The sequence below is a fragment of the Myotis daubentonii genome, chromosome 2, assembly GCF_963259705.1.
Source record: "Myotis daubentonii chromosome 2, mMyoDau2.1, whole genome shotgun sequence".
NCBI classification, from domain to species: domain Eukaryota; kingdom Metazoa; phylum Chordata; class Mammalia; order Chiroptera; family Vespertilionidae; genus Myotis; species Myotis daubentonii.
The window spans coordinates 220,114,395-220,254,576 of NC_081841.1; the positions used below are offsets into that span (position 1 = coordinate 220,114,395).

A 140,182-nucleotide genomic window follows, 5' to 3' on the forward strand; every position below is an offset into this window, starting at 1 on the left:
AGCAGACTCGGTGAGTATGGTGGGACAGCGGAGCCAAACTTTGGGGGAAATCTAGGGAGCCCGGTGTCTCTTACCTCTCCACAGTCTGCATTGCCATCTCCGGGCAAAGACGGACATGGAGAGAGTGAGAAAGCTGTTGGTGTCCTTCCACCAGGGGGTCAAGGCTCAGAGTTTCACTCCCTTCCTGAGAATCACGGAGGGTGAATGGTGGGGGCGGGGGGGTGAGACGTGTTGGATCTCTGCCATGGACAGACAGAGAGACAATGGAGGGAAAGGAAAGTCCTTTGTGAAACATCCTGGAGTGCTCCCAGGAAGGGGGAGGATGTGAGATGATCAAGGGCAAGTCTAGTGAACGCACGGGGCCTCGCTCCCTGCATCACATAGACACAGGGAAAGGGTCTGGGCCAGCCGTGGGCAAACTACGGCCCACAGGCCAGATCTGGCCCGTTTGAAATGAATAGAACTAAAAAAAAAAGACCGTACCCTTTTATGTAATGCTGTTTACTTTGAATTTATATTAGTTCACACAAACACTCCATCCATGCTTTTGTTCCGGCCTCCGGTCCAGTTTAAGAACCCATTGTGGCCCTCGAGTCAAAAAGTTTGCCCACCCCTGGTCTGGGCCGTGGGAAGGCTTGTCTCATTGGGGACAGGAAATGGAGGGACTCACGTACCATGTTCTGACTGGCAGGCATGAAGAACAGAGACAGGCTCTGATCCAGAGATTTCCACAGAAATCTTTATCCCTGATCCACCCAGTGGTGATGGTGGAAGTGGGGAGGGGATGTCACCAGGAGCAAATCTGGAAGAAAGAGACGGAACCCTGTGACTCTGTGAAGGTGGGTGTCCCTAGTTGCTGGGCTTTGAACTTCATCACCCAACTTCCCTCCCTGTCTCCTGCCTGAGGGGACGATGGAAATCCCATGGGACCCAGGAGGTTTCTCCAGTGCAGTCTCCTAACATTTTTTCGTGGTGTCTGATTTTGCTTTCTACTTGCATGATCACCAAAAACACAGGGTGGGGCAAAAGTGGGTTCGCAATTTTCCTTTGGAAAATAATACCATAAGTAATAAAAAATAGTCCATCAACAGACTTGTTTTAAGAGTAACTAAAACTGTAAACTGACTCTTGCCCTTCACATTCTATACTGGAGGAGGGCAAGGGCGGGATCTCATTAGATGCTTCCAGAAAGATACAATCCCTTCTGGGCAACCAGTCATCTTGAAATCGGGATCCCTACTTCCGTAATGCCCACCCAAACTCATTAGTCCCCAAACTCCCTTCACAACACCATGATGTGTGTCCAGTCCCTAGAGCAGTGGTTCTCAACCTTCTGGCCCCTTGAAATACAGTTCCTCATGTTGTGACCCAACCATAAAGTTATTTTCGTTGCTACTTCATAACTGTCATGTTGCTACTGTTATGAATCATAATGTAAATATCTGATATGCAGGGTGGTCTTAGGTGACCCCTGTGAAAGGGTCGTTCGACTGCCAAAGGGGTTGTGACCCACAGGTTGAGAACCGCTGCCCTAGAGGAAGCTTAGAAATGCCTTGTTCCAGTTCACTAAGCGGAGACAGTTGTGAGAACCTTTGTGTTTTCTTATCTGATGTTACAAAATGTGTCAAGGGCGCTTTGTAACTTCATTCATAATGAACTCCAGGGCCTCCTCATCTGCTCACTGATTGCTGGTGTATCTTTCACTGTCCATAGCTTGTATTCAGATCTTTTTTTATCTGTGTTTAATTTTACTTAAACTTGATGATGAGAAAATTCTAATGTGAAACCTCTGTGTGGTGTCTCCTTCAGCATCCACAGGGGCCAATGCCAGACACCACAAACAAGAGAATGTGTGTGCGAGACCCTGATGTCACCACTGGTCACCTGTCAGGGAACCTGAAATGACATCCTCAGCACCTCCCATCAGAGGAGCTGAGGGGAGCGCCTGCTCACCTTCTGGACGACATAGTGGGCAGGGAGTTCCTGTCACTGACACCCCTCAGCCAGCAGGCACACCCTTTGTCCAAGATGCTACCCAGAGTGTCCAGCAGATGCACAATAAGCCCCATTCTGGCTCCAGCACCCATGGCCTGGGCCACACCCTCATGCCTCAGGCACCAGCCAGGTTCCCTGATGGGAACTCGCCCAGCATGGGCACATCCTGCTGCAAGGAGTGGGTGCCAGGACTCGAATCTCAGCACCAAGGCACCAGGCAAGAGAACAGCCCAGACCTCCATCCAGCTCGGCCAGAAGGCCAGAAAGAAATGCAAACTCAGGCATTGACTGTCCCCCTAGAAGAGCACACAGACAGCAGACCTCCAGCCTCCACACATGGGCCCTCTCGCCAAGACCCTGCAGCCCTGCCACGTGCCCCAGCTCCCACCAAGTCCCCCAATTCCATACCAGCTCCTCAGAATGGCATTTAAGAGATTCCATGGAGGCCAGTGGAGCTGCAGGCTGGTGACAGCTCCCTCCATCCCTCCTGCTGAGAAGCCCACGTCTGCTGTTCAGAGCCCTCCTCACCTCAGACAAGTCAGAGGGACTCCGTCACAGGGCCCCTGGGGTGTCCTCCAAGAGGACCTTCAGCTTTCCTCTTCCTCTGAAGAGAGCGACGGCCAGTGAGACGCCCCTTGTCAGCCAAGACTTGTTCCTTGGCCCCAGGCCTCCTGGCGGTGACTGTGGAGCTGGGGAGGGGACACCACCGGGTGCGCCTGTTTCTGGTGGGCCAGAGCCCCCCTGCTGCGCTGTGTTCAGATGGTGGGAAGCCCAGTAAGGCTTGCTCCATTTATATGTAAGGTCTTGCTGACACAGGGTCCCAGTTACTTCACTTTTAATTTGGGGAGGTATGATACGTCAAATGAAAGTTTTATAGTAAACTGTACTTGGTACTTATAGCATGGGTAAGGGAAGTAGATATTTTTGTAAATTTTAATCCATTATATAGGAAATTTAGTTGCCATAGTGGCCTTAAAGTCTAATGGAAATAAGTAGGAAGTTCTGTAATGAAGCTCTATCAGATGTGCCCCTGTCTGCCTTGGGGAACCTGGGGCAGGGCCACCTGTGTGGCCTGTAGACTTGAAGCAGTGCCTGTGGTCCTGAGGTGAGACGGTGTCACTGGCTGGGTTATTTCAGTAGAAATCAGAACAGGGACTCTCCTTGTAACTTTGCACCTTTTGTTTCTGCAATGTTATTTTAAAGTTCCGGTTCACAGTTTAGTTTGGTATGAGTAATATTCTGAAAAGTATCACATTGAGATTGGGTTTCATCCCTCTTTATTGGTATCTCGGGTTTCTCCGCCTTTTCTTTTATCCTGAAGTCCCCAGACTGGTAGCATCCCGTTGTGTCTGATGCCCTGCTTGAGTTCCAAGACATTCTTTGTTCCCGGAGAGCTATAACTGAGTCTGGAAAACCCAACGAAATTGAACAGAGTGTGGTGAAGGAGTGCATAGGACATTTAGTTTCTCAGAGATCGGGGTGTTTGATTTATGGTCTTCCCAGGATAAAGGGGACTCAGACACCAAGCAAAGGGATACATTTCCACCCAGGAGAGGGAACTGACCCCGGAGGACTTGTACCTGCACCCGCATTTATACAGCTGCTTCTGCCACATGCACCCCTTCCCTGTGTGAACACGAGTGACAGGGCTGTTGAGGAGTCTCTGAGAAGCCATAACCTCCCTTGAGATCTCTAGGCTGGGAGGGCCCCCAGGAGCCAAGGGGGCCATCTGAGGCCAGGATGGAGACAGGAGGCTGAGCCAGGTAGGGGGACCAGGGCTGCAGGCAGGACCAGAAAGGAACTGAGGACCAGGAAGTGCCAGGACCAGTAGCCAGCACCAGAGTGGTCTCCCCATCGCTGTCCCAGGCACGGGGAGAAGGTATTTTTCAGACATAGCACAGGCACCACAAGTAAAAGTTGTGAAGTTGCCAAAAAAAAAAAAAAAAAAAAAAAGGCGGGCCAGCCAAATACCCCCTCTCTTCCCACCACCCTCCTCCCGCACACCCCCGGCCAGCCCCGCCCTTGATCAACCTGCCCCACCACAATAGGCCCACAGCCCCTCCCCGTGCCTGTCTGCCCCTGATTGCACCCCCCCAAGAGGGGGCAGGGCTGGGTGGCCAACCTCCTGCAGCCCCTCCCCTTGCCCAGCCCCACTGCAGATTGCTCCCCCCCACCCCAATCAGGGGCAGGGCTGGCTGGCCAACCACCCATGGCTCCTCCCCCCGGCCACTGGCCCCGATAGCCACCCCCGACCCCATCGGCACTTGGCGAGGCCACAGTGTTATCAGCCTTCATGGCGGCCGAGACCAGGGCCTCGAAGTCCTCCGTGGAGGTCAGATCCAGGGACGCGGGTCCTTTTGTATCTGAAAGGGCGAGGGCTATCCCCTCCATCTTACCCTGGATCCTCCATGTTGGGGCAGAGGCCATGTGCTCAGAAGAGTGCCTTCTTCCCGGAAGCCCAGGCCCCTGCTGGCCACGCCCGGGATTTCTTTGAACTAGCCAATGACAAGCAAGGGATGTTCGCGCCATAGAGATTACCACATCCTATGCAACAAGACCCGACTTGGCACCTGGCCAATCCGCAGGGCCCACAGCTAGCCCCCCCCCCTCACTATTAAAGCCCTGATTTTCTCATGGGTATCACTCGGTTTTCCGGTTGCTGCGTCGGCTGGAGGCCCGGGTCGGGTTAGCTAACTCAATAAAGGACCTTCTGCTTTTGCATTGGACTGGCTCCCTGGCGTGGTATCTTGGGGATCTTGAATTCTGGGCATAACAGCATCTTTCTTCTTTTTCTTTTCTGGTAACTTCCGCAGCCCCGGACCCGCAGCCCATGGGGCCTCCTAGGCTCGCTGCTCCTGCCTGCCCCTCTCCCTCTGCCGTCGCTCCAGGTGCACAGCCCTCAGGTCCACGCTGCTCAGCTCTCGCCCAGGGGGGCTCCGTCTGCACGGAGCTGGAGGGCTCGGGATGGAGAGGGGCTTTGCTGTCAGTCCCTGCCGGGACCGGTGGGACAGATGGGACTGGTGGAGCCAATTGTTTTTTCTTTTTCTTTTTTTTGGCCGTGTGCACATAGCTTTAATTCTTAAATAATTTATACTCTTCTGAAAAGAAAGAAAACTCTGTGGCCCTGTGATCGCCATGGCAATCAGAGGGTGGGAGAGCCGGGCGCAGGCCAAGTGGCACCCAGGCACCCCAACACCTGACATGCAAAGGTCGGGGATGAAATGACTTTTCCCAACCACATCTGCAAATGTCCTGGGGAAGGCATCACTGAAGAGTTCACAACTCTCTTGGCAAGGAAGAAAAAAGTCGGCAACAGAAACAATCCCTTACATCAAAGTTAAGGTCCCTCTGGGTAAAAAAAGAATATTTCCAACGTAAAGGAGGAAGCAGGCAAAAATAATAGGTTCTCATGACTTCCACTGAAGATTGAGCATATGACAGAGTCAAAACAAACATACAAATTAAAACAGACAGTGGACATTCAAATGACCTGAATCAACTGTCACTATTTGTCCCAATAGCAGCTGTGATAATATAGTTTAACAGACATACAAAACAAGTCACATGATAAGATAGGTTCGGCTTCTAAAGTAAATTGAATATGTTCTTTTAAAATTCTAATGTCCTTCCCTCTGACTATAATTCTTAATTTTCCAATCAGAAAATTACCCTAGGTGATCCAGTAACATGTAGAACTCCAGCAACCGAACTTATTTAAAAAAACATCCCAACCATTTTAAAAATATTTAAATTGATATTTTAGGGTTAAAACTATAGACGATATTTAGATCCAAATATATTTTCTGAATAGAAAATATTTCAGTTTTTGATTTAAAAAAATACATTAAAAATATATGAGTGATACATTTTCCCAAGGGACTCTGAATTAGTACCTTTCCCTCTAACTTTCTTCAAACTGAGAGAATCTATGGAGTTCCCTATACCGCACAAGTTTTAATGAAAGAAAATAAGACTTTCTAAGAGCATCAAATACATTTTCTTCTTTACAAACATATACACTCCTCTCTCTCTCTCTTTAAAATATATGCTGTATGTATGGTCTCTCCGGTGGACACGCAGGGCCTGAGTCTTCTTTTCTTTCTGGCCTGGCCGAGCTGGATGGAGGTCGGGGCCGCTCTCTTGCCTGGGTGCCTTGGTGCTAAGTTCCGAGTCCTGGCACCCACTTTGTGCAGCAGGATGTGCCATGCTGGGCGAGTTCCCATCCGGGAACCTGGCTGGTGCCTGGGACGTGAGGGTGTGGCCCAGGCCATGGGTGCTGGAGACAGAATGGGGCTTGTGTTGCGCCTCCTGGACACTGTGGGTGGCATCCCGGACAAAGGGTGAACCTGCTGGCTGAGGGGTGTCAGTGACAGGAACTCCCTGCCCACTATGTCGTCCAGAAGGTGAGCAGGCGCTCCCCTCCGGGTTTCTGAAGGGAGTCGCTGGGGACGTCTCCTCGGTTTTCCTGCCAGGTGACCCAGGGCTGGGCCTGGGGTCTGCCACACGCCTCCTCTTGGAGGTGGGGATGGGACTCGGCTGGGTCTGATGCTGTGGGAGACATAACATAGAGGTTTCTTTTCACATTAGAATGTTTTCATCATCAAGTATAAATAAAATTAAACAATGAGCAAAACAAAGATCTGACTAAGAGCTATGGATAGGGGCAGATATGCCAGCAATCTGTGTGCACATGCGGAGGCCAGCCTGGTGAGGATGTTTTAGGATGGGGAAGGCTTGCATGGGAAAGGACACTCCACATAGAGGCACAGAACTTGGCTCTATGTCCAAAACCTGTCCCTGTCATCCGTGCCACGTCCTCCGGTCCCCCACAGAGGCAAGCCCATCCTCACCCTGCGAAGGTAATATTCTAGTGGTTTAGACTCTGTTGCCTCCTGGTTACGCTGTGGCTCCATCCCTTTCTAGACCTCCAAGGGTCTGGAGGGCCCCTGTTCTGGATGATGATCCACCACTGGCTGCAGACTTGTGACTCTCCTGTGGAAAAAGGAAAGAGAAACTTCAAAATCACACAGCAAGCCCCTCTGGCCCTGTCTGCTTCAAATCCGGCGAAGAGGCCTCATGAGCTCAGGCGAAACATGTCTCCCCTGTGATTCCTCCTTCCGAGTCCTTCGCAATAGGAGACATATGTAATACTCTTTGTAATACTTTAAGCCATAAAACAATTTTTAAAAAATCACAAATATATTTTCTCTTCTACTAGACTGGAAGCTTCACAGGTGAGGGTCTGGACTGTTTTCATGTTTCACTAAGTCTAACCTCAGTCTCCTATCCTTACCTAGTTTTTCATATATGTGAAATGAAGATGTTAGAAATTAGGACTGAGGATATCAATTATTTATCTTTATCTTAGTGTAAGAAAGGAGCCACATGCTAACCTGACGAGCTCAGGGGAGGCCTGTGTGGCAGTCTTGCAAACTCAGAGACCTAAAATAACCACAAAAGATGGTTTGAAAATAAAATATTTAACTACAAACAGGGTATAGTGGGCAGTCATGTACTAAGCCGATATTTTCCCTGACAAAGATCAACTTTGATCCTTACTGAGCCCATTTGCCTTTTTGCCTCTAAGATAAAATATCTTCTGAGATGTCTGGGTACCTTGTAACTTCCTTTTTACCCCGGGACCTCTTAGGGCACAACAAATGACACCAGGACATTCCCTCACTGTCATTGTTATCGAGTTAATTGCCAACTGTTAATTATGTTAAGCTATCCTGTACCCATCTGTGTAAGAGAAGCACATGTCCTTTCACTTGTTATCCAGGGGTGGGCAAACTATATGACTCGAGGGCCACAATGGGTTCTTAATCTGGACCGGAGGGCCGGAACAAAAGCATGGATGGAGTGTTTGTGTGAACTAATATAAATTCAAAGTAAACATCATTACATAAAAGGGTACGGTTGTTGTTTTTTTAGTTTTATTCATTTCAAATGGGCCAGATCCGGGCCGCGGGCCATAGTTTGCCCACAGCTGTGTTACCCTATCCCAGAGGTTTCCCCGCTTTGCTTAATCCCACCTCCTTACTCTATCACCAATGAATTTCATGTAACCCACCTACGTCCATTTCCTTTAATTGCAATGTTTAAATACAGCTGTAACTCTCCATTCTCTGGAGCACTATCTCAATTCATTGAGGTTCTGGTTCCCGGCATATGTCCACAGTTTGGCTTAAATAAACTCACAAAATTATTTACAGGTTTCAATGGTTTTTTTACGTTAACATCTTCCAATACCCACAGTTCTATCTACCAAGGTCCCACACCTTCGGGCATTTCTGCCTCTTTGTTTTAAACCCCTGTTGGGTTTTTTTCTCCGGCTCTTGGGGGGACCCGGAGGGAGCAGCACCCCCCCCCCTCCCGGCCCTGCCCCCAAGTGCGCTCAGCTCATCAGCAGCTGAGACTGGGGCAGGTCAGTGAGTCTGCGCCCTGCCTGGCCTGGCCAGCAGCACCCGCCGCTTCGGCCGCGGCCTCAGCCTTATCCGGGCCCAGGAGGCTCCGAACCCCGGCCAGGCCCGGCCCCCAGGACCCTGGAGGCCGGACCCCAGGACCCTGGAGGCCGGACCCCAGGACACGCCGCCCGCCGGGGAGGGCACCGCTGGACCAGTGAGCGCTGGGCTCCAGACAGTCTCTGAGAGCGCCTCCCACGCCATGGGCATCGAGGAGGGTCTGCGACCAGCTCGGGCCACGGGGAGTGCGGGACCTGGGACCCAGCAGACCGTGGGACAGGGTAGGACCAGGGCTGGCGGAAACTGGGAGGGGTCGTCTGGGAGGTCTCCACCTAGGCCTGGCCTTGGGAACGTCAGGACTAGTGGGTACACCCACTCAGAGGACTGGGACCCCAGATCCAAAAGGCCGGGTCCTGGGACAGTCCTGGGACCTGAAATACTCCCTCCCCAAGGCCAGACCCCTGGACGGTCCCAGCAGGCAGGGCTTGGGCCATGTGACAGGCTCTAGGGGTGAACAGTGCCCAACAGGCCTCTGAGGAGGTGGGGGTCCTGGGGCAGGACCATGAAGGCCGAGACCCTGATAACTGCTGGGCTTGGAGACAGGTTTTGGTGAAGCCAGGACTCTCGACAAGGGGTGAAAAGCGCCCAAGCCCCACTAGTGGGCCCGGCCCCCAGGAGTTGGGGCCCCGATACAAGACCCAGGGGTGCCCAGAGTCTGCCCGTGCTATGAAAGCTCTGGATTACCAAGGGACCCTGGTGAGGCTGCCTACAGACCTCTGATGATGCTGTCTGGTTCTCAGAAGCAGATACAAGAAAGGAATAAAATCCACTTCCTACCTCTCTATGTCCCCCGGTTGTGAGCTGTCCGCAGCGTTATCTGAGCTGGTCCTCCCTGAGAAGGGGCAGAATGAGAGCTTGCTGTTCGGTAGGAATATATGTGGGTGGTGACCATTAAATTAGCATAATTTCCCAGAAGGAAGGGGGCTTGAAGGAAGCTGTGTTACGGGTGCTTGAGGGTTCCCAGGCCTTTTCAATCTATATGGACCCACGTGCTCACTATTAGGAAGACCTAGCTTCTGTAAAAAAACGAACGTTTGTGGGGGCACCTGGTGTTTCCTTCAACAGGGGCATTCTGAGGACACTGCTCAGTGACATGGCATCGCAGCAGGACAGGCGCTGCGGGGGCCCCACGCACCTGAGGCACCTGCAACAGTCCAGGGCGTGGAATCAGATGAGAACGTGGTTGTCAGGGCTGGGGGAGGGGAGGGAGGGGGTCATATTTGAGAAAGGAAGTCTGGGGAGCAGATGGAACAGTCTCTGGGGCTCACTGAGCAGCGCCCGCCCCAGTCAGTGCTGGGCCGCACAGCGACCTCCAGGTTCACTGGGCGATGCTGAACCACTGAGCCACCCGGGCCACAGGGCCGCGTGGACCTCCCGCCTCTCGGGGTTGATGCAAGATGCTCTCTCAGCCTCTGAAGCACAATCCCGAGAGTCCAGGAGAGTGACGTGCCCTCAGCACAGCTGAGCACAGCCGGTCCCTTCCCACGGACACCGCCACTCCTGCCGCCCGTACCCACCCATCCGATGCAGCGGGGGAACGCCACACCTCAGGGAGGTGGTTACCCACGGGCTCCTCAGGTTCTCAGGCCTCCACACTTGGACTAGTTATACTATTGGCTTTCTCCAGTTTGCGAAGCACAGATGATAGCGCTCAACGTATGAGCCTATTCCTAGAAATGTCTTACATGCTTCCATGTAGACCCTGTGGGTGAGTCGGCAGAACACTGCCTAACAGAGGGACCTAGCACAGGCAGCACCTCACCCATTTACCCACTCCTTCTGTTACCCATCCTGACAGGCTGAATTAAAACACGCTTCTCCAGCTTTCCTCTGTAGAGAGAGACAGAGCAAGGGTTATGGGAATAAAGCCAATTCCCATGGATATAACCTGTCTGCAGGGTTACATCTTATGTGGTGTAGAAATACTAAGAAAAAGTGTTACGTGCCTAAGTGACTTTCGTATTTCTTTTCTTTTTTTTTAAAACATATTTTATTGATTTTTTACAGAGAGGAAGGGAGAGAGATAGATAGAAACATCGATGAGAGAGAAACATCAATCAGCTGCCTCCTGCACATCTCCTACTGGGGATGTGCCCGCAACCCAGGTACATGCCCTTGACCGGAATCGGACCCGGGACCTTTCAGTCCGCAGGCCGACGCTCTATCCACTGAGCCAAACCGGTTTCAGAGACTTTCGTATTTCGATCAAAGGAATTTGGATGATTTCCCTGGCCACAGGCACGTTACTTCCTCCACACCAGGCTGACAGGCATGGGCTGGTAGGCCCAGCTGCCAGGGTCCAACCCCAGCAGGTCCAGGGATCCCCAAAGGTGTGGACGGAGTCGGCGAAGAAGGAATGACACAGAGGCAGCGTTCAGGTGATCATCATAGCCGGGTTCTCTTGTCAGAGTCTCCAGTGAAGTTCTGGTTAGGATCTTCAGCCAGGTTCTGTGTCCATGTTCCCTCGCTAGGTTCTCCAGCCAGGTTCAGTCACCAGGTTCTAGTCAGGTTCTCTTGCCATGTTCTATCCAGGTTCTGTAGCCAGGTTCTGTCTCTAGGTTCTGTGGCCAGTTTCTGTCCAAGATCTTTTGCCATGTTCTGTCACTAGATTCTGTCTAGGTTCTGTGTCTAGGTTTTGTTACATCTGTATTTATACCAGTTGATTTTAATCCTATCAATCTCTATTCCAAAGGTTAGGGTATTTCTTACCTCCATTCCAGGGAGTAAAGATTATGTAGCTTAAGCATGATTGTTCATAGTTAAAGTGATTAACTACCCACCTGGCACTAAGTTAAGGGGTTTTCTTCCCTCCCTAACTTCTGGGAAAAATCCCTACCTGGGGAAACAACCTTTCTCGGAGAGGTTACCTTGGTTAAAACACATAGCGCCAAGAAGGGGAGCAAACACATTAAAAACAGTATGCCATATACGCCAGGTCCCTTGAAACATATGCTGTGCAGGTGTTTCTTTCCTGCAGCGACTGTGTCAAGCAGCAAGGATGGACCGGCTCCCAGCACCCAGCACCCAGTGGCGCAGTTCTTTGCTGTGTGGACAAGACCTTATGGTACTGGAGGCCCTGCCTTGTGCCCTGAACCCCTCCTGGCACAAGTCCTGACTTGGGGGTTCACCAGCAGCACCATGAGGACGTCTCGTGTCCAGGGTCAGTCCCAGCAGCGAGTCCCCTTCACCTCGCGGGTTGGTGGGTCACTTAGCATGTCCCATTGTATCCACCCACTGAGCAGCCACAAGGAGGCAGAGATGCCCAGAGAAAAGGAAAGACCTGGAGGGAGTGACAAATTGGTGCTGAGCCCTGCAGCTGAACCGCATCCCAGCAGCTCCAGTGTGTGATCCTGAGCCTCCACAGCTCTTTTCCTCAGGAACTGGAGAGTCCTGAGGTGTAAACTGGGAGACAGGTTAATACGTGACAGAGGACCAGATGGTGGCCTTTGAAATGGTCTTTATTTCTGAACATTCCTTTCCAACCATCCACACAGGATTGCCTCCCACACATGCAGCTGGAGGCCAAATACCTCTCCCCGTCCCCAAGCAAATCAGATCCATGTTTCTGATTGTAGCACACTTTGCCTTTGAGGTCCCATGAACTCCCCAACCTTTGGCCCTGCAATCCTGTACCCGGGCTGGGTCCCTCCGTTTCCCCATTCACACTGAGCATGAACCTGGAACGTGGGTGCCCCCTGCATAACGCACCCCGGTCTGAGGTTTCAGCTTCCAAAGGCCCAGAAAGAAGGCTTTTCTGGGTGCACCCAGGGAGCACGGTCACTGCAGGGGCACATCACGGGCGCCATGTCATGAAAATACCACCGCATAAACCTTCCTATGTTGAAAACGCTTGGTGGCAAGCTGGATGGTCCTGGGCTGTCCTAACTCCCTCAGTACCCTCGCGAGCTCAGCCTGGATCAGGGCGAGTCTCTCCTTGTTGACGGTCCCTTGGGTCCTGTAACCCTCCAGGGGGACCGGGTACACCTCGCGCTGTAAACTGCGCAGCCCGGTTGTGTGGCGCAGCAGCTTCTCCACGGTGGCCACGGGGAAGTTGTTCATATACATGGTGAAGTGTCTGAGCTGGTGGCAGTGGCTCAGGACAGGCAGGATGGCCTCGACTTGGGAGTCCGCCATCTCACATTTATCCAGACCCAGGAACTGGAGGGTGGGTGCCACTGCCGCCAGCAGAGCTCGGAGGGGCTCACTGAAATCCGCAAGGTCGACGCCAAATAGATGCAGGACCCTCAGCTCCCTGAGGTTCGGGCACTGGAACAGGTGTGTCAGGTCTGAATGCGTCAGCCGCGGGCAGCACATTACACAGAATTTGTACAAGGGAATCTGCAGGCACCTGGGGAGAGAAAGAGCGGTTAGTGCCTGGGCACGGGGTAGCCGGTGGAGGGGGTCCTGCAGGTGACAGAAGATGGATTTGCCCGAGCCCAGGGCTGTCTTCCCACTCTGATGAAGGCCAGCAGGGAGGACACCCGGTCTCCTTTTAGGCTGGGACAAGTTCACGACATGGCCAGAGCTCCTGTCCTCAGCTGCCAAGCAGCGCACTGCACTCTGGAGGGCGCTGGACAGAAGGAAAACCCCGGGACCTGCTCAGAGAACCCGGCCCAGTGTCCAGGTTAAGGGTGGGCATCCCTGAACCTTAAGTTTGGGAGACAAACCCAAGACTGCTGTCAACTCAGGCTTCCTTCTGCCCACGGCTTGGGCTCCAGGCCCGAGATATCTGGGCAACATGAGGTTAGTTCATGTAATACATACACCACAAACACGGCACTAACAGGTTTGACTCCGTGGATAGAGCGTTGGCCTTTGCATGGACGTGTCTCAGGTTTGATTACCACTCAAGCACATGCACCTCATTTGCAGGCGCAATCCCTGGCCCTGGTTGGGGCATGAGCCTCAGGCAACCAATCCATGTGTCACTCTCACATAGATGTTTCACTGTCTCTTCCCCTCCCTTCCATTCTCTAAAAATCAGTGGGGAAAATATCCTCAGGTGAGGATTTAAAAAAGGGAGAGAGAGAGAGAGAGAGAGAGAGAGAGAGAGAGGGAGAGAGAGAGAGAGAGAGAGAGAGAGAGAGAGAGAGAGAGAGAGAGATTGTGCAGTGACAACTGGGAGGCCAGTCTGCAGGGGCGACTTCTACCACAAACCACCTGTCACTCTTAGCAGTCCTTTCCCTCCCGCTCCCTTCGCTGGGGAATCCTGCCTTTCCTTCCTACTAATGACCTTCCTGGAGCCCAGACCACCTCTGACAGGTGGGGAAGCTGAGACAGGCTCACGTGTGTTCACATGGCCAGTGGGCAGAGCTTCTGTCTGGAAATGCTCCCTCCCATGTGGCTTTTCCTTCTCCCTCCCCCTTCCTCAGTCCCGGTCACTTAGACATGTCTCCCTAAGGAAGAATTCACGGACCCCGGCTCGCTGGGTCACTCATTGAGCCAGTTCTGCTACCCCTCCTGACAGGCAGATTTTAAAACACGCTTCTCTAAGGTGCTCACGGGCCACCACCCTCAAAGCAGCAACTCAGGCCCTCCCTTGCCATTCTGGAGCTGCGTCCACTGTTCCCCAACTCACCTGAGGACCTGGTCCAGGCGGCCTGGGAGGAAGGAAAGAGAACATAGCTCGAGGTCCCGGAGGTGCCGCAGCCTGAGCATCTGAGAGAGGAATTCGGAAAAGGATTGCTGCTCCTCCTGCTCCTGCCTTTCCCCCTCCTGCACCTCTGCCTCCTGCCACTCCTGCACCTCTGCCTCCTCCCACTCCTGCACCTCTGCCTCCTGCCACTCCTGCACCCCTTCCTCCTGCACCTCTGCCTCCTCCCACTCCTGCACCCCTGCCTCCTGCCACTCCTGCACCCCTTCCTCCTGCACCTGTGCCTCCTGCCACTCCTGCACCCCTTCCTCCTGCACCTCTGCCTCCTGCAACTCCTGCACCCTTTCCTCCTGCACCTCTGCCTCCTGCCACTCCTGCACCCCTTCCTCCTGCACCTGTGCCTCCTGCCACTCCTGCACCCCTTCCTCCTGCACCTCTGCCTCCTGCAACTCCTGCACCCTTTCCTCCTGCACCTCTGCCTCCTGCCACTCCTGCACCGCTTCCTCCTGCACCTCTGCCTCCTCCCACTCCATCAGCTCTTCACCCTCCCTCTCCTGCTCCTCCCTCTCCAACTCCTCTTCCCCCATCAACCCCTGCTCCTCTTCCTGTTGTACTTCTTCCTCTCCTTCCTCCTCTTCATCCCCTTCCTCCACATAGTCCGCAGTCAACTTTCCCATGAGAAGGATTTCTTGCAGGTGACTCATCGATCCCAGGTAGAGAGCAAAAGCCCCCAGGGTGGACAGGTCCCAGGTGCAGTTCACTTCCACCTCCTGGATGCAGCCCAGCCGCACCCCATCCAGGACCCTCCTGACCCTCTGGAAGGGCGCCCCGAAAGTCATCAGCTTCTTGCAGCACAGGTGTAGCGACCCTTCCCTCTGCTGGGCCCATTGGATGATGTGCATGAAGAACTCATCCTGGTCCCTTTCATCGAAGGTAAGGTCTAGGAACACCTCCAAGGGAGCCAGGGGGTGCTCCATGCCAGGGCCGGAGCTGTGCATGGTCAGTAGTTCTCTAAGTGAGCAAGTCTCGGTGCTGACTCCAAGCCACATATCCCAGAAGTTGGCACCCGTGTTCCTTAAATCCAGCACCCGCAGTTTGCACCTCCTGTGGGGAGAAGAGGACATTAGCTGAGATTCCTCCAGGTGAACAGGGCATTGGCTGAGGTGCTTGATGGACTGTGTGTGTCAGTGATTGAGCATCGACCTATGAACTCGGAGGTCACAGTTCAATCCCCAGTCAGGGTACATGCCTGGGTTGCAGGCTCAATGCCCAGTGGGTGGGGGGAGTGTGTGTGTGTGCAGGAGGCAGCTGATCAATGATTCTCTCTCATCACGGAAGCTTCTATCACTCTCTCTCCTTTTCTCTCTGAAATCAATAAACATTATATATTTTTAAAAAGATCGGCTCAGTGAGGGCAGGTCCGAATGAGACTGAGCGTCTGAGTTGAGGCAGCAATCAGACGGCACCCCCTCCCTGAGCTTCGACTTTGAATCCCAGGGGCAGCTTCTCCCTTGCCCTCCTCCTCCCTCTGCTTTGCTTTGTTCATCTCCTTCCCTCCATCCCTCCTGCTCAGCACTTGGAGTACCTTTAAGTCCCACTGGGAGGAGGCAGGGCAGGTGTTGCAGGTGCCCCTGCCCAGTAGGCATTCCTCCACTTCCCACAGTGAGCTGGGCAGTGTGCAAGGGCTCCCCGAGCCTCACTGGCACGGTCAGAAGCTTGAGGTCCACCCTCAGGCCCTCCGAACACCCTGACCGCCACTGTCTCCCCGATGCTCCGTCAGGACCCTTCCAGGCACCGGGAGCAGCCTTACCTGGGCCGAACCTCCTGGGCAAGCAGAACGTCAAGTGCGTCAAACACGGCTTGTAAGCCCGCGGCCCTGGTTGGGGCGTGATCAGGGGGACGCTGCATCAGGACCCCCAGAGGGAGGACAGTGAAGGGCCAGGCTTGGGCCAACGCCTTCAGGAGCTGGGGGTGGCGTCCTCCACGGTAGGCCATTTCGAACAGGTATGGGAAGAGCTCAGCGGGCAGGTACTCCAGAGCGGCAATGGCTGAGGCCTGGTCCCTCAGCAGGCGCTTCGCTGCCAGCTTCCGGAGTGTGGGTGGCGTCCGGATGCTCATCTTCAAGGCTCTCAGAAAGGAATCCTGCAGAAAGGTCGAGGGAACAAGACATCCTTGTCAGGCCAAGCCTTTGATCCCCATCAACTCACGCCCCTTCCCTCAGAGGAATCAACTCAGGGCCAAAGCCACTGCCTGGCAATGGTGAGAGCCTCAGTTTAGTGAGTCCCATTCTGGGCTTGTGGCCACAGAGCCATAGCTCTCCCCTGCAGGCCCCCAGACAAGCATCTCAGAAGCACCCACATCTTTCATTCCAGTCTGACTAGCACGTGGGTACTCAGGGGCCTAAAAGCTGACCCCTACCTTTTTGGGGGTAAGTTTCAGACCCATTTGGGACACAAACTACATAGTTAAAATGTCCAAAAATAAAACCCCCAACAGCTAAGATGTTTTCATTGAGTTCAGTAGGGAGTGTGTGTCAGGGAATCAGCTTGTTTAGACATTTAAAAATAAAGCAAAGCCCAAATCCAATGTTTGGAATTCAGGTAAAGCTACACTTAGAGGTGAATTCAAAGCATTGAATCTGTTAGTTTGTAATGAAACAAAAAGGACCCTAGGTGGTTTGCCTCAGTGGATACCGGTTCAGCCTGTGGACTGATGTGTCCCTGGTTTGATTCTGGTCAAGGGCACATGCCCGGGTTGTAGGCTCCATCCCCATTTGAGGAAAGAGGAGGCACCTGATAATTTATTCCCTCTCATAATTGCTGTTCCAATCCCTCTTCCCCTCCCTTCCTCTCTGAAATCAATAAAAATGTAAAAAGAAAGAAAGAAAGAAAGGAAGGAAGGAAGGAAGGAAGGAAGGAAGGAAGGAAGGAAGGAAGGAAGGAAGGAAGGAAGGAAGAAAGAAAGAAAGAAAGAAAGAAAGAAAGAAAGAAAGAAAGAAAGAAAGAAAGAAAGAAAGAAAGAAAATAAGGAAAGCTCGTCATGCCAGGTCAGGCTTCGTGCACCGTGAGGCCGGCTGCCTTAGCTGAGGTCAGTAACTCACCTGCTGTAACCAGGTTGGCTGGGGCTCAGATCTCAGACCTGGTGGAGAACCACGGCACTGACTGTAGAGCTGCAGCACTCTGAATATCTCCTCTGGTGCCTGAGGTTTTTATACACCTTCTCAAATGCTAACATCCAATCAGAACCCCTGGTCTAAACCCCATAATCCTAATGGGATTTATGCATTTCTCCCTATTAATTGATTGACCCAGATATCCCTTTAGGAAAGAGAAAATTAGGGAGGGGCAAGGTTGAGGACTGGCTCATTGATTCCTTCCAAAGGCACTGACTGAGGTGGACAGATGGCCCATAGTTATCCTACTTGGTGTGAGAGAGTGAAGGGTGTAATGGGTTCCTGATGTAAGAAAGGAAAAAAAACACAACCTGAGAGCATGGTTGCTGGGATCTTTGGCCACATTAGAGTAATCCAAATTATCCACAGCTAAAACAGGCGAGAAGACAATGGTGGCAGTCGCAAGAAAAAAAGACATGTGTCCATGCATCTAGTTGTCACTTAGGTTTTATATCAGGTGACACAGCAGCTCATGAGCTCCTTCTAGGAGCAGGCGGTGGTTGTTTGAGGATGTGGGGGGCCCTTCAGACAACAAGGCTTCTCTGAGGGAGGTCAGGACAGAATCACCATGAGAAGCAGGGTCAGGGCTGGGCAGCGTGGGGCTAAGCCATCCTAATGGAACCCTGTGAATGACCAAGGGCCATGTAACAGATGGATGTTTTCATTGGAGAGAAGAGAGATGGAAAGACTCTTCTCTGGGAGAATTTAGGACTTAAAAGGAGACAAGCTGGAGGGCAGACAGTGCCTTCCTAGAGGGCAAACGGAGAGATTCCATCTTCTGTCCCTCCCAGGAGGAAAGGGTGGGTCTCCACTGGAAAAGAAGGGATTAGCTCAGCAACTGGGTGGAGAACATTAAATCTAAGAATGTGATTAGAGGGAAAGAGGCCAGGCCTGGGAGTTAGACATTTTCAAGCCCAAGAGGCACTGAAGGCAGATGCATGGGCTCTTTTGGGATCTTGGAGCCCGGGAGAGAAATAAACATGGAACAATCACAGGTAACCCTGTCACATCATGGCAGCTGCCACAAGGTGACATTTATCTGCGTGTCGGGGTTCTTCCACAGATAACCCTTCCCAGGTAGCAAGTGCCTTCCCTCACTACATAGTGTCTTCATGGCCCCGTTTCTGCCCTCATGGCACCCCTTCACTTCACCACACCCCCAATGGTCTCCCCTATGACCACCGGCCCTCAGGTCCCTACTTCAGTAAGCCTGTCCCCCAATATCACTCTGCATTTGACTGACAGCCTGTTGTCTGCTGGAAGCCAGGGAGCAATCGTGGCTCCTTATGTTATGGGTTCAATCAGCCAGATAGACCACCGACTCAGAATTTAAATTTAAGAGCCTTTATTAAGCTGGCCAGCTGACTACAGTGCGTCCCTTCAGTAAGGGGCTTCGCAGCCTGCAGTGCCGACCGAGGGTACAGCAAAATCTTTTATTGCAAAAACTACATAATGTTTAAAAAACAACAACTACAAAGCATTTCATTAGCTGTTCCTTAGAAGTTCACAAAAACAAAGGGGAGGTAAACGGAGTCACACCTGGCTGGGGTGAATCATAATATATTGTTTTCTGAGACAATCTAGCAATTTTTCTCTGTCACGATCTCGGACCCTAATACAATCGGTAACCTTTCCATGCCTCAGTCCTTCCCCCTAGCACATTCCGTAACCCTTTCATGCCTCAGTCCCTCACCCTAGCACATTCCCTACTGGTCTTATGCCTGAATCAAATCCTTGATTCAGCGCCCTCCTCTAAGACTCTGGAGTATTGGGTGTGTAAAACCATTAACTTTACAGCCTGTATTCGATTTTGTATGAAATTGAGGAGGCATCTGGCAATGCAGGGGCCAAATATTAGCCCTAGGAGGAGTAGAATGACTGGTCCTGCCAAGGAGGAGAGCAGGGTAGTTAGCCAGGGGGGCCAGGAAAATAAATTCTCGTACCAATTGCCCTCAGCCCTTCTAGCCTCCTCTCGGTCAGCCAGCCGTTTTTGCAGCTGGCTAAGGCTTTTCCTGATCACGCCCGAGTGGTTGGTGTAGAAACAGCAGGTCTCCCCTAGGGCCAGACAGAGGCCTCCCTGCTTCAGGAAAAGCAGATCTGGGCCTCGTCTGTTTTGTAATACTACCTCTGCGAGTGAACTGAGGGAGTCCTCCAATTGGCTAACGGATTTTTCAAGCGAGCTTAAATTTTGATCTACCTGCCTGCTTAACTCTTTATAATTTTGGTGGCCGGTTGCTAGGGCGGCTGTTCCGATGGCCGTGGATCCTGCTAGTCCTATTCCCATAAGGAGGGGGACTAGGATGGGGGCCCTTCTAACCCTTTTGGGTTCGAGGTTCAAATGTTCTCGGCCCCCTTCTCCCGAATAGTAGTACACCTGAGGGAGGATATGAGTTAGAATGCAGAGTCCAGGGTCCGTCGGATTCTGGAGGACTGGAGAGAAGATGCAAGGGGTTACACCAGTTGTACATGCCCACCAAGTTCCTTCTGGCCCTACTAAGTAGGTGGGGGTCCCTCCTGTATGATTTTTTTGAAGTATGATAGAAGAATTACATAGATCTGTATAGGTGGAACTGCCAAGGGGGTAGTTCATAGGGTACACACAAGTCCCTGGGTTCAGGATGTCCCCAAGAGTAAGTCCTGGGTGCTTGTGTCCCCACATACACAGTCCAACTGGCAGACTTTCTGCCGAAAGGTACCTGATGGCAGAGGCGTCCTTCCCGAGCTGGGCCCCTGCCCCTACCCCAACATAATAAGGGGGTTCAGGGTTAAGGCACAGCCAGCAATCCGCAGTCAGGTTTGGGGAAGTGTGACTCAGGAAAGAAAACATTAAGTCTAGGTTCCCAGCAGCTGCCGGTTTGGTTTTCCTGCGCCTGTACCCAAAAGCTGTTGTAGGTCCTCCAGGGCTGCAGGGGGAGTAGGGCTGGGGTTCTCAGGCTTTTGTGACTCAGGGGAACCAGGAGGTTTGGCTGGGGCTGGGTGCTGTGACTGGCTGGGCCTCTCTGGCTTGTCTAGGGGATGCAAGGGGCCGATCGGGTTGAGCCACCGGGGAAGAGTCCGGCGTTGAATGGTGAAGAGCTGCCCCGGGTCTCGGCGGCTGACATAGGGTCTTAGTCCCCACGTCTTTCCCCCTTACCTTTGGTTAGTCCACCAGGCGAGAGGCATGAGGAAAACGGGGTTACAATTTCCGACAGCACAGTTCTTTGGGGCCCCAGGTCGAACCTCTCTGTTCGGACGGAGGAGCTTGTCGGTGGGAGGTTTTTTCCATAGGGCTAGGGTCGCACAACCCCAAGAGGCACAATAGAAGTCACCCTCTCCTCCACAGTTACTACCCCCTTCCCGGGGGCAGACATAATGTTCAGTGTGCCATAACTCTTGCTCTAGGGCTAAGTTTCCGCACCCATAACCCCTGGCTCCGGTGACCCAGGGATGCCCCCCCCCTCCCTCTACCCCCCAGCCATACCTGGTCGGTTTGGCCATGGGAATTTCCCCAGTTTTTCCCAAACAGTTTGCAGAGATCTCTCCTTTGTTCTTATTGTTTCTCCGGCCCCTTTGGCCTTTTCCCTCATTTATTGCCAGGAGGACCTTTGCCATCGGGTGTTTAAACATGCCGTCGGGTCCTCCCGATTGTTAAAAACCTTCTGGGCCACCTCAACCAACTCAGAGATTGATTTCCCCTCAAAGCCCTCTAACTTCTGCAATTTTTTCTGAATATCTGGGGCCGACTGGGAAACAAATGCCACAATGACAGCCCTCCGACTTTCCGGGGCATCAGGGTTAATGTGGGTATACACCCGATAGGCCTCGCACCGCCTCTCAAGGAAAGCTGCCGGGCTCTCATAGGCCCCTGGACTGTCTCTGTCACCTTAGAGAGGTTTGTGGGTCTCAGAGCAGCAGCTCGGATGCCCCCCCAATAGAGTCTGGCAATACCGATCGAGAGCCTCCTTTCCCCTCTCACTATTGGGGTTCCAGTTGGGCCGCCTGGAGGGAAACACAGCCTCTAATCTGTCTTGGTCAGATATAGGCTGCCCATCCGGACCCAGTACAAATCTCCTCCCTTCCGCCTTGACCCTCTCTCTTCTGAAGTGAAAAGGGTTTGCAATAACTGCTGACAATCACCCCAGGTAGGTTGATGGGTAAAAAAACACAGACTCCAAAAGAGAGATTAACCCCTGTGGGTTCTGGGAGAAAGAAGGATTCTGGTTCTTCCGATTGTACAGGTCACTAGTTGGAAAAGGGACATAAATCATGAAAGGCTGGCCGTCCAGGCCCAGGTCCGGTGGCCCAGCCTGCCTCACGGGCAGGAGAGGCGCTGGGGCCGCCTGCCCAACACCCCCGGAAGCTCCATATTCCGTTCCCTGTCCAGTATGGGACGGACTGAAGGGGTTGGAGGATGACAAAGCCCCTCCCGCCGGTGGCATCGGGGGAGGCAGGGGCTCTGGGTCAAGAGCCGGTGGCGTGGCCTGGGCCTGAGGCCTGGGCTCACCTGGATCCAGCGCCTGGAGAACATAGGGAGGCGGCCTGACCCCGGGGAGTGCCTCCTCACCCGGACCTTGCAGAACAGGGGGTTTTGCCCTTCTGGGCTGAAGCCAAGAGGACTGTCTGTCTCTGTCCCAATTTCTTTTCTTATTCTGACAACTCTTTAACCACCTTGGTTTTTCAGCCAAAATATCGACCCACACTTGAATACAGGGAATTTGGTCGGGGTGACCCAGCCGGCCGTAGACAACATGGTGAACCCGATAAGCAGTGGTTAAATCAAAAGTCCCTACGTCCGGCCATCCCACCTGGAAAGTGGGCCACTCCCGTTCACAGAATTTCTGCAAATCAAAAGCATTAACATCATATCCGTAGTCTCCGGCTCTCTTCTTGAAGTCCTGAAAATTCTTAAGAAATCATTGCAGCGGGTTGCACACAGAAGCAGACGACGACTGCCCCATTTTGACAAACACCAAGACAACAAACACTAAGACAAACAAACACCAGACAGACAAACCCAGTGCAGCCTACAGCCGCACGAACCAGGGACCCCGGCCATCGTCGTGGCCGCGGGTCAGGACCAGCAGTACTGCTGCATCCAGCCCTCTGTATAGGTCCTTCCGTGGGACGTCCCAATTCCTGTTTAACGACCAGTCCTTACCTCTCTCGAGAGTCCAGGTGGCTCGGTTTCCGAATTGAAAGTTTTTGGGTGGACTGGAGGCCTCCTTGGTAGTCGTTCCCCAGAGGGATGTGGGGTATCTCACTGTGTGCCCGGCGACAAGTGGGGGAGAGCCTCCTGCCTTAAATAGGGGGTCCCTCTCACCCCTGCTCAGGGAGAGCCTCCTGCCCTAAATAAGGGGTCCCTCTCACCCCTGCTAGGGATCCTGGGCGAGCCCCCAAATGTTATGGGTTCAATCAGCGAGATAGACCACGGACTCAAAATTTAAATTTTAAGAGCCTTTATTAAGCTGGCCAGCTGACTACAGCCGCGTAAGAGCCTCGCAGCTTGCAGTGCAGACCAAGAGTACAGCAAAGCCTTTTATCGGCAATACTACAAAGTATTTCTGAAAAGAAAAAAACAAACTGCAAAGCGGTTCATTAGCCATCTCTGATACTGGCTGGGTAAAAGTTCTCATAAAGTTTACAAGTACAAACGGGAGGAAAGCAACATCACACCTGGCTGGGTTTAATCATAACACATTGCTTTTCTAGCGAGACAATTAGCAATTTTTCTCTCCCGTGGTCCCTGCCCCTCAGCCTACTCAGTAATTCTTCTTTGCCAGGCCTCTGCCCCTAGCACAGTCAGGGCACATGCTCAGGGTGTGGGCTAGATCCCCGATAGGGGGTATGCAGGAGGCAGCCAATCAATGATGCTCTGTCATCATTGCTGTTTTTATCTCTCTCTCCCTTCCTCTCTGAAATCAATAAAAATATATTTAAAAATATGCTTCCTGCAGTGTGTTCCAAATACAAAACCACATTTGATAAAGAAAAGTACTAAGATCAGGTACCAGCCTCTGCTCACCATGCACCAAGCACTGCTTTAAATATTTGCATGGTGAGGACATGAGGCCAGACCGGATAAGGCGACCGTGCGTTCACAGGGTGGGCAGCCTTTCCGGACCCAGCCTCAGCGGTCCTGCTTCCAGCTGGACTCGGCCCACTGTGACCCGCACCTGCAGCCTTTCGGGGGTTCCTTCTCCTCGGGGAGATGGCCACCTTCTAGAAAGATCTGAACAATACCCTGAATTGCTTGTAAGTGCACAGCCCTTGCGCCTCAAACTACGTATAAAAAATAACCCGGCACACAGGTCTGAAAGCGAATCTCGGTCGCACTCGCTGCTCGTGGGTTTCGGTGCTTGGGGTGGGAACCGACTAGGTGGGGAGCCCTCTGGGGGCAGGCCCGGCGCCACCGGGATCAGGTGCTGCTGCTGCGAACACCACGGGCCCTGCTCCGCTTCCCCTCGCGGTGCCCCGCGCTGGCTGGGCGGGAGGAGGAGGAGGCCCCGGCGCGGGTGCAGCGTCTCCCCCCGGTGCAAGGACTACACTGCGGGGAGAGCGGGAGGATGCCCCACTGCGCATGCCCGCGCATTAGCCTCCCGACCCGGGTACCAACAGGGTCACGCGGCCCGCGTCGGCCAATCAGGACTGAGGGCGGGGCTTTCCGCAGCGACTTCCGGCAATAAACCCGGACGCGCCGCCGCGGTCAGGTGGGCTCCGCGGTGGCTGGCGCTGCAGGTGGGAGCGGGGACCCTCGGCGCGCAGGTAGGGACGGGGTGTGGCCGCCCGGAGCCCGCTGCCTTCGGGGGCTCGGCCCTGGCGGTGCCGGGGAGACGTCTGCGCGTGCTCGGCCGCCTTCCGTGCCCGCCCCCTCCGCCGGCGTCCGGCACCCGGGTCTCGCTCGCCGCGCCGACCTAGGGCCCGCCCTTCGCCGCTCTGCCTGGGGACCCGCGTCCCGGGGCGTTTGGGGCCGCCCCCACCCAGCCTCCCGCCGCCCCGGCTCCGCCCTCCGTCCCCGTCGTAGCTCCCGCGGACGCTTCCGTCCGCCCCGCCGCCTCCCTGGGCCGCGCAGACTCGTCCGGGAACTCGGGTTCCGTTTCCTCCAACCCCGGCCGTCCCGCCCCGTCGGAAAACGCCTTTTCTTCCCCCCTTTCCTGCGTCATCCTCCCCCTTTCCTCAGCGCCCGCCCCGTCCCCAGGACGCACCCAACGGGGGTCCCTCCGGGGCGCACCCAGCGGGGATCCCTCCCGGCCGCACCCAGCGGGGGTCCCTCCGGGGCCGCACCCAGAGGAGGTCCCTCCCAGGCGCACCCAGAGGGGGTCCCTCCGGGGCCGCACCCAGCGGGGGTCCCTCCCGGGCCGCACCCAGAGCGGGTCCCTCCCGGGCCGCACCCAGCGGGGGTCCCTCCCGGGCGCACCCAGAGGGGGTCCCTCCGGGGCCGCACCCAGAGGAGGTCCCTCCCAGGCGCACCCAGCGGGGGTCCCTCCGGGGCCGCACCCAGAGGAGGTCCCTCCCAGGCGCACCCAGCGGGGGTCCCTCCCAGGCCAGGGCAGCCAGCAGCGTGGCCCCAGCCCTCGGTTCAGTCCTCATGTCCTTCCGGGCCAGGACCTGCACTTGGAACCCCCATCCGCGTTCCGTCCTCAGTGAGGAGTTTTGTGGGGAGCACAGAGCAGTGAGAAAGGCCGGATGGTAAGCGGACGGTGACTCTGGCAGCAACGAAACTTATTTTTTCAAAACCGATGATGAAAATGACACATAAGGGGGCCTCCTTTGCCAGGTTTTTGCTCGGAAAGCGCCTCACATTGCCCTGCAACCCGCTGTTCTTGGTGGCGGTATGTTCGTGCTGTGGCTCCTGCTCACACTCACAGGTACTGATGGACGGCTGGCTGAGTCGCTCCTCTAACCGGAAAACAAGTAGAAAACATATATAGTCTTGTCTTTTTTCTGTTAATCCTCCCTCACCCGAGGATATTTTTATTTTTTCCATTGATTTTTCTTCTTCAAGATAGTGCAAGGGAGGGAGGTGGGGGGGGGGGGGAGGGAGAGAGAGAGAGAGAGAGAGAGAGAGAGAGAGAGAGACTGAGACTGACTGGTTGCCCCCTGGGCCCTGTATCAAACCGGAACCCAGGTCCATGCTCTTGACCAGGAATTGAACCCGACACAATTTGGTCCCAGGGCCAACGCTCTAACCCCTGAGCGCACTGCCCAGGGAAGCCTTTGAAAGTGTACTGAGTTATGTTTCCTGTCAGGTTTTCCTTGTCTTGGTGTTTTTATTTTTAAGCTAGAGGCCTGGTGGGTGCAGGACATTCGTGCACTGGGGGTAGGGGGGGCAGGAGGGGGTGTCCCTCAGCCCTGCCAGTGCCCTCTGGCAGTCCAGGACCCCTTGGGGGATGTCTGCTCTCCACGGGGAGCAGGCCTAAGCCAGCAGTTGGACATCCCCCAAGGGGTCTTTAGCTCTGCGTAGAGCAGTGGTTCTCAACCTTCCTAATGCCGCGGCCCTTTAACACAGCTCCTCATGTTGTGGTGACCCCCAACCATAAAATTATTTTTGTTGCTACTTCATAACTGTAACTTTGCTACTGTTATGAATCGTCATGTAAATATCTGATATGCAGGATGTATTTTCATTGTTATAAATTGAACATAATTAAAGCATAGTGATTAATCACAAAAACAATATGTAATTATATATGTGTTTTCCAATGGTCTTAGGTGACCCCTGTGAAAGGGTCGTTCGACCCCCAAAGGGGTTGTGACCCACAGGTTGAGAACCACTGCCGTAGAGGCTCCCGCCACTCCTGCTGCATTCACCAGCCATGAGCCCGGCTTCTGGCTGAGCTGCATTCCCAGACCACCAGGCAGCAGCTCCTGTGTTGAGTGTCTGCCCCCTGGTGGTCAGTGTGTGTCATAGCAACCGGTCGTTCCGCCATTCGGTCGATTTGCATATTACCCGTTTATTATATAGGAAGGATCAGTGGTTACTTTAGCTTATTTCTGGTATATGTGTAACAAAAGGTAAATGAGAAGAACTCCGCAGTTCTATGACCTCTGTTATAAGGCGTTCAGGCTGTGCTGTTACAAAAATACGCACCAAGCCTGGAGTGGCAGTCCACCAGTGTAAATGACGCTCCGCCAGCTGTTGGCCCCGTTTCTTCACCAACAGATGGGAGAATTAACCTGTGAGATGAGGGTGAGACATTGTCTGCCTTGTAGGGTGGTGTGAGGCCTACAGGAGATCAGGCAGGTAAACGGTTAGAGTAATGCCCTACCCGGACTAAGATCCAATAAATGTCTGCTGTTCGCATTGGTTACAAAAAGTATGCTTGCTGAAGGAGAGGCGTTTCCTGATGAGTCTGACGCTCTCGCGTCAGGAATTTCCACTGCAAGTGAACTTCCTGAGGCCCTGTCCCTCGCGCCCCACCCTCTTCTCGGCCCGTGAAGTCGAGATGAAGGGGAGGTTTAGCTGAGTTTGGGCCCGTGTGCTCTCTCGCATCAGTTGGCATAAAATTGGAAATTGTACCAGCTGTTTCACAGCTGAACCCCACCCTTTCAATAGTTGCTTTTACACATTTAATTTTCAACAGTGATTTCTAGTTTTTATTCCTGCATTTTGAAAATCTCAAAGGTAATTTTAATTAAAATAAATGTATATTATAAAACTCTAGCAGTTCAGGTCTGTGGCAGAACAGATACATAAATTCTCAAAAAGTGAGGGGCATCCTCATTCTAATTTATTTTGTTTTTTAATATATATTTTATTAATTTTTTTTACAGAGAGGAAGGGAGAGGGATAGAGAGTTAGAAACATTGATGAGAGAGAAACATCAATCAGCTGCCTCCTGCACACTCCCTACTGGGGATGTGTCTGCAACCAAGGTACATGCCCTTGACCAGAATCGAACCTGGGACCCTTCAGTCCGCAGGCCAATGCTCTATCCACTGAGCCAAACCAGTTAGGGCTCTAATTTATTTTTTATTTCAGAGAGAGCAAGGGGGAGAGAGAGAGGCTGCCCCCAACCAGGCATGTGCCCTGACTGGGAATCAAACTGTGACCTTCTGGTTCATGGATTGATGCTCAACCACTGAGCCACACTGGCTGGGCCCATCCTCATTCTAAAAGTTCATGATACCTACTGATTTGCAAAGTTAAATTGGAAATTTCTTTTTATAATGTATTTTTTTTATTGATTTCAGAGAGGAAGTGAGAGGGAGGGAGAAACATCAATGATGACAGAGAATCATTGATTGGCTGCCTACTGCAGGCCCCACACCAGGCTTCAAGCCCACAGCCCCCAGCATGTGCCCTGACTAGGAATTGAACCGTGACCTCCTGGTTCATAGGTTGACGCTCAACCACTGAGCCACCCGGCTGGGCAAAAATATTTTTGAAAATTTGAGACCCACGTCTTTGAAATTGCAATTTGTGATTGTCCCCCTCCCCGACCCCATAGCTTTTCTACTGTTTATAATAACTGCTTATGAAGGCTGCTTTTTAGTTCACAATCTGTAGATTATATTTTAAAGTAATCCAAAGAGCATATTATTGTAATTCAAAGAGCGTAACATGACAGATCTATGGAATGCACACATCTACAGTGAAACAAATATTTTCCTCTGTTAAAAAGAAAACTTTGGAAATGTGCTAATTTTATTTCCATTGTCCATGTAGCTGCATTTCACTCTTCCAACCCATGGAAATACAACTACTTAGCAGCTGAAAAATTCAGACCAACTGTGTTAATTTATGAAGAGTTTTTAAAGTAAAAGTGAATTATTTGTAGCATTTTGGTAGTTGTAAAGTAATTGAGTGTCTTACTAGGAACAGCCAGCTGACTCTCCACAGTGGAGACGCTGTGTAAATGGCTTGTGAGGCCTAATATACGTGTACTGAGTATGAGTGGGCATAGTCTCCAAACAGCCAAGTATAATGTTTGTGTGTCATACAGTTTAGAGTATTTTGTTACCTGAGATGTCGGCAAGTTGGTTTTGCCTGATCAGTTGTTATTTCTGCCTCTATTTTCCCATTTGATCTATAGGCCCTGGCAAGTAATTCTTAAAACAGTGTCTGTGTATGTTGCTACATGGCTTTGAAACTTTTAATTATCCTCTATAATAAAGGGCTAATATGCAAATTGTCCCCTCGGGGGTTTGACCGACTGGGAGTTCGACTGCTCACTATGATGTGCACTGACCACCAGGGGTGGCATGGAACGAGGGAAGGCCCCAGCTGGCAGCCAGCAGCTGGGGGGAAGGAAGACCCTGGCCAGCAGCTGGAAGGCCCCAATCAGCCCTGATGGCCTACCCGTGCACGCATTTCGTGCACCAGGCCTCCAGTCAGAGAATAAGGTCCCAATACCTTTGATAGTCAACATTCTCTGATGTGGCTTCTAGTCACCAATCTTGGTTTCTCTCTAGCAACCTTCCTGTAGCTTTCTCTATTTCAGCCAACCTGTTCTGCCCAGTATTCTCATGTGAGTCACGTACATTCCCATCTGCAGGTTTTTCCCGCCGCCACTTTGGTGATTGGTATGAAGGCCCTGCTGAGCTTCAAGGCTGAGCTCATGTTCTGTTCTCTTCAGAGGTTTCCCAGGGGTTTGCTTTTCTCTCTGAATTTCTTTCAGTTATTCCCTCTCTAGTACTCATTCAGAACCCACATTACAGAATTGCACATCCTAATATATATAAAGAGCTAGGTGCCGTCACGACCAAACGGGCGACTGGTCACCATGAAGTGATGGAGCACCTCTCGGTCCGCCCCCCCAAGCCCCCGAGCCGCTCACTATGGGGGGTGCTGGCGGTGGGGTGGGACTGGGGACTGTTGAGCGGTGGTGGCGGGCTGCTTCGCGGGGTGGCTGTGAGTTTAGCAGAGCAGTCATGGGGGAGGGGGGCAGCGAGTTTCACAGAGCAGTCACGGGTGGGGGAGAGGGAGTTTCACAGAGCGTTGAGCAGTGAGCTTCGCGGGGCGGCAGCAAGCCTCGCGGAGCAGTCGCAGGTTTGCAGAGCATCTTGGGGCGGGGAGCTTCACCTAGCGTTTCAGGGTGGCAGAGGCCATGCGACGGAGGCCAGGCTAGGCCCAGGGACTCTAACGGCGCACGATTTCGTGCACGCTGGACCTCTGGTATGTATATATTTGCATATGTTTTACGTATATCTGCATGTATTAATATTATTGTGTGTGGTTTTCTCTCTCTTTTTTAGTTTCTCAGCTAGATGGTGCACACTTAGGGAAGGTGCAGATAGCATAGTAATACATTTGTTCTGTGCTTACAGGTTTGTCATTGGAGTAATCCTGTAATTAGTTGGTCTGTTTAGCAATATTCTGCACAGTTGCCAACAGATTTTTCGTTTTTAATCACAGATTCGGAATCCATGGAATGATATTGAAAGATACTTTGATACTTTGACAGTCAAAGATGGTCCTAACAGACATTTTTCTTTGGTGTGTTTCTTATGAGACTACATCGCAGGACTTGCCTTTTGTAGAGTCTTCTCTGGCCTGTACCTGAAGCTTTATGAAAATAAAACAGAACATGCCCTAGATCAGCGGTTCTCAACCTGCGGGTCGCCAACCTGTGGGTTGCGACCCCTTGGGGGTCGAACGACCCTTTCACGGGGGTCGCCTAAGACCATCAGAAAACATATATAATTACATACTGTTTTTGTGATTAATCACTATGCTTTAATTATGTTCAATTTGTAACAATGAGAATACATCCTGCAAATCAGATATTTACTTGACAATTCATAACAGTAGCAACCTTATAGTTATGAAGTAGCAACGAAAATAATTTTATGGTTGGGGGTGACCACAACATGAGAAACTGTATTGAGGGTCGCGGCATTGGGAAGGTTGAGAACCACTGCTCTAGGTGATCCTGCCAATGGCTGGGCCTGCTGGCGGCTTTTGCATGTTAGTGGGGCTGGGCTGTGAAGCCAGTCTGAAAGGTGAGGCTTGTCAAAATAGTGTTAAGACTTAAGGAGTGATTTTAAGTGTCTTCTAAAGCAGGAACTTAAATTAATATATGACTGAAGGAGATGTGTTCTGGTTGTAAATCAGTTTAGCTGGTTTGGGGATTCTCTTCATCACACATTTCGTACATCCGTTCAGGAGCTGAGCACAGGTAGCTGACCCAGGAATCCTGTGGAAGACTTATCATTTCCTTCTGAGAATTTTGTCTCCTCTAAGCCATTGCAAACATCTATTTAATAACCTGCGTGAGTCAGACCGAACATAGTTGGAGATTGTATTTGAACATTTCCATCTCATGTGCCCTGTAAATACTCCACATTCGTGAAATACACTGAATCCGCGTTGGGACCTCAGATTGATATAACACATTATTCTGTTGAAACTATTTTTGGTTGAGTGATCAGCTACTGTGTTGTAGCTAAACTCAGTGTATAACTTTCAATTCTTACAGTACTGGCTTCTTTATAACATTTTCCTCTTTGTACATCATTTCTTTCTTAAAATACTTTGTTCTCTTGACATCCTGCTCTCCCTCCCTGAAAGCCTCTTCCTTTCAGCTTCCTTCCTGGGCTTATCTTCATCTGCGTGTCCTCTAGACGCAGTCTCTTTGCGGACTCTGTTCCTGGGGCTCTGATGGCCGCGTGTGCTTGCGTCCTGTGCTCTCCAGCCTGCTGTCTCCTGGCCATGGGTCTGTGGTGCCTGTGCTCACTCGGTGTTACCCAGCCCCTGCGTGTGCGGGCACTGTTCACCGTAGGCGGGTCACAGAGTTGAACAAGACGTGGCGTCTTCTTGGAGGAAGACAGACAGGAACCGCATACGTGTTCCAGACAGCGCCTCCCCCTGTGCCATCACTCGTCACGGCGAGAGACCTGGGAGGGGCAGCGGGCAGCGCGGGAGCTGTGAACGCTTCCCGACTTCGTGCCCAGCAAGGCCAGGGCAGGCAGCTGGAGGCAGTGGGAGAGCTGGTATTCCAGGTCTCACTCTCATCGGTTCCTAAGCTTTCGGGTTCATTTTAAGTCATATTTTTATACCTGGAGTCTAGTGTAGTGGCTGTCACCACAGGCACAGCAAAGCCCACAGGCATGTCCAAACTGAAATCAGCCCTCTTCTCTGTTCCAGCCGGCCGGGCACCGGGTCCTTTTGCTGGGAGCTCACATCCTTGTCGCTGGCTTCCCTAGGAGTTGGGGGAGCACAGAGAGAAGCCCCCCGATGGCCTCCCCCTCCTCAGTGGTTCTTCCCGCTGTTCCTCCTGTAGCCACGCCCTCTCACCACTTACAGGCCAATATTCAGTCCTAACTGTTTCCTCCAGGCGCACCCTCAGTCTGGTCTTCACAGTGTGACCCCAGCTTGTATGTAAAGCTCAGATGTGATCCAATCACTCACTGGAGGTTCCTTTCTGGGCCCTCGGACTCTGCCTGACTGTCCCCCATCACTTCTCCACTCTCAACTGCCCATTAAGCTTCAACCAGATCAAACTGCCTACAGGTGATGGACATGAACAGGCTTCCTTTATGTGCTCTGATTTCTGGCGAAGAGAGCTCTCTGTGTGGGATAACGCTCTGCGCCACCCCCCCCCCCACCCCCGCTGGTTCTCCAGCTGGGACCCAGCCCCTGGTGACCTGACTGAGCAGCATGGAGCTAGGAAACCCACCACTCCGCATCCCAGCCTGTCACTCAGCGCTGCCCGCTGCTGAGGCACTGTTATCGCCACCGCTTTGTCCCCCTGTCACACAGCACTTAATGCCTGTGCAGACATTTAAATATTAAGTAAGCACTTACTTTGTAAAGATTAATGAGAAGTGATCTCAGTGAAACGAAACTTGCCAATTACTCATACATTTTAAACGTGAATCAACTGTTTTTACAGAGCGATGCCGTTTCTGGGCCAGGACTGGCGATCTCCTGGATGGAGCTGGGTTAAAACGGAGGACGGCTGGAAGCGCTGTGAGCCCTGGCGGCAGGACCTGGACCGAGAGAGCGCCCAGCGCAGCATCCCGCACAGCATGTACGCGCAGCCCTGCGCCCGCCTGGCGCCCAGGGTTCATTTCCTCTCCAGGCGCTGCAAAGCTCTGTCACTGTCGTTTGGCTGCGAGTTGCCCTCGCCCAAGGCTGGTGGGAGGGAGGACGTTATGTAGCTCAGGTCTGAGCCAGGACATTGCCTGGTTCCTACACGTAGATGCTGCATTGTTACCGCGCGAGGGTCACTGCCCGACACCATGGAAGCCAGTGCTGTGAGGAAAGAAAAGACCTTCCATGGTGAGGCCGGCCAGCCAGGCTCCTCTCTGTCCCCCGACCGGGTCCAGGGAAGGTTCAGGGCCACGGGCACAGGCGGTTGTGGGAGCGCTGGCGAGCAGGTGTCGGTGGGCGTGTTTTTGGAATTCCACCAGAAGGCCCCTGTCTGCGGTTTTGGCTTGGTTTTTGTGAAGGAGGGGCCTTGCGGCGCAGTGTGGGGTCCTGCCTATGCAGACTCCGTAGCGTTGCCCGGGGATTCAGTGCTGTTCCCTGTGGGCTCTGGGAAGCTGAGATGGCACGGAGGCGCAAGGCCACGTGCACTGTGTCCTGCGCTGCCCGAACAGGACCCTTCTAGGGTTTCCCCTTTGCTTTTAACTTATTAAATCTTCACTGCATTGTTTTTACTTACATCTCATTCACATTCAGCTTCCTGTCTGAATGTGAATATTTTATGATTTATTTTGGTTACTGGGTTCACTGGGCATAGCAGTGGAGGTCATCGGAGACCTGGGGATTATCTTCAACTCTAGTCGTACCCAAGATATCCCAAGAGTGGGATTCTCTAAAAAAACACACATTTTTAAATTGTGGGTCTTCCAAGGAAAAAAGGAAAGAAACTGCATTTTTGGTTCCCTTACAAAAATGCAAAAACAGTCTCTGGTCAACACCAGGTCAGAGAATCCAGGGGCCCACTAGCCCTGGAAGTAAGAACTGTGCTCCGAGTCCTCAGCCCGGGAGACGCTCCTGTCCCCGCTCCTTTACTCGGACACACACACACGTGCCTCTGCGGGCGGTGGGCGGCTTTCAGTGACAGCCTGATGCCTTCCGTACATTGTCTTCTTCAGTGACTAGGAGGAAAGTGTGGTTAGACAGCTGGCACCGGCGTCAGACCAGCACGCGCCCAGGGCATTTGTGTGCCTGCCTGCTCGCGGGGATGCACCTGGACTCGGAGGTCTGTCCTGCCGCCCGGTGTCAGTGACAAGCCAGCAGGCGCATCCTCGTCCTGACCTGTGTGGCTGGAGAAGGGAGAGTTCTCCAGCAGAGACCCTGTTCTGTGCAGGAGAAATGTAGATTGTGTGTCATGTTTACAGGCTTCGGGCCGTGAGAGGGTGAAAAGGAAAGACATGGATAAGAATGAGCAAGCGCCATGTTCACCAAAGAAAAGGCATGAAAACATTTGCTTCAGAGAAATCGCCTTGGAGCCGCCAGAGAGGGCTGCGCTGAGCTGAGGGCCTGGAGAAGCGGAGGGGGGGGGGGGGGGGGGGGCTGGGCCTGGCCTGCGGGCAAGGCTCCTGTGCTTGGGAGAGTGCGATTTGCCAGGGGGCGTCTGGCCTTGGACATGACTTTGTCGGGAGGTTGGGAGTCCGTCTGCTCAGGTTCTGGTTGGTGGCTCAGAGTGGGCAGGTGGTGGGTTTCGGACCGCGCTGTCATTTGGAGGTTGCCCAGCCTGTTCACATCAGGTCTCTGTCCTTTGTACGTGAGGAGCTTGAGTTGTGACGTCTCCTTCATTTCTGGTTGAGTCTTTTTTTCTTAGCTAAATGCTTGTCAGTTTTGTTTATGTGTTTTAAAAAACCAGCTCCTAGTTTCATTGATTTTTTTTAAATCTCTATTTTGTTTATTTTTGCTCTGTTCTTCATTTCCTTTGTTCTTCTTTTTCTAGTTCCTTGAGGTGTGAAGTTAGGTGCTCATTTGAAAGGTTTCTTGTGTCTTGTTGAGGCTTTTATCACGGGAACCCTTTCTTAGAATTGCTTTGGCTGCATCCTGTAAGTTTTGGTGTATTTCCATTTTCATTCGTCTCAAGGTATTTTTATAATGTCTCTTTTGATTTCCTGTTTGACTCACAAGTTGTCCAATAGTGTGTTGTGTAATCACATATTTGTGATGTTCCTGTTTTATTCTTGTAATTGGTTTCAAGTTCATAAATCGTGGTCAGAAAAGGTACTTGATATGATTTCTTCTTTTTTTTAATCTTCAACCAAGGATATTTTTTCTATTGATCTTTAGAGAGAGTGGAAGGGAAGAGGAGGGGGGGAAGAGTGAGAGAGTGAGCGAGAGACAGGAACATCCATGTGAGAGAGACACCTGGATTGGCTGCCTCCAGCACTCACCCCGACTGGGGCAGGGATCACACCCGCAACCCAGGTACATGCCCTGAGACACTTTTATGCATGACTGATGTTTTAACCACTGAGCACACTGACCAGGACGCTTGATATGATTGCAATCTTAATTTCTTAAAGACTTGTTTTGTGGCTCAACATATGATCTGTCTTGGAAAATGTTCCATGTGTGCTTGAGCAGAATGTTCTCTTGCTTTTGCATGGAAAATTCCGTATATGTAAAGCCCATCTGCGCTAAATGTCCTTTATGGCCAGTGTTCACATTGGATCGGGGATGTAGCGAATCATTAGTCAGTGTTGGGCATGATCCTTCACATTAACGTTCCCAGAGTGTTTCCAGTTTTGTTTATAATCTCCCAGTTTTATTTTATTTTTAAAGGAAGGCACTTCTTTTTTTAAAAAAAAATATATATATATATATTTTATTGATTTTTTACAGAGAGGAAGGGAGAGGGATAGAGAGTTAGAAACATCGATGAGAGAGAAACATCGATCAGCTGCCTCCTGCACACACCCTACTGGGGATGTGCCCGCAACCAAGGTACATGCCCTTGACCGGAATCAAACCTGGGATCCTTTAGTCCGCAGGCTGACGCTCTATCCACTGAGCAAAACTGGTTAGGGCTGTAATCTCCGTTTTAATGAAGCATTTTGAAGTCTGAAACCGCATGAGCACATGAAAACCCTTGGGAACACTGGAACATGCCTCGCACTTCCTGGGCTAGCATTCTCCGAAGAACCGAGATAAGTCTTAGGTTTCTCAAAAGAAAAAGAATACATTAGACATTAGCTGTGTAATGTCAAGCTGTGATGTGTCGCTTTGAAAATGAACAGCTTGCTTTCAGAATTCAACAAGGTTTTTATTTTGATCTCCTAAATTGCAAGCCAGATACTTACTATCATTTTTTAAAAAGATAAGCCAAATGAAGATCTCCCTATAAATATATTTTAATAAAATCTATCTTTATTTCAGAATCCTAAATAGTGAAGATGACGACATATTTACTAATGAGGAGCATGGATATGCATCCAAGAAAAGGAAAAAGGACCATTTTAGAAATGACAGCAATACTCAATGTAAGATCATGTTTAACATGTTATATTTTACTGGAATATGTTGGCACACTAAGTCACTTCCACACGCGCACAGGAAAGGCGGCCCAGAGGTCTTAATAGTCCTTCTCCAGTGTTGCCCACAGGACTAGTGATCAAAGCTTTTGCAGCTCAATCATTTTTTTGTGTTTTTAAAAAATATGCTTTTACTAGAGGCCCAGTGCACGAATTTGTGTACAGGTGGGGTCCTGCCGGCCTTGCCCCAATTGGGGCGGATCGGGGCCAGGCCTGTCAGGAGGAGGAGACAGTGGGTGATTGGTCGGCCCACCCGCCGATCAGGGCCCCATCAGGGCTGGGTTGGCTGGGGGGAGTGTCCATGGGTGATTGGCCAGCAGGCCCTGCCCCTGATTGGGGTGAGGGGGCAGATTGGGGGCAGGGGTGGCCCTAGGGAGGGGCTGTGAATGGTGGGTTGGCCGGCCCCACCCCCAAATGGGGTGGTGGAGTGTATTGGGGCCGTGGGAGTTTGACCGGTCAGCCCCACTCCCTATTGGTGGGGGGGGCCGATCGGGGGCGGAACTGGCTGGGGAGAGGGGCTGCAGGCCGATCGGGATAGTGGGAGCTGATTGGAGTTGGGGTTGGCCGTGGGGAAGGGCTATGAGCAGTGGGCTGGCTGGCTCTGCCCCCGAATGGGGTGGGGGGGCCAGTTGGGGAATCAGTGACCATGGGTGGTTGGCCGCCAGCCCTGCCCCTGATCAGGGTGGGGGGCGGGGGAGATCTGGGGTGAGGCCGGGTGGGGGGAGGGGCTGCAGGAGGTTGGCTGGCTGGCCCCGCCCCCCTGACCGGGCTGGTTCACTGGCTGCAGTGGGCATCATGGCGACCGGTTGTTATGGCATTATGATCGCTGGCTTTTTATATATATAGATTGATTTCGGAGAGAGGAAGGGAGAGGGAGAGATAGAAACATCAATGATGAGAAAGAATCTTTAATTGGCTGCCTCCTGCACACCCCCTGCTGGGGATTGAGCTCGAAACCTGGGCATGTGCTCTGACTGGGAAGCAAACTATGACCTCCTGGTTCATGGGTTGATGCTCAACCATTTTGTTAGTAAGATTGGCAGAAACAAAACAAAGGGTAGCAAACCCACTGCAGAGCTCGCACATCCGAGCGACTGAACAGTGGTCGCCATCAGTTTGCTGCCAGGCACTGAGGCCCAGCCTGAGGCGTCTTGACTTTGGACTTTTGTGCAGGAGGCACTGCTGTTCGGAGCAAGACACAAAGGTGGTCAGAGCTGGTGAGCCCCTGGGGGAGGCAGGCACTCCCCTGTGCCGCCCCTGCTCTGCACTGAGCGTCTCTGTAAGTTGTGAGGAGTGCTCCCGTGTAGTCAGTCTGCTGAGGAAGGTCGGGCCCTGTGTCGGGGGGAGTTATCATGACCCTTGAAGCTTTAGGATTCAGTTACATGAAAAAATTTAATCAAATACAATTTAAAGGTAATGACGGAAGAATAGGACTTTTTATTGATTGTACTTTTATAATTACGTTTTCATATTTATAGTCATTAATAACTAATTTTCTAAGTTACTAAAAGTTGGCACTGTCTGAAAATCATATTTCATGTAAAGATGTGTTTCAGCACCTCTTAAACTAACGTTAGGAAACAGAATTTGCCCAGCCAGTGTGGCTCAGTGGTTTAGCATTGACCTATGAACCGGAAGGTCATGGTTCGATTTCCAGTCAGGGCACATGTCTGGGTTGTGTGCTTGACCCCAATGTGGGCGTGCAGGAGGCAGCCAATCCATGATTCTTTCTCATCATTGATGTTTCTATGTCTCTCTCCCTCTCCCTTCCTCTTTGAAATCAATAAAGTTAAATTTAGAAAAAAAGAAACAAAGAATTCTGTTCACATTTAACAAGTAAAGGCATCTCAATCTGTATATCAGATAATTTTGTTAACTTATGCAACTATTTTAAGTTCCTGAAAATCTTCATTTTGAAATTATTCCCCAGATTTTAAAAACAAAGTTAATTTCTGTTCTAGGTTTTTTTCGTGAAAAATGGATCTATGTCCACAAAGAAAGCACAAGAGAAGTAAGTATTCTGTTGTGAGTAAGCGTATATGTTTTGTCCTGTTGAACATGTAACTTCACATTAAATAAGTTACTTCTTTTGCAACATCAACCCTGTGAAGACGTCTGTGTGTGCGTGTGGTCGGTGCCCCTGGCACAAACCTGAATAAACAGAAGAAGGGTGGGCCTGCTCTCCCGAGAGCTGCTCCTGCGGAGCCCTGCTGCTAGCAGGGGCTGCGTGGGCCTGCCGGGCTGGGACGGGGAGAGCTCTAACCCTCCTTTCCCAGGCCGGGCAGCTGATGGGACGTCGTAACTGACTGTGACTGGGCAAAGAGCGGTGAACCTTCCCCCTCCTTCGCTTTGCCGAGTTGGAGAAGTGTTGCTATGAGCCATGAAACAGTCCACTCACTTCCACCTGTTTCCTTTCTCTCTGCTTAGTGTCCAGGGAGCTTACCTGCTTTGCAGTCTGAGGAACTCGGCACTTGCCTTATTTTGCAGCCACAGGGGAATGATTTGGGGAGTAATTGTTTAGTGTACATTCCGTTGGCGTAAGTTGCCTGTTCCAGAGGCGTTAGTAGCGGGTGACCTGAAACTGGCCCAGCTTCTGAGACACAACGTATTTGACTACTTGGTGGCGGTTAACATTGTTAGTGGGTACGGAGGGACTAATCCTTCGCATACAGTCTGATGCACCGTTACACGAATGTTTGGCAGAATCTAACATAATTTGAGCTGACTTAAGACTTTCAGATTTCATTTGCTCTGTGTTACCACACTGATGGCAGAAAAGAACCAACTTAGGCCAGTGCAAGCAACCGAACAGAACTTATGTGTCTGCAGGTGCCGGTGGATCTGTGATCCCGGGAGCACAGGGTAACCAGCTCAGGGCGGGAGCAGGGACGGACTGAGAGCTGGCACTTCTCTCGCCAGCTGTCTCGGCCTCACTCAGCTGTCAGTCCTCTCACCTGGATGGACCAGGTATCTCTGCTGCCCGTCTACATGGCCGACTGGCCGCCGCCTGCATGGCTCCAGGCCCCCACCAGGTGGCGAGCTCATGTGGTTCAGACGTGCGACGTGCTGTCCGCTCTGTGGATCAGATTTAAGTCCCCCAACAGAAGAGGCTGTTGTGAGAAGGGGCTGCCTGGACAGGCGTCTCCTACACCAGCACACAGAGCTCTGTTCATTGAGAAGACATTGGAGGAGAAGTACCAGCTGGGATCAAGTTCAGGTTCTGTCTAGGCTTTGCTCCCCACAGCCCCCCAGAAAATACTTTGCATACACTACATACTCCATAAAAATAGGTATTGAGTGCTGTGAGTGAATGCATCTTGTTGGTTTGTGCACCCAGTAGGACTCTTCTTGGGACTTGCACAAACCACAAGCCCTTCCCATGTGTCTTAGCTGCGCTAGGGCGAGCCTCCTCTTCTAGACCCTCCCCTGCCACCCTGGGGTTTTCTGTGATTGGCCCCTAGTTTGTCTGTCCCACGACTCTGAATTGAAAATCTCTTTCTATACGCTTCATATTTCAAATACCGAAGGTAGACTTTAAAGTGACACCTAAGCCGAAACCGGTTTGGCTCAGTGGATAGAGTGTCGACCTGCAGACTGAGGGTTCCCAGGTTTGATTCCGGTCAGGGGCATGTACCTGGGTTGCGGGCACATCCCCAGTGGGAGATGTGCAGGAGGCAGCTGATTGATGTTTCTCTCTCATCGATGTTTCTAACTCTCTATCTCTCTCCCTTCCTCTCTGTGAAAAAATCAATAAAATATATTTAAAAAATAAAAAAATAAGGTGACACCTAATGTACAAACCAATCGGAATGCAGGTGCATCACGGAGAAAACCATCTCTGCAGAGAGTGGTGTTTCACTCTTTAAAAGACTGACACATTGGATAGAGCATCAGCCTGCGGACTGAAGGGTCCTGGGTTTGGTCCTGGTCAAGGACACATGCTCTGCTTGTGGGCTCAACCCCTAGTAGGGGGCGTGCAGGAGGCAGCCAATCAATGATTCTCTCTCATCATTGATGTTTCTATCTCCCTTCCTCTCTGAAATCAATAATAAATATATTAAATATAGATCGATAGATAGATAGATAGATAGATAGATAGATAGATATATGTTTTAAAAAGTAGTAAAAATAAAAGACTGACTTTGTTCATTTTTTTTACTCTTGGACCTGGGTCTAATTCCAGCTTTGGGGTTTGGGTGCTGAGCAGGCCCTGCCCCGTAGTCACATCGCCCCGCCTCCGCCCTCCCCCTCTGCCTTCAGCCTGTGTGTTGGGCAAACGTCCAGACCTCAGGACTCCTGCGAGCAGTCACATTCTCAGCGGTCGTGTTCATAGTGGCCCTTCACAGCAGCCGCCTGATGGGCGTGCTCGCAGTGTCGTAGCCGAGAATATTCCCACTTATCGTATGATTGCAGGCTTCATTGGCCCTCCCCCCAAATGTGTCCCAACAACAGAAATCGGCGAGATGCGTGATGGGTCCGTCTTTGTCGTCCTGCCCGCGGGGTGAGGGTGGCTGTGCTGCCTCAGTGATACATGATGGTAGGTCAGCTTCGGTGTGATGGACGCCACTCACCTGGGTGTGTCTGCATCATAGTAGACACTGTCCTCTGCTGACGGTTAAAAAACAGTTGGCACAGACGCGCCCACACTGAGCGTCGTTGGCTTTCGTGCGTCCGCGCTGACTGACTGCTTGTCTTCCAGCGGCACGGCTACTGCACGCTGGGGGAGGCCTTCACCCGCCTGGACTTCTCGAGCGCCGTGCAGGACGTGCGCAGGTTCAGCTACGTGGTCAGAGTGAGTATTTCCTTTCCCGGGGACACTCGATGCCTGGCCGCTGCAGAAATATCCCAGGAGTGGGCTCAGGAGAAGACGGCTCGGTGCCGCTCAGCACCGGCTCCGCGGGCGCGGGTGGGACCGGGCCGGCCTCTGCGCTTTCTGGGTTTCTCCGCGCCATGCGTGTGCTCGCGCACTATGCCAGGGAGGTGCCAGGGGAGCAGCCGTTTCCCTGGGGGTTTACCTGATGGTCCCTGCATTTCCCACCTCACGTGTCACCGCAGAGCCTGGAACGGGGACTTCAGACAAAGGGAGCTCACAGGGCTGCTATGCTGTTGGCACCTGGCCGGACAGGGTTTGTGTCTCAGCCTCTTCCAGAAAGGGCTCTGGGCCAGGCCTCGCCTGTCCTATTTGTGTAAGAGGCCTGCTCTGCGGCTTCTTCGCCTCCTGCTGGTGCAGGGGACAGTGACGGCTCCTGCAGCTGCGGTGGGATGGGAAGATGTCTCGCAGTGGCTTTCAGCCTTTAGAAACGCTACGAGAACAGATACGGATGTCAGAGGAGGGGTGGGAGGGCCTGGGTGAAAGAAGACGGAGAGTTAGCTGAAGCACGTCTGCGTGAGGGCGGGGTGGGTTTGGGGGGGAAGGGCGGGGTGGAGGTGGGCAGAGGGGACGTCACTGTGTGGTTGTGCTCATAAAGAATTTTCAGTTTAGCAAATAGGTAGACATTTCTCTCTCGTGGAACCGAAACTTCTCTTCCCGCGGAAGGCGGGTTGGATTCCGGGAAACTGCTCTGATACTTTGCATTCCCCGGTGCTCTGTGGCGATGGGAGCGTGAAACACCTGGCTGGGCTGCAGTTGTCCGGGGGGTTCTGATCAGCATTGCTCCTCGGGTGCTGTGACATGACGTCACTGCCTGGAGGATCCGTTTTTCAGGGATGGCTGCCAGGGAGGGTGCAAGGCCCTGTTCCTGGGGAAAACACTATCTAGGTGTATCTGTGTGCTTAGGCTTAAGGTTTTAGTACCAGTTAGAGGATATTTATCTTGATTAAAATGTTCTCTTGGCAGCTAAGAAGAAAGAAATGTTAGGGAACACACGATTGGGTAGGTCACTGGAAGCCTGGGGTAGTCGTACCTACTGGCTGGTCTCCGATGGTTTCCGGGCACCTCATGGGATGGGTACGGGGGCTCCTTTGGCACTAGTGGGGACTGCACGGAGGCCGCCTGCCTGAGTTCTCCAGAGGTTTGTTGCCAACGGTACTTCTTTTGGAGATGATCCTCCCTGCGTCCCGAGCATTTCATGGATCCTTTAAACAGCGAGGCCATGAAAACAATGGACGGACACAGTGACCAGACTGTCTGGTTATTTGAAGTTTTGAAACTTTCTCCTAAGGACTGTGTTACGTCAGCAATGTCACCAGCGTCACCAGCTTCCTCCACAGTGCACAGAGGAGCTGGAAACAGACAGGACCAGGTGCCTGCATGAGGCGATGGGCAGTGGGCGGGGCTGGGAGGTACCTCTCTCTGATTTTTTCACTGAGGCTTGCTTTGCCCTCCCAGCACACATGCTTCTCCCGAGACCTGACACCTCGCCATCTGATAGGACCGTGACACAGGCGGAGTCACGGAGCAGGTGGAACGCACTGTGCTCTGTCCCTCCGCCGATGTGGGCATGAGCTCTGGGCGTGATGGAGACAGAGGTAGCAAACGTGCGACAGTGTGCCCCCAGGGAGTCGACAGACAGGCCTGACAACGGACAAGTGCTTCTGTTCAGACCTCTGTGATTCTACAGACTTCTTCTCGTGGAACCCGTGACTTACATGTGTCACATGACGTCTTAAAGGCGTGGCCTTGGAGCCCAGGGCGTTCTGAGGGTTCTGCTCCTTTCTGATTGGCTGCAGCTGGCTGTGTTGAACTTTGTGAAGGGCCCAGTCGTGGGCGAGGTCATTGTCACATCCTCACCCCGGGCACCCGTGCAGGACTGAACAGAAGGATGAAGAACGAGCCCTCTTTACACACTTTGTTTTGTGAGTCACTTTTTTTTTTTTTTTCCAAAACACTTTTTTATTTTTTTTTTTAAATATATTTTTATTGATTTTTTACAGAGAGGAAGGGAGAGAGATAGAGAGTTAGAAACATCGATGAGAGAGAACATCGATCAGCTGCCTCCTGCACATCTCCCACTGGGGATGTGCCCGCAACCCAGGTACATGCCCTTGACCGGAATCGAACCTGGGACCTTTCAGTCCGCAGGCCTACGCTCTATCCACTGAGCCAAACCGGTTTCGGCGTGAGTCACTTTTAAAAAAATTTTATTTTTATTGATTTCAGAGAGGAAAGGAGAGGGAGACATAGAAACATCGATGAGAAATCATTGGTTGGCTGCCTCCTGCATGCCTTCTATTGGTGATTGAGCCTGCAACCCAGGCGTGTGCCCTTGACCGGAATCAAACCCGGGACCCTTCAGTCTGCAGGCCAATGCTCTACCCACTGAGCCGCACCAGCTGGGCAGTCTCCCCACGTTCACCGTCGAGTGTGTTCCACATTCTGCCCCGGCAGCGTGGACTGGCAAGCGGGGCTCTCAAGTGGTCACGGTTTGCCAGTTGTTTTCTAAACCTGTGGGACCTCCTCTGTCGGAAAGCTTGGTCTTTGGAAATGACGGACGTCCCTTCTTTGTTGTAAAACAGTCCTTCCCGCGTCCCTCAGCACAGAGAGGCGTGCCCACATTCAGTTAAAAACCTGTTGTGGGTGCAGGCATCCCGGTTGGCTGCTACTCCAGGCATTTCCTGTCATTTCCCCCGAAGGTGTTGGGACAAAGTGCACGGGTGAAATGATGTTAATGCCCCTGAAAACAAGATGGAGGAGGAAAGTGTGAGAAGCGACAGTGTGGGGCCTGCTGACAGCCAGGGAAACGCTCCTCAGCCAGCCGAGGCCGAGTGCTGTCGCTCTGATGCGTCTGAGAGACTACGGGAGCGATGGTCGTGGTGGGCGTGTCGGCTGGGTGAGCGCCGTGGTGGTGGAGGCCTTTGTTCAGTCGATGGCATTGCCAACGAAAGTGAACCTCCAGGTCACTTAGAAATTGTAAATGTCATTCTCACGGGGCCGGCAAGGACCCAGTACTCCTTATTGTCCTAAAGGCTTCTAGCGTATTTATCCTGTCAGCTTGGAGTATGGCTCCGGGCAGCAACCAAGAATTCTTCCAACAAAACTAAAACTAAATTGTGCAGCAGTTCAATTTATACAAACGTTAGCGGTCTTTTTTTATTGGTTTGAGAGAGAAAGAGAGAGAGAGAGAAACATCAACTTGTTGTTCCACTTACTGATGCATTCATTGTGCTGCTTGTATGAGCCTGATGAGGATCGAACCTGCAACCTTGGCGTATCGGCAAGATGCTCCAACCCACTGAGCTACCGGCCAGGGCCCAACTAACATTCTTCCTTTCTGCCAGCACTGGAAGTTGGTGACGGGGATGAGGCCCATGGAGTGTTCATTCCCAGGGAAGGGGGGCCAGAGGGACAGTCCAGAAGGTGGGGCTCCCGTCTCACAGACCATCTGCTTCATGAGTCCCAGGATGGGAAGCGCCTCTAAGGCAGCCTGACTCTGTCTGGGTGGCGCCGGGGACCTTTGGGCAGAGGCACGGGTCCCGGACTGAGGAGCGTCGGGCCGCCGAGCTCTCCAGAGAAGGAACGCCTGCAGGGTTTGCCAGAAGGTTAGGTTGGGGGTGGGGGGGGGGGGTTCTGCTTGGCTTCAGGAACATCCTGCTTCTGTAGGGTTTAGGTCACTTTGTTTTACTAAATGCAGTAAAATTGAGAAACTTTTTAAAGTGAGATAAAGAAATTTCAGATCAGTGATGCTGTTCGAAGTTACTCACCAGGCCCTGACCGGCACACGATGGGTGGGAGGTGCCGGGTGGGGCGGACAGTGCAGACCTGCGACCACCTCTGTCCCCTCCCTGAGCCCGTGACTTTTGGGTCATTTTCTTCATCTCCCTGGGCCTCGGTCTTCTCATCTGTAGCCTGGGAACATAGTACTGCCTCGTAGGGGTGCTTTGAGCGTTAGGCTGACCACATCACGCACTCCAAACCGTGCCTGTCCAGCAAGCACTCCGTGTTTCTGTTGGTTGTAAATCTACATCCTGCGGGAGCCTGAACAGCCGAACCGACTGTCTGGTGTGGCTAGTGTCTCGGTGACTGGAGAAGTGACTTTGACCTCGGGACCCCTTGGGGTTCCTGGGCAGCACTCTGAGAATCGCTGCATTACAGTAACTCCAGCTCTGCCCTCACTTTTCTCGGGGCGAGAGTAGGGCTGTGAACGGCTCCTTTTCCTCTTGCCGTTGAGGGGTCAGGTGCAGTGAACCTCATGTCTGGCCCATGTCCCTCAGGCTGCAGGGTGGTGAGTCTCTCGTGGGTCGGTTCCCAGAGGCCCCATTGGCTACAGACTCGTCCGTCACATCTCAGTCCGGCTGCATAGCAGGAAAGCCGCTGCTGAATCTCTGAACTCCTTGTCTCTAACCGGTTCCTCAAGGAGGCAGGAGAGGAGGGAGGAGGGAGGAGGGATAGAGTCCACGGGCAGAGGCTGGGCGGCAGGGAGGAGGGAGGAGGGATATAGTCCACGAGCAGAGGCCGGGTGGCAGGCGTCCCTGCAGAGTCTGAAGTGCATGAGGCTGGCCAGAAGCAGCCACGGTTGGGCAGTCTGTCAGGATGGTGCGAGTGGAGGTGTTCACAGACACAGGGCAGGTTGGGCGACACCAGCAGCCACATGTGGCCCAGGGAGAGGCCGGCGAAGTCCCAGCTCAATTCCTTGCTCAGAGCACGAGGGGAATTGCAGAGGCAGGTGGTGGCGTGAGCCCTGTGGGAGGACAGCGGCTCTCCCTGGAGAGCGAGGAGCAGGCGGGCGGGCGGAGGAGCTGGGAGAGCCCTGCATTCCTCCTGGGGCCTCGGCAGGAGCTCTGCCCACCCACCTGCCTCAGGACGGGCGAGGCCAGAGGTGTGGACAGGGTGGTGAGGCACCAGGACCTGCCCGGTGGCGGGTGGCCGGGGGGGGGGGGGGGGGCGGGAGCAGACTTGTCAGGAGTGAAAGCCTGACGGCTGGGGAAGCGTTTGGGGGTGGCGGGGAGCTGGGAGCAGGCAGGCAGTGCGAGCCAAGGCTGACGGAGGAGACAGGCTGTGAGGACTGGAGCCGGGACAGGACCTGGAGGGAGCTGGTCAGAGCGGGCACTTGGGAGCGGTCAGCATCTGAGGGGCAGAAGTGAGAGGACCGTGACTCTGAGTTTACAAGGACTGGAAAGAGAGAGCTGGGGAGGAAGGACAGACAGAAGGCCCTGCACACTTAGAATTGGAGTCTTCAAGGAAGCAGACGGAGCACGGACTGAGCACAGGTCCAAGGTCCGATGCCAGCAGGCCTGCCTGGGGCACAGGCTCGGGTCTGCACGTGGAGGGCGTGCGGGGCGACCGCACAGTCGGCGTCACGTCCTGGGGTGGCGTGACGGGCGGCTCTCGCCAAGGACCCTGAGGGGCACACGTCCGTCCTGTGCGTGTCGTCACTGTGGTGTATGTTTCCATGTGAGGAGATTGATGCTCAGCTTTTTCCCTCTTTCTTTTAAGCTATTGCAGCTAATTGCAAAATCCCAGTTAACCTCACTGAGTGGTGTGGCACAAAAGAATTACTTCAACATTTTGGATAAAATCGTTCACAAGGGTAAGAGGATGACTGACCTTTTCCATCGTCTGAATCTTAATGAGCTTTAGTGTGAGGAGAGGGGTTCTCTCTGACCCCCACCCCGTGTGTGTGTCCAACGGTGACGTCCGGTGCGTGGCCGTGGCTGCACAGCCGTGCCAGGGCCTCCGGCTCTCAGGTCCACGTGCTGTTTATGTTTTTAAAGTTGCGTTTGCATAGGAAGGAGTATATTACATTAATACAAGAAATATATCACTGTGCTATCAGAAGATAGAAAGATAAGTGAAAGTCATTTCACCTCTTCATGGTTAGCCATTCACACTTCACTTTACCACAGAATGTTTCCATAACCATCAGGGTTGGGGCTTAGTTGTTTCAGCATCAAATAAACCTACACATTTCTTTTTAATTTAGTGAATGTATTGATTGATTAGTGGCAAATAGGTAGAACTTTAGATTTCACAATAGGGTTTATGCATGTATAGGGTGTCCCCAAAAAATGTATACATACTCTAACAGCTGATAGCTCCATTTTGAAAATGCAGTGTATTTGAGTAAGCACTGCCCTTGTGTTTTCATGGTGCGTGTGCATTTTGGGGGCACCCTATATCTGAGTGAATGGCTGAGTGCAGCCATTTCTAAACACCATTTCTCTTTATGGCAGAATGTAAAGAACATGGAGGCTGACAGTTTAAAGTCAAAAAGTAGACTCGACCAGAAATGCTTGGTCAGAAAACATTTTAAAGTCTGTTTAAGTGTCGTCATATCTGCGGTATCTCAGAAACCAGGTGGGGTCGCAGTGGAATGAGGTCATTGTTCATTGTGACAGAACGTAGACAATGTACAATTAACAGTTTCACTTAAGCTGACAGTTTGGTACCATTAGGTCCTTTCGCTCTGTTGTGCCACCATCACCACCACCATCTTCCCCAGAACATTCTCATCTTCCCAACTGAGCCTCTGTCCCCATAGACCAGTGATGGCGAACCTATGACACGTGTGTCAGAGGTGACATGCGAACTCATTTTTTTGGTTGATTTTTCTTTGTTAAATGGCATTTAAATATATAAACTAAATATAAAAATATAAGTCTTTGGTTTACTATGGTTGCAAATATCAAAAAATTTCTATATGTGACACGGCACCAGAGTTACGTTAGGGTTTTTCAAAATGCTGACACGCCGAGCTCAAAAGGTTCGCCATCACTGACCCAGACACTCACTCCCACCGTCCCTACCCCTGTTCCACCGTCCACTCCTGTCTCAGGCTCCGACTCCTCCGCCCGCAGACAGGGAGCCCACAGCCGCCGTCTGTCCGGCTTGTCTCCCTCAGCACGTGGCAGCGTGTGGCGGGAGTGGAGTCTCTTCCTTTCGGAGGCTGAGTGCAGTCGGCTGTGTGCGTGCACCCCATTTCACCTGTAGGTTACATCGGGGTGCAGCTCGGCCCTCTCCCAGCTGGCAGCTGTCCACGCACAGCTGTGCTGTTTTTGTTCCAGTGCTCGACGACCACCAGAACCCTCGGCTGATCAAAGACCTGCTCCAAGACCTGAGCTCCACCCTCTGCATCCTGATCCGAGGCGTGGGCAAGTCCGTGCTGGTGGGGAACATCAACATCTGGGTCTGCCGCTTGGAGACGATTCTCGCCTGGCAGCAGCAGCTGCAGAACCTGCAGATGACGCAGGTACGACCGTAGCACGAAGTCGTGACCTCTTCTCCAGACTCCCGGCTTGGAGAACGATGCTCGTCTTACTCTTTCGTGTTAATGAAGTTGTTTTTAGACGGGTGAGACCAAAGAGCCCGCTAGTGGGTGCCGGGGTCCAACCCCAGCGGGTCCAGGGGTCCCCAAAGGTGTGGACGGAGTCGGCGAAGACTATCCACCCTCTTCCTACGGTGGAGTCCGATCCGTCCCAAGTGTGGGACACTTACCTAGGGGTCCCTGTTCGGGTGCCAGATGCCGGGGTCCAACCCCAGCGGGTCCAGGGGTCCCCAAAGGCGTGGACGGAGTCGGCGAAGAAGGAAGGGCACCGAGACAGTGTTCAGTTGATCAGCAGCCTAGCCAGGATCTACAGCCAGGATCTCCAGCCAAGTTCTGGTCTGGATCTCCAGAGAGGTTCTGCTTAGGATCTCCAGCCAGGTTCTGTACAGGTTCTCCAGCCAGGTTCAGTCACCAGGTTCTAGTCAGGTTCTCTTGCCATGTTCTATAGTCAGGTTCAGTCCAGGATCTTTTGCCATGTTCTCTCCAGTGAAGTTCTTCTGTCTCCAGGCTCCGCGTAGGTTCTGTCTTCTGAATTCTGTCTCATGAGTTCTGTGTTCTAAGTTTTGTCTCTTGCTGTCTTCTGAATTCTGTCTCCTGAGTTCTGACTTCTAAGTTCTGTGTGTTGCTGTCTTGTTACATCTGTATTTATACCAGTTGATCCAATCCTATCAATCTCTATTACAAAGGTTAGGGCGTTTCTTATCTCCATTCCAGGGAGTAAAGATTATGTAGCTTAAGCATGATTGTTCATAGTTAAAGTGATTAATTACCCGCCTGGCACTTAGTTGAGGGGTTTTATTCCCTCCCTAACTTCAGGGGAAAATCCCTACCTGGGGATTCAACCTTTCTCGGAGAGGTGACCTTGCTTAAAACACAGCGCCAAGAAGGTGAGCAAACATATTAAGAACCGTATGCCATATATGCCAGGTCCCTTGAAACAGCAAGGATGGACCGGCTCCCGGCAAGTGGGCTCCAGCTGCTGCTGGAAAGGGCTGACTCCGCAGGTGGCGAGGTGGTGAACTCGCTCACCCTGCAAGGAAATTAGGTGCTTTGGGCTCAAATGACACCAGGAAATCACGGCTCCGTGTGTGCGCAGTCTGCCCTCCCCGCCCTGTGGCTCGTGCAGGGCCTGTACTCCCCTCACTTGATTGCTCTGCGTGGACGCGGGTGCACAGGTGTGTGGAGGCCGATGCACACATGTGTGGCTTGTAAGCAAGATGGCCCACGTGACAGACAGGCCATCACATCCAAACTGTCGCCAGTGTCCAAGGCCCATGGTACCTGCAGCTTGAGGCACTGGATGAGGCAGAAATGTGGCCTCGCTCCCCTGTGGTTGTGCCTGATGAGCTGAGGAAGGGTTTGCACAGCAAGGATGGTGACAGCGCTCTGGCGCGACAGTGAGGGCGCCCTGTGCCCTCCACACCTCTCCCTGCACCCGCCCTCCTGGGATCAAGGGCGTTCATTCCTCCACACATGTCCCTCGTCTCGGGCACTGGGTCATGGAAGAGAAGAGGCAGCACACGGGACCAGCTGTGCTGGGGCTGAGGCTCTGACCGCTGGGGACTCTTCTGCCTCTGCGGCAGGGGCAGGGCTGGGTGGAGCCCAGCAGACACCTGCCGTCTGTCTGTCTGTCCGTCTGTCCATGGGAGACTCCTGCGGACAATGAGGGCCTGCACGGCTCAGCCCCTGGCGCAGGCCTCCCACAGCACCACGTGGTGCCAGCCCTCCTGAGGGACAGTTCTGTTCCCTCGCCGGCTTGTGTGAGGGAGGGTGTGGCTTCTGTACTTGAAATCACAGAGCTGTGAGCTAGAAGGGCCTCTGTGGAGGATTCATCCACGCCCCTGGCCACTGAGCTGCCCAGGCTGAGCGCAGAGGCTTGGAGCGCAGTGCACACTCCATGGCCTGACACGTCCCCGGCACCTGCCCCTTCCAGGTGCCCCTTTGCGTGTCGTCTAGTAAACAGGTCCCCTCGTGCCGATGCAGTGGAGGGGCTGTCGCCATAAGCAGCCTGGGCCATTCTGGCTCCACTTCCGGGCGTCCCTGGTGGCCAGCAGGGGAGGCGTGGGGTCAGGGACGCTGGCATCACGCCCCGGCAGGTGGGTCCGTGGCCTGAAGGCGCCGTGTCCCGCTCCCTTTCTCACAGGAGAACCACGGCCTCACGCTCAGTGACCTGCCCTTGCACATGCTGAACAACATCCTGTACCGGCTGTCCGACGGCTGGGACATCGTGACGCTGGGCCAGGTGAGCCCCACGCTGCGCACGCTCAGCGAGGATCGGCGGCTCTGGAAGAAGCTGTGTCAGTACCACTTCGCCGAGAAGCAGGTGAGCGGCGGCCCCGCCCGGCCCCGGCGCAGCCTGCGGCCTCGGCATCGTACAGTGTAGGAAGGTCGTGTGTGGCTTCTCTCCGACAGCTTATGCAGTTTCCTGTTCATCTTTAAAAAGGACCGTGAACTCATATGACCCAACACGGAGCACAGAACAGGGCGGCGTTCCCCACTCTGTTGACAGACTGTGTCGCCGTCTCCTATGGGCTCAGGCTGCGTGTCCGCTACAGCTGGGGCCCCGCCAGCCTTGGTTTCCTGGGCGGCGGGCGGCATGCCGCTGTCCACGTCCTCCCTGCCTCCCTGCGTTCTGCTCCACGGTCAGGGCTGTGCCTGTGCGCGAGGCCGCCTGGGTCTGCGGGCGGGGAGGCGGGCGGCCCGTGTCCGCAGAGACGGGTGTGGCGGAGCTGGTGACGGACGCGGGAAGTGGAGAGGAGGGTGTGCTGTGAGCACGTCCACGCTGCAGGCGGACGGGAGAGGGCCCCTTGAGGAAATGCAGGTCACGGGCTGTGGCAGTTGTGGGCGTGGTCCGCGTGGCAAGGCCCTACGCAAGCAGGCGCGTCATGAGCCCCGCGGACCCTCCTCTGCCTGGCGGCGTTTGGAACAAGTGCAGCTCTCATGTGAAGAGCAGACGCGTGGCACAGGGAGCCGATGACAGGCGGCGCCAAGAAGGAAGGGTGTGGACATGGACCAACCCAGGGACCTGAGGCCCATTGGCTGGGGTGGGCGCAGCCGTGTCCCGCGGTGCCTGGGGGTTGGGAGTCACAGGTGGAGACGGTGGGTTGAGATGCCCCCCAGTACCCAAGTGCAGCCCGTCGAGAGGCCCGGGTGTCTGAAGGACTCGAGGAGGCGGCGGGCCTCCGGCAGCGGCTAACAGGGCTCCTGAGGGCCTGAGAGGAGGGGCCAAGGCTCCCAGAGGACGCCTGCTAGACTGAGTCCTGTGGTGGTGGGCGACCCCAGGAAAACTTCGGGGGATCTTGGGGAGAAGCACAGGGTCAGGGTGACTTGAAGGGGAGGAGCGAGATTGCATTGTGGAGTTGGCACAGCTGTGGGGACAGCGTGTTTGAGGGAGGGCTCGTGCCTAGGGAACAAGCAGGTGACATGCGTCTGGGTGGCGGCCCAGAGCTCCTGGGGGCCCCTCCCCAGGTGCCCTGGCTGCTCCCCAGCTCGAGGGTCAAGTGTATGGCGGGCGTCTCAGGAACATGGTTGACCATTTGTAAGGTCCTTGCATGCATTCCGTAAAGGGCTACTGTATTTTTCTTAATATATTTTCATTGATCTCAGAGAGGAAGGGAGAGGGAGAGAGAGAAACATCAATGATGGGAGAGAATCATTGATTGGCTGCCTTCTGGGGGCGAGCCCACAACCCGGGCATGTGCCCTTGACCAGAATTGAACCTTGGACCCTTCATTCCGCAGGCCAACGCTCTATCCACTGAACCACACCAGCTCAGACCTAAAGGGCCCCTGTAGCGGCTCTGTCGTCCGCATAGAGTTTCATGTCAGGTGTCAGAATTGGCACCACAGGTGCATCTTGTCTGCAGGCTGTGCCAACCAGATGGAAAGCCCAGGTGCCGCCTGGCAGCGACTCCCACCCCCGGCGGGGGTGACGGTGTCTCCTTCCGACTCAGGGCAGGTGCTGGGCCTCTTGGCCGTTTGTACATCTTCGCAGAAATGTCTTTTCAGGGCCTGTGCTCATGTCGGGCAGATGATGTGTGTAACTGCCTGCCTCTCTGATTTGACCTGTCAAGTGCAGTTGACGTACAGCGTTATATCAGTGTCAGGTGTGCAGATCGTGGTTGGACTTACTGGTAGTTGAACCGCTTACGGGCATCAGGCCCGATCTGAATAGTGAGATCTGCGTCTGGCTGTGTGGGGTCCCAGAGTAGGGACACGCGCTTCCTTTGACGAGTCCCTTGGATTTAACCCGGGTAGTTTAAGGCCAGTGATGCCGTGTGGCCCGCGCCACCTGCCGCTTTAACAGTTTTGCACCTCGTCACGCTCTGCTCACCACGCTGACTGAGCCGAGCGTGTGCGTCTAGTTCTGCAGACACCTGATCCTCTCGGAGAAGGGCCACGTGGAGTGGAAGCTGATGTACTTTGCGCTGCAGAAGTGCTACCCGACGCGGGAGCAGTACGGGGACACGCTGCTCTTCTGCCGGCACTGCAGCACCCTCTTCTGGAAGGTGAGCTGCGGGCGGGCGGCGGGCAGGGATAGCTTACCATCTGCACGGAGCACAGAGGGGAGCAAACAGGCAGCTGTGGCGGAAGCGTGCGGGGCTGTCTGTCCCAGACGCCGGGCAGGCAGGTTCGTGAACAGAGTGCCCTGGGGTTCGGATCTGAGCAACGAGGAGCCGACCATTGGCCTCTGCCTGTCCCTGGATGGCGGTCCTCCCTGTGGTGACTTGGGTGGGGCACGTCCGGGGGGGGGGGGGGGCAGGCAGCAGGTCTCCTGGCGCCCTCGGGCCTCCCTGGGCAGAGGCTGCTCCTGGCAGGCGGTTTTCCCGAGCCCTCGGCCTATAGAAAGGATGACCTCTGCTTACCTGTTCCCCAGACATGGCCTTCGCCCCACAGCCGCCCCTTCCCCCCCACAGAGCTGCTTCGGGGCACCCCCCCCCCGCCCATGTGCCTCCTGGCTTCTCTTCTCAGAGCTCCCCACACTAGTAAACGTGCATTTTCTCATTGTTTGGTCAGAACCTAACAGACTCTGGTCGCTTATCAAGTCTAGCCCTTTAGTGAGGAGTCTGTACCTGGACACTCACTTTCCATCCAGAGCACATAGGGCCCTTCTTGTACCCCCCCAGATGTCTCTGATGGGCCCCCTTCCTGTCTAACCCCCCAGACGTCTCTGATGGGCCCCCTTCCTGTCTGCTCCCCCCCCAGATGTCTCTGATGGGCCCCCTTCCTGTCTGCTCCCCCCCAGACATCTCTGATGGGCCCCCTTCCTGTCTGCTCCCCCCCCCAGACATCTCTGATGGGTCCCCTTCCTGTCTGCTCCCCCCCCCAGATGTCTCTGATGGGCCCCCTTCCTGTCTGCTCCCCCCCAGATGTCTCTGATGGGCCCCCTTCCTGTCTGCTCCCCCCCCAGATGTCTCTGATGGGCCCCCTTCCTGTCTGCTCCCCCCCCAGATGTCTCTGATGGGCCCCCTTCCTGTCTGCTCCCCCCCAGATGTCTCTGAGGACAGGTTCTCCACGCTCAGGGCTGACTCCATGTGCCTCCTTCACTAAATTTTATTTTCTTTGCAAGTGAGCTGTTTCACCTGCAGTGCTTTCCACGCTTTGCCCTGAGTTTGTGTTTCCTGTGAGATTCACGGGTAAAAAGTGGTGAAACCAAAGCTGTGTGAGCCCGGCCCCGGGCGTCCTGTGGCCCCTGCCCGTCCTTGTGGGCCTGGGCTTCCGCCTGTGACACCACACGTGTTGGTTCAGTGCACGTCCTGCCCCGGCCTGCGCGAGGCCAAGTCCAGCACAGGGAGCGGCGCAGCCGGAGACGCAGGAGCAGGAGAGAGGCCCGCACGGCCCCCACGCCGGGCGCAGACCTGGTGACCGGGCGGAGCGAGCGGAGGGCGGATGGTCCCTCCAGTGGCGCCTGCACTTGGTGTCCCAGACGACCCGAAAGGCTGTGAACGACTCCATGGCACAGTGTCCCCTCCCGTGTAATGGCGGCTCTGCTCCCGTCTTGCAGGCACACGGAGGGTGGTGTCCTGCAGCCTGGCCACGGGGCGTGGGGGACTGAGACGGGCGTCTACAGCTGCGGGTGCCGGGTGTTGGCGGGAGTCTCGGTGCTGCCTTAGCGGCCGGCTGTCGCCCGTTTCCTGCTGGTTCCTTTCAGTTGTCACACAGCTCACCAGCCGCCCTTCTGATCTCTCCCTTTTCCTCCCGCTCCTCCGACCTGTCCTCCATCTCCAGGACTGCCGCCTCGCTTTGCTGTTCCAGGTACTCACACCTCCCGCCCTGCTCGGGACTAACCCTGCGCCTGCGCCGCCGAGGGCACCCGCCCCCATCGCAGCCCCGCCTGCCGGGTGCACGGCCTGGCTTAGGTCAGCCCCAGGCAAGGGTTTGCATGAGATGCCCGAGGCCTGCACTTGAGCGCCAGGCTCAGCCTTAGGGGAAGCTCCAGGCGCGTCCAGTAGCATTTCCTTCAGGTGAAGGCACCCTCAGCACCTGGTGGTCACGGCCCAGCGAATGCGCCGGCTGTAACGTTCAGGCCACTCGTTCTCTCAAGTTCCTCAGTCCTTTCACACAAAACCCAGTTTTCCTGTTAAGTACAATCCCAGAGTGTGGGCATGGTCAGGGGGCGTGGGCGTGGTCCAGGGGAAGGTGGGCATGGTCAGGGGGCATGGGCAAGGTCATGGGGAGCATGGGCATGACCCAGGGAGTGTGGGCGTGGGCATGGACGTGGGGAGCGTGGGTATAGTTGCTAGCATGGCTGGAGGAGGGCGGCAGAAACCTGGGGTCTTCTTCTCTGAGCAGGGCCAGCTCAGACCAGCTCAGGGTTCGCTGTCCGTCCAGCACGGGAGCGGGAGGTTTCTGCGCTGAGACCACGCGTGTGCCGGTGTCATGCTCTCATGGCTTAGAGGCGGGTTTGGGATGCTTAGGCAGCTGGTAACCGACCTGTGTCACCCTCGCCTCCTCCCGCAGGACTCGGGACACCCCTGCACGGCCACTGACCCCGACAGCTGCTTCACGCCCGTGTCCCCACAGCACTTCATCGACCTCTTCAAGTTCTGAGGCCCTTCCCCACGACGTGTCAGCCCCCGAGCCCAGCATCCGCTGGCCGCTTCCTGCTCCGGCGGGGACGCCGCGCTGTGTGTTCACCTTTGAAGGGTCAGGGAACCCAGTGAAGTCATTTCCGCCTCCTTCTCTAAGAACTTATTTTCTTCTGAGCATTGGAAAATTCGCAACTTTGCCTCCTAACAAATACGGTTCCAAAGGGCCCTGGGTTTTGAGCGCCACACGCTGTGCTGAGCTGACACCAATCAGTGACACGCTTGGTGGTCACTTGTCTCCAGGTTTTTTGGGGGGGGTGGGGGGGACCAGCATTCCGTGTAAATACCTTGTGCAGAATATTTATTTTTCTTAAGATGTATTTTAACCACACTGGTTGTGACCAAATGACCAAGGGGAATATTTGTGTGTCCGTCCTGGTGTTTGGCGATTGAGTTGTGAATTGTGCAAAGTGTCTGTGACCAGCAGAGGTGTGAGTGGCGTGGCCGCACACCGTGCTGCCCTCGGACAGACGCCGGCGCCCTGGAGGGACGGGAGACATGACGAGCGGCAATGGGGCAGCCTCACGTCTCTGTGTGGAAACTGCTTTACAGACAATAAACCATGTTTACTGACACTCCTCAGGCTCGCCCTGACTGAGAACTGTAGTGAGTGGTTTCATACTTACCTAAGCCTTTGAAGCCTTTAAAAGATGGTTTTATTTTAAAAATAACGCAAGTCCATTTTAGAAAACGTGTACAGGTGTATAGCATAAAGTCACCTGTAACCTGGCTGCCCAGCGGCAGGGTGAGCATTGCCGCGTGTTCATCTGTGAGTCACGAGGGTCGGGGGCCGGCAGCATCGTCTCTGTCTCCCTCCTTCAAACATACACCGAGAGACCGAGCATGTCAGGGCAGCGCCCTGCCCTCACCCTGGGAGTCCACGTCTCCGTGGAGCAGTGACTCAGATTGGACCGCCTCGGGCTGCTGCACTCTGGCCCCGCCCTGGCCGCCCTGGTCCCGTGGCTCTCAGGCTTCCGCTGCTGAGCTTTGAAGGCTCAGGGATCAGGGTTCCTGGCGCCTGTGGCCACCGCCACCGCCACCGCCAGGGAAGCCCTTTGAAGCTCTGGTCTCTAAAGAAACAAATCATCCTCAAACCTCAAGGCCAGTGGCCTCTCCTGTCACTCCCTGCCCGGTTGGTCAGCTTTCTTGAGAACATTACATTATCTAAGCTGCATTGTTAAACTGACTTCAGAGGGCGGCGGGAGAGAGAAGCATCAGTGATGCGGATCATTGGTCGCTGCCTCCTGCACGCGCGCGCACATACACACACACACACACACACACACACCCGGGGTTGAGCCCGCAGCATGTGCCCTGGCGGGAATCAGCCATGACCTCCCGGTTCATAGGTCCACGCTCAACCCCTGAGCCACGCCTGGTGGGCTGAAATAGTATTTATTTTAAATGTATTTTTATTATGGAGAGAGGAAGAGAGAAACGGAAACATCAGTGATGAGTCGTTGACCACTGCCACCTGCACGCTGACACGGTACTTTTCATTGAAATAGCTGTCCCAGCCGCTCAGAGCTGCAGGCAGAGGGCGGAGGGCAAAGCCAGACGCAGGCTCCTCCTGGGGAATCGGAGCTCCTGCCCGGGAGCCGCGGGGTCCCCACAGGCTCTCCCCGCTTCAGGGACCAGGACGCGACTCCAGGGGCAGCTCGGCCAGCGACCTGGGCAGCTGGCAGGGGTGGGAAGTCAGTGCCCAGAGGAGGTTGCTCAGGGAGGCGTCTCTGGTTGGCGCCTCCTGCAGCTTTCCTAGCTCCCACTCCTTTCACAGGGGCACACTAGGTTCCTAGCGATGCCACTGTTGTCATGGAAACGGCTCCACAACTCTCCAATCCCTGCAGGGTCCACCCCCCTCCCCCAGCTCCGCCCAGGCCTCTGCTGTGGCAGGACACCGACTGGGATGTGCTTGTTTCTCAGCCGGAGCTGGGAGGCAGCTCAGTCTCCAGCTCACGGAACAACTGATTCAAAATCCCGCAGCCCCACACCGACCCGCCTCGCAGACAGCAGCTAGGCAGCTCACTCCGGGAGCTCAGGTCCACGTCGGTCATGGATTATGAAACATCTGCACGTAGTTTGCATTTAAAACAGGGTTTATGTGTGGAGAGGCGGCCGTTGGCTTCAGGCCTGAGGTGAGTGAGCAGTGACCCTCACGTGGCACCAATGACAGGCCAACGACCAAGGACAATATAAATGATACTTTTATTTCTTAAAACCCCAGCATTAAGGATGGATTTGACCTTCTCTGCAGCCATCGCTTTTGTATGAAAAATACTAAAGCATCAGTAGAAGGAGCAGACACCTCGCTCCTCGCACAGTTGTCAGTAAGTACACAGAATTCAAACGACCCCCCAACCAAAACCGAATCAATCTCAACATTTGCACAAAAAGTTGCTTTGGTAGATTATTTTTCTCCTGAAGCACAGCAATAAATATCTATAGTAAGACCCACAGAGCCCTTTTCACCGGATCCCATACAGCAGAAGAACATCGCATTTGCATAAATGTTTGCAGATGAGCGTGCGGTTTACAGTCCCACCTCGCCCTGAGCCTGGCCCACAGCCCCAGCACCACGTAGAGCACATCCGTGTCCAGGCTCCGCCAAGTAAACTTCTTGTTCCACTGAAAAACACAGATGGGTGAACGGACAGAGGCTTGGCAGACGACAGACAGACAGACGTCTGACCCTCCAGGCGTGGGGTGTGCGGCGGGTCCCGGGAGCGACCCAGCTCCCTTCCGGGGAGCAGCACCGTGAGCCCTGAGCAACCGGGATGTTCCTCCCGAGAGAATCCAGTGCAGCCAGACGTTGTTTGAGACAAAAAGCGATGCCTGGTCCTTCACACCAGCCCCGGCCGGATACCGGGCCGCCCGCGGGGAGAGCTGGCCGGGGCCCTGGCCCGCGGTCGCAGGGCCAAGGACAAAATGGACGAAACGCTGCCCACGGCCGGACGCAGCCCTTAGGGTCCCACCGCAGGCGTAGCATCTCGCCTTGAAAACAAAACGCTGGGCATTCTAGAAAGGAGGCACTTCCAGTGTTTTCTACAGTTGCAAGTTTTCTACAGTGAGCAAGTTAACAGTTTCCAAGCAAAATGACGATATCAAGTGACTAAAATCGACCCACACTTTAGGGCATCCTGCAATTTGTAATCAGAACAGCACGACAGGTTTGTAGAAGAAAATACAGATCGATGTTTAAAAGCCCAGCAGTCAAAATAAAACCTCAACACACGCAGCACCGACTGCACCCACCGTGGGCGGGGGCCTCTGCCGGCGGCAGGCAGCGTTCGCTTCTCTAGAATTTGATTTGCTGACAGATTTTTATTTTGAGAAGAAGTTTGATTTTCCAGGATAAACACGACCTGACGCGGCCTTGGCCAGACTCGCGGCACCCCGGCTGGCGCGTGTCCATCCCGGCGGCTGCGTTTGGGGTCACCGTCAGCTCCCCGGTTCCACGCGGGAGTCACCGCTGAAAACGGCGGGGCGTGCCAGCAGGTACCCGCGGGGCAGCACCGGAGGCTGCATCGCCAGGGGCAGGAGCGTGCAGGCACCCGGTGGTCACAGTGTTTGGAAACTCCTCACCAGGGTGTGAGACCTGGAGAGACTAACAATTCTATTGAAAACACCTGAGACGGCAAACCAAGGCTGAGCGGAGGGAGCCAGAGCGGCAGCGGCAGGCGGTTCTGTGTGACACGCTGGCCGGGCGTCACTCGAGCTCCTCCCAGCTCTCGGTCAGGTGGCCGCGGCTCTGGCGCCGGATGCTCACCAGCCTCCCGGCCGAGCGCAGGCTCCAGCGCGAGCTGCCCCCCGGGCCGGCCAGGCTGCTGTACTTGCCGGAGCCCTTGGCGCCCTCCTCCCAGCCCGGCCGGGGCGCCTGGTCGCTCAGGGGGCCCGACTCGGCCGCCACGTCTTCAAGAGCAAGCTTGGGGGGCTCCCAGCCCTCGATCTCATCTGGCTTCTTGGACTGTGTGTTCGGCTTTAAGACCAGATTGTCCCAAAACCCAGACTTCTTCTCCGTCTTCAGCTCTTCCTTCAACCGTAGGCTGGTTCTGTGGGAGACAAAGGAGTTGGGTTGGGGTGATGCAGGGCCTCAGATTCTGTAAATAAAGGTTCTTTTTCCAAAACCATCGAAGGTGTGTGGGACGCTAACGCCAATCGATGTGTAAAACTTGAAACAGCAAAGTCAACGAAGGAGACTTCGTCCCCACGTGCTGCTGCTGACACGCGTGAGGCCGCCTCTCAGAGCCACACGTGGACGTGCACAGAAGACACGACTGGTGCTCACGGGCCTGCCAGTCGGCAGGAGGGCCCAGGGCCCAGGGCCCAATACGGGGAGGGTTCCTTTTATCCCCCGGGATCCCCAGGGCCCCAGCCAGCACACGGGCCCCGGGAGACGAGGCCCAGGGGACCGACACGCAGGACCCGCCCCCGGGGAAGCAGGTGGCCACGGCGACACCGGCCCATGAAGCGAAGCGAGGCAGCTTGGGTCGTGGCTCTGGTGCCAGGGGAGGCGGGCGCTGGTCTGCAGCCTCCACGCTCCTCCGCCCGCGGCTCCGCTGCCCCGGCCTCTCCTCCCCAGACATCAGGGGGCCCTGCGCACCTTCCTCATAGGGGCGGGTCTGAGGCGTCACCTGACGGGCCTGCTCTCCCCACGTGACAGGGAGGGACGGGTGGCGGGGCCGCGAGGAGGGGGGACGCACGGGGGCCTGGCCGGGCCTGTGGCCCGCGCCCCCCTCCCGCAGGGACTTACCCCCTGGACTTAGGAGATTTGCATCTTCCCAGCAGGTGCTCCTCGTCGTCGTCATTGAACAGCGAAGTCACTTCCTTCCAGCCTCGGAAACCTCCCTGCACCAACAAAGGTCAGGAGAGGTCAGGCCCGGCAGCAGGCACACAGACCGGGTTGGTAACAAGCTGTGGAGCTGGGCCCCATCCCCTGGGGTCTCGGCTCCTCCTCCCTCAGCGGCAGATGACCTTTGTCATCCTGCTGTGAGGACAGTCACTGCCCATCCTCGCCCTGCCCCCACCCAGGTGGGCGGCCAAGCTGTGACCCCAGGACGGTTCCCTGGAGGTCAGGGGCCCTGCCAACCCACGGGAGGCTGCAGGGGGAAGGCCTGATGTTCATCCTGGGACGCCTCGTTTCTGCCGTCGGGGTGAGTCCTGTGCCAACCCCAGCCTCTCGGACCCAGGGCAGGCACTGTCAGAGCAGGGCCGGGAAAGGGAGAGACTCCGCGAGTCCGCCAGGTGCCTCCTGCAGCCACTCTGGGTGGTTCTCTATCAGGATGGGAAGGGAGGGGGCAGAGGGCGGCTCCCGTGGGGCAGACCTCGCTTACAGAACTCTGAGATGTTCCTGTTGCAACATGAAAGGCAAGGGAACGAGGGCTGTGTGTCAGGCTCCTGAGGTCACCCCGGGCCACCCAGGGCCAGGGAGCGAGAGCTCAATGATGTCCCCAAAAGCTAACCCGGAGGCCACCCCTGGGGCCAGGCTCGCGATGGTGGGTCCCGGATGTTCGAGGACCTGGCAGATGGTGTGTGACCACCTGACAGCCCCGTCCTGTCCCTGCAGAGCCAGGCAGGAGTATGTGCCAGTCCCATGCCCTGCGCCCCGCGCCCCGCGAGGGCCCACCCGCCCTCAGTTTGAGCAGCCCCAAGGGCCACGCCGACCGCCACCAGCAGCCGAAGCCGTGTTTACACACTCGAGCCTGTGACAAAGCCCCGCCTGTGTCCCGGCTGCCGGAGCCCCGGCTCCAGACAACGATCCAAACACAGACTCTACCCGAGCGAGAGCAGCCACGGGACACTGAGGGCGACACACGGAAACAGGACACCGAGGACCTGAGAAGCAGGAACGGCCGCAGAGGACGAGGGACCGCGGCGTGCCGGGAGCCGGTCCATCCTTGCTGTTTCAAGGGACCTGGCATATATGGCATACTGTTCTTAATATGTTTGCTCACCTTCTTGGCACTATGTGTTTTAACCAAGGTCACCTCTCTGAGAAAGGTTGAATCCCCAGGTAGGGATTTTCCCCTGAAGTTAGGGAGGGAATAAAACCCCTCAACTAAGTGCCAGGCGGGTAATTAATCCCTTTAACTACGAACAATCATGCTTAAACTACATAATCTTTACTCCCTGGAATGGAGATAAGAAACGCCCTAACCTTTGTAATAGAGATTGATAGGATTGAATCAACTGGTATAAATACAGTTGTAAGAAGACAGAGAACTCAGAACACAGAACTCATGAGACAGAATTCAGAAGACAGAACCTACAGGGAGCCTGGAGACAGAAGAACTTCGCTGGAGAGAACATGGCAATAGATCCTGGACTGAACCTGACTACAGAAATTGGCAAGAGAACCTGACTAGAACATGGCGACCAAACCTGGCTGGAGAAGTCCCTGTGTCATTCCTTCTTCACCGACTCCGTCCACACCTTTGGGGACCCCTGGACCTGCTGGGGTTGGACCCCGGCATATGGCGCCCGAACAGGGACCCCTTAGGTAAGCCCCCCCACACTCGGGACGGAACGGACTCCACCGTAGGAAGAGGGTGGATAGTCTTCGCCGACTCCGTCCACACCTTTGGGAACCCCTGGAACAGGATTCCCTTAGGTAAGTCCCCCCCATTGAGAACCCCACACTCGGGACGGATAGGACTCCACCAGGGTGCTACAGACCCCCCTATAGAGGATAAGTAGGGTAAGAAGGTGGATAGTACAGAACTTATATTAAGAAGATGTGCTGTACTGAGTCCAAAGAAAGAAGACTCTGTATTGATCTTTAGATTAAGAAGATGTGCCATACTGAGTCTAAAGAAATAAGACTCTGTATTGATCTTTTAACACATATGCTTGCTAGCAGAGGAATTAAGGTTACTCCCAGTCAGATGGAACATTTTATACAAGAAATACGTCCATGCTTTTCTGAGGAAGGAAAGGTGCCGGAAAGGTAAATGTAGAGGCATGGGAGAAGGTAGGCCCAAGGAGCCTTATCCTTAACCCCACTGCAGCCTTTCCACCCCGGGAAAGTGCAGGATTGGCAAGCTCTCCCTGGGGTGATAGATCAGGACTCAGGTAATAGCGGAAAGCGCCAATCCTACTCTTAAAATGGATACAAGAGAGCATTTCAGGTTTTTCTTTTTAATGCCTGCTTTTAAAAAATAAAAAAGGGGGAATTTGCCGGGAGCCGGTCCATGCTTGCTGTTTCAAGGGACCTGGCATATATGGCATACTTTTCTTAATATGTTTGCTCACCTTCTTGGCACTATGTGTTTTAACCAAGGTCACCTCTCTGAGAAAGGTTGAATCCCCAGGTAGGGATTTTCCCCTGAAGTTAGGGAGGGAATAAAACCCCTCAACTAAGTGCCAGGCGGGTAATTAATCCCTTTAACTACGAACAATCATGCTTAAACTACATAATCTTTTCTCCCTGGAATGGAGATAAGAAACGCCCTAACCTTTGTAATAGAGATTGATAGGATTGAATCAACTGGTATAAATACAGTTGTAAGAAGACAGAGAACTCAGAACACAGAACTCATGAGACAGAATTCAGAAGACAGAACCTACAGGGAGCCTGGAGACAGAAGAACTTCGCTGGAGAGAACATGGCAATAGATCCTGGACTGAACCTGACTACAGAAATTGGCAAGAGAACCTGACTAGAACATGGCGACCAAACCTGGCTGGAGAAGTCCCTGTGTCATTCCTTCTTCGCCGACTCCATCCACACCTTTGGGGACCCCTGGACCTGCTGGGGTTGGACCCCGGCAGCGGCGCCCACTCCGGGCGGTCCCTGTGCCCTCACCCTCCCGCCCAGATCCCATGCGCCTGGCTCCGGGCGGTCCCTGTGCCCTTATCCTCCTGCCCAGATCCCATGCGCCTGGCTCCGGGCGGTCCCTGTGCCCTCACCCTCCCGCCCAGATCCCACGTAACATCAGCGCGTAACACAAGCTGCTTACGCGTGTACAGCTCCAAGTATTTAGGTTCACAGGCCAGGAGTGAAGTCAAAGCTTTAGGTCAGGCCAACCGGTGTTATTGGGGAAACTTGTTCCACCGAAGATGCCTGTGGCGCTCACGTGGGGCTTGGTCTCCGTGGGGGGGTGAGAGGTGCCGCCCATGTGTGCCGGGCCCACGAGAACTACGTGGCCCCGTCCGCAGTCACTGCAGGGTCACACGCTTCCTTGCGTGGCTGACAGACAGGTGAGCGTGTGGAACCCGCCACGTGAAGCCGGGGCCACGTCTGCCTCCAGTTGCTAAGGAAGTAGCCGCCGGATGGATGCCCACGTCCTCGCTGGGCCGGCAGGAGTCCCGCGCCAGCAGGTGGCTTTTCAGGAGACGGCCCGTCTCTGCCTGAAGCAGCCCTGCCCCCCGCTGCTGTGCATCCAGGTCCCCAGGCCTCGGAGACGAGCCGCCACCAGAGCACAGACCCTGCCTCCCTGTCACCCATCCCGCCGGGCTCCCCGCCCCCACGCGATCTCCCCTCCTGCCCTCCCGACCCAAACGCACGAGAGGAGTGAGAACGGCTTCCCCGGGCCATTTCAGCTCTTGCTCCGAGCACGCCGCCAGCTTGGCTCACATATACCCCCTGAACCCTCCGCGGCGTTCGCGTGCTACGCCCCTGGGGCTCCAGAGGGGAGGGGACCGAGACCCTCAACAAAGGCACCGCCTGTGCCCTCAGAGGACGTGGTGACGACTGTCCCCTCGGCCTGGAGCCCTGGGGATGGGGTTCTCACAGGCAGAGGAGCCCCGCCCAGCTCTCCTCCTGCCCACGCTGAAGGGCAGAGCGCACCAGGCTGACTGTCCGCTGGTCTAGAGAACGGGCTCCACCCCGTGCAGGAGGCGGGCCACCCGTGGAACCTGATCCCAGGCTCTTGTCAGGTGAGAGCTGCCCGGCGGCCCGCCCTTTGCCAGCCCAGCGGGGAGTGGAGGCCCCGGGCCCAGAGCCCCAAGGAGGACCTCCCAGCAGGAAGGGGCACCTGGGCAGGAGGGCGCCCGCCACCCGAGCCCATTCGTCCATCGGTCTGTCTGCTCAGGGGCCACAGCCACACACCAGGCACACGCCTGCAGAGGCCACGGGCACACACCTGCAGAGGCCACGGGCACACGCCTGCAGAGGCCACGGGCACACGCCAGGCACACGCCTGCAGAGGCCACGGGCACACACCTGCAGAGGCCACGGGCACACACCTGCAGAGGCCACGGGCACACGCCAGGCACACGCCTGCAGAGGCCACGGGCACAGGCCAGGCACACGCCTGCAGAGGCCACGGGCACACGCCAGGCACACGCCTGCAGAGGCCACGGGCACACGCCAGGCACACGCCTGCAGAGGCCACGGGCACAGGCCAGGCACACGCCTGCAGAGGCCACGGGCACACGCCAGGCACACGCCTGCAGAGGCCACGGGCACACGCCAGGCACACACCTGCAGAGGCCACGGGCACACGCCAGGCACACGCCTGCAGAGGCCACGGGCACAGGCCAGGCACACGCCTGCAGAGGCCACGGGCACACGCCAGGCACATGCCTGCAGAGGCCACGGGCACACGCCAGGCACACGCCTGCAGAGGCCACGGGCAGCCTCCTTCCTCCTGCGGGCGGCGCCGGCTTGACGACCTCTAACACAGGGACCAACAAGGGTCACTGTCCAGAGACTAAAGCCGGAGCCGGGAGGGAGGGCTCCGCAGGCCGCTCCCGGGCGGGAAAGGGTCCTGTCTGTCCGGCTGCTCCTGGTGGGGGACCGGCCGCTAAAGCGACGCTGTGCACCCCACGTGCACAGCACGGACCGCTCCCCGACGGCACCGCGCTGGGTACCGGCTAACCACGCGCTGGTTCTGACCCACCGCCCATTGCTCGCTGGTTACTGGTTCTCCGGTCACCTGCTCCAAAGGTCCCCATCCCCTCTTAACCCAGAACCACCGACAGTCACCCCCAGCCGCTCCTGCTGACGGGAGGAGAGCCGGGTCAGGGAAGCCGCGGCCCCCGGATAACTTCCCAGCAGAATCTCGGGGGGTCGGGGGCAGGGGGCGGAGGGCGCTGCTGCTTTCAATCACAAACACTATGGCTCTTTATGAAGCTGGAAAAGCAACAGCCAAACGTAACGATGAAAATCCGATCTCCTCAACACGAAACAACAGAAAAGGCCAAGCAGGCAAATGAGCAAAACGTGAGGAAACAGGAGAATCTGACGTGGAAAGTGTCCCCGTGTTTGCGGGAGAAACGCCGACGGGCGGCTCAGCTTCCCGGCTCGGGTGCCTCTGCATTTTTAATGCGTCAGCAGACGGCTGGGCAGCCTGGCCTGGTCCCCGAGGGCGGGCGGGCGGCAGCCGCCTCAGAGGCACAAAGCGCTCTTTGCCGACGCCCGGCCGCCGGCTGTTTGAACAGGTTCCAGGCAGCAAAACCGCGCTGCCCGGCCGGGGGGCGAGGCCTGGGCAGTGCCCGCTGCCTGCCCTCCGCTGCCAGGTGCCCTCGGGCTGTGAGCCTGTGGAGGCCTCAGGGAGCGGCTGGCCCTGCCCGCCCTCGGCTCCCGGGTCCTCTCCACCTGCTGCAGCCGCTGAGGCAGGCATCCTTTTTCTCTCTGGTTTTCTTTCCCCTATTTTTTTAAAAAATATATATTTTTATTGATTTTAGAGAGAAAGAGAGAAACATCAGTGATGAGAGAGAATCATGGGTCGGCTGCCTCCTGCACACCCCCCACTGGGGATCGAGCCCACAACCTGGGCCTGTGCCCTGACCAGAATCAAACCCGGGACCCTTCAGTCCGCAGGCCGATGCTCTAACCACTGAGCAAACCGGCCGGGGCTCTTTCTCCCGTGGAGCCTGGAGGCAGTGAAGTGTTTATTGAGTCCTGAGCCCGAGCAAGGCGGGAGGGCAGTCCCGGCGACGGCGCACCCCGTCCCCTGACCTCGCAGGCACAGGGCCGGGTTCCCACCCACACCCTGTCGGGGCCGGAGGTCAAGTCAGCCTCACAGGTCGTCACTCCCAGGAGTCTCCCAGTGACCTGAGTTATCCTTTCTCCATCCGGGCCCTTATCTCAGGACGGGCCATCTCAGGAGCCTCGCGCCCTCTGACCTTGAACGCGGCAAGAGCCGACGCCTCAGGGGCGACAGCAGGGAGCTGCTCTCGCTTGGCCGTCTCACGGCTGAACTTACACCCATTTGGAGCCTTCAGGCGGCATCTTCCATCGTTTCCCACCTGAAGAACCTCCACCTCCGGTCCTTTTAACATGTCCGTCCGAACACTGACCGGCAAGCTGTATTCTGACAGCGGTAGGCACTCACTCAGAGCAGGCCTGGGCAGCGAGGAAAGGCAGTCTTCACCTCCCACAGTAAATTCTCCAGCGCGCTCTTTCACTAACGTAAAAACTAGGCTCTTTAGTGATGACTTAACATTTAACTGATGTGCCAATATAAATGATAACCTTCACATAACCTTGCACGCCTGACAGAAACACACACCCACACGTGGGGACCTGCACTGACCTGACATAAAACCCACAGCCCTGGCCGGTGGCTCGGTGGTTAGAGCGCTGGCCTGGGCACCGCAGGGTCAAGGGTTCGATTCCCGGTCAATGGTGTGTATCTGAGCGGCAGGTTCAACCCCCGCCCTGGTCGGGCATGTGCGGGAGGCCACCACTTGATGTCTGTCTGTCTGTCTGTCTCTCCCCTCCTTCCTCCTTGTCCTCCTCCCTCTCCCCCTTCCACTCTCTCTCAAAATCAATGGAAAAAATATCCCCGGATGAGGATTCACAAAACAAGCAAAGAAACAAAAAACAACCCACAAACACCACCAAATGGGGGATGGGTGTCCAGCACGCAGCCGGCCGGCGCCCTGGGCACAAGAGCTCCTGTGCTGGACGTGCTCGCAGTGTGAAAGCACTAACCTGTGAGCGCACCGACCACCCTGCACAGGCCCGCACATGCCTGTGCGCACGGGTGGCTCCCACAACGGGTTCCTCTGCCGGCCCTCCCAGAAAACTCCTGGGAAGCTCGGAGAAACCTTGCTCTTCACGTCTGCAAAGCTTCCAGGGTGCGTCTGTGTCCCCCCCAAATCCACCTGCCTAGACCCTGCCCCCCAAGGTGATGGCAGGAGGAGGCCGGGCCTGTGGAGGGAGGAGGTCATGAGGTGGCGCCCTCCTGAGGTGATCACGCCTTCCAAAGGCAGCGGGCCCAGCCCGTGTCCCAGGCGGGGCCCTGGGAGGAGCCTGCAGCTTCGGGGGGGGGGGGGGGGGCGGCTCTGTGGTTCAGGCACCCAGTCTGGGCATTTCCCAGCAGCCAGATGGACAAAGATGCTTAAAATGTTGGTTTCTAAGAACCTGAAAAATCCCAATTAAGCCTTAGTCGGTTTGACTCAGTGGATAGAGCGTCGGCCTGCGACTGAAGGGTCCCGGGTTCGATTCCGGTCAAGGGCACATGTTCGTGTAGCCTACTCCATCCCCAGCTGGGGGCGTGCAGGAGGCAGCCGATCAATGATTCTCTCACCATGAATGTTTCTATCTCTCTCTCCCTCTCCCTTCCTCTCTGACATCAATAAAAATGTATTTAAAAAAATAAACAAACAACCTTAAAAAAAATCCCAATTAAGAGACACAATCCATGACTTTGTCAACTAGACTCCAAAGCACAGGAACTTCTTTTGCTGGAAATATTTCAAACGGAGACACCTGTTGCCAGAAGCCACGGAAGACTCCACCTGCTCCCGTGTCCTGGGATGGTCCCTCGGTGCACACAGCCCTTTCTTATCCACTCGTCCCTGGAGGACAGCATTGCGGCTCCTAGAAGCCCAGGAGAAAAGGAGGCGGGAGGCAGGCTCGCACGCTCACGCATCACTTCCTAATCCAGGGGCAGCTCCCCCCACCGGGCAGCTCCCCCCAGCACCCTCCTTGCTCCAACACTCACGCAGCAGTGAAGCAAGCTGTGGGCGCCGCTGTATTGGAATCTGAGCCGAAACAGCCAGTGCTCTTCTCAGGCACTGAGGGGTGGCCCTGGATGTTTGTAAGACAAAATGTCAATATTTGAAAAATAAAGAAAAATGACGTTGCAAATTCGTGACCTGTGGCGTAAGAGAAAGTGTCCTGAAAATCTTCAACTCAGAGAAGCGTGGATTCCCACTGCTAGTGGCCCCATGACAGCGCAAAGCCCCTCTAACTCCTGAGGCCCCCGTGGGAAATGGGGCGAGTCTCCCTGGGGGCAGCTGCGCTGTGGGAGCCACGGGGACACGGATTTAACAAGTCCTGACTCGCTGCTCTCACGGAAACACGGGGCAGGGACCTGTGAGCCCTGGTCATACATGTTCGTCAGTCAATCCTAACCTGTGTCACACGTGTTTATGCACAGGCACCGTATTGCTGCTGACGGCATGGCCCCCACACCGACGGCCGGGGCTCAGCCCGCCCAGCGCGCTTTCTCCACCTGACACGCCCGGCCTCCACCGGGGGAGCCAGGCGCGGGCACTAAGCCCAGGATCATTAGAAACAGCAGCATCAGCACCAAAAAGCACTCAATTCGAATCACGTAGAGCCAAGACTGCAAACAAGATGTGGCCAGTGTGACAGCTGACACCGTGGGCCAGGCACACGCAACCTCAGCCAGACATGGCCTCACAGCTGTGAAGTCAGGAAGGCTCCCCAGCCCTGGACTGGGGTGAATTCCCAAGCACAGAGCCCACGGAGAACCACGGAGCCCACGGAGAATCAATCACAGGGCCCATGGAGAACCACGGAGAAGCACGGAGCCCACGGAGAATCAATCACAGGGCCCATGGAGAACCACAGAGCCCACGGAGAACCACGGAGCCCACGGAGAATCAATCACAGGGCCCATGGAGAACCACGGAGAAGCACAGAGCCCACGGAGAACCACGGAGCCCACGGAGAATCAATCACAGGGCCCATGGAGAACCACGGAGAAGCACAGAGCCCACGGAGAACCACGGAGCCCACAGGGAATCAATCACAGGGCCCACGGAGAACCACGGAGCCCACGGGGAATCAATCACAGGGCCCACGGAGAAGCACGGAGCCCACGGTGGCCGGTGCCTGTCCCAGGTCACCGTGAGGCTCTGCGATGGCCCGCGGCAGCCCCGCGGGTACAGTCCCTGCTGTAAGCCGCCAGCTCTTGGCATCAGACTCCGGGCACCTTCCGAGGCCAGGACCAGGCACTGCCCCTGCTTCACTCGACAAGCCGCCTTGTACACAGCCCTGTGCTCCATCCACACGTGGTAACACTGAACCACGGGTTTCTTCCTTTTCTGTTTTTAATTTCAGAGAGAAAGGAAGAGGGGGAGACAGAGACACATCAATGATGAGGCGGAATCACTGACCGGACTGAAGGGTCACCGGCCTGATTCCCATTCACGAGCACGTGCCCTGGTTGCAGGCTCCCAGCCCTGGCCGGGGCGTGAGCGGAAGGCGACCAACAGATGTGTCCCTCCCACATGGATGTTCCTCTCTCTGTCTCTCTCTCTCCCCCTCCTCCCTCCCACTCTCTGAGTCAATGGGAAACACCCTCGGGTCAGGATGGTAAAGGAAGTGTCTCCAAGTGCTGCCGGAGGGAGGTGTGCAAAGCAAGAGGCTGGCGACTTAGTTGGACTCCACTTGTCCGGATGTTCAGAACCACGTCACCGCCCGCACGTCCCTCCCTGGCCGAGCCACCAGGACCCAAGGACGCTCTCAGGGCCGCAAGTGACGGCGGACGGGCGGGCCGGGGAGCCTGATTAGACTGTCAGGCGCGACGGCGTCACCACCGGCAGCCGCGAGCCTCCCCGTGCCGCCGCCCGCCCGTTCCTGCCTCGAGGTCCTGGTGACACCACGGCAGGACGGCTGCGAGGCCCCCGCGCCACCGACGCCCGTGTTGGCGCCCTTCCCCGGGGTCCCGGTGGGAAGCACAGCGGAGGCTCAGCAGGTCCCGGGCTCCCAGGGGCAGAGGCGTGGCTCCATCAGGGTCCACACGCCCGCCCTCCACGCCCGCCACCTCCGAGCTCCGGCTGCATTTTCCCCCAGAGCGATGCCATGGTTTCTTTTTTTCTCTATCCTCACCTGAGGATATTTTCCCATTGATTTTTTAGAGAGTGGAAGAGAGAGGGAGAGACAGAGAGAAACATCCATGTGAGAGAAACACAGGGGGCGGGGAGGAGCCTGAAACCGAGGTACATGCCCTTGACCAGAATCGAACCCGGGACCCTTTGGTCTGCAGGCCGACACTCTATCCCCTGGGCCACGCTGGCCAGGGCAATGCCGTGGTTGTGAGTACAGTGTCATCCACCAGAGGGTGACACCGGGCTGGTGGGGGTCTGGGTCTTCATCAGGACTGTGACCACATGAAAAGTTACCCGCGGGCGACACCCCATCACCATCAGACCTCGGCGTCCGCAGGGAACCGGCCGTCCGTGTCGTCCCCACGCGGCTGGGAGGTGTCGGTACGGCCCCCGCAGGGGCCACGGAGCCGGCGACCAGCTACCCAGGAACACACCACTGGCCGCGGCGGCTGCACCTCCAGAAACGTGTGCTCAGGGTCAGGCCAGGGCTCAGGCCGCAGGCGGTAACGGACAGCACTGCCCAGCTCACCATCACCCCGGGGACGTTCCTCAAGTCTGTGCGTCCGGACGAGGGAGCACCGCACGGCGCGCGCACGCACGCACATACATGCACACACGCACATGCACATACATACGCACACATGCACACACGCACCCCGCACCCCGCACCGCACCCCACCCCACACTGCACCCCACCCCGATGCAGGCCTCCGGGGCTTGTTCTCTGAGCTCAGGTGGAGCAGCCACGGTCCAGCTGACCCACGCCTGCCGCCCCCCACACCCCCGCGCCGCCCCCCTCGCGAACCTCAATGGGAAACACCCTCGGGTCTCGCGCTCCGCGCCCCGAGGCTGAGCCTGTCACCACAGGAAGGTCACCCCGGCCCTTCCGACCCCCAAGCAGACTGAGGCTCACGTGACTGTTCCTGGGCTGCTTTAGGGGCGATGCCTGAGTGTGTCTCAGCCTCTTCAAATGGTCACGGGAACCTGTGCCCAGAGTTCTCCGAGGCTGGTTTCCAAGGCGTCAGTGTAGCTGCTGGCTAAGTCCCCACGCACCCTCGGCCCCGCCGCCCATCGGCCCCGCGCCGCCCATCGGCCCCGCGCCGCCCATCGGCCCCGCGGCAAACCGCCCGGCATCCCATCCGTCCGGGCCCCGCCGCCCATCGCCCCGCCGCCCATCGGCCCCCGCAGCCCATCGGCCCCCGCAGCCCATCGGCCCCGCGGCAAACCGCCCGGCATCCCATCCGTCCGGGCCCCGCCGCCCATCGCCCCGCCGCCCATCGGCCCCCGCAGCCCATCGGCCCCCGCAGCCCATCGGCCCCGCGGCAAACCGCCCGGCATCCCATCCGTCCGGGCCCCGCCGCCCATCGCCCCGCCGCCCATCGGCCCCCGCCGCCCATCGGCCCCGCGGCAAACCGCCCGGCATCTCATGGTCCCTCCGAGGCCCCGGGGAACCTGCGGCAGAGGCAAGCCCGGGAGAGGCCCCAGGAGACGCTGGCACCGACCGCCGGCCTGGAGGGTGCGCCTTCTCCAGCTGCGGGCTGAGCTGAGCTGAGGGCTCCATCACCCACGCTACTGAGGGAACAAGGTTCCCAGGTGTGCGCAGTGGGAGAGCACAGGGTGGCTTTAAACATACACTCAGGTGTGCACACGCAGGCACGTCTCGTGGTAGCTGTACAAAAACGTAACAACGCTGCCCACGGAAAAGAAGGAAGAAGGTAAGACCCAACATTTAACATCCAGAGCTCTTCTATCATATATGCAGACTTTTAAAAAATAATAAGCATTAGACTCATTGAACCGTGTTAGTCTTTCTTTGTTATTAAACAAGTGCAATGAGTGTTTCACCTTATAAAACCTCACTATTTTACTATAATACAAAATAGCTGTGTATTCATAACCAAAAAAGCTCAACAGCCCTAGCTGGTTTGGCTCAGTGGATAGAGCGTCGACCTGTGGACTGAGGGTCCTGGGTTCGATTCTGGTCAAGGGCACATGCCTGGGGTGCAGGCTCGATCCCCAGTAGGGAGCATGCAGGAGGCAGCCGATCAATGATTCTCTCTCATCATTGATGTATATTACAAATTCACTTTTTTAAAAAGTGCAAGGAGAAGCCCAGAGAAATTTATTTTCAGTGTGAAAAATATTTTAGGAACAATGAAGTGTTCCTTAATCCAAATAATGATTCCACATGCCTCACATTTCAAACTTATTAGAACCTCACATTAAGCTACTTTTTCTTTAAAAAAAAACCCAGCAGATTATAGCTGTGTGACCTGATTTTCAAGGAAGCTGAACACTCAGATCTGAGTGCAAACTAAACACTTTCCAGAATCAGACGGAGTGCGCTCCACGGCACAGCTGACCGCCGGGGCATGGGGCTGAGAGGCGAGGCGAGATGCGCAAGCACACATTCGATGCACCCTTCTCACCACTAATTCCTACTTCTTTCAACTTTAAAATAAAAATCTGTAGGCAGAAGTCTTATGGTAGACTTGTCACGAATTGTCTCGTTTAATTCTAACAGAAACTGGCCTTGGGATAAAGACCAATCCTCCAGAAGGAATTAAATTCAGAGTAAAAAAAAATAACCTGTTTTTCTATAGTAAAGTTTTTCAACACATGAAACTACAGAGACCCTTAATAAAGTAATGTAAAAACCACCCAGTCGAATCTCACTCCTAGAAGACAACAGGAGAAAATCCACGTGGCTTTGGTGGTGGCGATTTCTTAGGCACAAAGACACAATCCATGAGAGAAATAATTGACAGCCTGTACGTAATTAAAATTAGAAACTTCTCTGAAAATGACACTGTCAAAGGATGACAAAGATAAGCCACGGGAGGAAATATTTGGAAAGACACGTCAGATAAAGCACCGTTGTTCAAAACATACAAAGAACTCGTAAAACGCAACAACAAAAGTAAGTAGTTTTATTAAAAATGGGCCAAAGGCCGTAACAGACACGCCACCAAAGAAGAGGGGAGCGCATGAAAAGATGCTCCACGTCCCACGGCGTCAGGGACATGCACACGAAAGCCACAAGGAGGCCCTGCCGCCTTTGGAGACCACAGTCCAGGCACTGACCACCCCGGGCGGGGAAGGGGAGGACGCGGGGGACAGGAGCCGCACGCACTGCTGGTGGGGACACGGGGGCGCAGCCGCGGAGGAAGACAGTGTGGGGACGCCCCACAAAGCTACACCCACTCTCACCCCCCGGCCCAGCAAGCACGCTCCTCGGTGTGTATGCATCCAAGTTAAAAGCTCATGTCCGTACAAAACCTGCATACGGATGCGGCGAGCGGCTTCACTCATAACCGGGAAAGCCTGAAAGCGCCCCGACGGGAGGGAGGGATAAACCGCGGTCCCCCAGGTGATGGGATATTACTCTGCTAAAAAGAAATGAGCTCTCAAACCCCCACATGACTAAGTGACAGCAGCCAGTCCGAAAGGGCCACCCGCTGCAAGATTCCAAACCCATGACATTTCGGAAAAGGCGAAACCATGGAGACAGTGAATGGATCAGTGGTCACCGGGGATGAGAGGGGCGTCAGTGGACAGAGGAGGTTCTCAGGGCAGTGGAACGAGGTGACACTATAATCTCGGACACCTTTCATGGTACGTTTGTTGCCATCTGTAGGACACAGTCTGGGGGCCCTGGGATGAGGGACTGCAGTGCCCCGATCGCAGCCAATGGGATGCTGATAGAGGGGGAGCTGTGCATTTGGGGACAGAGCATATCTGGGAACTCGGTATTTTCCACTCAGTTTTGCTGGGTACCTAAAAAATAATCTCTTAAGCCCAGCCGGTGTGGTTCAGTGGCTGAGCTTGACCTATGAACCAGGAGCTCAGGGTTCAATTCTCGGCCAGGGCACATGCGCAGGTTGTGAGCTTGATCTTCAGTACGGGGCGTGCAGGAGGCAGCTGATCAATGATTCTCATCACTGATGTTTCTCTCTCCCCTCTCCCTTCCTCTCTAAAATCAATAAAAACATATAAAAATAATAACCTATTAAAGCACACACCAAAACACAGTTAACAAAAGAATGTAGACACCAACTTGTAAACTAGAAAATCAGGAAAGAAAACAATGTTACTAATGGTTGACTCCCAGTTGCCCTTCAAGCTCCTATTCTTGCAACAGTTTTCTTTTTTTTTTCTTTTTTAACAGTTTTCTTATGTAAGAAAATCTTCAGACTAAAACAAGAGGAAAAAAACAGGTTGTGGGATTCATCAGGAGAAATGGAGGCAGGACACAGGATCAATTTAAAATTTTAAAGTTCATCCAAAAAAAGATCCTGCTTATCTCTGATCAACCATAGTTACTTGGAGTGTAACTCCGTCACCACAAATACATTCTCATCCTTCTATTCAAGAGAGCTGCTGTTTAGAGGAACCCTACCATTTTGAGATTTAAAAAAAAATGAAAACTCGGGTGTGCACTAATACTATCAAGAAAGTAACTTCTGAAAGAAGTTCAGACAGGAACTGTAATTGAAGGCGTAATCAGACGAATAGATTCATAGAAACTATCCCCGAACCACGTACAAGTCCTGAGTAAGACACTTCCCTAACAGCTTTAGCAGCAGCGTCCCAACATTTAACAAAAATAACCTTTCTGACCACCTTCCAAAGAGAACGAGCGAGCACTGAATTTCTGACCTGACGCCCATGGCACAGGAATGAACACGCGAATGGGCATCGGAAAAAGACAGTGGGGGGAGGGAGGGGGAGCGCACGCGCCGCACGCAGGATCCACCTGGGATCCTTTTTAATTAACAAATTCTGCGCATTCCAAGCGTGTCTGGAACCTGCAGGGCCGGTGACTCCGTTTCCGTAGAAAGGTCATCTGCCCTCTTCCTCCAGGCAATCAAAGGTTTAAGAGAAGGAAACAGTTGTTTATCCAAACCAGGGTTTCGCCCACTTGGCACGAAGCTGGGGTCGTGGAGAGCTTTCTGGTCTCCACCGGCGGGCACCGCTCCCGGGGCCAGGACTGCCCGCTGCTCCGTCCCGCGTGGGGGGCTTGCTAAGGTCCTGGGCAGCCCCCAGCTCAGCAGGGAGGCCACGGCCACGCGCCAGCGTCGCAGGTGCCCTGTCACCTGTCTCGCGTTCCCGACCCCGCGTGGGGTGCTCAACACAGACGATGGCGGCGACCCGGGACACGCCTGGGGCTCCTAACGGGCCGCGGGGCCCAGGCCGCACCTGCGCACCGCTACCTGCGCGCCCCGATTCCCGCGCCGCCCTCCGGCGCGGCCTCACCTGCGCGCCACCGTCTACGCAGCCCGGGCCCCACCTGCGCGCCCCCCGCCGGCGCGCCCCCCACCTGCGCGGCGCTGGCGTCCGCGGCGGGCGGCGGCTCCCCCCGCAGTCCGTCCTCCTCCTCGGGGGGCTCGTCCAGGAGCACCCGGCTGCGGCTCAGCTTCCACATGCTGGTCGGGCCCGGCGTCCGCGGGTCTGGGCGCCTCTCCGGCCGGCCCGCAGCGCTGAGAAGCTCGGGCGGCGGCTCCAGCGAGGCCCGGACGCGGCGAGGGGGCGGGACGGTCGGGCGGGGCCACATCACCCGCCGCGACCCGGACCCGCCCTGCGCCCCCTCCTCCATCAGCACCCGACCCACCTCCGTCCCCACCTCCACTCGGGACGGGGTCCCCGCCCACTGCCCCGGCCCCCGCGCTCCAATGACCATCCCGGACCCGAACCCAACTCGGCAGATCCCAGCTAGGCCGCCCCCGCCCCCACCCGGGACCCCGCCCCCGGGCGGGCCCCGCCCCCACCGGCCACCCAGGACGAGGCCCCGCCCCCACCGCCTCCCCGCCCCCACCCCGGTCGACCCCTCACCCTGGCGTGGGGCGCGGCCAGGTCCACCGGCGCTGGCGCAGGGGGCGGGGCACTCGGGTTCCGGTCTCCATGGCAACGTCCGCGGCCGCGGGGCGCGCCAGTGCGCATGCCCACAGCCGGCTCTGCGCGGGGGCTCCCGGGGCCGGAGAAACGGTCGCTGGAACGTACGGAGACCCCGCCGGCCAGTGACCCCTGTGTCCTTGGGGCGAAGCCCACCCGCACGCAGGGCCTGGGTGCATCCGAGGCGACACTGGGGCCCCAGGTGTCCGGCGGTGCCCGCGCCCCGACAGGCAGCCGTCCCGCCCACCGGCGGGCTGGTCTCTGTGGCCCCCGCGCAGCGCCTTCGACCCAACCGAGGGCACTCGTGTCTGGGAGGAGGGACGTGGCGGGTGGGCACCTGCAGGCGCGGGGGAGCCCCGAAAGCCAGGCCGGCAGGTGCGTCCCAGGGACCAGCATCCGCGCGACCTGGGCTTGGCCCTGATGGGTGGGGGGCGGTGGCCTGTGTCCAGACCTAGCGGGGAAACGGAAGGGGCTTTGCGTGTGTCCACGTCCACACCTGGCAGGCCCGGCGAACACCAGCCACCTTGGGACCAGGCAGCCCCGGAGCGCCGCCCTCCTGGGGCGGGAGAAAGTGTAACCCGTTTGGAGGGTTTTTATCCAAACGCAGGTGAGAGCGCCACTCGTGACCCAGTGAACCCGAATCTGAGAGTCTGTAGTTGGTGCTTTTCTAGCTAAGGTTACACTCCTGTCAGTGAACTGGGGGACCCCAGCCTGCACCCCACCTGGAGCAGTGGGTCCTCTTCCTTCTCACCAAGCCTCTGAGCAGGGGCACCTCACCCCCCCAAAAGCACAAAATGACTTCTTTCCTGTCTCGGAAAGAGCTGAACAATAAAATACAAAAGGACATTCACCTCCATTATAATCAGAAAAATGCAAGTTACATGAAATGCCTCTCCCCCACCTACCAAAGGGGTACAGGTGTGTCGGGTGTCGGGCCCAGAGCCTGGCTGGTGCGCTCAGCTGGGTGGTGTCAGCCTGTGGGTGGTTGCTGGTGATTTCTGGTCGGGGCACGTGCATGGGTTGCAGGCTCCATCCCCAGGAGGCGGCTGATGGATGTTTCGCTCTCACATCGATATTTTTCTCCTTCTCCCTCCCCCCCCCCCAAAAAAACCCAACAACAATAAAAAATCGTAAAGAAAAAAAGAAACTGTTGGAGGCAAATTGGATCCATTTCTGAGTATCTATCAAATTTTAATATGCACATCGTCCCACCAAGCAAACTACCTTCTACAAAGAAACGTTTTAACTGACGACCTTCAGGATTGCTTATATGCTCACACTAGCTCTATGTTTCTGTGTTACTTGAGTCATTTAAAAGTTTATAAAGAGATCCCAGAACTGTAAACATCAGAAAATCAAATGTACCTTTTGGGTTTTGCCCCGAAATGATCAGTAGTAAAACTTTTAAACTGAAAAGAGGCTCTGAGTTGGTCTGGGGGAGGGAGAGGCCTGGGGGAGCCAGCGCAGACCAGCACAGACCAGCGGTGACAGGCACTGGCCCCCGCAGGGCGAGGGGGTGGGACCTGGAAGGGCCACAGAGCTGGGAGGGATTAGCCAAACTTTAACTGTCCAGCAGGCACGTGGGAAGCCAGACATCTTACATGCTCAGCCAGTCACAGGGATCCTGAGATCCGCACACCAGGCCCCCAAGTAGCTCTGGACCCCCCAGGCACAAATAGGACAAACTCATGAAATCCACAGAACACACCCACGAAAAATACCCTACCCGGCAGGAAGTGAATGGGAGAGCTCCTCCGTCACAGCAGTGTGTAAGAATGTTAACAATGTGCGTAGACACACCGTTTCAAACCAGGTCAAACCAGCTTAGCTTCTGGCCTTCAAGGCTCATGGGCTGGATACAGAGACGGGCAGTGGCTACCGTACACGCTACCCACACACAATGGGTTCCACGAGCTGGTACCTGGGCCCGATGTGAAATAAACGCTCTGCTGCACAGCGCTGAGGCAGCAAAAACCCATGAGACAGGTTACAAAACACAGCCAGGATGGAAACACGGCCTCAGGCACAAGGCAAACAGCGCAGGGACAAGCAAGGCAGACGCTTCGCTCAGGCCTCGCCATTCCCGCAGACACACACGGCTTGTGCCCAGGCCCCTGGCTTCCCTTCCGTGGGGCACAGCCACCGTTCTGTGCTTTTAAATTTTCTGTCGTAAATTAAATTGTAACCTCCTGCAAAGCCAGGCTTACTAGGTCAAAAAGCTAAATTTTAAGCAACATTTTGCATTATTTCTAGTGTGTGTGGAGGGGTGTCTTCAGGCATTCTGGAATTCTGAGAAGCACTTCTCATGATTTCTAGAAATTTGACCATTGTTCACTCACTTATGAATTTTGTAAAATTGTTGTAATGTACCCCTCGAATTACAGAAGGACGCCTCAAGAAGTCGAATTAAAGAGTCACATTTATTGCAATCTGGGACTATGAGGGGCCATTCCCAAATCTCACAGCAATGAGATGGTGGCAAAACCAGACTTATATAGGCAAAAATTACAAAGGTATTGATTACATCCCAGGGTTTGGAATGTGGCACCTGGCTCCCAAAAAAGCAGATTACAGAAGCAGAATTAAGCATGTTAATTACAGTTTCGGGTCTCGGGGTCACTGAATTGACAGAAAAACATTATCTAGAGTCCTTGGGTAACCTGGGTTAAACTTAGGCATGTTATCTAAATTACAGTTTTGGGTCTCCGGATCACTGAGTTGATAGAATCACATTATCTAGAGCCCTCGGGTCTCCCGACCACTGAGTTGTCAGGACAATTTAGAGTAATTGTGCTGTCCTGGTCTCGGGACCACTGAGGCAGCTGGAACGCACCACCTGTGGCCACTAAAACAATTTAGGGTAATTGTGCTGTCCTGTTTCCCAGGTACAGAAGAATGTGCTCTCTAAGACCAGTATGATAACAATCACTGGAATAGTCATTCAATCGAATGGGATGATTTATACAATTCAGAAAATCAAAGTAACTTTTCTATTGTTAAGCCAAACAGCAGGGTTAGAGTTAAATTACAGTTTCTACCTGATGGTTGCTACCACACTTCAAAATGAAGTGATGCTTGTTGAAGTTCGCAGGGGATGCTACAACCCTTACTCACAGAGTTTGTTTCTGGAGGCGGTTGAAGGGCCTACTGCCTACTGAACCTTTGTAGGAAGAAGCTACGAATTTTAGCCTGACTTGCCCTTATTATAGGCTGATAGAGCCCCTGAAAATGCACTGGTATAGAAACTCTAACTTTTTAAAAAGTTTTTCATTGATTTTAGAGGGAGAGGAAGAAAGAGGGGGAGAGAGAAGAAACATCAATGATGAGAATCATTGACCCGCTGCCTCCTGCACGCCCCCTCCTGGGGATCGAACCAGAAACCCGGGCATGTGCCCTGACGGGGCGTCAACCAGTGGCCTCTTGGTGCATGGGACACGCTCAACCACTGAGCCACACTGGCCACGCTAGAAACTCCAACTGTGTAAACAACAATCAACTGCGCCATTTGTGACGGGAGCTAACCTTAGTGACACTTTACTCTGGCATAGTTCCTCTTAAATGCAGGTACGGTCTGGGGTGCCACCTAGAACTTTCCAGAAACACAAGCTGTTTGAGGACTGAATGAACAGCCTCAGGCGACAGCGAGTATCAAGTGCCTTGTCCCAGAAGTGGGGGCGTAGAGGCTGATCCTGATCGGGAACACAGGGTGTGGGCCAGGACTCCTGTCTGGGAACACAGGCCCCACATACTGTGCGTGAGCCACGTGGGCAGGCGTGCCTGACAGATGCTGGTGGCGACCTCACCGCGTGACCGCCCATTGCAACAGCTGCCACACTCCCCTGCCTTCGTTTGTACCAATGTCAAGGGAACGCTCATTTATAACATGTAGAACTGAGGTAACCCGTGAACTTGAAGATCAGTATGTCCCTAAAGATCAAGGTTCATATCTTTTATATTAAAATTTACACCTAATATCCTCCCAATCACCGTTTTCTCTGCACCACCCTTAACGGTGGGTATATATAAAAATAACAACCTTTGCCCTTCAGTCCTCAACCCCCCTATACATTCTATACTTAGTATAGTGCTGATCACAAAATATTGGTGACATAGTATTCACTAATTCATTGACCAATTCTCTTATTAATAACTAGAAATAAAACTGAAAACTACACCTAGTGTTTATTGACTGCTTATTACATATCAGACATTTATTAGTATTATATATATGTATATATATATTTTTTTATTTAATGGAAAGAGCAGAGTTTGGAGCACAGAGACCTGAATGACAATGTTAGCTCCACTGAGAAAAAGCACAGCCTGAAAGGACTGCACACATTGCACTGCCGCTCATTGTGGGAAGGACGCTTGGGGGAAAGCCACTTGTGTTTATGTCCTTATGTAAATGAATTATTGCATATAGGCCTGTCTATTACATACAATAGACAGAAGCCTTTTATATCTCTAGTATGTATTATGTATGCAAGGCATTCAAAAAGTATTTCCTGTTTTGAATATTTAAGAAATTTGCTACTCTGTAAAAAATGAGCAAGTTGCTCATTGCAATTGTGGACGAAAGGGGCCACATGCTGACCTGACAAGCTCAGGGAGGCCTGCATGGCAGTCTTGCAAATTCAGACCTAAAGTAACCACAAAAGATGGTCTGAAATTAAACTTTAACTAAAAGCAGTGATGGTGGGCAGTTACGTCCTGGGCCAGTATCTTCACTGACAAGGTCAACTTTGATCCTTACTGAGCCCATTTGTCTTTTTGCCTCTAAGATAACATACCCTTGAAATGTCTGGGTAACTTGTAACTTCCCTTATTCTGGAGCCCCTGGGGCACAACCAAATGTGCTGGGCGCCAGGACAGATACCACAAATTCCTTCATTATCATGTTCATTGATAACTGTGTCCGTCATTTTACTTCTTATCCAATCCCAGGGGTTTCCCTGCTTTGCTTTATCCCTCCTCCTTAATCTGTCACCAATGAATTTCATGTAACCCACCTACGTCCCTCCTTTGATTGCAAATGTATAAATACAGATGTAACCCGCCATTCTCCGGAGCATTATCTCAATTCGTTGAGGTTCTGCTTCCCAGCATATGTCGACAGTTTGGCTCCAATAAACTCACAAAAAATTCTTTACAGGTTTCAATGGGTTTTTTTTTTTACGTTAACACGATAGGGAATTTACAACAGATATAAATGAAATGAGACTGATTTGTTCTTATTTAGTTCTTATGTTTTTTTAAAAAATATATTTTATTGATTTTTTACAGAGAGGGATAGAGAGTTAGAAACATTGATGAGAGAAACATCGATCAGCTGCCTCCTGCACATCTTCTATTGGGGATATGCCGGCAACCCAGGTACATGCCCCTGACCGGAATCAAACCTGGGACCTTTCAGTCCACAGGCCGACGCTCCATCCACTGAGCCAAACCAGTTTCGGCTAGTTCTTATGTTTTTATTCCTCACCCAAGGATATGTTTTTATTGATGACAGAGAGAGAGAGAGAGAGAGAGAGAGAGAGAGAGAGAGAGAGAAGAGAGAAACATTGATGGGTTCCCTTGGTCCATGCCCCATCAGGGATTGAACCTGCCAGCGTTTGGTGGATGGGACCATCTTCCAACCAACTAGCCACCCAGCCAGGGCTATTTCTCCTGTTTTTTATGGTAAAACCCCTGCCATAACCCCACTGACTGCATCCAAATCTGCACATTGCTGGTGAATGAATAAAGCTCACATTCCTGACATTAAACATAAGGCACGCTGTGACTATTACCAACAATCACATGTATGATCATGTGAAATGTGTTTCCTGGCTCTTTACCTTCCTGTATTTTTCAAATTAAAAGGTTCCTGGGAAAATACAGCCGTGCCCTTCCCTGTACTGTGACTGCGGGCCTTGCTCATCCTGTCATCCGGGAAGGGGGACCCTCGCAGGGTCAGGGCGGGCGGAGGGGAGGCTGCCTCCGCAGAGCATGCTGGGAGGCTCTGGGGGCCTGGCCGACCCACTCTGCGCGTCGGTTTCCATGGTGACCTCCACGCAGGAAGCTCCCTGCACCGCCTCAGAGGTACCGCCTGCAAGCTGTGCTCTGGGTCAGAACACGCTCCTGGAAGGAGCAGCCCAGTGTGAGGAGAAACAGCCCCGCCCGCTCCGGGGGCCCTCAGCCTGGCCCCTGGGCGGCCTTTCTCTGCGTCCTGTCCGGCGGGTCTGCAGGAACCGCTGAGTCAGCCCGCCGGCTATGCACCTGCCCCAGGTGAGCCTGACCCCGGCTGCCTTCAGCGGGAAGCCCGTTAGGTCAGCTTGGCCAGCAGCCTCTGACCCCAGAGGCTTCCTCTGCTCCTGGGCCTAACCCCTCCCCCACCCCACCCCAGCTCCGGGAGCCCTGCAGCCGGCACGGTCCCTCTGAGTGAGATGCCCACACAGCCTCGCTTCCTCAGGAGGGCAGCATTCACCCCTCAAGTCCGAAACTGGGCGAAAGGGTGAGCCCCACCCCATCCCCTGCCAGGAGGGCCTTCCCGGGCGTCCACCAGGACACTCACTCTTCCGGGACTGGTGTCCCCTCCGTCGCCAGTCACTGGCCATTCATCCGTCCATCCTCCTTGTCCCAGACCTAAGGTCGGTGCCTTATCATTCATTCCTGTGGGGGGGGGGGGGTCTGAGAGGAGCATAATCCTATACAGTGGGCCTTGACCTATGAGTTTAATTCGTTCCGTGACGGAGCTTGTAACTCAAATTACTCATACGTCAAATCATAAAGTGAACGAGTGAGACACGTGATGCTGGGCTGATGTGCGTTCACTGTGACGTTCGCTGCGCCAGCTAGCGGTGGGGTATCTGAAGCTGGCTCGTAACCCGAATTTTAGCTCGCAACTCAAAGCAAAAATCGGCCGAGAGACGGCTCGTATCTCGAAAAACTCGTTAGCCGGGACACTCGTAAGTCAAGGCCCCACTGTATAATAAAAGGCTAATATTGAAATAGACCAAATGGCAGAACAACTGAACAGCCTAACAACCGATCGCTATGATGTGCACTGGCCACCAGGGGGCGTGTGTGGAATATGGCGGGGGTTGGTCATGCTGGGATGGTGGAGCAGGTGAGCAGGGGCGCCAGACCAAGGGGGTGCCAGTTGCTGTCATTAGGGTGAGCCTCTGGTGGTTACTGAAAATTCTTGGCTCCCGCATACCGCGGTTCTGCCCAGCGCTTGCACCCGCTGCTGGCGCCGTCAGCACCTGGGAGACGGAGGATGGGCCGAGACCTGCCCCTGTGCCTACCGCAGCCTCGTGGCCCACAGCTGCTTTCAAGGTGCATGAATTTGTGCACTGGGCCCCTAGTAACAGAATAAAATACCCAGAACTGGCTCACTGGCCCTCATGGCTCAGTGGTAGAGCACCGACCTATGAACCAGGAGGTCAGAGTTCAATTCCCGGTCAGGGCGCATGCCCAGGTTGTGGGCTCCATCCCCAGTGTGGGGTGTGCAGGAGGCAGCCAATGATGATTCTCTCTCATCACTGATGTTTCTATCTCTCTCCCTCTCTGAAATCAGTAAGAATATATTTACTTAAAAAATGCCCAGGCTGGCCCTCCCACAGCTTCTCAGTATCTTAGTTACTGGATTGTGCCCAACCTGGGGCGGTTTTCCTGGGGGAGGCGGTGACAGCAAACTGAAAGTCCTGTTTCTGGAACTGAGGGTAAATGAGTGAAACCCAGTGCGCTCGCTGATTAATACACGTATGTGAGAGGGGCTGGGAGGGAACTCTCCGGTAGGATATGTCCACATTCACCGAATGTCACCCTGAGCCGCGGGGAGCGAGTGCTGCCGGCCACCGGGCACTTGGGAGGCACCGTGAACTGAAACCCGAGGTTGTAACTGGAAACAGATCACGTTGCTTCCAAACCAGCAAAATTAGAAGCCAGTTAGAGGAACAGGCGCGAGGCGGCGTCACGGGCTCAGCGTCGGGGAGGACAGGATGCACGGAACCCGGAGAAGCCGGGGGCAGCCCTGCACGGCCCCCAGCTCCCCCGCCGCCGCGCTGCCCCGTTTCTGAACTCGGTGGACATCCGGCCGCGGGCCCATTGTGCCTGCCATGGCGGAGCCTGCTCCTTCCTTCCTCGCAGAGGGGATGTTTTGGTCTGGGGAGGGGAGAGAGGCTGTTTCCAGGCGAAAGAAGTGCAGTTATTGCTACAATCTCTGCCGCCAGAGAGTTCCTTTTGTTCAGACAAGTCCGCCTGGACCAGCAGCATTCACAGGGCCGCAGGCGGGGGTCCTTATCTGCAGGGGTGGGTGTCTCCGCCCCCCCCCCCCTCCGTTTCCTGAGTGAATGCTGTGAAGCCTTTCCCAGAGTCTGTGAAAAGTGGCTGAACTCGAGCAATTTGAAGACAAGAACAGATTTAGGGAGAGGGGTCTGGGTAAGACAGCTGAGGCCCGGGGTCTTCTCTCAGGCACTGTTGCTCCTGGAGGGCCACCGGCCTCAGGCAGGTGGGCTCCTGCTGACACTCCCCCTCCCCCCCACCCCTGCTGCCCCAGCCGCAGCCTTGTCCTTGTTACCTGGGGAGCTGCCCGCAGGGACCTCAACCGGCTATGGGGGGGCGGGGGGGGCCTGGCAGAAACCTGTTTGACAAAAGGATCAGCCTTCATGAAACCACCAGCTGTTTAGTAAGCCCTTTAGTGGCTAAATATAAAGTGTGGAGAGGGCAGTATTTTCAAAATTACAAAAAAGGAAATTCCCCCGTAAGCAGAATCCCGGAGGAAACCGAGGCAAAGCGGCTGTTTACAGCTGTCACCCTGGGGGAGGAGAAGAGCTGTGCCCCAGGAGTCTCCTAAAAGGCCCCTCTGTCCCGTCCACGGGACTGTCATTCAAAGATTATTTGAATTTAATGTAATAACATGGTCGGAGGTGTTTTAATCCTGCCAGGAGAGCCCTCCCTCCTCCCCAGGGGCTCGCCCTGGAGGCCTCCTCTCCGGCAGCTTCCTCCGATTCCCGCCCCATCGCAGCGAGCGTCTCCCCTGTCCCCTTCGCCACACTGGCCTGTGGGGACACCTCAGGGGGAGCCCGACTGGAGAGAGGACCCTGCTGGCCGAGGACGCCCTGTGCGGAGCCACCCGTGTCCGAGAAAACAGGCCCCTAACCCTGCGGGTGAACAGCCCTCCGTGGCCTTGGGAGGCCTGGGCCTCTCCGCCGCCCAGCAGAGGCCAGCTGTCCTCCCCCGCAGCACCGTGGTCTGCGCTCAGTGCCGAGTGCATCTGTGGGGAAACACGCGGCCCAGTCCTGGGGGTTCCCCTGCAGGACAAGCCGGGAGGAGCCATCAGAGGAGCCGTCAGCGCAGCCAGCGCCGCGTGCCTGGGGGCTCTCGGGCGGAGGAGGGAGGACACGGTCCTTCAACACTCCCGCGTGGAGTCTTAGAGAGGAAGGCGCAGGCGCCCAACACGTGTACTCCCTGACCGATGGCTTCATGGGTGTTCCTCTCTGTCCACTCTCCTTGAATCCTACCAATTAAATGGTTTTTAATAGCAGGTATACCCTGATGGAGCTGTTAAAGTATCAAAATTAAAAGTAAAGTCAGATCTCAGGAAAGAGCGGTCATGAGCCTGGACGTTTGGTTCGCTGAGCGAAGTGTAAAAAAATAAGACCCAGAAGTCATCAGGCCCACGGCTTACGGACGTTTGCCGCTGGGGCTGAGAAACTCGCTCTTTCTATGAAGGAAAAGTGAGCCGGGTCCCTAATTGTGGTCCCGTGAAATGTGGACCTCAATGGGTCAGATCAGCGGTTCTCAACCTGTGGGTCGAGACCCCTTTGGCGGTCGAACGACCCTTTCCCAGGGGTCGCCTAAGACCATCCTGCATATCAGATATTTACATGACGATTCATCACAGCAGCAACATGACAGTTATGAAGTAGCAACGAAAATAATGTTATGGTCGGGTCACAACAGGAGGAACTGTACTTAAAGGGCCAGAAGGTTGAGAACCACTGGGTCAGATGGACATGTGAAAAGCAATAGAAGCAAGTGCAGACAGTGGAGATCCGAGAACGGGAAAGGAATTTTTACAAATCATGCAGCAGAACACGGGTGCACGTGCTCAGAGACGACAAGCACAGCACACAGACATGCAGACAGACAGACAGACATCTGCATCCGGAACACGGAGGCAGCAGGAAACCTGCAGGGGTACTGTAGGCCCTCCAGCCCCGAAGCCACCCTCCAGCCCAGGTGAGGGACAGACCAACGGGACAGGCTCCCCTCTCCACGCCCCCCCCGCCCCTCCCCAAGCCACACCCTCCACTTCCCCCAAGGACCTGGAAGCTCAGGAGGCTGGTACCACAGCGGCGGTTACAGCTCACACCCTCAGGAGGAGAGGATGCGTGGGGGATGCTGGTTCTGCCCCGAGAGTGATGGGCGGGCAAGGGCAGCAGGGACCCAATAGAGGGCAGTGAGACCCTATCAGATGGGCCCATAGCAACACGTGTCAGCGTAATAAGCGCTGGCTCCGGAGGAAGGAGACGGGAGACACCAGAGCACAGCATGTTGAACAGATTGGAAACAGCAGCAGGAATGACACTGCCCCTTCTAAGGCAGCAGGGGGCGCGGGCACAGGGCACAGGGCGCTGGGGAAGGGGGGCCTGCCTGCCATGAGGTCAAAGAGAAGGTGGGCTGGGCACCTGGAGCGGAGCTTTTTAATTTTAAAATGTTTTTATTGACTTTTTGAGAGAGAGAGGAAGGGAGAGGGAGAGAGAGACAGCAACATAGAGAGAAACATGGATGAGCCTCCTGCACGCCCCCCCACTGGGGATGGAGCCGGCAGCCTGGGCCTGCGGCCTGACCTCCTGGTGCACAGGAGACGCACAACCACTGAGCCCGGCAGGTGAGAGCACTGTAGTCACCCCACCCCCAGCGGGGGCGGGAGCCATGGCTGGGCCTCCCGCAGCGACTGCCCGCACCCTCGGCCCCAGGGGACGGGCCAACTGGGCTCTACATTTGAAAACTCTGGCGAGAAGGCTGCTCCGGGGACGGAAAGGGTCACCCCATGTGTGGATCTGCAGAGAGGCCTGGCTTCTGCGAGGAACGCACACGGGACAGGACAGGAGAGGTGACGGGGTGCCCCGGTCACGCCCGGACTTCCCAGCAGGGAGTCCTGCCCCTGGCCGCCCTTCAGCCTCAAAAAGAGCGACGGCTGCACAGCGGAGACTGAGCCTAATGCCCGGACCCGACCCTCATGTTATGGACACTTGACCCGATGCACGCATTTCCAAGGATGGGGCCAAGCCCTCCTGAGTGTCGCGCCACCAGGCGACGGGCCTCAGGCCGCGAAGCTGCTGGCCGGCTGCGCCCCACGCAGGCCGGTGCTCGGCACCATTCCTTCTCCGAGTGCGAAAGGGAAAAAACAAAACCAACAACTATAATCGCACGACTGGAAGCACAGCATTTAACAGCCATAGGCACTCTCGAGAGAGACTTTCAGGGACGAGATCATTTGAAACTTTATAAAAACAGACCCAGCCTCACTGCCGGCTTCCTCACCTTACAGAGCGCACACGTTCGTTTTCACAGGGTAAAGACCGCCCGCATCACTGGGCGGTGGTGCGAGCCGTGTCTGGTCGGTGCCTGTGCGGTGCGGGGGGCCTTGGCGCCGGTCCAACGCGGGACACGGGTAAGCTTCGTGGCAGGAACGCCCTCCCAGGACCGGGGCCTCGTGTCTTTGTGTCGAGGGCGTGAGCGCAGCGCCTGCCGTCTGTTAGGGCCGCCTGCTCCGCGTCAGCTCTGCTCAGGAGCCGCCGCCTCCGGGTCACCCCCCGTTCTCTCAGGAAGGACGTGGGTGAGCCAGTAACTGAAGAAGGCGGAGACCACCCGGGCTTGGTCTGCAAAGAACAAAACCAGAACAACAGAGAAGGGAGCACTGGACACGCTACCCTGTGGACAGCAGCCCGTGGGCCCAGCGTGGCCGCTCAGACACCTATGACTCGCAGCTTTGGTACAAAGATGCTGAGGGAGCCGCCCACGCTGGGAACCACATCACATGAAGAGCACAGCAGGAGCCCTGGCTGGTGTGGCTCAATGGATAGAGCGCCAGCCTGCGGACTGAAGGGTCCTGGGTTCGATTCCCAGTCAAGGGCACATGCCTGGGTTGCCAGCTTGATCCCCAGTAGGGAGCGCACAGGTGTCTGCACGGCTGACAGAGCTGCCCCCCCCCCCCCCCGCAGACGCCCCCTGCAGGCCGCTCAGTGCTCGGCCCCGACTCCTGACCACGGGTGACCCCAGCCCTATGGGCGCGTACCTGGCGGCAGGGTGCAGTGCTCCTCGAACGCCTGCAGGGCGCGCCGCAGCCCCCCAGGATCCCGCAGGAGCAGCAGCGCCTTCATGTGGCCCAGGGCCCGCAGGTCGGAGGCGGGCACGCTGCCAGTGCCCAGGCCCCTCAACAGCGCCTCCGAGGCGGCCAGGAAGGCGGGGTCCGAGCCCTTGGAGACACCTACACAAAGGCAGGACCCGGGAGACGCACGCGTTATCCTTCTGTCCGAGGAGAACGGCTCCTACTCGGAGGCCGCGAGGGGAGCAAGGCCCGGAGGCCAGGGAGCAGAGCCCGCAGGAGACACGCACCCCGCCGCTCCGGGACCTGGGCGCCGCTCGGGGACCGGCAGGGGGGCAGCCTCCACGCCACTGGGCGCCGCGGGGGGACAGGACAGGCCGCCGGCCCTGCAGACGGTCAGGCCTCGGAGCAGCAAGGAGACGCGGGACCGGCGCTCCGCTGCCGCCTGAGGACGGCGTGTCCTCTCCTGTCACCGTCCACGCGCCCCCGGCTGCGGGCTCCTGCATGGGTCCTGCGTGCAGTTCCCAGAACGTGCTGAGGGCGTGGCCTGATGGCCTCTAGGGACTCTGAGAACTCCCAAGTGCGATCTCCTGAAAGCCCGTCCTCCCCGGCGGTCACCGGAGCCAGGCCTGGCCCTCGCCCCCTCCTCCTGCCGCTCTGCTGGGGCCGGCCTGCCAGTGACTGTCTTTTAGCTGAATCTAATCTGCTGCCTAAACTCGTGTTTGAGTTTTTAATTTATTACATTTTTCAGATCTAGGGTTTCCATTTCATTATCTTAATAGATTCAAATGAACTGGTGAAATTCTGCAATTTCCCCTCTGTTTTGAACATCATGATTATAGCTATTTTAATTAAAATTCCTTGCCTGATAACATCGGGCGTATTGCACTTTTTTTAGAAATAGAGCCGATTCCAAACGCGGACGTCGGGGTACGCGCCGGGAGACCGTGCTGGGAGCCCAGCCGCGTTGTGCCTCCCGCCGTGTGCTGAGCTAAGCGCTGGCGGGTCCGGGTAAGAACTTCAATATTCTCATTTCTGCCTCAAAACTAATGGTTGTTTTGAATATCGGTTATTTTGTATTTTAAACATTTAAATATTATGCTATTTTTGCTTATTTTTCCAAATACGTAGATGCCATTATCCAAAAGAAAAACAGGGAAAAACATACCATCATAAAAATACATTTCCTGTGTTGACTTCAAAAAATCGAGGACACCCTCTGCCTGGTCGTCGGAGCCTTTGCCCCCGTCCTGCTCGGCGTCCACGCTGTCTTCACGGTCCTCCTGGTCCCCCGCGTCCCCCAGGTCCTCGGCCTCGGAGCCGCCCCCTCCGGCCCCCTCGCTGGAGTCCCCCGGCTCCACGTCGCCCTCGCCGGGCGCGTACAGGAAGCTGATGCCGGCGGCTTTCGTCGGCACGCCGGCCGCTCGCTTCCTTTTCATTTGCTGCTTCTTCTTCAGTTTCCTCCTCTTGTTTTTGCTGATGGCGGGGCCGTCTGCGTCCCGCGGCCGCAGCCTTCCTTCTGAGAGACTCTGCTGCTTCTCTGATTCCACCTCTTCTACGTGAGCGCTGCTGGGACGTCCAATTTTTTTCTTTGATTTATGCTTCCTCATTCTTCTTCTCTTCGGTTGGTCATGAGGATCCCGATCTATAAAACACGGGTTCAAGTCAGCAATGTTCTGCCTGGTGCACCACAACAAGCACGTTAAGCACAGTTCCCATCAGGACCTTAAACTTTAGCAGAACAGGAATTAAAAACATTTAGTTCTCAACTGTATCTCAACCGATTACACCACCCAGGATTCTGAGACGTACAATGAGGCTAAGTAACAGCCGTCTTGTTCTTAGAAAGAGAAGGCCTGTCAGACCTGCACCGAGGGAGGGACAGACACCTGCTCAGCGGCTGGGGCTCAGCCGATGGCCAGCCCCTCCGGCCGGAGCGCAGCTTCCCTTCCCTGGCTCTGGCCGAGACCCTGGCGGAGGGAAACCGGGGAGGCGGGACGTCTCGGGGAGCAGCGCAGCACAGGCCACGGGAGAGGGCCTGGCCCGGCCGCTCACAGCTGTGGTGCTCACCTTTGAGCTGTTTTGCACTGAATAAAGTTTCCTTCTTCACCCCAAAGGCCATCAGTTGAAAAGATATGTGCACAGTTAATGCAATCGTGACGTGCAGTGTGGTTTTAAGGATGCAGTTGCTGCAGTTTTGTTGGGAGTAAACTTCATTCCTGCGGCCACCCACACCATCAACAATGCGCTGTACCACCAGCACCCACGGCAGGAACAGTGGGTGTGAGCACCTGCTGCACTTCAGCTCCTGCTCTGGGCCTGGGCCCTCCAAGTCCACCCCCTGGAGCGGCGTGGCTGCAGCAGCTCTGCTGTGACCCGACCTGATGGGCATGGGGATGGGGGGGAGAGCCACGCCCCTGCCCTCGCCTCCTGAGCAAAGCACAGGCCCCGCCCAGTGCCTCCACATTCTGTCAGCAGGTTCCAGCAGACTTTAGAGCAGCGGTTCTCAACCTGTGGGTCGCGACCCCTTTGGGGGTCGAACGACCCTTTCTTTCACAGGGGTCGCCTAAGACCATCGGAAAACACATACATAATTACATATTGGTTTTGTGATTAATCACTATGCTTTAATTATGTTCAATGTGTAACAATGAAAATACATCCTGCATATCAGATATTTACATGACGGTTCATAACAGCAGCAAAATTACAGTGAAGAAGTAGCAACGGAAATAATTTCATGGTTGAGGGTCAGCACAACATGAGGAACTGTATTGAAGGGTCGGCATTAGGAAGGTTGAGAACCACTGCCTTAGAGGAAGGTCACGGCCATGGCCGGCAGGTGGCGCTGTCCCCACAAGGCCGTGGTGCCCTCAGATCCTCTGAATGGGACTGGACAGCCCGCTCAGCCCGGAGGGGACACCGTGCCTCACAGAATCAGCCTGGAATCTTTATTCCTATCGTTTCTGCCCTTCAGAGGCCCTGCCCTCAAACACAGGCTCCTCCAGCCACTGCCCAGGCGCTGACCTTGCTGGCATCCCTCCCTCCGGCCGGAGCACAGGAGGTCACACTGCCCCAGGTGCTCCAGCACCCACACCCCCTGGTCCTCCTGGCCTGTCACCTGCCTGGGACCCGCAGCCACAAGCGAAGCTACCGGAAATTTACTCAGGGAGCCAGAGGCCGGGCTATTTATAACCCGAGGAGCTCACTCATTCTGAAAAGCTGCCATCCCCAAACACACCTTTCCTCACACACGTGCTAATTTTAAAAATACCCGCAGTTTGTCAGAAGTCTCTCTGCCACTGTTTGGCACCCACGCCTGATGAGGCTGTAGTGGAAACAGACCCCGAAATAGCCGCCCTGCAGCTGCACTGTCACGTGGACACGGCGCAGCGACTTAAAGGAAGAGCTTTATTCCGGATTCAGCACTATGGCTACCAAGGCGTGTGGCATGTCCCTCAGCCTCCAGGTGCTCCAGGGGTCAAGTAACAGCAGGAACTGACATTCCACCTTGATCGGAACCACGTGTACCAAGTCCGGTGTTAACTATAATGACATCAGGTGCTTCAGATGGACAATCTATTGCCTTCCTGCCGGGGTCCAACCCCAGCAGGTCCAGGGGTCCCCAAAGGTGTGGACGGAGTTGGCGAAGAAGGAATGACACAGAGATAGCGTTCAGTTGATCAGCAACCTAGCCAGGATCTCTAGCCCGGATCTCCAGAGAGGTTCTGCTTTGGATCTCCAGCGAGGTTCTGTAGCCATGTTCCCTCGCTAGGTTCTCCAGCCAGGTTCTGTCCAGGCTCTCCAGTCAGGTTCAGTGTCCAGGTTCCAGTCAGGTTCTCCTGCCAATCTCTGTAGTCAGGTTCAGTCCAGGATCCCTTGCCATGTTCTCCCGCTAGGCTCTGTCTCTAGGCTCCGAGGCCAGTCCCTCTCCAGGATCCTCCGGCATGCTCTCTCCAGCGAAGTTCTTCTGTCTCTAGGCTCCGTGTAGGTTCTGTCTTCTTGATTCTGTTCTAAGTTCTGAGTTCTGTGTCCTGAGTTCTGTGTCTTGCTGTTTAGTTACACCTGTATTTATACCAGTTGATTCAATCCTATCAATCTCTATTCCAAAGGTTAGGGCGTTTCTTATCTCCATTCCAGGGAGTAAAGATTATGTAGCTTAAGCATGATTGTTCATAGTTAAAGTGATTAGTTACCCGCCTGGCACTTAGTTGAGGGGTTTTATTCCCTCCCTAACTTCAGGGGAAAATCCCTACCTGGGGATTCAACCTTTCTCAGAGAGGTGACCTTGGTTAAAACACAGCACCAAGAAGGTGAGCAAACATATTAAGAACCGTATGCCATATATGCCAGGTCCCTTGAAACAGCAAGGATGGACCGGCTCCCGGCACCTTCCTACAACTCAGCACATTTTGTCCTAACGCATCCTGTCACAGGCACTGAGCGAGGTCAGATGGGGCCCACAGACCGGACCCAGCTGGAGGCACAGGTGTGGGAGGAGGGCGAGCTGGGGCGGCACCGAGGACTGAACCTTCTCACTGAGTGGCTCCGGCGATGGCACCTGCAGGCAGGGACCAAGCTTGGGGCGGAGACTTGACCTTTTTATTTTTTAAATATATTTTTTTATGAATTTCAGAGAGGAAGGGAGAGGGAGAGGAAGACAGAAACATTGGTGATGAGAGAGAATCATTGGTCGGCTGCCTCCAGCAGGCCGCACCCTGGGGATATCAAGAACATGTGCCCTTGACGGGAATCGAATCTGGGACCCTTCAGCCTGCAGGCCGGTGCTCCATCCACTGAGCCGATCCATCGGGCTGGACTAGATGCTGCCTTTTGGAGAAACCAAGATGGCAGCATAGGTAAACACCTGAAATTGCTGCCTCGCACAACCATTTCAAAAATACAACTGAAAGACAAAACGGACATCATCCAGAACCACAGGAAGGCTGGCTGAGTGGAAATTCTACAATTAGAAGGAAAGAGAAAAGCACACTGAGACTCAGAGGAGCTGCGGAAGTAAAGTGCAGAGGTACGGAGGCGTGCGGGCGGAAATGGCTGGCAACTGAGGACGTGGTTGTCTTTTTCAATCGGGAGGGAGACACAAGCTCCCGAATGCTCTGAACTCCAGTTCCAGGAAGTCTCTGGGGACCCAGGACTCATACGGGGAGAAACTGGACTGTTTGGTATCAGGCAGAACTCAAGGGTGGCTTTCTCTTAGAGGTGCTTGCAGCGATTACAACCACGACAGAGGGCAGAGAGCAGGCCCACGTCTGCTGGAGGCTGGGGAGGGAGCTAGAACGGTTTGGAGAGGGAGGGACGTGGGGTGGAGGGAGGGAGGGAGGCCCCACTGAGCGAGGAAGGAGCCGAGGGTGGTGGGGAGGGCCGGCCTCAGGAACTGAGGATGGACGTGAGGTCCACACAGGACAAAGGGTGGGGAGCCGGGCGGCAGGGCCCGTGGGGTTCAGTGCAGCTGAGGACAGTGAAAGGGCAGGAGCCCCAGGCACGGCCCGCAGGAGGCGGACTCAGGAGGGACGTGAATTCACAGCGGTGGCCATGGAAGGCACGTGAGTGACAAGAGAAGGGCCAAAGGGACACGGGGCCCCGTGACCGACCGCCAGGGAGGCGCCTGCACTGACCCCACTTCGGAAGGGGAAGGAGAAAGTGGCTGGAGACAAGACCCGCGCATGGGGAACCTCTGCGCTGTGACGGGAAACGGCCGTCTCTTGCACGAAGGTTTGTCCTGCAGGAAGGACCGCCCACCCCAAGGCCGGCGGGCGGCCAGCGAGAAACGGGGTCTGAGAGGTGAGCCAGGTGCAGAGTCGAGGCCGTGTGTGCGCGGGAACTTGGTCTGCTATGGAGTGGTTATAACAGCCTCGGGGAAAGGAACAGCTGCTTCACGAGAAGGCACAGGATGAAGGGCAGCGCTGTTTAAAGGGCGGGTCTGCCTTCTAAGGGAATGCATTGAGCGGAACTGGAAACCATGTAGGCCTGGAACAGGAGGCCCAGGGCCCTCGCCGCTCCGGCGGCTCCCCCTCCGCCTCCCCATCTGGGGCCGGCTGCCCAGCCCATGGGGAGCCTTGCCTCCCCGGTTTGTTCTATTTTAAGGAAATTAGCTCATCGACCAGGGGATGTGCAAGTATCACTTCCCACCTTGCTCCTTTGTTTTCAACCCTGTTTACTGTGCCTTTTGCCATGAAAAAGTGTGAAGAGATCCACAGTGAAGCCTGTGTGAGAAGCTCTTAGGCTTGTGCGCACTCCTCACATCACAGGGAACAGGCATTCCCCAGCCATCGGCTAAAACAGTGGTTCCCAAACTGACCTGGCCTACCGCCCCCTTTCCAGAAAAAATATTACTCAGCGCCCCCTGGAAATTAATTTTTTAAATTTTAATAGCAATTAAACAGAAAGATATATGTATTAATGTTTCTACTTTTTTCGTAAAATATAGTAAAGAAAGGTGTAAATTAGAAACATTGAAGTTTGAAATTATGAAACGATTTATTGAACTCAGAATAGAAAGGGAATACAAAAAGTTAAAACAAATGCACCTGTGGCCATCGCCGCCCCCCCCCCCCAATCGCTGCAGCGCCCACCAGGGGGCGGTAGCGCCCACTTTGGGAATCACTGGGCTAAAACGTAAGAGACTGGCGGTGTCCCTGCTGGAAAGCGCACTTCCTCGCCCCGCCTCCAGGGGCGCACTCGCTCGCGTGCCCAAAGGGCCTGTCAACAGCCCGCATCCAGGGGCAGAGCTGCCGTGTGGGGTCTCAGCTTTCCATCCGAGACCCAGCTCCGACCGCACAGTGACGCACAGGCACTCACTGAGGCACCTCAGAAACTTCTGGATGCTTTCAACTGGGCAGGGGGGCTAGTTGTTAACAAGCTGGTTTCATAAAATAGGTCCCAGCTGTTTTAAAAAGTGGTATCAATACATCTCTATGCACCGAAAGGGAAAACCTGCCTAACACTGAGAGCAACATCCAGTTACAACACCGGCCGCGACCCAGGGGCAATCTCTAAGTCTGTGTACCACACGCATGGGGAGGCATGTATGATGTTTACCACACACATGGGGAGGCATGTATGCTGTGTACCACACACATGGGGAGGCATGTATGCTGTGTACCACACGCATGGGGAGGCATGTATGATGTGTACCACACACATGGGGAGGCATGCACGCTGTGTACCACACACATGGGGAGGCATGCATGCTGTGTACCACACACATGGGGAGGTGTGCACACTGTGTACCACACACATGGGGAGGCATGCACACTGTGTACCACACGCATGGGGAGGCGTGCACACTGTGTACCACACACATGGGGAGGCGTGCACACTGTGTACAAAATGCATGGGAGGCATGTACAGGACCTGAGCTGCCTTGGGCTGTGGGCCTCTGGGGACATGTTCCATCTTGTCATTGTCTATAAAACGGGACTTTTCAAAAATAACATTGCTGTTGGAAGAAAACTTCTTTTCATTTTAGAAAAATAACCCTCAGGACGTGTCCACCATCTGCTGTGGCCCCGACTTCTGTCCTGAGCTGTGGAATCGGCCTGTGGAGGGAAACGGGCCGCTCCCCCGGGAGAGAAGACACCACGCTGAAGGCTCATGCTGACGGCCCCACGCACCCGGCAACACAGGAAGAAATCAATTGACAGAAGGTTTTGCCTCACAAACAGCTGATAAAAATGTAACTTGTAATAATGGTGTAGTCAAAAGTTACCACTGACTCTGCCAGGTTACTATGGCGACTTAAATGGAATGGATGGTACTCAATTCCCCTTTTCTTTACATTTTAGAGAAATCGTCTGCTCTAATGCCCACTGTCAGAGCAGAAGCCGGCACCAGGCCCACCCCGGCCCCCAGCCCCCTTCCCGGAGGCGGCGGTGCCCCGCCCTAGAACAGGAAGCGTGATGGCTGGTAGGGGTTGGAGCACACGGCTTATAGGAGATCCATGTGTCCAGTTGGTACCGTCATCGTCCCGTTTCCTACGAGGCCGTCACTCTAGCTCAGTCCGTGGAGCAGGCTGGGACGGGGCGCTGGTCTGGGACAGCTGGCACGGTCTCAGCCAGGGCCCTGCACACCTGCCCTCGGGCTGACGCCTGCTCACCAAAGCCATTTATCCTCATAAAAACAGTGCAGTGTGGTATGGCATCATCTATTTACCTAATAATTATATTCTAAAGATTTTCAACCAGACCCGGAAAGATGACTCTGTGACTCCTTGGCGACTCCATTTTCGGTTTTGTGGTTTCTGAGCCTTTAATTGGGAAGTCAGGAAGATCAATGAGCTAGAAAACCACATTTTAAATACTCAAGCTAATTAAGGCCAGAGCACAGTTTCCAGCTTCCACCTGGTGAAAACCAGCTGGATCAGGTTTTGTTTGAAAACACGCACTCCTCTAGTAGCGGTTCTCAACCTGTGGGTCGCGACCCCTTTGGGGGTTGAACGACCCTTTCACGGGGTCGCCTAAGACCATCAGAAAACACATATATAATTACATATTGTTTTTGTGATTAATCACTATGCTTTAATTATGTTCAATTTGTAACAATGAAATTGGGGGTCACAACATGAGGAACTGTATTAAAGGGTCGTGGCATTAGGAAGGTTGAGAACCATTGCTCTACAGGAAGTCTGGATGATGACTCAGAGGAAAAGCTACCCTTTTGCTTCTCAGGTAGACAATTCCTGGGCAGCATCCGCCTGCGACTGGAGACCAGGCAGCAAAAGCAGAGCAGACAGAGCGGAAATGCCCGCCCAGACCTTGTCAGGTGTTGGAGAAGCAAGAAAAAAGTGACAGGAAACCAAGATGGTAGTGCACAGATGCATTAACACGAGGTCTCCTTCTGCGTTCACAGATGCAGCTAAGATCACACCGCAAAGGGCTGCAAATCTCGCCCGCCCACCGTGGCTGTACGGGGACAGGCTCACCCCTAACGATGAACTGAGATGAAATCAATGCCCCAAACAGGATGGTCAGGAAAGCATGCTTTCTCACCTGCCACGCCCTCGCTGCTGGAGGAGCCCTCGGAATCCGCAGAGTCCGCGCAGCTGGGGGGCTGGGGCTCGGGCTCGGGCTCCAGCTGGGCAGGGGTAGCAACAGGAACATAGCCCTCAGGAGGCAAAGCCACAGTGTAGAGCCGCCGGCCAGGCGGGGGCCCAGTGCCGCCACCTGCAGGAGGAAATGGGCACAACAGGGGTCATCGCACTCTTTCAAACCCTTCCCTGGGAGCCCCACAGCAGCTCAGCGCTGCCCCCCCGCCCCCCCCCCCCCCCCCCCCCCCAGTGCTAGAGCGAGTCCGCGACCCACGTGGCCAGGAAAGGCACACTCAATGATCATTTACATTCACATCAGGTCACTTATTTTTTTTTTAAATATATTTTATTGATTTTTTACAGAGAGGAAGGGAGAGAGATAGAGAGTCAGAAACATCGATGAGAGAGAAACATCGACCAGCTGCCTCCTGCACATCCCCCACCGGGGATGTGCCCGCAACCCAGGTACATGCTCTTGACCGGAATCGAACCTGGGACCCTTCAGTCTGCAGGCCGACGCTCTATCCACTGAGCCAAACTGGTTTCGGCGAGGTCACTTATTATGTCAACTTCCAGGCTCTTATGACATAAAGACATAAATAATTAACGAGTAGGAAGCAGAAAATACTCCAGAGAACACACCCATCCTTATCACATGAGTCTCAACATTTTGGTGGCATAATCTTCTGGAACTTCATGGACACTAACAACCCATATACACAGTGCATGTGTACACAGACACATAGACACACATGCAGATACATGGGATCATGCGCACATTTTATTATAAAACATTTATATATCATACGCTTGAATAATATTGTATATATATTAATATTGTTTATATACTACACATACAATATCATTCAAAAGTGAATGTTATAAATTACATTTAAATCTACAGTCTTTTTTTCAAGAAAAAAAAAGGTTTTAAATATAATAATACTAGAGGCTCAGTGCACAAAATTTGTGCACTCAGGTGGGGGGCCCCTCAGCCCGGTCTGTGCCCTGTCACAGTCCAGGAGCCCTCAGGGGATGTCTGACTGACGACTTAGGCCCGCTCCCCGAGCCTAAGCCGGCAGTCGGACATCCTGAGCACTGCCGTGGATGCAGGAGAGGCTCCCGCCACCACCACTGCACTCACCAGCCGTGAGCTCAGCTTCTGGCTGCGCGGTGCTCCCCCTGTGGGAGCACACTGACCACCAGGGGGCAGCTCCTGCATTGAGCGTCTGCCCCCTGGTGGTCAGTGTGCATCATAGCGACTGGTCGTTCTGCCATTTGGTGGATTTGCATATTAGCCTTTTATATATCGGATTACCAAACTGTACTAACATAGTATAATATCACAAAAGTTGTAAGAGATATTAAAAATCTGCAAATAACAGGATTACTTTTATTATATTCTAAAATATTTCTTTTCTCTGACTCTGTTTTTGTTCATTAGTTTATGTTATTCAGTATATTCCACAAATGAGTGAGATAATGTGATATTTATCTTTCTCCAACTGGCTTATTTCATTTAGCAGAATGCTATCCAAATCCATCCATGCTGTTGCAAATGGTAGGAGTTCCTTCTTTTTTACAGCAGCATAGTATTCCATTGTGTAGATGTACCAGTTTTTTAACCCACTCATCTGCTGATGGGCATTTAGGCTGTTTCCAAATCTTAGCTATTGTAAATTGTGCTGCTATGAAAATAGGAATCAATCCTTTCTGATTGGTGTTCCTGATTTCTTGGGATATATTCCTAGAAGTGGGATTACTGGGTCAAATGAGAGTTCCATTTTTAATTTTTTGAGGAAACTCCATACTGTTCTCCACAGAGGCTGCACCAGTCTGCATTCCCACCAGCAATGCAAGAGGGTTCCTTTCTTCACATCCTCGCCAGCACTTGTCATTTGTTGTTTTGTTGACGTATCCATACTGAGGTGTGAGATGGTACCTCATTGTCATTTTGTAAATCTACAATCTTTCAATAGCTTCATAATAATCCATGGAATTGGCAAATTATATCTTAACCACTGTTTTAAAGTTTATACACGGAGGCCGATTCTAAATTTCTGTCAGAAATGGCTGGTGACCACCCTTGCTGTGGGCAGCTTCCCACACATTTCTGAATGTCTGCATGTCCTGGGCCTGGCGTCAGCTGGGAGGGCACCACCATGCCGGCCCAAATTAACACCGACCAGCCTCTCTCCTCACGGGCCCACCCTGGCGCCCAGCCCAAGGGTCTTCATAGCGGCCACACTCGGGCTGTGCCTGTGCACCCTGCCCGCCTTCCTGCAGTGGGTGCACGTGGAAGAGGGACAGGCCTGGGCCGGGCGGCTGCGTGGCTGTGCAGGGGCCGAGCTGCCCTCCGGCCCGGTGAGCTTATCCCCCCCAAGTCGCTGTTGGTCATGGTTTTTACACCTGCTGGCTTCCCAGGCCAGGCTTCTCATCAAGTTCTCCTCTCCAGTCCAAATCCCAGAGCGTGCAAACACAGTGCCTTCTCCAACCTCCACACAAACACAGCAAGCCCCTGGCTCCCCTCCCCGTGCACCCATCCATGCCCTTTGCCCCTGACTCCGTTCCCGCTGGGCCCCACCCCACAAGCCTCTGGTCACAGAGGCTTCCAAGTTTCGCCAAACACAAAAAGTCATGACTTCTTCGTCAGTTAGCAGTTCTGTTACCAAGACTTAAAAAGATCCCTTCCGGCCTCGCTGCTTCCTCCACTATCTCATACCTCCTCTCGAGGCTCCTTTTTTGTTTCTGTGAAACACATGCTTTATTGTTCTCTCAGTGAGGTGTGGGTGGTGAGATCCCTTAAGCTTTGTAAAATGAACACAACTTTAAAGGATTCTATTTATTATATGCTAATAGGTGCTGAAACCACCCGGCGCCAGGTAAACGCAGGACGTGCGGGACGCCGCCCCCTCCGCGAGGCAGCTCCCGCGGTCATGTCCTCCTGCCTTTGTTCCTCAGGCGACTCATGTGGGTGCCAACAACACACGCCATTCTCCTCCCGGACCCCGCGGCCAGTGTCTCCATGCTGCTGCCCCTCCTGGCATCAACCGGCGCTGCCCCTTCCTGCGGGCACGAGCGCCTTCCCCGGGGCAAGGCTGCTCTTCTTCTCCTGCGAACGGACATGCGGACTCCCGCCACGCTCCTGCTGCTCTGAGCGATGATGTCATGAATAACTTGAACACGCCTGTTCCCGGCCCTGGAGCTTCAAGTTCAGGTAAAATGGCTCAGGTGTGACTGCCGAGCCCTGGTGTGCACCTGTAACCTTTCATGGGTTCCCACGGCCTTCCATGGACGGGCCGCAGCGATTCTCCCCACAGCCAGGCCGAGTGCTTGCCCGCCCTTCCTAACACGTGTTGGCAAATTCCCGACAACCTGACTCATGGGAACGTCCCAGGACCACCCTCACGTGGGCCTTGTGGTGCCAGCAGAGGGAGCCTGGCGTGATGCTGAAGAGCCACGTGGATCTTCTCCGTGACGCCCGCCACTCTCCTGTGCCCGTGTCTTTGGAGCTGTGGCTCATGTTCTCACTAGCACACGAGCTCTTGATTCACGACGGAAGGGAACCCTCACCCAGGCCCGAGCTGCCACATCTTTTCCAGCTGACTGTTTGCCTCCCGACTTCGCTGCAGGCAGGGTTTTAGTCCTCACGAGGTACAGTTACAGTCTCCTGCCCTGTGCTCCGCTGCTGTCCGAAGGCCCTCAGGGCAGAGCTCCCAGCTTCCCCCGGTCCCCGACGGTTTCAACACTTTAGAGTGAAACCCGGCCTCGTCTTGAGAGAGAGCGTGGCTCGGAGTATTCCTCCCAGAGACGGCGCAGCCGCCCCTCCGTGTCTGTGGCACGTCCAACCGCTCACGTCCGGGCCACGTTCCAGACCTGAGCGCCCAGCCCTGGCCCCGGCCTCAGGGGCCCCGAGGCTCCACACGGACGTGGGACGGAGAACCGAGCTCCTAGCTGACAACCCCCATCCCGGGGCCCCAGCAACAGACACCCCTCTGTCCCGGCTGGAAGTGGAGACCAGGCCTCTCCTGGGGGTGCAGACGCTGTCTCCCCCGTGTCCTCACAGGGTCCCCCTCTGTGTGCATTTCGTGTGAGTTTCCAAAGACACAATTCAGCCCCCAACAGGCACATTCCGTGAAGAGTGAGGACCCAGTCCCCAGCCCTCGTCCCTCCCGCAGGGCTGGCCGGCGGTCCTGTCCATCCGACCAGTTTGCAGACAGATGCCGTGGTGGAGCCAGGTGTGCGTCTGTGACCCCCCGTGACCTACGAGCCCCTCACCTGCCAACGGGGGGACGCGCCGGCATCGCTCCTTCTCGGGAGGGGTTTCGGAGGCCGCAGGCGGACATGCCCTCTTTTCTTGGCCACGTGGATCCTGAGGAAAAAGTCTCTTCAGCACTTTTTCAACAAACACTAAAATGCAACCAATTAACAAAAAAAGAGAATTACTTAAAGCAGTTTTATTTAAATTGCATATAGAATTTACTTAAAATAAAGACATATTCTAATATTAACACCAGAAAGACAGGTGACTGTCATTTCAGGACCCCAGCCCTGTCCCCCCAGGACCCCGAGCTCTGTCCCCCAGGACCCCCAGCCCTGTCCCCCCAGGACCCCGAGCTCTGTCCCCCCAGGACCCCGAGCTCTGTCCCCCAGGACCCCCAGCCCTGTCCCCCCAGACCCTCAGGTGTCTGGACAGGACAGGAGGCCCGTGAGGAGGTGGCAGGGGCGCTGTGCTGGGTCATTCACTCTGCAGTTAACTGTGCAGTCACCCGGGGCCAGCACCTGCGAGCGGGGGGGGGGGGGGGGGGGCGCCCACAAAACCCAGCAGGAGCCCCAGGCCCACCGGCAGCTGCCGCCTGATGGCAGGGTCCCGACGCCTTCCCCACCCCGGGATGCAAGTACAGGGAGTTCTTTCCGCTCTGCCTCCTCTGAGCGCCAGCACGGAGGGCCTGCCCATAGCCCTGCGTCCGACAGCCCTGCGTCCCGTCTGAGTCTTCCCCGCAGTCCCAGCAGGAAGGAAGCCACTGCCCACACCTGGGATGTGGGCCCTCGGGTTCACTTCAGGTACCTCCCAGGCGATACACTTCCCAGCGCAAAAGAGCACATTTCAAACACACGTACTTCCTACTCAGGGTGTGCTGCTGCCAGGCCCAACCTCCCGCCAGCCCGGAGCTGGGCACCGATTGGGGAATCCGCGGCACCGCCCTGAGCAAGGGCCTCAGAGCTGGGTCTGTCCTTTCCAAACGCAAACGTGCTGCTCTGGAGGTGCAACCACCCCCTCCCCCAAGGGAACCGCCGGAACTGCAGAGCCAAGCTGCTGGCTGGTCCCGTGGCATCCCCAGCTCCCGCGTGGACCGGTTAATATGGGTTCTGTGTGTCTACTTCCCGGGAGTTAGCGCGTGCTCGCTTCCCTTCCGTAAATGCCCACGTGGCCCGTGTCCTCCCCGCCGAGTGGGACCCAGCGCTCTCGGAGAGCAGGGCAAGTGCAGGCCACCGCCCTCCCCCGTCACACATCTCCCTAATTGTAAGTCACTCGCGTGCCACAAAGGTGTGAAAACGGATGACAGGCCGCCTCAGGCTTTCACGCTTCAACAAAGCCCAAGCACTCGAATCCGACCACAAACTCCCGTAAGTGTGGCTCCGAGCCCAGTGTGGCCCCAGCAGAGTTCTCTTCAGGGGGCTTGTGAAGAGGAGGAGACAGCCTGGCCGGTGTGGCTCAGTGGACAGAGTGTCAGCCTGTGGACCAAAGGGTCCCGGGTTCGATTCTGGTCCAGGGCACGTACCTTTGTTGCAGGCTCCTCCCTGGCCTGGGCCCTGGTTGGGGTACATGCAGGAGGCAACCAATTGATGTGTTTCTCTCACATCCATGTTTCTCTCTGTCTTTCCCTCTCTCTTCCATTGTCCCTGAAAGTCAATGGAAAAATATCCATGGGTGAAGATTAATTAAAAAAAGAAAAAGAGAGAAGACACACAGCACTGACACGGTTCCCACGTCCACCTTACACTTTGAAGACATATGAATCCAAACTTCCAAACACAATGTTCTCAAACAGCCTAACTCCACTCCACAATTCTGTCCCATTCCCAACAGAGAAAAGAAGGCTGGTTTTGGGGAAGATGTGTCTTTGACTGATGAGGATAAGAAAGGTTTCAATCATCTCAGTTCAGTGAGCTGGCCAAGGCTGTAAAAAGTAGACCAGGTGTGGCCTTGCTGGTGTGGCTCAGTGGTGGGGCACTGATCGATGCCGTGAAAAGCCACGGGTTTGGTTCCTGGTCAGGGCACATGCCTTGGCTGCAGGTTCAGTCCCCGCTGCAGTGTGTACAATGTTCCTCTCTCACACTGTTGTTTCTCTCTGTCTGTCTTGTCTGTCTCTCCCTCTCTCTAAATCAGTGGTTCTCAACCTTGGCTGCACATTAGAATCACCTGGGAATCTTTTTAAAATCCTGATTTCTGGGTCTCATCCTCCGGAAATTCTGTGTCTTTGTTATGGGGTGAGGCCACAACGTTAGTAACAAAGAAACCGAATTTCCGGAGGATGAGGCCCAGAAATCAGGATTTTAAAAAGATTCCCAGGCGATTCTAATGTGCAGCCAAGGTTGAGAACCACTGGTCTAAAGCAGTGGTCGGCAAGCTCATTAGTCAACAGAGCCAAATATCAACAGTGCAACGATTGAAATTTCTTTTGAGAGCCAAATGTTTTAAACTTAAACTATATAGGTAGGTACATTGTTATTAACTTAATTAGGGTGCTCCTACGGCTTAGGAAGAGCCACACTCAAGGGGCCAAAGAGCCGCAGTTTGCCGACCACGGGTCTAAAGCAACACCCCGCTGAGGCCGACCAGGTGCATTCAGATTCCAGTAACTTCCTGCACAGGGCAGAGCACTGAAGGTAGGAGACAATGAAGTCCGAGAAACAAGGAAAACCTGGGTGAAGCAGAGGGAACCCCGATCAAAAGCTGGAAAGCAGGTGGGGGTGCGCCAGCCCCTGGGTCAGGCCTGCTCCCAGGGTGTGACTGTACAGCCATCCGGCGGACGGTGCGACATGACGTGTAGGTGGGTGTCACTCACACCTGTCCGTCCACTCTGGGGCCTCACCGGACCGGGCAATTGAAAGCCACGACTCTGTGCTCCTGGGGGGGCAGGGAGCACGGGGAGGCTCCTCTGAGGCCGGTGGGCGGGTGGGTGGGGAGCTGCACTTCCTGCTCCCGCATTCTGCCTCGCTGACACATCAGTCTCCTTTTCTCATTTTAAGCAAATGCTTATTGACTATAGTTGCCCCTGGCTTTTCATTTCAAAGGGCCAGAATGCCATCCTCCGTTTTAACGGTGAGAACAGGCTGGTGTTTGCCGGAGGCCAGGGGGGCACCGGGTGGAGAGGCACCAACATCCAGATGTAAGGGAGCAGGTCCCGGGAGGCGGGCGCAGCGCGGGGACGGCCGCTCACAACCCTGTGCTGCCTGAGTCGCGGCTGCGGAGCGAACTCCACAGCGGCCACCCCACGAGACACGTTTGCCACCACAGGAGGCGGTGGTTGGAGCGGCCACGCCCGTGGCGTCATCAGGCCGCGACCTTAAACTTAGGCAGGGCTGCCGGCCACGGGTCTCTGACGCCGGGCCCCAGGAAGCGTCCCTTTTCCATGGTGACGGTGGTCGCGGGGTCATGGCGACGACGCGCCGCCGCTGGCGCTGGGTAAACACACGGTCACTCAATCGCTACTGGGTGCCCTGCGAGGCACCTAAGTTGCAGGGAAATGCGAGCACCGCCATTTAAGTCGCGAAGGGTCCAGGTAAGTCACCACTGCAGTCCCGGCCTCCGCCCCCAGGACAGTGACTCCTGAGCGGGGCCCGCCGGTCCTGGGGTCCCCACGGGCCTTGAACCCCCGCCCCCGGCCCTCGGACCAGAGCTGGGCTGCGGATCCGGACGCGACCTGGGACCGGGTGTGGAGTCCGGCGGGACGTGGGCCGGGCCTGCGCCGAGAGCTGTCCGAGCGGCGGCCTCCCCCGCGCCCCGCGCCCCCCGCCCCGCGCCTACCGTGCCTCCGCGCCGCAGCCATGCGGGTCCCCGACCTGCCTCCGAGTTCCCAGCGCCGCTTCCGTATCCGCCCCTGTGGACCCGCCCACAACAGCGGCGTGCCCAATCCGGGCCCAGGGCCTCCACTATTGGTGCCACCAGCCGCGCCCCTGCTCCGGATTGGCTCTCGGGGATATGTGGGCGTGGCCTCCGAGCGCTTCTGCTCCGCGCACACGCAGAGGAAAGTGAACCCCGAGGGGACCGGACCGCTCGGCGGAGCGGTCAGGGCCAGAGGGGTCCCCGGGCGGGATCAGCGGGGCGCCCGGGAGCGGGGGCTGCTGCGCGGGCCGAGGGGAAAGGGGGTCCCACAGGAGCCGGCGCCCGCCCGCACACCTGGGCAGGGCCGCCGCCAGGTGCACCCCCCCGCCCCATTCCCGGGGACCTGGGTTCGCCCCCCCTCCCCGGGTGTACGCCTTGGGAAACGTATTTCCGAGCTGTGACGGTCACTGCTGTGCACGCTGGGTGCCCCCGCGAGTGGCGGGATGGCAGTGTGAGGGAGATGAGAGCGTGGGGGGAAAGGGCAGTAGGAAGGGGCGCGGGGTGGGGGTAGGTGGGGAATAGGGGAGCCTCCGAGAATCTGAGCGGGGCTCGAAGCGGGGCTCGAAGCAGGGCCAGCACGTGTCCCCAGGCCCTGAGGGTTGTGTCGGGGAGCAGCGCCCCCCCGTGGCCAGTGTGAGGGCACAGTGCCGGGCAGGGGAGGGCGGAGGGATGGGGTCAGACTCCAGGGCTCCGGAGGGCGTCCGCCTTAGGCTAAGCCACAGAAGTCCTTTGTCTCTCGGGGTGTTGATGGGTGAGGTGAGGCCCATCCCAGACAATGGGATGTGTCAAGTGCAGTTGTCAGTGACCTTGACGGCAGTGGTTCTGTTGGCTGGTGGAGGCCCCAGCTTGATGGGAATTCAAGAGAGAGTCGCCGGAGAGAAACTGAGCACATTGAATGTAGATCCCTCTCCACTGGGATTGGGGAAGTGGGGTCGGAGCTGGAGGGCTTTTAAAGACAGAACACACGCCACGTACATAATCAAAAGAGGGTTAGAAAACACACCGGAACACACACCACATACCCAGCCAATTGTGTCTGAAGTATCTGGTCAGGTTGAGATTGTAAAAATGGACAATGATTAACAAAAGCACCAAAGACCTTAATAGACACAGGAGATAGGCTGCAGGTGGTGAATAGCATAGGAAAGGATGTGCCACCATCGGGCAAATGCAATGCGATGCAAATTAAAGCCCCAGTGAGCCACCCCTGCACACCGATTGGAAAGACCAAATTCCAGGCCCTGACCACACCAGGTGCTGGGGAGGAGAGGGGCCGTGGGGACGGCGCTCACTGCTGGTGGAAACGAAGATGTGCAGCCACTTACGGGTTTGACTGTTTCTCGCAAAACGAAGCATACTCTTACCATGCCACCCAGCAAACCAAGTGAGGGGAAAACGAGTGTCCACGCAAAACCTGCACAACAGTTAGCAGCAGCTTCACTCATAATTGTTAGAACCTGGAAGCGACCAAGATGGACTTTCTGTAGGTGGCGGGCCAACCGTGGGACCGTCAGACAATGGATTCTTCAGCTGAAAAGAATCGAGCTATCAAGCCATGGACAGACGAAGAGGAACAGGAAATGCCTGTGACTGAGGGACAGAAGCCAATCTGAAAAGGCTCCGCACGGTGTGACTCCAACCCTACGATGTTCTAGAAAAGACAGAATTACGGAGACAGTAATAAATCGGGGGTTGGCACGGGGGTGGGAGAAAGGAGGGATGAATGGGTGGAACTACTCTGTGTGATACTATCATGACTGACACACGTCATCATACATCTGCCCAAACCCAGAGACTGGACACAGAGTGAACCCCGATGCCCACTGTGGACTCTGGGTGACCACGGGTCCATTGTGACAGATGCGGGGATGTTGCTAATGGGAAGGTAGGGGTGTGTGGGAGATCTCTGCCTTTACCCCAGGCTTGCTGTGAGCCTAAAACTCTCCAAACTATGATAGAGAACTTCAAAAATGAGAGTGGTGCAGAGGAGAGGGAGCTCGAGCTGGCCCCTGCCCTTGGCGGGGCTGCCTGTGAGTCTGACATTCTCTCCTCTGCATCCCCAGCAGCCCTCCAGCCCTCGACCTTCTGGCCTCAGGACCCACCTGCTTCCTCCTGTCCCGACAGCCTGCCTCCACTCTGTCCTCTGCAATCGGCTCTGCTGCCCAGTGTGTTCTGCATCCTCCGGGGCTGTCCTGCTCCTGCTGAGGCCCGGAGGGCTCCACTCACCAGTCCCTGCGTTCATGCTGCTCACTGGGCTCCCAGAAGCACATCCACCACCTGCCAAGCACCTGCCGAGCCCGGCCTGGGGCTCAGTGCGCCCTCCTCCCTGTCTCTTCCTCACAGCCCCTCCCGAAACAGCACCCCTCGCGTTCCACCCGCAGCACCCCCCCCCCCCCCGCTCCCACTGGCTCACATCTGCAGGGTCACTAGCTAGGAGTGGTCCAGGCATTTCAAATTTGACCTCCCCAATTCCACACCCGTCTCCTCACTCCCAACCACCTCCCCCTCTCCTCCCAGCAGCCATGAGGATGTGACTTTCATTCAAAAGTCACATTTCCAAGCTAAAGAAAAATCACGTGATCATATCAATAGGTGCAGAAAAAGCATTTGACATAATTCAACAAAATGCCAAGTTCAAGGTAAAAACAACCCGGCAAACTACAATAGGAAGGGGGGGCATTTTAGACCTGATAAAGGACACCTGCAGAAACCCTGCCGCGAATGCCACGTCTACCAGGAGAAATGGGATGCTTCCTCCAGTCATCATGCCTCCTCCCTCCACCCCTTTCCCAGGTCAGGCTGGGAGTCGTGGCTAATGCACTGTGACCAGTAGAAGGAATAAAAGGTATATAGTGATTGTCTATGCAGAACATCTCATTTCCCAGCTCAGAACCCTACATCAAATTTCATTGTGTCCAGCAGACAATAGGATGGTGAAGGCTGGGGGGCAGAGGGGTGTGGGCTGGAGGGGGTCACTGGGGGAACAAGGGGGACCGGTAATACTTTCCACAATAAAGAATTATTTAAACAAACTGTCATGTGTCCAGGGTATAATTCGGAGCCCGTGAATGTCCTTTAAGCCCGCAGACGTGTTCGTCTGCCCTCCCCCTTCTCATGTTGTCCTGGTTCCTCCGACTCCCACAGCACCAAGTCCTTCCACGCCCCCGCACCCCACCTTCCCCCGCTCTCCTGGCCAGCAGCCCTCCCTGCCTGGCTTTTCCTGCTGGGACAGAAGTGGAAACTGTCCTCAATCTGGTGCTGAATGTCCCCTTGGTCCCCCTGCTGGCACCTCAAACCCTGTGGGTCGACCTCCCGGCTGTCTTTGAAGCTCTGGGAGCTGCTCAGCCAGAGGAACCTGGGGGGCGGGGTGGGGGGAGGAGGAGATAGGGGTGGGGGGAGGAGGAGATAGGGGTGGGAGTGCAGTGTCAATCATTGGGTGATGGAAGTCAGACAAAAACTGTCCGCCTGCCAGCCTTCAGGGTGCCTCCCCCGGGGCCTTCCCGAGGCCCAGCCAGTCTGAGCCCCGCTGTCCACAGGTGGCCAGCTTGGAAACGCGTCTATCTGGTGTCCTCTCTCATGTTTCCTGGAGGACCCTCCACACCAATGCCTGGGCCCAAACCCACGCCTGGGACCTGCTCTCTGGAGAAGCGGAGGAAGAGGAAGGTGTGTCTCAATGACGGCTCCCTAGGCTGTTCCCTGACCCAGAGCCGACTGGTGGCCCCTGCAGTTCTCCAGCCCTGCCCTCTACCTTCCCTCGGGGAAGTGGCCGTGGACTGTGCTGTTGGCCCCTCCTGCCACTGGCTGTTCTTCTCACACATGGAGAGCCCGTGGCCAGCACCCAGCTCACACATGGAGAGCCCCTGACGGCACCCAGCACACTCGGGTCCTGTGTGTTGTGCGGTGGCATGAATGAGTCAATGCATGGATCTCAGAAAGACGAAGGCATGAGGACACAGACGAAGCGGAGGAAAGTAAATTTTAAAATAAATAAAAAATCGATCTTGCGTCTGGATTTCGGGGTGCGGTCTGGTACACACTGCCCACTGGCTTCTGATGTGGGGACAACACTGAAGGGCACTGGGTCCCCCGAAGCTGGGCTGTGGGGTGCTTCGCTGCAGGCTGTACCCTGGCGCCTCAGCACGCAGACCTTCGCTGAGCAACCATCACACATGGAGAAACCTGGTGGGGACACGGCTTTTGGTGAAGGATCCTGCAGTTTCTGGAAAAGGTCGCCGTGTCCCATCCAAGTCGTGCCATCTCCTGATCTCTTTTCCTGCTCAGATGCCCATCCATTTCCTTGAAAACTTACCCAGATGTTTCCTTGTCTGTCGGCTTTCGTGTCCTTTATCTCATTGGAACCGCTCCACCGTCTGTCGGGGCCGCAGAAAGCCCTCTAGCGCAGAGGTGGTGGCAGTGGGGCTCACGGTGGCCACGGTGGTGAGGGCCTATCGGAGCCGGGATAAAAACGGACTCACAGCGCGGCCGTCCTCCCGCCCGCCCCCGTCCCGCCTGGGAAGGCGTCCCCAGGAGTTCAATCCCGTCCATCAAACACGGCCCGTGAGGATGCAGGCTGTCAGCACCACCAGACGGGACTCATTCCATCCCTCGTCCCCTGGCTGCGTGGTCTGAGCGGCTGCCCGCGGGCGGTGCGCGCTGCCTCGGGGACGCGGCGGACCCCTGCCCCGCGAGGACAGGAAGGGGCGTGGGAGGCTCAGCCGGGCCCCGCGGCAGCAGGATGGACGGTCCCCCCGCGGAGCCCGGGCGTGTAGGAGACCGTACCGCGTCCGCGACTCCCTCGCGCGATGCGCCCGCGTGTCCCTCTGCGCGCCCGGAGCGCGCTGCCCCGGCCGGGTGTTCGGGGGCGTGTGGCACCCGCGGCGACTCCCAGGGCTTGGGGCACCTGCTCAGGGGCAGCGCCGGGGCCGCCGGGAGCGCTCCGGACCCTCGTGTCCCCGCTGTCCCCGCGTGACCGGCCGCTCCCCGCGCAACAGTTGGCGGACCGGGCGGTGCGCGCTCCCCGGGTCGGCAGGGAGCGCCGGCGGGAAGGGGTGGGAAGGGCGGCGGAGGTCGCCCCCGAGGTCCCGCGCTGCCCCCGCGCGGCCCCGCTGCCCGCCGGGTGCCGCCGCGCGCGGGCCGCCCCCCAGTGCGCGGGCCTCCCCGGGCGCCCAGTGCGCAGGCGCCGCCGGAGGACCGGGCTCGAGCGCGGTCGGAGCGCGCGGCTGCGGCGGCGGCGGCGGCGGTGGCGGCGGCGGCAGACGGACCCTCGGACAGACCCGCCGACCCGCGAGCCGCCGTCCGGCCCAAGAGGCCGGTCGCCATGCGTCCCCGCACCTGCTGACCGGGAGCGCCGAGGATGTCCGCGCTGAGGAAGGTGCGAGCGGCCGGGGCCGCGGGGACCGGGCGAGGGGACGGGGCGCGGGGCGCGGAGCCGTCGGGAGGGAGCGCGGGGTCCCGGGCTGGGCGGGCGGCCTCCCGGACCGTGGGCCCCGGGGGGCGCGGAGCTGTGACCCACGCGCTCGGCCCGGCAGGGACCCGGCGAGGGGGGGCGCAGGGGGAGCGGACCCGCGGGAAGGGACGGGGTGCGGCGGCCGGAGCTGCGCGCGGGGGCGGCGGGGGTCGCGGGGTCGCGGGTCCGGGGCGCCTGGCGGGCGGGCGGGCGGGGCGGCGGAGCGCCGCGAGGGGGTGGCCGCGGCGGGTGTGAGCGGCGCGGGGCTTTTTCGGGCGGTTGCTAAGCGAGCGCTCTCGGCGCGGGGCTCGTCACCACCTCCCCCGGCGGCTGCTGTGCGCTCGGCTCTCGCTGACGGCCGCGCGGAAATGAGGGGCTGTGACTGTCGCAGCCGCGCGGGCGGGGGCCGGCGGCCAGGTGGCGGGGGGCGGGGGTGGCGGACGCGGGCGCGGGGCGCTGGGCGAGCGGAGGGGACGCGGCGGGGCCCCGCGCGGAGTGGGAGGTGGAGGGGCGCCGGTGGAGACCCTCGGAGGCGGAGGGGCGGCAGGTGCCGGGGCGGGGGGCGGTGCGGAGGGCGCGCAGCCGGTGACGATTCCCGGGAAACTCGGCGGCGCCGGCCCTTCCCCGGCTCCCGGCACTTCTCCGCGAACCGAGCTCCGGCCGCCCGCGCCTCGCTGCTCCGGGGCTGGGATGCGGGACTGGAAGCCACCGGCTCTGTCGCGTGGATGGAGAATGAAGCGTTTGGCCGCGGGTCTTCCTTCGGTCACTGGTTCTGCGGGTGGAGCCGGAGCCGGGACTGAGCGCAGGAGCCTCTGGTCCCGGGGCCAGGGGGCGGCAGGGCGCAGGCAGGCGCCTCGGACAGGACCGGGGTCTGGGGCCAAGGGCTTGCCTCCAGCGTCCCGCTCCAGGAGCCCTCCTGGAGCCCCGACGGCAGCCGGGGGCTCAAGACCTATGTGCGGCGGCGACTCCGGGGTACTGGATGTTAGGGGGCCACTCTGCGTCTCCGCACGGTGTGGGGGGTCCGCGCACCGCTCCAGGAGGACTGTCCCCGCGTCTGAGCGCAGCGGCGGACCCGCCCCTCCCCCTCCCCCTCTCCCTCCCTCCCCCCCTCCCCCGGGAAGGAACACTGTGTAGACCTGAGGTTAGTGCGCGGTATACCTTTCCCATTGTGCTTCCTGTTCTTGGCGAAAGGTAATGGGTAATTAAGGAGACACACGATGGAATGATGAAGGGAATAAAAGGTGATTTATGGCAGGTCAAGTTGCAACTCTGGTGTTTAAAACAACGCCAGTTAAGCAGGAGTTTCCAGCAGCAAACCACCGTGTGCAGGCCGCCGGGTGACTCACGGATCTGGCCCGATAGAGCGGGCGGGTGCGGGCCGTTTCCTGTTAGATGGCCTGACCGTTGCATGGCTCCAAAGAGAACAGGTTAGAAGGGTTCGCCTCCCGCCTCTGGCAACCTGGCTGGCAGGCCTGGGGGGTGCTGCCGGTCAGGCTCACCTGGCTGGGAGCGTGATGGGCCGCTGATCCCCAGATGTGAGAACACCCGGGCCCAAGCACCCCCTCTTCTATCACCACCCCAGACCCCTGCTGCATGGTCCTGGCACTCCCCCCCCCCACTCCCCCCTGAAGCCACTTCTCACCCGCTCTCCTGCGAAATGGCCTGCTTTTGGCTAAGAAGCCTGACAGCCCTCTCACGTCCAGTCTGCACATTCCGCTTGAGGTAAAGGGTGCGAGCGCTTTGTGAGCAAAACAAACCCTTGAGCCACCCACAGCGAGGAAGTCACTGAAATGAAGGTTTTCTCACCACAAAGGTGGTTCCCGGAGAAGTGTTCCGAGCCAGCGGGTCCTACTGTTCGTCGCCGATACCTTCCTTCCAGGAACCTGTGCCCCCTCAGCCTACCCATCCGACGTGCTCGGCGTGAGGCAGACGCAAGCATGTCTACTCACCAGTATTCCTGCTGTTTTAAATGTTTACAGTTGTTTTACATGTTTACGGTTGTGCATACAGGAAACAGAGTTCATCCTGGTATTATTTAGTAACTAGAGGCCCGGTGCATGAAATTCGTGCAAGGGGCTTGGCCCTCGCAGCCCCGGCTTCATCTGGAAGGTCATAGGACAGTCGTTCTGCTGTTTGGTCTAATTAGCATATTAGCTCTTTGTTATATAGGCTTATTGTATTCCTCCCGTGGAACAGGGAAGCCTGCGTTTGCCCCGCCTGAGGTTTTGATGATATTTTCTTAGGCCTCGGGTCACTTGTGATGTGGAAGATTTAATAACTTTGAAAGCAAATAATTTAGATGATTTCTTCCCTGTGACATAAATCTGTCACGTTACAGCAATGTATTGCTTCTCCTACCTCTGCCTGTTCCACTTTTGAAATTGTAGAAATTGCAAATGAAATATTAAAAGCAAAAAAAAGTGCTTTGCAAAACCTGAGAGGCAGCAGAGTCCACACACCCAGGTTCCGAGCAGGGCTGGCCCGGCAGGGCTCTAGTACTTTTAGAGAATCGTGCTCTCGCTTTTGACCAGAGTACCTTCCACGATGTGCCCACGCGATGAACCTGGAGAGACGCCTTGATGCTTTATAGCCACGTGCCAGGAAACTCCACACGTCCTCAGCTAGCCCGGGGGTGAAGGATGTGCACTTGGACTGTCGATTGTAGAGGGAAACTAATGACATGCACTCGGCATCGCCCGTGCGTGTCTGTGCCAGTCACTCCCTGGACGCGGTAGACGTGGCCGTGACTCACCCTTTGGCAGACGGGCGCGTGTTTAGCGCGCAGCCAGCCTGCAGCCTCGGGAGAATCACAGGTTCCGGGCAGGGAGTTAGCGGGCGGAGCGTCCCATGTAGCTTGGAGTCACTCCTAATCAAGCAGTTCCTCCTGCAAGTTATTTTTATCCAGTAACCACACTCCTAGCTGGCCGCCAACGTCCACAATGTGTTCTGTGTGCAGAGCGGAGCGTGGTGGATTGTGTCCACGACGAAAACATACATGCGTTCTCGGGGAGCTGAGCATGCGGGCTCTGGCATCCATGGGGTGGGGTCGTGGTGCGTGCGGGGTGCAGGGGGGAGACCTGCGTCTGCTGGGAGGAGAGCAGTCACCTGCACGGCCACCTCTCCACCTGTCGGGCGTGGAGTCCATGTTCGCGTCCTGGGCAGAGGCGGCTGGAGTTCATGGGTCAAAGCCGTTCTCCCTCTCCTCCATGTCCTTGTTCTGGGCGCCGGCCTCGGTGAGTGGACAGGCCTCTCCTCAGCCCCCGTTCTCCCGACTTCAGCCCATTTCTCCGCTGTCTGACCTCCTCCGCGCAGGCACCGCTGCCGTGCTCAGAAGTGAACAGCCCCCCGGGGTGGCTGCCGCAGCTCTCCGGCCCGGAGTCGTTAGGTTTGTTCCCGAGCCATCTGTCTTCTGGCTCCTGTGGCGTTTACCGTGGCCCACACCCGCCCTCGGGGTCACTGTGCACGGAGGTCCTCAGAGAGCCGCCCCTGCGCACGTGCAGGGCGTGGCTGTGGTGGGCCCGCCCTGTTCAGAGGAAGTCCCGGAGCCCAGCCTTCTCTCAGGAGCGCTCCCGTCAGCGAAGAGCTGACATTTCAGCCAGCCCAGTGCTGCCTGGGCCTTGGTGGAGGGAAAGGCTTGGGAAGGGAGGGGACAACAGGCGCTGTCCACCAGTCCAGGGTGCTGACGCCCCGTCAGGCCGGCCCGAAACCGTCCGTCATGGCGGGTTGATTTTCCGTGTGTGAACCCAGAAACGCCTCTCTGTGAGCCAGTTTTCTGTCCCCGACGACCCAGTGGATGGAAGGGCTGTGTTTCTCCACGAATCTGCACTTGACGCTCTCGTGGGGCAAGACGTCAGGGATGCTTTTGTCCCGGGTTCCTTTGTTGTGTCTCCACAGGAAAAAAAAATATCAAAATGAAATGTCGTTGAAAGGGAATACACAGCTGCAACCAGCCCATCCATAACATTGTAGCTCAAGTTGAAAAGGTGCCCTAGCCAGTGTGGCTCAGTGGATAGAGCGTTGGCCTGTGGACTGAAGGGTCCTGGGTTCGGTTCCAGTCAAGTGAGTGTACCTTGGTTGCAGGCTCTGCCCCGTCCCGGGCTCTGGTTGGGGCTCATGCAGGAGGCAACCAACCAATGTGTTAATGTGTTTCTCTCACATCGATGTCTCTCTGTCTTCCCTTCTCTCTTCAACTCTAAAAATCCATGGAAAAAATATCCTCGGGTGAGGATTAACCAAAAGAAAACACCCCAAAACAAAAGTAACCTTTGTGTCTTTAGCACAATGTGCCACGCTCGACACAGAAGAGAAAACACTGGCCCACGGGCACATGTGTCACTCCAGGAAACAGAAGACGAGCCTCCTGCGCTTCGTTAAAATGCCTCCTCCTGCGTTTTCACGACACCCACCAGCAGCTTCCTCCTTCCGCGGGTAGGCCCCCCGGGGGCGGGTGCTGGACGCCCAGGGCCGGGGGGGGGGGCGGGCCACACGTGGCCACTTGTTTGACCTCAGAGTATGTCAGTCCCGTCAACCCCAGGAGAGGGACAGGCGCAGTGTTCTCTCCACGGGGCTGCACGGGGCTCCGACGGACCGAGGCGGGAAGCACGGCCACCGCGTCCATAGCAGATGCTCAACAAATGTGGACTATTTTTATCACCAGGAAACAAACCGGGCCCCTTCTCCACATTCCCTTAAAGCTTAGCGATGGATTGTTCCTGCTCTTCTCTTGTTATGTCCGTTTTGCTACTTCTTGCCAAAAACTTTGACCTGATATAACCACAACCCCCTCTCGCCACCGGCCCCCCCCCAAAAAAAAAACACGACAACAACAAAATGATAAGGGCAGGAACGTTATTAGAAGAGAAATGGACTATTCAAGCAAACAAGGCTGGTAACCACGAGAGTAAACACAGTTCTTTGAGCATGAAATCTTGACTCTCCAGAGGCCAAGTCAACCACAAGACAGGAACCCGCGCCCCCCCCCAACCCCCTCCCACCCCCCACGGACCCTTCGCTGGGGTTTAGGAGATGCTCTTGCGATGGACTCCCTCGGGCCGTGTACTAGCAACAGGGCCAGGCACAGACGTGTTTTAGGGCTGGAGTCTTGTAACTGAGTTTGAAAGAAACCAGAAGCAGCGCATGCACCCACAGTCCAGTGGCCTCCCTCCTCCCCGCGCTCACTTCACGCTGCTGGGCTCCGGGTCCCAGAGGAGGCGTCACCACCCCGGCCGGGGCAGGGCGCTCACACGGGGCCGCACGGCGTGTGTCCCGCGGACAGCTCGGGGTCCTTAGCCCCACGCAGCTTCCTTTCCCACAGCGCTCTAAGGAAAGGCCCAGCACCGGCTTCGCGGAAGCAGGTGTCCCTCTTGCCCTGAGTGTGGCAGCGCCTGAGCGGAGGTGGGAGAGCCGCCGCCAGCAGCCGTCCCCGCGCCCCTGCGTCTCTCCCTCCGTCCCTGTGAGCCTCAGAGTGGCTTCAGGAGCTGCCTCCCCCCCCCCCCCCATGTGCGCTTAGTGTGGCGACATTCTCTGTGCTCTTACCTATGGCGACGCCTCACGCCAGCTGTAATGCACCCTTCCCTGGCTTCCCCTTTTCTTTTCTTTTTTAAAAATATGTTTTTATTGATTTCAGAGAGGGAGGGAGAGGGGGAGAGAGATAGACACATCAATGATGAGAGAATCATCATTATCGACCGGCTGCCTCCTGCACGCCCCCTACTGGGGATCGAGCCCACAACCCGGGCCTGTGCCTTGACCTGGAATCAAACTGTGACCTCCCGGTTCACAGGTCGATGCTCATCCACTGAGCCACACTACCAGGCTGGCTTCCCTTTTTAGAGTGACGGCTTTTGGGGGAGGGGCCTTGTCTTGCTCGTGTGTGGGTCCTGGCCCAGGAGTCCCATCTGTCTGCCTGTCCGTCCTGGTGAACTTGTGAGCTCCTAGCTGGGCGCTCCAGGTTCCCCGGACCTGACCACCTCGTCCCGTGGCCCCTCCTGGTGTCCGCCTGGCCTCTTGTGGTGGCCACTGTGCTTCTGCCTTCCTGACTTGGGCATGCAGCTCTGGCGTGCACTGTTCAGCTTTTCCTTCCTGCATGTCCCCACATTTATTCCTCTGCACCTCGTGGAGCTGCGACTCCCACTGCGGCCCGTTTCCCAGCCCTCCGGTGTGAGTGTCCCTGGGCCCCACCTCCCTGGGGGACTTCCTGTGGGCCACGGTGGACAGGCCTCCTGCAGGCGCAGGCGCTGTCCTTGGTGCTGAGGACAGACCGTGACCAGGGCGGATGCGTGGTCTCAGGTTCCCCCGCAGTGTTTTGGGTCCTGTGACACCAGTAGCTGCTCCACAGACAGGGGCATCCACGCCCGTCAACACTGGGGGTGCCCTGGCGGCCCGTCCTCCCGTGCCCCCCACTTCTCAGGCTTCGCTAGTTGGGTGTGAGGTGCCCGGACCGGAACCTCGGGCAGGGCCGCGGGGCCGTGGGCCTTGGGTATTGACCGGTAACGCGAGGCTTCTGGCTCTTCAAAAACAGTTCCCGTTTCCCGACATTCTCTGTAATATGTGCCGTTTCTGAAGACATTCCCAAAGGTCTGCTTTCTGACTCTGTCACAAACTTTGTGCCGAGTCTGCACTGTGAAGAGGTAGCCATTTCCACAAGCGGCTGAGGATTGCGTCTCCCGACTTCCGCCGGGGCCATGTGTCGAGTAAGACTCCCTCCATGTTCTGCGTGGAGTAGGGTTCGGTATCTGAAAGAGGAGCCGCACAGCAAATGAGAGAAAAAGACACGAGATAATTTTGCAATATTGGGGGACCAGTTGGCAAGTCCCAAAGGACTTCCCTCGTGCTCAGGCCTCACCAAGCTTTTATTGATCTGGGATGCACCCATAGCATAGCCCTTATGCAGGTGACCCCCTGCAACAGGCAGACTAGCCCATCAGCAAGGATTTACATAATAATAAATGGGGGGTAGTTTCAGCTACCACTGTCTGGACAAACAGAGGTGGCGCCTAGCTCCGAGCTTTGCTAGGGCTTCAAAGGCACCCAGCCTTCGGGGGGTTTTGGGGAGTTCTCTGTCTATGCTTATCGGATAGTGAAGGCAATAAACAGTTTCCCACAGCCATGTCCTCACCCGCGCCTGAGCCCACCCCCGGGCGCCCCCCGTTGTCAGGGGGGACAGACTCAACGTTTCCCTTCCGTCGCGGAGGACGGCAGCGCAGTCCTCACACTGACCAGACCGGATTGCTCGGGGTCCGGCCGCCCACGAGCGCGCTCTTCGATGGCAGTTCATTAAGAGCCACGTCGCTCAGTGAACGAGGCCTGGGAACGGGTCCTCAGGAAAGAACCACGAGTTTCCAGGACACCAGCTGAGCTGATGCCCACTCGGCGTGGTTTCCTGCTGAAATATTGGGAAGTAGCCGCCGCAGGGGGTTGGGAAGGTGCACTGTGATGTGGCCACAGGCGTCCCACGGAGGCACGTCGGACGTGCAATACTGCAGAGGCGTCCAGACGAGGCCGCGTGGAGAGAGCAGGGCCCAAGCAGGATGCCCGGGCCCCCCCCCTTCCCGGAACTCCTGGGCGGGCAGCACAGAGGGAAGGTGGACACGAGTCCCGCCGAGGGAGGCCTGCTTAACCTGGTGGCTCCTCCACCCGCTCCCGGTCAAGGCCAGCTCCCCGCGGCGTCTGACCCCTCCCCGGCAGCCTCGGAGCTCCCCTCGGCCGCTCTCCTCGCCGAGCTGGCGTCCGGTGCTGTGTGCGGTGTGGCGCTTTGTCGGGGAGCCATTCCGTCCCTCCAGCACCCGTCTCCCCAGTTACCCTCTAGTGTACCATGGGATGTATTTACTTATTAAGTCTTTCTTGTGGAAAGTATTACCTATGTCCCCTTTTCCCCATTGACCCCCCCAATCCCGCCCCCCCCAGCCCCAGGCCCTCACCACCCTGTTGTCACGTCCGTATGTGCATACAAGTTCTCTATGCATCTCTTCCCACCTGCCCTCCCGCCTCCCACCCCCTGGACTTGCTGATGTTTTAATGTTTGTTGCCACCTCCCCCCCACAAATAATAACCAGTGTCCACTGGGCACTTACTATGGGCCAGGACGCGAGGTCAGGTAACGGGTTTAAGGCCACAGGAGGGCCCGCAGCCTGGATGATAAACCGCTGCTCCGGGCACCGGCCTCACCCCTGGGCTTCTCAGGCCGGTCACAGTCCCAGAAGCAAGCCCCTGCCGACGCCAGCCAGGAGAGCCCGCTGGGGGGACCGGATGGGGAAGCAGAGAGGAGCCGGGAAGACGAGCAGGAAGCCGGGGCCTCGCCGCAGAGGGGCAGCTTCCGCGGAGCCGGCGAGCTCCCGGCCCGTGGCGCGTTGGCCAGAGGCGTGCAGGCACGGGGCTGGGGGCCAAGGGCCGTGACCACCGCCCGGCAAACGCTGTGCCCCTCCCCCGGCCCCCCAGCAAAGCCCAGGTGTCCAGCTGTGAGTGGTGAGAGGCGTGACCCCCGCATCACCTGACAGTCCCTTGGAGCTTTTTAAAGAAGACACTTTCGCACACACATGGAGGAAGCGACGACTGGACGCGCCCTGCTGCTGTGCGTCTGCGCACACGGCGGTTCTGACGCGCTGCCCGGACCCAGGCCCGTCCCTTGAGCTTTCCTGTCGGGGCCGTAGGCTCATCGCCATGCACGTGGGACCTCCGTCTGGGCTCTGACTGACCTCACCCTCCCGTGGGAGCCATGCTTTCCCAGGGACAGGACTGCAGAGCCGGCGGTTACTGCTCCCGGTCCAGCTCCAGACCTTCCGTGGCTCCCAGGTGCCTTCTTGTTGTTACACTTTCTTTAAAAAAATATTGATTTCAGAGAGGAAGGAAGAGGGAGAGAGAGAGAAACATCAATGATGAGAGAGAATCATGGATTGGCTGCCTCCTGCATGCCCCACACTGGGGATGGAGCCCGCAACCCAGGCCTGTGCTCTTGACCGGGAATCGAACCCGGGGCCCTTCCGTCTCCAGGCTGACGCTGTATCCACTGAGCCACACGGGCTGGGGCACAGTTGTTAGACTTGTTGCAACTTGTCTCCCGGATACATTTGATTCCCTCGCAGCGCTCCTCAGCCCCAGGAGAGGCCAGGGCCCGTGTCAGAGCAGAACAGGGCCAAGGCGGGGAGCCTCAGCTCCAACTGGAACGTGGGGAGGTGTTCCCTGCTCACGAGTGAACTGGGGGTGCGGCTGGTGAGCCTGGTCAGTCCCCGTCCACGTAAGATTTCTCCTGAGTTTCGCACGTGAACGTGGACCAGGAGAAAAACAGGAGTGACAGCGAGTCCGTGTCGTCGTCAGGATCACTCACGGACAGTAACAAAAAGCCATGGAAATCACCTTCTAACCCATTGAGTGAGTTTTATTCCCAGAGGCCTGATGCACGAATTTGTGCAAGGGCTCGCCTGCACCATCCAACTTTGTCCAGAAGGTCGTCTGGTCTAATTAGCATATTACACTTTTATTATTATAAATTATTACTACTGTTATTTTGTTAATCCTCACCCAAAGATATTTTTCCCATTGCTTTTTAGAGAGAGTGGAAAGCAGGGAGGGAGGGAGACAGACCTACAGACAGACATGGATGTGAGAGAAACACATCGATTGGTTGCCTCCTGAACACACCCTGACCAGAGCCTGGGATCAAACCTGCAACCCAGGTATGTGCCCTTGGCTGGGACTCGAACCTGAGACCCCTCGGTCTGAGGGCCGAAGCTCTACCCACTGAGCACACTGGCCAGGGCATGAATGAGTTGTTACTTCAACAAGATTGCTGGCCACCCATCTTCCACCTCTCGCTCTCCCGGCCGCGGGAGCCTATTGGCGCGCTTCCTCCCATCGTCCCCGTGCCCCGGATGGCATCTGCATGGGCCGCCCGGCCACGGACCGGCTCACAGCCGTCACCGGACACCGTGTTCCAACTCCATAATCAAATGCAGATGTCCTGTTTCAACAGGTTAACGGCCAGCCTCTCACAGAAGGAATTCAGGCTAAATGTAGTGTCTGAGAATGGCCAGGCCGGAAATAGACCTCCGACCGGCCAGCCGGGCTGTTTTCCTCCGAGAAGGTGAGCGGATGTTCTTCCCGAACTCCGTCCTCCCGGCAGCAAACAGGTGTCGCCGGCCGGCTCCACCTCACAGCCACCGTCCCCAGGGCCTGCTGCCCGGCCCTGGCCACGTGGGCGGGCGGCAAGGCCAGGGTCCCAGGTGCCTGGGACACGCGTCCATGTGGCTGTCACCCCCTCCCCTTCACCCCTCAGCTCGGCCACCTCCCGGGCCCCATCAGTCCTTGTTGTTTTCCGTTGAAGGAATTAAAAAGGTGACTCATGGGGCTAAAAATGTCTGCCTTTTCCTGGTTTCCTGTGCCTCTCCTACTCTCCACGTTTCTGCTGCAACTGACATTTGTTCACGGTTCTTGTTTTCTCCTAAAGCGGCAGCTTGACCCTTAGCTTAGGACAGGCGGCCGTCCATGTTTGGACACGACCCCCGCTGGGCCAGCCCCGGCGCCGCCCACCGCCCCCTTCGGGCGCGAGGGTCAGGGCGCCGCTCTCTGCCCTGCCCACAGTGCTGGCACCGTCACTTGGCACTTTCCTGTCCCGTCACGGGAGCTGTGACACAGGCTCCCAGCAGGTTCGCCCAGGGAGGTAGCAGAGTGGTTGCCGTGGCACCTACCGGGACTTCTACACTCCACCCCCTGGCCGCCCCCGGGGCTGGTGTGTCCCCCTCAGGTCACGGGTGGCTGTCAGAATGGGCAGTGAGAGGCAGTCCTTGTCCCCCGAGGAGAGTCCCAGTTGGCTGAGGAGCACAACCCCGGGTGGGTCTGGGGGTGGGGTCACAGGACCAGCAGAAAGGTGGGCAGGGCCCAGGGCCCAGCAGCTGCAGCGGAGAGCGGGCCCGGCGTCCGCATCTGTCTGGATGTGCGGGGCCCGTGCTCCGGGAGTTCGGGGACCGGGCAGCCGGTGGTGGCTCAGAGGACAGCCTCCCGTCCGTCCACCTTCCTGGCCTGGCTGCTCGGCGTTGGGCGCCATATGTGCCGAGCCAGCATGGCTATGGGTAACCCTGAGGGGGGCGGTGAAGGATGGAGAAAAGACAAGAGGAGAAAGCTGGGTCTCGGGGGGACGCTCCTCTCTGATGGAGAGACAGCGCCACGGCCTGCAAGCCGAGTCTTTATTTCACAGCAGATCCCACGGGGCAAAGCAAGGGCGGGTCAAGATGTTTATAGCGTTCTCGGGGGTTTCGAATCCACTCAGTCACATGCACCTGATCAAGGTTTGTTTACTTGCTGCACCTCCCGCAGCCCACACCACTCAGCCACGTGGGACCACAGGTTTGTATCATCAGGTCAAGCTCACAGCTGTAGCCTTTGGCGTCATTGTGCTGGGAGGGTTCTGCCCTCCGGGCTGGGACTTGCACGTGGCTTTGCCACGAGAGGACCGTGCCCTCTCATTAGTCCGAGGCTTGAACCCTCCAAACGCTGAAGCCGCTCGCCACAGCTCGGGGCCCACGACCCAGCACCAGGCACAGTGATGCCACCAGCGAGGAGACAAGGAAGCCTGGGTCAGGTACGGGCACTCCCCTCTCGCAAACAGGACACAGGAGCCCCGACGGGGGTGCGGGGGAGGCGGGGGATGGAGCGGCCTGGGGTCACGGCCAGCCAGAGGCTGCGGCACAGGCAGGTGGCAGCCCCGCCCACAGAGGCGCCTGGATCTCGCCCAGGTTTAGCTCCGCGGGGCTCACACAGGCCCGAGACGGAGGGAGGGTCCTGGTGGACATCGGGGATGCACGTCCTCTCCCGCCACCTGGGTGCAATGCCGTCAGGAGCAAGGGTGGCGGCCCAGCTTCCTCTGTGGCTGCCCATGAAGGCATCCCGGGCAACGCCCGCCGGCTGCCAGGTGGGTTGTGGGGGCCAGGAGGCACAAGCTCACTCCGCCGGGCGCATCCTCTGGGCAACGGGGAACAGTCTGGGTCACCCTGGCTGGATTCGCAGAGAGCCGCTGGCCACACGGTGCACGTGATGGCCGCGAGAGGGGACAGACCTGTCGCGGTCGTGACCGATGACTAACCGTCCATGTGATGTGCTGCCCCGTAAGCTCCCAGTGGGCCACGCATGGTGCCGGTTCTTCGCGTTTGGGTGGATGAGAAGTGCGTCCGTGGAGGAAGGTAACGCGAAATAAGCAGGCAAACAGTTGAGTTGGTAACACCTTTAAGACGATGGTTCTAATTCGGGGTAATGCCTGCCGCGGAGAAGCGCTGGTTCTGTGAGTGATGGGTGACGAGGGGCGGTGGGGGGGGTTAGGGTGCAGGTGTGTGGGAGGGCAGCAGAGCGGGACACAGGGCGGGCGACGGGAGTGCCTGGGCGCTGGGCCAGCAGCCAATGAGCCGCCCTGCCGGGGCCTCGCTGGGTTGGAACTCGGACGCGTATCCTGGTTTGAGTTGAGCTTGCATGGCTACAGTCTTATGCACTTGGGAGGACTTGAAGACACGTGCGTGATAAAAACACACGTGAACTATCGTCTGCCGGACGGGCCTGTGGTTCACGCCGAGGGTGGGCGTAGCCTGTCCGTCTCCCTGGATCCGTGTTCACGTGCGGCCGGAGAGCTCGCCCGCAGTCACGTGTCACCCAGGACCGAGGCCAGTGCACCTGGAAGTGCTCAGGTGGCCACGCTGTGGGGTGAGGCCTCACGGTGGACCGTGGGGATGGAGGACTGGCCCAGCATCACCCCCTGCCCCCCGCCCGCCCCCGTGAGCACCCGGCACGGCCACACCCTCTCCTGCGCCCGAATTAGCAGAGTCCCCGCCCCCAGTCTCTCTGGCGAGGAGCCTTCCCACACGCAGCTGCTGGGGAACCTTCCGGAGCCCTTCATCACCCGCATCCCCGCCGGCTGCGTTCTGTGCCTTTTGTCAGACCCAGATCTCCCTGCCGCCAACCCCCCCCCCCCCCTCCCAGCTCTGCTGCCAAACGTCGCTCCCCTGGGTGGAGCCTGTGTGCAGCGCCGGCCCCTGGCGTGCCAGTCCCGGCGCCGGCTCCCGCCCCTCGCCCCGGGGCCTGGCACGTGCCCGTCGCCCACCTGGAGCGTTCTCCACCCACCCGCATGGTGGCCCATGTCCATTTCTCCTTCCTGCCTAACCCGGGACCCCTTCCTGCTGCCGCCGACTCCCAGAGGCGTCCCACCCCAGCTCTGGCGGTCCCTGTAGCAACTAGGTATCGGTTCTTAACACGCAGAAGACGTCTTACATAAGGTGTCTGAATCCAGCCAACGAGCCGTTATGTAATGAGCAGCTACAACAGATAGACGGGGACTCATCCCACGGTGAGCATCCTTCAAAAGGCCATTCCAGACCCGGCCGGTGTGGCTCCGTGGTTGAGCGTCTCTCCAGGAACCGAGAGGTTGCTGGTTCGATTCCCGGTCAGGGGTTGGGGGCTTGATCCCCAGTGGGGGGCCTGCAGGGGGCAGCCGATCCCCGATTCTCTCTCATCATGGATGTTCCTGTCTCCCTCTGCCTTTCTCTCTCTGAAATCAGTAAAAGCACGTTTAAAAAACACCACGACCGAGGCCCGGGCTGTTCTCGCGTGTTTGCCAGGTTTCCCAGCTGTGTCTCCCCGCGGCTCTGTCTCCACGGTGCTGGAGCCCCCGCCAGGCGCGATGGCGGGTGTGTGGGGACGGGCGTGGGCTGCCTGCCCTTGACGTGGCCTTGACTCCCTGAGCTCCACTTCCCTGTGAGGGTGGGAGGGGGGAGACGGTCATTTCCTCACCTCCTCACGTTGTGGAGGTGGAGTGGACTTGAGTCCCTGAGGCCTGAATGGCGGGCAGAGGTCCCAGTGCGGGCCGTGAGCCGGGGCCCCCTCCTGGCCCTCCGACGGTCCCGTCCCCTGAAACCGCCTGTCCTTAGCACACGGCTCCTCGGCGGGTTTAGTTCGCACACAGGTTGTTTTTACTGTAGAAAGAACTGTGTTTATAAGGTACTAGTATGTTTCCCATTTTTATGGCAAAGCAATTTTTTAAAAAATTTGTTGATTTTAGAGAGAGAGAGAGAGAGAGTGAGACACATCCATTTGTTGTTCCACTTACCGATTCACTCACTGGCTGCTTCCTGTGTGTGCATGACCATGACCGGGGATGGAACCCGCAGCCCAGGTGTATCGGACGACGCTCTAAGCAAGGAGCCGCCGGCCAGGGCTTGCAAAGCACTTTAATCCCTTCCTGATTGTTCTTGTTTAAATCTAGCAGTCTGTCCGCGACACAGAGTTTCTCACATGAGAACTTCCAGATGAGAAATACACACACACACACCACACACCGAAAGCCCTTCTCAGTTAAGGAGAACATTCAAATACTTTGGAGAGAGAGGCAAAATTGGTGTGAGTGTTTAAGATGGACGCGCGCTGGGAAGACGGTGGGTCCTGGGATTTTCCGTGGAGCCTTGCCCAGGTCGGGGAGAGCAGCGAAGTCTGCATGGCCACTGGCCCAGCCCCTCCCCAGGGCTTGGGGGCGGGACGGCGTGCCCCCCGGGAGGGGCGCTCTGTCGGGAACCCTGGCCTCTGTCCCGGCCACCCGCTGAGGAGCGGCAGGCAGTCTGTGCAGGGAACGCGGAGGAAGCTGAGCCCCGACCAGCGTCCCTGCCGCGTCCCTCCCCCAGGAGCGTCCCTGTTCCCCATCCCTCGGGCTCCCGCGTGTGTCTGGGGAGCCGCGTGCTGGTCCTGTTTCCTGGGCCTCGGCTACGGTTGCTGTGGCAACAGCCCGGCTTCCTTTGTGTGCATCTGGTGGCCGAGCCCCCCGAGCACCCACAGGCGCCGCCTGCCTGCTCCGTCCACAGCCTGCCATCTGCCTCCGCCCGTTCAGTTTCTATATTCGCTGTCCCCTCGCGAGCTGAGTCACAGGGCGCCACTGCCTCCTGGGGTTTCCTGCACCAGCTCCCAGGGCCAGTGCTCTCGAGGGTGCTCCCCGTTCCCGGTCCCGGACTGGGACTCTGACCGTGGGCGCTGGGCGAGGGGTGTGGCCTGGGTGCGGGTCCAGGCGCCGGGGGAGGGGTGGCCCGGGTGCGGGTCCAGGCGCCGGGGGAGGGGTGGCCCGGGTGCGGGTCCAGGCGCCGGGGGAGGGGTGGCCCGGGTGCGGGTCCAGGCGCCGGGGGAGGGGTGGCCCGGGTGCGGGTCCAGGCGCCGGGGGAGGGGTGGCCCGGGTGCGGGTCCAGGCGCCGGGGGAGGGGTGGCCCGGGTGCGGGTCCAGGCGCCGGGGGAGGGGTGGCCCGGGTGCGGGTCCAGGCGCCGGGGGAGGGGTGGCCCGGGTGCGGGTCCAGGCGCCGGGGGAGGGGTGGCCCGGGTGCGGGTCCAGGTGCCGGGGGAGGGGTGGCCCGGGTGCGGGTCCAGGTGCCGGGGGAGGCGTGGCCCGGGTGCGGGTCCAGGCGCCGGGCCCCCCGTGTCAGGACGGAGTCTTTCCTGTTGTGTCACGGAGTCCCCAGGCTGGTGAGCGTCAGCAGGCTCTCTGTCCTGCCGAGCTGTGGGGTCTCGTTTAGTTCGTGTCCTGTTGGCATCCAGACCTCGGCATGGTCAGTCCCAGGGGTTCATTCCCGGGGAGTCATCCCTGGGAGCTCAGCCCTGAGGGTCAGTCCTGGCGGTCAGTCCTGGAGGGCCAGTTCTGGGCAGTCATCCCTCGGGAGTCAGTCCCGGCGGTCAGTGACTGTGCCCCGCGGAAGGAAGGCAGGAACGCCCTCGGTAAATGACCCCTGCGCCATCTAACCCGTGTTCCCCAAACTCGTCCTCCTGCCGGTAAGTCTGCCCAGCGTTTGGGGCGGAGCGAGTCCTTGGAGGACCTCGGGGAGGCCTCTGGTCTCCCTCTCCGTGGACTCCCTTCAGTGCGCTTGAGCGACGCCGGTGAGCGCGTGACCGACGCCACCCGTGCTCGGTGCTCCCGTGGGGGTGGTGGGCTGTGCGTGGCGCCCGGTGGCCTCGCTGTCACGCCGCCTGCCGAGCCCGCGGCCGCCTGTGCTTCCTCTGCGCCCCTGCCCTCCCGGCGCTGAGTTAGCGTTGGCGCTCGCTGCTCTGGGCGGCCTCCTGCCCCCCCCCGCCCCCCCCCCCCCCCCCCCCGGCCCCTCAGTTTCTCCTCCCGCAGGAGAGTGCGGACGAGGGCAGGTCGCAGGGGTCCTGGCGGTGAAGCCATAGCAGGGTGCCCAGCCCCGGCTCAGCGTCTTCTCAGCGGGATCCCTGCCTCCTGTGGACGGGCCTGACCCCAGGGAGCAGGCGCATCTCTTAGAGAGGAGGGCGTCCTGCACATTCTCTGCACAAAACGCTGCTCCCGCTTCTGTCAGACAGGGAGCTGACTGTGGCCGCTGCCTGGTCCCGAGACCTCCCACCGGGTCTCGCTTCCCTCTGCCTCGCGTTTCTCCTCGTCCGCCAGTTACCTTCAGCTTAGGAGATGGGGGCACTGCCATGAGGTCAGGAGCTCACCGAGGGCAGGTGAGAAACGCCGCAGGGAGTGCCGCCCTCGGAAGCTGTGCCCATCCAGCTCCAGCGCAAACACCCCCGGAGCTGCGTCCGGAGCGCTGAGGCTGGGCGCGCCCGCCTCCCGGGGGCTGGCCGTGTGGGGTGAGGCCCGCTGCGTGCCAGCAGCGCTGCTGCTCCGGGGACGGGCCCAGGACCCGGGTGACTCGGGGAGCCCGGCTCGCGAGGAGCTTCTCACTCACAATCGCGAGGATTCCGGCTTCCTGCACCCGGTCCATGTTCTCTCCAGGAGCGGTGGGCAGCCGGTCCCCAGGGTGTGGAGTTTTGCATTTCTGGGTTAAATATTTCAGCCACAGACGTGTGTGAAGTGGCAGCATTTGCCAGGCCCTGAATCCGGGGCTCCTGGCTGTTTTTTGGGGGGAACGCGTGCTTGGCGCTCAGACAACGTGGGACTTCAGGGGGTAGAGGACGGACAGAAGCGGGAACAGGGTGAGGAGGAGGTGGCCACGGAGGCTGGTCAGGGGTCCAGGCCTGTCAGCTCGCCTGCACGCACTGTATGCCCCGGCCGGCAGCGTCCCAGACCCACGTGCTAGTATGTCTGCAGTGCGGCCTGGGCATGGGGGGTGGGGGGAAGCCGACTGTCCCTCAGGGAGGGGGAGGGGGAGGAGTCAGGCTTTGCTGTCACGAGAATTGCCGTCACACGTGTGAAATCCAGCACCTTTTGAATTTTCGACTTCTGGGTTCGGGGCTGGTGGCTTGTGAGGGCTGAGGAGGCCGAGCACCTCAGGGAGACTTAGTACAGGAGGAAACATACGCCAGGAGAACTCCCGTTCCCCCCCCCCCCGGGCACATGTACACACACATGCACATGCATGGACACATGACACACAGGCTCACAGGCACACACACGTACCTCCATGCACATGCATGGACTCACACGCACACAGCTGCACAAGCACACAGGCATGTATACATGTGCACACAGTGCACTCACAGGCACACATACACACGTCTGCACACATCATGGCTGTGGGCTCTACACAGTTTTCCAAATTCCTGCCCAGTTAGCTGGTGGGGTGGGCTGCACGCCTGTGTGTGAACACACGCGTGTGTGAACGTTTCGGTTGTGCCAGAGACCCTTCTCTGGGCGAGCCGGAGCATTTGTTGAAATCAGTCAAATCTAAAGATCCTGGAGCTGAGCTCCGGGTGACCTGAGCCCCAGCACTGATGTGTTGAAAGCGGCGAGGCCCCTCCTCCGGGGCGGGGCCTGCGTGTGCCCGGGCTCCGCCCTGGGTGGGGGCGGAGCTTATTCAGACAGACGGGTCCTGTGGGTGAGGAGCCCCGCCCACCACGTGTTGGGTGTCACTTCGGGTGACTGGTGACCCCTGCAGCTCGACAGCTGTTCCTTCTCTGATCAGCCCTGTTCCGCCCCATCCCCCCGGAGTCAAGGTCCAAAGAGCTGTGTCCCCGAAACCCGCCAGCGTTTCGGGGAGATGCCGGGAGCACGCCCCGCACGGGACACTCTGTGCCTCCGCAGAACTCGGGGCAGATGCCGCCGACGAGAGGCCCGCGCCTTCGTAGCTGGAAATGAGGCTTTTAGAGCAAAGCCCGTGACCTCGGCCGCTCCGAAGAGGCGCGTTGTAGCGGACGCGTCGTCTGTGCCCCAGCAGCCATATTAACCATCTCTTCCTCCCGAGAGTTCAGCGGGTTCTGCAGTTTCAGGCGCAATCACAGGCATGAATTGGAGCAACGGTGCTCGACCGATTTGTCACAAGTTCAGGGCCCAGCGGCCTCCGCGGCTGGGAAGGGGCAGGCACCTGCCACGGGGGTCCGCCTGAGTGGAGTGGGGAGCAAGGAGACTTGAGACCCTTTCCTGGGGGTGGTTTGGGGCGGGCACCGCGATGAGCGGGCGGAGGGGATGGGCACGCCCTGCAGACGGACGGGCGGGGTCTCTGCTGTGGGCAGAGCCTGTGTCCCCTGGGTGCTCCCCACTGAGCCTCAAGGTGGGCGTCACGGACATTTACCAGAGCGACCCCCCAGGAAGGAGCTGTTATTCTGTTAGTTATTGTCTGTGTTCCTTTGTAGGTGTGTGGTGTATGGTCACGGAGCCGGGGTGTGTGTGTGTTGGGGGCGGGGGGGAGATGTGTTGAAATTGGTGTAAAGCCAACAATTCCTCGTCCCAGGAAACCCTGAAAAGCAGTCTGTTTGAACACTTCACTTTTTAATATATTTTTATTGACTTCAGAGAGGAAGGGAGAGGGAGAGATGGAAACATCAATGATGAGAGAGAATCGTGGACTAGCTGCCTCCTGCACGCCCCCTGCTGGGGATTGAGCCTGCAACCCAGGCATGTGCCCTGACCAGGAATCGAACCCGAGTCCCCAGGCCGATGCTCTCTCCACTGAGCCAAACCAGCCAGGGCTGTTTGAACACTTGAGACTTAACAATAGAGAAGTTACGAAACAACTTGCGCTGATATTTGTTTGTTGAGTTATGTCTGGGGTCGGGGGGGGGGGGGTAGGTCTGTGTGGGGCCCCAGGAGGTCGGCTCCAGTCCAGTCCAAACAGGGTGTCCGCCTGGCACGTGCGCCTCGACCCCCCAAGGTGACGCTTCCCCATTTGAAGTGGCGGGTGATGCCCACGGAGCGTTCTGATCCGCAGTGGCCCGGTGTGGACGGCGAGTAAACCTTCAGGGTCAGCTACTGCCATCGGCTAGACCCCCCGGGGCAGAGAATCCGCGCAGAAAGCCTTTCAGGGCGAAGGGACGACGACAGGCTGACAAGCCCGGCCGTAGCTGGGAGCACTTGGCACAGGAGACCGGGGAAGGCAGGCTGTGGGGTCCCGTGGGCTCGGGCTCTGCGGGGAGCAACGCCTTCTGGGACGCCCACTCGGAGCCCCTGCGCACGCTGACGTTCAGCGCTGTCGCCGGTCGCCGGTCGCCTAGCAGGACACCGCCCCGGAGGGCCTGGCCGACCCCGGAGGTCTGCCCGTGACCCTCAAGGACAGGAGGGAGGTGGGCACTTTTTCAGGGACGTGACGCATAGTCCTCTCTGCAAGCTCATTACACACACTCACATACATGCTTGGCTCTTGATGGAAAAAAACACGTTTTTATTGATTTCAGAGAGAGGAAGGGAGAGGGAGAGAGAGATGGAAACTTCAATGATGAGAGAGCATCATCCATCAGCTGCCTCCTGCACGCCCCCACTGGGGACCGAGCCCGAAACCTGGGCAGGTGCCCCGACCAGGAATCGAGCCATGACCTTCTGGTTCATAGGTTGACGCTCAACCACTGAGCCACGCCGGCCGGGCTGTGTTTTTATTTATAAGGAACGTCCATGATGTTTGGGAAGGAGCAGAGAAGTCCATGTGGACTCATGTTCATTCAGAATCTCGGCGAGGCGGGGCGGGCCGTTCGGAGGGACGCGTGTCGGCATCTGAGCGGCCTGGGTGACCGCATCTCCAGTCCTGCGGGCGGAGTTGCCTGACCCCCAAGACCTAGAGCAGCGGTTCTCAACCTACCTGATGCCGCGGCCCTTTAATGCAGTTCCTCATGTTGTGGTCACCCCCAACCATAAAATTATTTTCGTTGCTACTTCATCACTGTAATTTTGCTGCTGTTATGAATCGTCATGTAAATATCTGATATGCAGGATGTATTTTCATTGTTACAAGTTGAACATAATTAAAGCAGTGTAATTATATATGTGTTTTCCAATGGTCTTAGGCGACCCCTGTGAAGGGGTCGCGACCCACAGGTTGAGAACCACTGGCCTAGAGGGTCGTTGGGATTCAGGACTCGGGATTCTCCCGTCAGAAGCGACAACTTGCCGGCGGCAGAGCCACGCGGCCCGGTTCCCCGGGAGGCTGGTGGCATCACGCAGCTGGCCCAGAACCGAGCTGTCTCGCCCACCACAGGGTGGAGCGTGTGACTCAGCTGCTGGGAGCGATGCGCTGTAAAAGGCACATTGGTTTCCTGAATGGCTCCCCGACGGCTGTCACCCCCCGTGGGATTTGGGTCCGTTTCCTGCGAGGCCTGTTGCCCTGCTCTCCTCCGTCCCAGGGACCGTGAACGAATATTCCCTGGAAACCTTTTTACTTTGGCTTTGAATGCAATCCACAAAAGTGTCATCAGGGGGAGCGCTGAGGTCCGCCCCAGCGTCGGGGTGGGACACGCTCACTGTCTTTCTCCACGCGTGGCCTCTGCCCTGGCTGGTCTCCGCCCCGGTGGCCACACCACGTCCTCCTCCCACGCCTGGGCCAGCACGGAGCGATGTCGGAATTCCCCAGTTAGGTCAGTGATGGCTTCCCTTCCACACACAGCGACGTTGGTTGCCTTTTGTCCGTGTCCCGCCTGGAGCTCAAACCCGCAGCCTGGGCGTAGGAGGATGACTCTCTAACCATCTGGGAACCTGGCCAGGGCAACGGTGTGATAAGCCTCGCTGACCCCGAGTTCAAATGCTTCCCAGGAGGGTGAGGTCGGTCCCCTTGCGAAGAGCAGGAAATGCCCTGGGAACCTCCTGGCTTTCCCGCCCTCTGACACCTCCAGGCCCCTGCCCACAGCTGCGGGGTGGAAACGGGCTGCCGGCCTTTGCCACTGAATTGCTTTGCATCCAAGGCGTGTGGCTGGCAGGGCTAGCGCTCGGTCTCAGCCGCAAGGCCCTCGGCGCTGGGCTAGGCTGGCGTGCTCGCTGGCGACGATGACCTGACGTTCGTCCCCGTGACCCCTGGTTACACGATTCCACGCCGTTCGGCTTCCTCTACGCACCTGCCCTCGCGTTTCAGGAGCCTGCTTCTTTCAGCAGCACTTTGTTTAAAGCCTGTGCAGGTCATGCCTGTTGACCATAACAATGACAGCGGAGCGCACATGTGTCAACAGTGAGAATGTCTGCGCCTCCCATCCAGCCGCCGGGCCAGCCGATCCCGCCCAGGGTCCCTGATCCGTGGAGCTCAGCAGAAACGGGATTTAAATCTGCCAGAGGGCACCATGAAACGAGTGGGATAGATAGGTGACATAACGTTTCAGAACCTTTTATTTAAGCCAAGATATTTAAACTGTTAGCATTTCATCTTGTGATCCTTGGAAATACCATTTTAAAATATCACTATTGCTCTAGCTGGTTTGGCTCAGTGGATAGAGCATCAGCCTGCGGACTGAAGGGTCCTGGGTTCGATTCCAGTCAAGGGCACGCACCTCAGTTGCAGGCTCCATCCCCAGTCCCGGTTGGGGCACGTGTAGGAGGCAACCAATCCATATGTCTCTCTCGCATCGATGTTTCTATCTCTGTCTCTCCCCCTCCCTTCTATTCTCTCTAAAAAAATCAATGAACAAATATCCTTGGGTGAGGATTTTAAAAAAGTATTATTATTTTAAAATACATTCTTGCCTGGCCAGCCTGACTCAGTGGTTGAGCATCGACCTATGAGCCAGGAGGTCACAGTTCGATTCCCTGACAGTCACCTCATTAGCATAAACTCAGGTGGGTTGGAGGGGGCTTCCCTCAGAAACCCCAAGGGTTTCAGGGCTCTGTGCCAGGAACTGGGTGGGACCAAATCTAGATTCTTCCTCTATCACCACCTCACATTCCTTCCCTCAGGAATGCAAGGCGCCCACCCTGAACCAGCTTGGGAATCATGGGGAGAGCCAACAGCGAACTGAATCCACCTGTCAGGGTCTGGGTAAGGGAACCAGCCCTTGGGGAGAAATTACAGAGGAAGGGAGAGGGAGAGAGAGAGAGAAACATCAACGATGAGAGAGAATCATGGATCGGCTGCCTCCTGCACGCCCCACACAGGGGATCGGACTCACAACCCAGGCATGTGCCCCGACTGGGAATTGAACCGTGACCTCCTGGTTTATAGGTCAATTTTCAACCACTCTGCCATGCTGACTGGGCGCGTGATTTTTAAAGCACTTTTAGCTTTGTTTCAACCCAGGTGTGAAAACCTGTATCTATATGTCTTTATTTACATAAGACTAGGTCTTACATCTGTTAAAGATTTGTACTGGTAGGTCTTCGTATTACTCCTTCATGGTTCCGATTCATAAGAACTCTATTGCTTGGCACACAGCACACCAAATAGTGTCAACCTTAAAAATTCATTAAGTTAATTAGATATGAACATTTTGTGTTCAAAATTTTTGCTTCTATTTCCACCATTGTTTAAATGCCGCTCACATCTTGGTTATTGTTATTTCTTGACTCTGGTTAGTAAAGATGCTTGCTTTCAAAAGATATCTTGAGAAAGGTAAAAAACACCAAAGGAAATAATAGATATTGCCTCACTTTTTTAAAAAAAATCTTTATTGTTGGGAGTATTACAGATGTCCCTCTTTTTTCCCCTGATTGCCCACCTCCACCAAGTTCTTGCCCTACCCCAGGCCTTCACCACCCTATTGTCTGTGTCCATAGCTAACGCACCGATACATGTAAGATCTTTGTTTAATCTCTTCCCGCCCACCTCCTTCCCTCTGAGAATCGTCAGTCTGTTCCATTTCATGACTCTGATTTTATTTTATTCACCAGTTTATTCTGTTCACTAGATTTCTTATTCGTCTATTTTGATTTTTAGATTCAATTGTTGATAGGTATATATTTGTTGCCATTTTGTTGTTCTTATTTTTGATCTTCTTTTTCTTCTTCTTCCTCTTTGTAAAGAATACCCTTCAACATTTCATATAATACTGGTTTGGTGGTGATGAACTCCATTAGCTTTTCTTGTCTGTGAAGCTCTTTATCTGACATTCAATTCTAAATATTAACTTTGCTGAGTAATCTTGGTTGTAGGTTCTTGCTATTCGTCACTTTGAATACTTCTTGCCACTCCCTTCTGGTCTGCATAGTTTGTGGAGAAATCAGCTGACAGTCATATGGGCATTCTCTTGTAGGTAACTGATTCTGATTTGACTCCCAGAATCCTCTACTGTTGATTCTCTGTATATTTCTTTATTTCAGTTGGTGTATGCTTGATTTCTGACTGGCACTTTTCCATTTTTTTGGAGGTTTCTAGAAGATTCTTGAGTAACCTTATAACCGTGGTTTTGCTTTCTTCCATCTCTTTCATTTGTGACATGTTTTGTTGTTTCTGTATTTTGGCTGCTTCCCTGTTTGTTTCTATGTATTGGGTAGAGCTGCTAAGTCTTCTTGAGTTGATAGAGTGGCCTTGTGTAGTGGGTGTCTTATAGAGGCTAGTGGCTCAGCCTCCCCAATCACTTGAGCTGGGAGCTCTAGGTACACCCCTTTGTGGGCTGTGTGCACAGCCTTGTTGTAGTTGAGATTTGATTGCTGTTGGTGTCACTGGGAGGAATTGACCTCCAGGCCAATTGGCTGTGAGAATCAGCTGTGTCTACAGTGAGAGAGCTGCTGTGCAAGAGACACCCTTATGCAGCAGGGCTTGCTTCAGTGGGGCTTTGGTGCTCACTGAGTCTGCCCCTTGAGTGTGTCACTTATGGATGTGTAGAGTTGTACTCTGGTATGGTCTGACACTGACCACTGGGTACACTGGCTCTCGGGTCTCCAGGGAGGTGCAAAGTCAGCCACTGCCTGGGGCCACCCAGCAGGAGCTACAGAGAGATCTGTAGATTCCTCCTTTTTGTATCAGGTTTGGAAGTGCCCAGATGAGGTCCAGCTGTGAAGCAAGGCAGGCTAGTGCTGGTGCCGGTTTTGGTTTGTTTTTTTTTATTGATAGGTTTGGGGTTCCCTGACCCAGCTGAAGCTTGTTTGAGAGATTTTAGCCTGAGCAAGGACAGGCCCTTCATATGCAAAAGCTGCTGCAGGCAGCTTGGGTGGGGTTGTAAAGTGGATGAGACGGAGTCTTAGGGAAACAGAAATGGCTGCCAGTCAGCCCTGTGCCTGAGGAGGTCCCAGCACAGGAAAAATGATCCCTGTGATCACCTCCATCTGGGAGAAAGCTGGCCCCAAATTCCTGCCCCGATGCCAGACAATCCAGTTCCTCCTCATGTGTGTCTGTGTCCCCCAGAGCCTCGCCCTGGTACTGGAGCTCAGAGGACGTGGGAATCTGTAAGTTCAGTTTGTGTGCCGGCCTTTTAAGAGGAACAGCTGGGTCTCCAGCAGCTTCTGTGTCACTGAGCCCCAATCTGCACTGGTTTTTACAGCCCGTAGTTATCACCGCCCATAGGGACTTCTTTTCCCAGCTCAGGGGGCCTCCGGGTGGCCTCCGCAGAGGTGATCTCCCTCCTGATGAAAAATGTGGCCCACATGGGTGCCAGCCCAGCCTGTTCCACGCCTCTGCACCTCCTACCAGTCTCAGTGCGCTTCCTTCTTGACTTGTCTAGTTGCAGGACTCCCATTTAGCCAGCTTTCCGGCGGTTCTGAGTGATGGTTGTCCTGTATTTTAGCTGTAATTCTGATGTGGTTGTGGGAGGCTGCAAGTACAGGTGCTTACCTACGCTGCCATCTTCCACCTCACTTTTTCTGTATTAAAGAACTGAGAACTGCAAACAATGTATGAAGATGTGAAAGCCTTCGAGACTCGCTTCAGCCGAGATTAAGTGATGCAATTAAGCTTTAGTGCTCACAGCCCTCTTAAAACATGAGTGTCCCCGAAGCGCTGCGTTTGCTCCATGAGGGACGGAAGGAGTGTGGCGATGGCCCCGGGGAACAAGGACAAACAGGAAAGGGCGTTCATCGGGACTCTCAGTCTAGGCCAGTGATGGCGAACCTATGCCATGCGTGTTAGAGGTGACACGTGAACTCATTTTTTTGGTTGATTTTTCTTTGTTAAATGGCATTTAAATATATAAAATAAATATCAAAAATATATGTCTTTGTTTTACTATGGTTGCAAATATCAAAAAATTTCTATATGTGACACGGCACCAGAGTTAAGTTAGGGTTTTTCAAAATGCCGACACGCCGAGCTCAAAAGGTTCGCCATCACTGGCCTAGGCCAAACACGTAAACGGCCGGTTAAGAAATGAAGGTTCTTCGTGGAGCCATACACAACCCATGGGCAGACTTGGTCAAAGGGCCCCCATAATTGCTGCTAAGGGAACTACAGTCTCATTTCTTGACATACGTTTGCTAGCATTTTCTGCAGTAAAATTGTTTAACCCAATCTTGTGCTATAATGTTGTGTACGAGGGAGCGTTGAACGCGTTTAGGAGATAATGCTGCTGTCGCTCAGGAGACCGACGTGCCCCCGTTCCTGCTCGTTCGGACACAATTAAGGTCTAAGAGCCGGGCTCTCTCCACAGGCGCCCAGCTGAGTCCTCCTCCTAGACATCGCCAGGCTGCAGGCTGCGTCTCGAATCCATGACAGATAGTAAGTGCCATGTCCCTCCAGCCTGCCCTGCGTTACCAACACCGAAAACGTTGTGACATTAAGATGGGCCGTGTGAGTCGATATTCTAAGCGCAACCATCCTCAGTGATTAGTCAGTCTCTCGGCACCACTTACTTTTCATGTTTAATAAAATATTTAAAGTCTTAATAAGATAGTTGAGACGCACATGTGGGTTCCGTTATTGTTAGGGGACATCCCACCCCACACATGTCACGAAGTTGAAGTTGTAGGGTATGTGCTCAGGTCCCTGAGGGCCGCCGCCTCACTCCCAGCGCTCCTTTTATCCGCCGTGCCTCCGTGGAGGGTTCCGTCTTATCTGTGCTGCGTACAGGAACTTGTCTGCCAAGCACACGCCTGCCGTAGACGATGGGAAGGCGTGTGAATGTTTCTTAGACCGAGTCCTCCTCAAGGACACGTTTGAGGTCTCTCCAGACACCCTTCCTCTGTGGTCAGCTCTCAGGTGATAAGAAATAAGGTGCAGCCCTGGCTGGTGTGGCTCAGTGGATAGAGTGTTGGCCTGTGGACCCACAGGTCCCGGGTTCGATTCTCGTCAAGGGCACGTACCTCCGTTGCAGGCTCCTCCCCGGCCTGGGCCCTGGTCGGGGCTCGTGCAGGTGGGAACCCACCGATGTGTTTCTCTTACATCGATGTTTCTCTCTGTCTCTCCCTCTCGCTTCCACTCTCCCTAGAAATCAATGGGAAAATAGCCTCGGGTGAGGATTAAAAAAGTAAAAAAATAAAAAAATAGAGGAAGAGCCTTCTTACCCAGCTTTTGTTGGGACAGCTTATAAAAAGAGGGGAAAAAGGAAAAAAGAAATGAGGCGCGCACCCCAGGCACCTTGGTGTGCGCCGTGTGCTCCGTGCTGTGCTTGCTGAGCTCCTCACCTGAGAGAGCAACACGGGACGGAGCCCCGTGACCGTGGGGAGAGCCACCCATCAACGTGGGAAGCTGCAGCCCCCCTGTGCCTTCCCCGCCCCGTGAGGCCCCCTCGACGGACAGTCACGGCGCCCTGCCTGCTGCCGTCGAGGAGCCTTCCGGCCAGACCGCCTCCTGATGGCTCGAATATCATAGACCGCGGCCTGCTCCCACCCCGTTCCCTTGGAAACTCGGGCGAGAACACTGTGCAGGGGAGGGAACGGCAGAGGAACACGGCTTCCGTGTGTCCTGGCTTCGTCTTGTTTTGCTGTTTAAAGCGACCCTGTTGCGCTGTATGTACAGGAGGAAGCCATCACTGAGGACTGTTTTCCGAGTGTACAGAGCCGGGCACGAAGGACAGCGCAGTTTCTTGACCTTTTGAATATGAAAGGGAATCTGTTTTGTTACTTGTTTCTTTCTCACCACAGCGGTCTCTACGCGGCCAATAAACAGAGTCGAACAGGAAGCGTGGAGAAGGTCTGATTGGCGTTATGAAACGGCGTAGGCCAGCATCTCACCCAGCCAGTAGAGGGGTGCTCCGGGGGTTACACAGGACAGTGGGCTTTTATACAACAGAGGGTGGGACAGGAATCGCTGCAACAGAAAAACAAACCTTCCTTGGAGGAACGCTAGACTTCAGGGGATGATGGCTTCTCACTGGCTGAGCTACAGCGTTTCCATTGGCTGGGCTTGTTGCTGGGCAAGGGGAAAATCTCCCTCCTCCCGCTGAGGTGGTAAAGGAGCTGGACTTGCCGCCTGGAGTAATTGACATGCTGTGCTGGGCGTGAGATCGCCCTCTACAGGCCTTCCCGACTCTGATTTTAGGATTTTAGTTGTGGTTCCTTCATTACTTTGCACAAAAGTGAGATGCTTACTCTTACAATGCACCAAGTTTTTTTTTTTTTTAAATATCTTTTTATTGATTTCAGAGAGGGAGAGAGAGAGATAGACACATCAATGATGAGAGAGAACCATTGATCAGCTGCCTCCTACATGGCCCCTACTGGGGATGGAGCCTGCAACCTGGGCATGTGCCCTTGACCAGGAACCAAACTGAGAGCACCTGGTTCATAGGTTGATGCTCAACCACTGAGCCACCGTGGCTGGGCTCAATGTTTTGTTTTGTTTTGTTTTTTAATATAAAAACAATTTGTTAATGAGACACAAATGCTTGCTCACACTACAGTGTTATGTTTTTGAAAACCTTGATTTAATGCTCTCTGAAATAGTTTTTTTTTTGGTTTTTTTTTTGAGTTCTTCAAAATATTGATAGTTTTATTATGTTTTTTTCATATGGAAAGATCTTTTTTTTTTAATATATTTTTATTGACGTCAGAGAAGAAGGGAAAGGAAGAGAGAGAGAGAAACATCATTGATGAGAGGGAATCATTGATTGGCTGCCTCCTGCACACCCCCCACTGGAGATCAAGCCCACAACCCAGGCAGGTGCCCTTGACCGGAATCAAACCTGGGACCCTTCAGCCACTCAGCCAAACCGACCAGGGCTCAATGGTTTTATTTTAATGGAGAACAAGATACAGGATAGTTTTAAGGAAATTAATTTTCTCATTTTAATTTTCACCGGTGCTTTTTAAAATATATTAGTCTGGACGGTGTTGAGTTAGGCTCGTCCCTCCTTTTTCTCCTCCGCCTCGCACGCGCCCTCCTCCCGCTCCGTGGAGGAGAAGCGTGCGTCTTTGTCCCCCTGGAAGCTGGCCGGTCGCCCAGGTGTAGGGCTCCGGAGGGAAGGCCAGCCCAGAGCCCGCTCCCTGTGGGCAGAGGTAATGACGGTAATGAATGGGTAAAAATTACTTTCCGTTTCCAAGTTCTTGCTTTTAACATAATTGAAAGATGATATAATGGAGTTATCATCTAATTAATAAAAGAGTTATTTCTGAAGGGGTTCCAGGAATTGAGGGTCACTGCGGCAGCAAAGCGCTTACGTCGCCATCTGCTTGCTAATGGAGCCTGCCTTCGCCGGGCCTGTGGCTGTTGGAAATGTTAGTGCTGCGGGACTGTGCCCCTCGCTGGGAAGGGGAATTCATCCACGAGGACACTAACGAACTGGAGAAAGCCTCTGTCTCACAGAGAGACGTTTCCAGTTCAGCGGTAACGTCTACATGTCCTGCCCCTTCATCACACTGACAATATTTCTCTATTTTAGGGTCCATTATGCACCTCTAAGGGTGATGATGAGTGAGGGAAGCAGACTGTTTTTATCATTTAGAATCTCCGTCACAGAAATGGAAAAACTACATTTCGATTGTGTGTTCATGCATGTGTGTGCGGTGCAGAGGCAGAGAGGGAGCCTTCGGACCGTAAACATGTCGGCAGTGGGGTCCGACTCCGTGGAGGGACAGCGAGAAATGCAATGTGTCAGACCTGAGAGACAGACTCATCCTAGGTCCGGGGTGGGCAACCTTTTTGTGAGTGCGTGCCAAAACCAGCAAAATCTCCGACTCAAAATTCTTCTGCGTGCCAACCCTAATTTTTTGAGAACATGTTACGCCTACTTGGTATCTCTTAAGGTGTACGTATGTGAAGAACCTTGAGGAAATAATAAAATTCATTCAAGCAACAAAAACACAGTATATGATGATGAAAAATACATTTATTTTTTAATGTGTACATGTACACTGATAGTCCGACAGAAAACTTTATGACTCCGTGTGATAG

General features: G+C 56.0%; 3 protein-coding genes and 1 long non-coding RNA gene across 7 annotated transcripts; 2 read left to right on the forward strand and 2 right to left on the reverse strand.

Moving 5' to 3' along the window:
• Positions 1-12,326: 12,326 nt before the first annotated feature.
• Positions 12,327-16,230, reverse strand: LOC132226819 (PRAME family member 8-like). The gene is made up of 4 exons (XM_059681239.1): positions 15,923-16,230; positions 14,766-15,216; positions 14,098-14,177; positions 12,327-12,867 (listed from the first exon to the last, which is right to left on the reverse strand). Exons 1-4 carry the CDS (start codon positions 16,228-16,230, stop codon positions 12,327-12,329), a joined length of 1,380 nt encoding a protein of 459 aa, XP_059537222.1.
• A 7,669-nt stretch (positions 16,231-23,899) lies between these two features.
• Positions 23,900-55,572, forward strand: FBXO25 (F-box protein 25). Of its 4 annotated transcripts, XM_059685820.1 has the most exons (12): positions 23,925-24,025; positions 24,866-24,949; positions 32,098-32,235; positions 35,556-35,659; positions 37,672-37,721; positions 40,410-40,502; positions 46,083-46,176; positions 47,651-47,835; positions 50,054-50,233; positions 52,274-52,417; positions 54,138-54,164; positions 54,870-55,572. In XM_059685820.1, exons 3-12 carry the CDS (start codon positions 32,102-32,104, stop codon positions 54,957-54,959), a joined length of 1,101 nt encoding a protein of 366 aa, XP_059541803.1. In that variant the 5' UTR covers positions 23,925-24,025; positions 24,866-24,949; positions 32,098-32,101; the 3' UTR covers positions 54,960-55,572. The 4 variants fall into 4 exon arrangements, with proteins under 4 accessions (XP_059541802.1, XP_059541806.1, XP_059541803.1 ...); XM_059685819.1 differs by lacking the exon at positions 24,866-24,949 and having other exon boundaries at positions 23,900-24,025; XM_059685822.1 differs by lacking the exons at positions 23,925-24,025; positions 24,866-24,949 and adding an exon at positions 31,606-31,715.
• A 30,785-nt stretch (positions 55,573-86,357) lies between these two features.
• Positions 86,358-105,396, reverse strand: ERICH1 (glutamate rich 1). The gene is made up of 6 exons (XM_059685824.1): positions 105,317-105,396; positions 101,563-101,694; positions 97,247-97,420; positions 89,407-89,883; positions 88,209-88,400; positions 86,358-87,792 (listed from the first exon to the last, which is right to left on the reverse strand). The coding sequence occupies exons 1-6, from the start codon at positions 105,336-105,338 to the stop codon at positions 87,689-87,691; spliced, it is 1,101 nt and encodes a 366-aa protein (XP_059541807.1). The 5' UTR covers positions 105,339-105,396; the 3' UTR covers positions 86,358-87,688.
• Positions 104,940-108,339, forward strand: LOC132228779 (uncharacterized). The gene is made up of 3 exons (XR_009451438.1): positions 104,940-105,071; positions 106,882-107,071; positions 107,458-108,339. It is a non-coding gene; the product is annotated as an uncharacterized LOC132228779 (long non-coding RNA).
• Positions 108,340-140,182: the final 31,843 nt, after the last annotated feature.

Bases quoted from the DNA above. Each gene is read 5' to 3' on its own strand.
- LOC132226819 (XM_059681239.1), bottom strand. From the start codon at position 16,230: ATGAGCATCCGGACGCCACCCACACTCCGGAAGCTGGCAGCGAAGCGC. The intron at 14,178-14,765 runs GTGGAGGAAGGG...TTCCTCTCTCAG, and splicing joins GAAAGTTGACTGCGGACTAT to ATGCTCAGGCTGCGGCACCT. The intron at 12,868-14,097 runs GTGAGTTGGGGA...TTCTCTCCCCAG, and splicing joins CGCCTGGACCAGGTCCTCAG to GTGCCTGCAGATTCCCTTGT.
- FBXO25 (XM_059685819.1), top strand. From the start codon at position 32,102: ATGCCGTTTCTGGGCCAGGACTGGCGATCTCCTGGATGGAGCTGGGTT. The intron at 35,660-37,671 runs GTAAGATCATGT...TTTCTGTTCTAG, and splicing joins AAATGACAGCAATACTCAAT to GTTTTTTTCGTGAAAAATGG. The intron at 40,503-46,082 runs GTGAGTATTTCC...CTTTCTTTTAAG, and splicing joins GGTTCAGCTACGTGGTCAGA to CTATTGCAGCTAATTGCAAA.
- ERICH1 (XM_059685824.1), bottom strand. From the start codon at position 105,338: ATGGCTGCGGCGCGGAGGCACG. The intron at 97,421-101,562 runs GTGAGGGGCTCG...TTCCTCCTGCAG, and splicing joins GCGCGTCCCCCCGTTGGCAG to GTGGCGGCACTGGGCCCCCG. The intron at 87,793-88,208 runs GTACGCGCCCAT...TGTTCTTTGCAG, and splicing joins GCACTGCACCCTGCCGCCAG to ACCAAGCCCGGGTGGTCTCC.